Here is a 125,507-nt window from a genome sequence, read left to right as displayed (position 1 = left end):
CCATGTTCTTGTGGGAAGGTGACTCCCCCCCACCCCAGGGCAACAGCACCTTCCCAGGGTAAATCCCAGGGGACCCTGCCTGCCCAAGACAGCTGTTCTGGGGGGAGTCACCCCAGCTGTGCCCAGCTGCCAACTCCCCATGGGAACCATCACCCCAAAACCAGGCACAGGACAAACCTGCCCTTGCAGCCCTCTCTGCTGCCACCGCCCTGGCCCTGGGGGGAGGCAAGGAGTGAGGGTCCTGGCGGGGTCCCAGTGGGGTTTTGGGGCTGGCCAGTGCTGGGAACATCCCTGCCCTCTTTGTGCTCCGCCTGGTAAGCGGCGCAGTGCAAATATCAGCCGGGATCTTTGAAATGAAAATAAAACTGATAAAAGTCGGGCAAATCCGCCGCCCTGGCCCCCGCTGCTGGCCCAAGCAGTGGCTCTTTCTGCTGTCAAGCCGGCTCCCGCAGTTATAAATACATTATGTATGCCGGTGTCCGTCGGCCAGAGCCTTTTGTTGATGCTGAATATGTCCTGGCCAACAAAAGTGGACTGGATTAGCCACAGTGGATTAAAAGATTTTCTTCTTAGAGTTTACCTAATAATATAACAATTGACATAGAAGGTCTCTTTGAACCCTACACGACTCTCTTATTTTACCATCTGTGAGTTTGCTTTCCGTGCCGCTCATGGGGCGCCTGTCTGCCGGTGGTGCTGGTGGTGGGAACGCTGCCCGGAGCCAAATTTGTTGCTGAGCAGAAGAAAGCAGCCCGTATTTGAAGAGAGGCAGCGGGAAGGGAAAGTGGCACAACTTCTGTCCTCCTGCCTTTGTCCTCGGCCCTTCTCCTGGTGGCCCACTGGGCTCGTGATGCCGCGGTGTGGGAAGAGACCCAAGGAGTAGGCTCGAGCGATGGGGAAGCCGCCTGCTCATCTGCAATTCGAGGAGTCTGGAGAGGTCCCCGCCGGAATAAGCTCCTTTATTAATCACAAATTTTGGGAGAGTTGCCGAACTGTGAGCCGGTGGTGTTTGCTCATCTCGGTTTCAGCTGTTGGGCTCTGGCCACTGTCCCCGGTCTCCATTGCAAGATGGGTCAGGCAGCGGCAGCAGCGACACCGGGAAACATGGAGGGCAGCGGCAGCAGGGGAGGAAGGCTCCCCCCCACCATCCTGCGGCGCCGCCACTGCTCGCCCCCTCCTCCGGCACACCCCGCCGTCCTGGCCCTCCGGCTTTGATCTCATACGGGGGGGGCCCCATTCACAAGTCTTTCATAGCAGCCTTTGGAAATACCCGTCCTCAGAAGTCGCGAGTAATGAGATGGGGAGACGACGAGCAATTTAGGCGCCGCTCTTTCTTGCTTGCGTTTTTTTTTATCTCCATCTCCCCCCTTTTTTCTTCCCCCCCTCTTTTTTTTTTTTTTGCAAAGACACTTCTGTAGTGGTGCCGACTTTGTGTGGGATCGCCACGCCACCCCAGACCTGCCGGGGGGGGGCAGGAATATGGGGCTCACGCCTCTCAGCCGGGGGCCTTTGATGAAGCTGCTTTGCGAAATTTGATTTGAAAGGCCTATGATGGCAGTTTGGGGAGAATGGTGGAGCCTTTCTCCACCCGCCTCTCTTTGTCTCTTGCCCGAAGGGGGGTTTCATTGTGGGTGCCGGGGCAAGGGGGTCGGGGCGGCGGCGTGGGTGGGGTGGGGCAGCAGAGGGGACCGCGGCGCAGGAGAACAATAAGCGGGGAGATGGGGAGAGTTGGGATTTCTCACCTGCCCGGGCGTTCGCAGTCCGCCATGACGGGAGCAGCCGCCCTGCTCGCTGCTGTCCGGAGCACTTTTTTCCCCCAGACTCTTGAACCTATTTCCCTTTCTTGGCAAGTGTGTGGCTGGAAGATGGGAATCTTTACTTTATATTGCAGCTTGGGCTTCCCAGCCTGATTGGCTGCGGCCAGGACCAAATGCTGGTCCTTCCATCCCATCGTCACTATGGCAACCGGCCCCGTTAGGCACCACCGATTTACTTATAATTGCTGGGTAAATAGTCAAGACAGGCCGCTTTCATCCCGCACCGAGAGATTGCTCTTCCTCGTTGCCTTCTTTTCCCTTCTATTTTTTTTCTTTTTGGAGGAGGAAGCCCTAAAGAGCAGTAACACTTAAGGAAAACTCTTTGAAGGCTGTTGCAGAAAGTGGCTGCCTCCCCCTGGCCAGCCTTTCCCCATCACTCCCACTGCACAATGCCCTGATGCCGGGGCTTTCCTGCATCATCGTGCAGCCCTCATCATCATCTTCCTCCAAGGAGCGGCGCTGGGTGGGGATGCGCGACACCCCGTGGGTGTAAGGGTCTGGCTGTGGCGGGCTCTTGCTGCCAGGCTGGCAGCCATGGCTTCTGCCTTTCATGGGAATTTCACACCAGTTCATCCAGAGAGCAAGGGTGGGGCCGAAGAGTCCTCCGTTGCCTCCGCCCTCCTTCCCCAAAGCTGCCATTAGCGATTCATGTTCACAGCATGTGGGGTTTCTGCCTGGGCACCAGTACTGCCTGGCCCAGCTGGCCCTTTCGCCAGTTCTGCGGGACCTGATGGTGGTGCTGGCTGGGATGGGGCGACTCATACCTCTGGCCCTGGCCATGGTCATCCTTGGAGGCCAGGATGCTGGGGCACCCGCTCTGCCCCGCCTGCCTTCATGCTGAGCCACTCCTTGCCAGGTCTGCAAGGCACGGAGCCTCTCATTACTCCTGGAGGGTGTGTAATGATGATGGACAGAGTGATACGCACAGGTCTTGTTGCCAGACCTGTGAGCATGGACCAGAGGTGGCTGCACAGCCCACAGGATAGAGGAATAGGGTTTGTGCTCCTGGCCAGGTGGGTCCCGCAGGTGAGAGGCAGGCGGGAGCGTGGCCCCGCCCTCACGGTCCAGGGACAGACGCTGCATCCAGAGAACAGCAAACAGGTGCCCAGCCCAGCCTTGCCGGCTGGAACACCCACATGGGACCTGCTTCTGTCCCCACTGGTCATCGCTGGCATCAAACAGCAGTTCCAGGAAAATGGGGATAAAAGGGTCCTAGGGAGAACCTAAGGGCTGGAGAGACCCTATGAAAACACAGAGTTTATAGGCAGCAGGGCAAGAGAGGAGCAGGGTGGGCTTGAGGGAAAGGAAGGCAAGGTCATCTTCCCATTCCCTCCTCACAGCCATCCAGAGGGAGGAGTCCATCAGGGCAGCTGCAGGAGGAGCACTGGGAGACACTTCCCAAGCCCCTTGCTTTGGTGCTGGCAGTGAGAGAACCAGGTGATTCCCACCGGGCTCGCTGGGGAGTGCAGAGGAGACAGGGGTGACCACAGATGACCATGTGAAACCAGATGAGGAGGGAGCAGCAAGGAGCCATGGGACCAGGGGCTATCTCCAAGGCTTCTGAAGGAACTGGGGGATGAACCAGCTGATCCTCAAACACCCTTACCTCCCTGCTCCTGGAAAGGGCAGTTTGGAGCCTGGCAGTTGTGATAATGATTTTCTTTTCAATGTGTTCCAGGGTGAGCCAGGAAAGGGCAGGCCACTAACTGACAGCTGTACCAGTGAGTTAGCAGAGATGCTCCTGAAAACAGACTTTGTGGGCACCTGAGTAAATACACCCTGCCTGGGAAACTAAGATGACTTGCAGAGGGAAGGCCTGACTCCTAAGAGCAGCCAGCTTCGAAGGTGTCAGCAGCAACGTCTGGAGGCGATGCATGCGATACAGCCCTCTTAGGTGTGCAAAGGGCTGGTGACAGTGTTGTCACCGAAGACTTCCAAGGAAGTGCAGCAGCCTAGGGAAAGGGGCTGGCTGGTGCCCGGAGCAGCCACTGCCAATGCAGCTGGTCCCAGTGCCAGGCCAGCGGGGCAAACAGCCTGCCTGGCGTCCAGGGGCGAGCAAAGGGAGGCACTGAGGGCAGGGCTCTCACCACCCACACTGGGGTCAACAGCTGGCTCAGGGCAGCTGGGGAGGCTCAGCTTAAACAAACGTGCCGGCCAGCTGCAGGCAGGACATGGCTGGCCTCGATTCAGCCAAGCACTTCAGCACCCAGCTCGCTGTAGGGCAGCGAAACAGCGAGCCAAGCAAGCGGGTCTGTACCATGCAGCCGCCCCAGGGATAGCATTACAGCCCTGGCTTTAAAGCCATTTGCTGCATGGCAGCCGGCTGTGCTTTGGGACCAGGAGCTGGCCTGCTCTGGGCTCTGCAAGGTATTGGGGGGGATCAGAAGCCCTGCAAGGCATGGAGGGGGCGGGGTTGGGACCCCGGAGCCAGGAGCCTTGGCACAGCCTGGGTGCTGCCGTCCAGCTGCGGGTCCCACCACACTCTGGTCCTGCCTGGGGTTGCTCTCCCACTTACACTTTCTCTATTTTAAAGGCAGCTTCTCTGTGAAGTGCTTTGGGGCTTGACTGAAAGGGGATCGCTCCCTTCCTGCTGAAGACAAGCTGGTACCTCTTCAGGCACCTGCAGGCCAGGGGCCCACCCGTCCCCAATCCCAGCAGTGGGAACCTTCCGCCTGCACTTGTGGCTAGGGACCTGGGCACAGGCACCAAGGCCATGGAGCCATGCTGGCAGCGCTGCGCTGCCCTCCCGAGCATCCTCCAGCAGTTCCCATGGTAACTCCCCAGCTCACAGGCTCCAGAGCCCGCACGGCTTTAGCCACACGCACCCACTGGCCCCACTCTGCGCCTACTGCCCCAGCTCCTATGCCAGGGTCTCATCACCCTCTGCCCTCTCCTCCCACCATTGCCATACCCTCCTGCCACCCGGGACCTTCTGGCCCCTCTGCAAGGGACCCACAGTCTTGCACCCCCCTGCAGAGAGCTGCTCCACAAGCCCCCCCAACACTCTGGTACCTTCCCCAGAACCCTGCAAAGGCCTTAATTCTCCTTCTTTCTGCAGCGTATCATGCAGAAAACAAGGAAAAATTGGTAACAGCACAGCATTTATGGAGGAGAGGGGCGCTGAGCAGGACAAGTGAGTCTCTATATGGGTGATTTCCCACCTCCGCACTTCAGTAGGTTCCGGCTCTGCACATCCCAGGATCACCTGGCTGGGCGGAAGCCTGCTAGCCTGGCACCTGCATCCGAGGAGATTTCCCCCAATTTTTGGTGCCAGTGCCCAGCTCAGGTCCCATGCTTTAAAACCAGTGGTAGAGAACTGCTGCAAAAAGAAAAGGCCACAGCTAATGATTTCTGGAGAAAAAGCCTTGCAGCAAGACTTGAAGCTCGATGTCAAACATACTGAGGTTACAACGTGAGAAAGAGGAGAAAATACCAGGTACAGTGAAGCCTTGCTCTAGGAGCCAGTGTGACAAGGCTCAGTTCCCAGAGTTGGAGCAAGGCAGCTCAAGGTTAGGAGCAAAGACTTTCCACCACTTGAAACCTCCCAAATCCATGCATGGCTTTCAGGAGGAAGTATTTAACCACTCAGGTCCTTGACCAACCTCAGAAGTCTACGGACAACATCCTAAGAAATAAAATGAGTGGGTACACAGATAGCATTGGGCTATTGGGGCAGAGTCACCCCACATCCTGCTGGGCAGGTGAGACTCAGATGGGAAGGTCTACCTGGGTCTCACAACACATTCAGGAAGGATCTGTATCAAGGAAATTTAAATGCCTTGGAACTAGTGGACAAGTCCCCATGTGAATAGATACCTGGTTAAAACACAAAGTGGGCATTCTGCAGCGGTGCAAAGGGAAGGGCAGGCCCCAGGGGCTCTCCATGCAGCCTGGTGCTCCTCCAGCAGCTGGGAAAAGGGAGGTTATTGGGTTTGCTGATGATACCTGGTTGATCAGGGCAAGAAGATGAGGGCTGGCTATGAGGAGCTGCAAAAGCATCTTACAGGACTGTCTGGAGATTAAACAGCAGGCAGAGTGCAGCCTTTATAAAGGCACACAGGGAAAAATCCAGCCTGGCTGTACAACAGGGAGCTGTCCTCACAAAAACGAATAGACTGCTGCTTACATGGATGAATAATCCAGCGATAGCTAGGAAACACCAGCACGGTGCTGGACAGCTCTGACATGTGGGGTGAGGATGCAGCTCCATGAAACACCTGCCCCATCCCTTGTACCGGCCCCAGGCTGCTTTGGGACCCTGAGGTAGTCCCAGGGATGAGCTCTGCCGGTCCCAGCCCTGTCCATGCCAGGAGTGCTGCTGGAGAAGCCCACTTTGCAGCTGCTCCCTTTTCCCTAGCATCTCCCATCCCACATGCTCCCTCCATCACCCTTCACCCCAGCTTGGGACACACATCCCTGGGGGCATCGATCCTTCTCCAAGCAGCCACATCCCCAGGTACCTGGAGGCCCTGGCAAGCAAAGCCCTGCTCCTGTCTCAGAAATGCCATTTTCTGTATTTGCCAGAGTGCTCTAACTGGCCTGAAACAGCACCATTTTCAGTGTTACCATGGCGATGGCTGCCTGGTAAATGCATGCAATGGAGATGCACATGAAATGGCAGAGTCCAGCCAGGCAGAGGTGCCTGTGACCAGTCCCCAGCTGGCACTGCAGCCCCTTGCACCCTCCAGCCCTTCCTCCTGCAGCCAAGGAGCCCAATCTGAGCCCGTGACATGCAGCAGGAGCTGTGGATGGGGGTAACTCCACATACCCACCCATGCTCTGTGTGCCCAGAACCCCTGGTCCAGTGTCCCCAGTCCAGCTCAGTCCATGGCTGTAGGAGAGATTGCAGCAGGAACATGTCAGGAGTAGATGCTTTGGGCAATTAATGTATTTTCATATGTAGATTTTACGAGGTTTTTTTCTTATGACTCCTTAACGCAAAAGCTAAGCTCCCCCACAGCTCTGCCTGTGTCCTTCTCCAGCCAGGACCCTGCATCTGGCCCCAGGCTGGTCTCACCTGGCTGCCCTCCGAGCCACGTGTCCTGCCTGCAGCAGAGCCCCAGTGCTGTGGAGCAGGGCACCATCAGGCCACTGGGTTTGCTGCGACACAACCGGCCACACCATCTCTGCCTCATCTCCTGCAGGGCTGGGGCAGCTGGTCAGGACAAGCAGCGCATTGGGAACCAGCAGGACCAGGAAACCCAGCAGTCACTCATGGATAGCCGCCAGGGCCTTCTCCTGGACATGGCCAGCCAGTGCCCACGGCCAGCAGCCCCAGGGCATCCCCAGGGATGCTCATGCAGAGCCGGGTTGTTGTCTGCTGCTCCACTTTGATGTGCTCCTGGTGATCCAGTATGTGGCCAATGGCTCCATCCCACCATCCCTGCCCACAGTGACTTCCCCTGCAGGTGATGGCTTGGTGCATGAGATACTTCCTTGGGTGGATGGGAGAAGAGAGCACAGCACAAGGCTGCAGAAAGACCTTCAGGCAGGATGGTGACTGTTCATACCCTGGAGGAGGGCAGGAAGCAGAGCTATTAAACTCCCTATCCTCCTGCCCAAACAGGGTCCTTCCCCTCCAGCCAGCACTTGGTAGCTGGTGATCTTCAGTTCATTACTGATACCCCCTCCTCAAGCTGATGCCTGTTTTGCAGGGAGCTTCACAAGGTGGAGTAGCTACTAGAAACTGCATCACATAAAAAGTGAGGTTGGGACGACCTCTGGAGGTCTCCAGTCCAACCTCCTGCTCTGAGCAGGGCTGGCTGCAAAGCTAGAGCAGGTCACTCAGGACCTCGCCCTGTCATTTTGAAAACCTCCAAGGATGGAGGTGCCACCACCTCTCTGGACCCTGTCCCAGGGCTGCACCACCCTCCTGGGGAAGAAGTTTTTCCTTACGTCCAACCAGTGTTTCCCACAACACTACCCATGGCCTCCTGCCCTTCCCTGTGTCCTTCCAAGACGAGCCTGGTTCCATCTTGATCCCAAAAATGCAGAATGACTTGTCACGAATGTTACTCGCTGGCCATGAGGACGTTTGCTACTTTTCCCCATCACCTCTAAACACAAAGCAAATCCCAAGCAGAGAGCAAAGCTGCAGGGGTGAGCACAGTGTGTATCCCCAGCTGCAACAGCCCTCAGCATCCGAGTCCAGCTTTTTGGTAGAAATTGAGTCCTGTTGATTTGAAAGCAAACGTAACAGCTATACTTGAAAGGCGTTTGTTGGAATTGCCCAAGTGAGTTTCTAAATCTCTTCTTGATAAATGCCATAGGATGGGGGATGACTTTCAGGCTAAGTTTTGACCTTGCTGACACCAGGTTCATGATGATTCACAGTTCTAAAAATCACGTCCCTTTGCAGTGGCTACTCCAAACTTAAACCCTCAAAGCCACAAGGGAAAATGCAGGCTTGCCTTTGAGACTGGCATGAAAGGCAGGGACACACTGCTATTGCTAATGCTCCCAAAATATTACTCACTGTTTGAGTACAGAGGGGTCTGTTGGGAATTTACAAGTAAAATGCTGTTTAATTCGTGATTTTAGATATTAGTTTGTTGAGAAACATGGCCTTAATCTCAAGCTGGTTTTTGGATCGGTGACCACAGCTTGCTGGGAGCGATGAGCAAGATGGAAAAAATTGAAATGTTGCTTCAAGGTATCAGCTAACATGGACTTGGGAATTCAGAACTGTGAAATCAGTATATGTGTCCTGCTATTACTGAACAGCAGAATTAGTCCAGCCATCTCAACTGAGGCTTTCCCAGTTTGGGTTCTTTTCCCAGTTAACCTTTTTCTCTGCTTTATTGTTTGCAGTGTTGGGTTTGGGGATGATTCCTCCAGCCCTGTGGTACCAAGCTCCCTCCACAACCAGCACATAGGCTCAACTTTCTTTTTTCAAGGTGGCACTTTCATATTTGTGGTGGCATGCTGGGACTATTAAACTGTGTACTTTTGTTACCTGAGGAATAAGCTAAACGAGAATCTTTCAGTCCTGGATTGACCTTCTAACTTCCCAGCGCTGGTGGCTGACACCTGCACGTGTGCGTCTCCCTGCTCGCCATTTACATTCCATGGCTTTGTCCACCAACACCTGGAAAACTGCCAAGACTGGAGATCCCCCCTCTCTGCTGACCAGTCCCTGACTGCAGCACCCTCTGGGGGAAGTTTTTCCTCATCTCTGACCTGGACCTGCCAGTTTGTAGCCATGTCCACTCCTTGTTTCATCTGCCACAGCCATCTCCCCTTGTTTCATCTGCCCCAGCCATCTCCCCTTGTTTCATCTGCCCCTTCCATCTGAACCACGAACGAAGCTGCCTGGGCCAGGGGTCACCCCTCACCAGGCTGCACTGCTTCGGGTGGGTGATGGACCACTTTGCACCTCCCCTTGGGCTGCCTGGCCCTGGTGGCACCAGGAAGGGCTGTCACCATGAGACATGCTTGCGGCAGGCAGCCTTCGAGGTGGCTGTGACTCTGCAGGGTGGCTCTCAGGAGGTCACAGCTTCGCAGTCCGGGGGGAGCCCTAGCACAATGCATGGCATACCCCAGGCCCTTCCTTTGTTTGTGCTTACAGATGTGCTGCTGAGTGGTGCTCATCTGCAACGGCCAAGGAAACCTGAGGCTTGAGTGAAAGCCTCAGGCAGAGTGCTACGGTTGGATTTGTACAACTAGCCCCATTTTCCTTCCCCGTCAGAAGTCCTCCCAGCATTGGCTGCAGTCCCTGTGCAGGAAAATAAAACAACCAAGTGATTCTGTGGTCAAGATGCCAGCTAGCAACCATCTTGCCCATGAACTGCATTGACAGATTGCCACAAACCTTGGCCTGCCAGTTCTCCTTGGGATTTTTCCTTTCATTACTGTCTTGCCGAGCTCATTTTTCCCTGTTCCTCCTTCTGAGCAGTCTCCACTGCTACCCCAGCCTTATCTTAAGCTGCCAAATTCAAGGTGACCCTGCACAGAGCTCTCTGGCAGTTCATCAGTGGCTGTCATATCCTCGCAAGCTGCTGGGTCTCTACTCCCAGCCTGCATGTTGGCAATTTGCTATGCATGCTGCAGTGGTTGAACACAGACAGCACCTGGTGACCTTTGCTGAGGCAGCGCTTGGGTCTGAGCTGTGCTTGGCAGTCAGGCCCTTGCCCTGTCCCGGGGTGGATTTGCAGCCTCAAGCTGACAGGACCCAATTTGCACCCATGGGTTTGTGGCATCTGTGGCTTCCTGGGAACGTGTTGTCATGGCAAACAACCAGCTCCTCCGATTTCCCTTGCTAGGGCAGCAAAGGAACCTGGTATCTGCCAGACTGAGCCCACTTCGACAGATAAAAAAATACTACCACCATACAAGTAGAATCGAGCTCTCTCCCTTTGTGGTCAGAGCTGCAAACGAACAGGCATAAAACCATGACAGGTCTAACACTGGGGCCTGAGCTACTTCTCCACCTCCTCATGGTAACCTGGCTGGGGGTATTGTTGCCCAAACTACCCCAAAAGCCAGACAGGGGCTCCCTCCCCACCTGGAGACATTTGCTACTCTGTCTAGCAGAAGAGTGAGCCAGCCCTGCATGCTTGCTGCTATGCAACCATGGGCTTTGCTTTCTCTGAAGGTGCAGCATCTCTGGTCCACGGAATTTCCAGCTTTCCTTCAAGTCAGGAGAGCACTTCCATGAGAGTAAGCTCCCAGCCACACCCAACACGGGTATAGGGAAAGGAGCAAGGGGAGGGTTTCACAGTGAAGGCAGGATGAGAGAATGGAGGGCTCCAACTCAGAAGTCAGGATTAACCACATCCCCAATAGCTTCCCCATGGAGACACTCCTGCAGCTCCCACTGCACTCTTGCAGGGCCCCCATTAGCACACCCCCGGCCCCCAGCAGGACAGGAGCTCTCCCCCAGGTCCGGCTGAAAGCTCCTGCTACCCCTTGGCACCCACCAAACCTTCCCAAGGCAGCAGATCCTGGAGAACGGGTGTGCACAATGAGCAGCGAAGAACAGATCAGCTTCAAGGACAGGCAATACCAGCAGTGCAGCTGGGGAGGATGTACAGCCAAAGCTCTCCCCCAAGAGATACGGCACCACACAACTGCAAGATAATTTTACATAACTGAAACCTACTAGCCCCCAGTACAGAGAAAGAGCTGGTAACTGCCCACTCAGCCATCCCAAACAGCCCCCTCACTGCTGAGGAGCTATGAGGCACTCAGGGATCTGCACAGGGCTGAGAGCGGGATCCGGGCAGGCACCAGCCGCGCTCTGCTATAGCTGCACTGGGCCCGAGAGGCCAGACCCGCACCGGGTAAAGCTCCAGTAAAGCTATGGAGGTGGGCTGGGCCAGAGCCACAGTCTGGAGCTTTGCTCAGAGCTACATTAAAATGCATGAGCTGTGCTAGCCCTAATGATGAGCAGAGCTGTCAAACAAGGAGCTTGTCCCAGCTAATTATCTCTAATGAGGGCAGAGTGTCAGGGTCCCCAAGGAGCTGGGCAGCAGCTTCCCACTCAGCTCAGTTGCAGAAGAGGGAGAAGATAAGCAAATGCCATTGTGCTGGCCTAGCTACAAAATCATTAATTAGGCAAATGCGACCTTCTGTGCCAGTTTGCTCTTGAGAACCTGGACTTGCCAGAGCTGAGACATACAGGCAGGCTGGAAACATCCCAGCTTTTGCCACCCAACCTGTCCCCTGCAGTGCTAAGCCTCCTGCCCCCATGCAGGGACAGCACCGCGCCAGTCTGGCAGCCCCTAACCAACCAGCCCGGGGCTGTGCAGCTGTGCCACACTCACCTGGGGGCTCAAATACCCCTTGAGAGGGCTCCAACCCATTCCCTGGCCCAAAAAGCAGCAGAGAAGTCTGGTCTTCCTGAAACACCACCATTTAGGTCATATTCACCTCAACCACCTCCCTCATCCCCAGCCACCTAGCACAGCCCTGCAGAGGCTCTGTGCTTACCCAGCAACCACCTCCGCAGCACCTTTCTCCCAAACCTTTAAGGCAGATGTTAAGGCACTGGGAACTTCTGCTCCCTTGTGGTCCTACTCCATTCCAGTGCAGATGGGACCAGACACGCACTGCTTTACAAGCCCAGTTTCTCTCTTATCATGGGTCCTGTGGCTCAGAAACCAAGACCGTGCACTTGCCCTTACGTGCTAGAGAGGGGGAGTATGTCTCATCCCAAGGCAAGGTTAAGGCAACGTCTCTTCCTGGGGCAACAATCCAGAGATACGGTTCACATGAGGTCCATCCTGCAAGCTCTGTGCTGGTCCCTTACCTCAGAGCTGAAGGGAAAGGGAAGAGAGGCTGCTTTTTCTCCATCCAGAAACCCACTGCAGGACCATGAAGCTTACAGATGACACCAGTAGTACACTGCTGTTCACTGGCATGTAATTCTGGTAACTGCTTTTCAGTCCCTTGTTACCAGACAGGGGCAAAGGCTTGAACACCCGCTTCAACTACATTTTTACAAAATAAAAGATTTAAAAATCACCAACTTCAAACAGAAAAAGTGCTGGAACTCAAGGGGTTAGAGCTGTACAGCTAGTGACAGCAGCCAGGGAGCTCAGCCCCACCTGCTGGCAGGCACTGCCTGAGGCAGGGGTTTGGGGTCATGCTTTCGGGGCACAACTGTCTCTGATGCAGAAGGCTGGGACTGATCTAAGTTACACCACCGCATCTCACAGTCCCTGCTATAATACACTAATGAGCAATGAGTACCAGAGAAAAGTTTACTGATATTCCCAAAATGCATATTTCATTTTATATCGTGACCAAGCTCTCAACAGCAGCCAACCACTTGTACAGGCAGAAGAACCACATTAAGTCAGTTTCGCAAGAATGCTTTCAGAGGCCACAGGACAGAAATTCTTTCCTCAGCCCACAGGAATGGTTCCTCACTGAATTTAGGCTGTCACTAGACTTTGATAACTGCAACATGCTCCTGGGCACGTTCTTCATGTGGCCCCTTCCACACAACATGGTTCAGACAGAAGACTCACTGAACCCCACAGCTTGATCTGCAGTAGGGGTTTTGCTCCAAAGGTTTCTTTCCTTCTACTGCTTCTGCAGTGCTTGTTCTTTCAGCTGGTTGACAAGCTCTTCAGCATACACCTTAAAGAGTGGGACAGGGTCCTGAAACAAAGCAGAGGATACACCACTTAAAAGGAGTGAACCTGAGTAGCAGCAAGGGGTGAAGTCTAATGGAGAGCCCAGGGAGCCAGTGCTGTGGGAGTGTTGAGTTAAAACCAGAAGAAGATGGGTCAGGCTTTTTTCAGTGGCTGAACAAGACAACCTGCTATGCTACTCCAGACACAGCTGCTGCTCAGCTCTGCAACCTTGCCTCAAAGATGACAGACACCTGTGTGGCACATTCACCAGCTTTCCCAGTTCTGTCTGCATTCAAGAATCATAAGTAGCTCCCAGGGATCCACTTTCTTCTAAAAATGCTTGCCTCCCTCCTGATGTTGCCCTAAATCAGAGCTGTACTGAAGCACGTTGGTGAATGTAATCCTTGAAGAAGCTGGACCCCACAGGGTTCAGGAACCAGCACCACCTCATGCAGTCAGTGCTCCTGACCTTTCCATCCCTGCTGCAGCTGCAACAGGAGCCAACAGGTCTGGGGGAAATGTCACCAACAGACCCCACCCCCCCAGGAAGCCCTTTGCCCCCAGCAGCTCTCTGGTACACCCTCCTCTGCATATTGCTTCTAACAAGTGAGCTGCAGCAACAGAGGGTCACAAACTGAGCGAGCCCTGAGCTTGTATCCATGTGTCCCAAAGAAGTATAGAAGTCAACCAAAGGCAAAGATCTTCACGCAACAGGGCAGGAGTTATAAGCCATCCCCCAAACATCTCTCCCCTCACTGGGGGATCTGGTTTTACAATGTGTTTTAACTCAGCCCCATGTTTTGGGCACCCAAATTTAACTGGGCTCATGTGGTGGCTCAGGAGTTTTGGTGCACCACTTCTACGGCTCAGGAGTGCTCAGGCTGCTTGGATCAGCTGGACATGCAGTCTGATGCAGCTAAGACACCTCAGTGCTAAGTGCTAAGCATTGCCTCAGGAACTCACCTTCTTTTCTAGGAGCCTCTGTTTTTCTATTGCTTCTTCTAAACTCAAGCCAACCCATTCAGCTTCCTCTTCTGGGATCACAAATTCCTGCGATAAAAGAAGGAACAGGTGGTACAGTCTTTCCAGGTGACAAAGACACAAATCGTCTCTATGCCCAACTCACACAAACACATGATGCAGGAGGAATGTTACTACGGACAAATCTTAAAACACTGTTCCCTCATTTCTGGCAACCAAAGTCCACTTCCCTCCTCTCCTTTTCCCTTTGCAAGGGTCCTGCTTCCTCTGATCAGTTGTGTCCGTCTGCTGCTGTGCCTCTCCTTTGTGTAGTTCTGGGGCTGTATCTCAGCACTACTCCATGGACCATGGATACTGGTGGTGTTTCTATGCTGGCAACCATCACCAGCTGCACAAAACTAAACTGCATGCAGGCAGTCTGGGCTCCTCGCTGCAGTGTCACTACAAATTCTTGCTGCTGTCAGCAGTGCCAGCTCCTACCAGTGCTTATTGCAGACCCTCATCACAGACCTTGATCACAGAAAAAATATAGGCTTTTGCCTTCCTAAACGATCAGTACAGAAATCAGCAGCCCACAGAGAAACAAGAAAAACCTGACAAATGGTGTTTAGATTTTCCCTGCCCATAGCCTTAACCCTAAACACAGGACCATTAACACTGGTTTGTGCTGTGACACGGTGATTCAGGCATTATCAAGCTGGACAACCAGCAAACATCACTGCAGATGCTATGGCAGGAACTGCAGGTCAGGCACCCACCTGGTACTTATTATAAATCGCCTCTCTTCTGGCTGGATCATTGGGATGCAGTTTAGGATCCCTCCGTGCAAGTCGCAGCAGCATTGTTCGCTTCAAATCCATCCCGAGCTTTGAGCACATGTCGGCTTTTGGAGTCTGGAGAAATAAAGTCTGCTGTTAAATTACACCAAAAGACCAGCCGCTGGAGAACACGCAAGTCTATCAGCATGTAGACAACACTGGCAGTTTATCTGCATGCTGTAGAGGCTCTCAGGACACACGTTATGAAAAGGGAAAGATCTCTTGGATTTGTTCTGAAGCTAATTTGATCCTGGTTCTGATCTTTAATATGAAGGGCTCCAATCAAGGGGGTATTAAAGCCTAGAAGCTTTAGACCTGCAGTAATACATTAACAGCAGCAGCTGCCTGCAAGCTCCTGAGCAAGGGCAGCGTGGGCGCAGCCCAGCCTCGCTGAAGCTGCTGCACAGCAAGTCCCGCCAGCCCTGCCGAGCGCAGGGCCTTACCTTGAGGATGTAGAAGTCAAAACCGTAGGCCTCGTCAATGAGGTCCAATGTCCGCATGGTGACGGTGATGGTCAGTGTGGCGTCGAGGATCTCGCTGTAGAACTGCCGGTCAAAGAGCTGCGGCTTCCATGTCTTGGGCAGCCTGGTGGAGAGCTGGGCAGAGACCGGTGGTCAGGGCCCGGGGACGCTACCTTCCCCGGGGGATGCTGCTTCCCGCCGAAACGGGCTGAGACTGCACCAGGCGCCGGCTGGGCCGCCCAAGACACGGCCCCATGCTGGCGGCTGCCAGCATGCCCTGGTCGTCCGGGGCTCCCCCACGGGGCACCGCCGGCCCGGGGTAAGGAAAGACCAGAGCGCTCACCTTGTCGTTACGCGCATATCGGAAGCCGCGGATCCAGCCCTCACCGCCCCAGAGTCCCTCGTGGGCGGCGGGCGGCAGGTACACCGGCACCGGCACGTCCTGCACGCGCTCCCGCTCCCCGGTGCGCGGGTTCCGCCGGTAGCGTACGCCCAGCGGCCGCCAGTGCACGGGCGTGGGCGGCGTGTCGTCCTGCAGCGCCGCCAGGTAGTGCGCCGGCAGCCGCGCACAGATGCCCTCCCGCAGCCGCAGGGCGGGCCAGAGCCGCGGCGCGTACCGGTGCAGCGGCATCGCCCTCCCGCCGCCACCACCGCCCACTTCCGCTCCCAGCAGCCACCGCGTCCGGAAGCGGGGCCGGCCCCGCCTCTCATTGGCTGTCACGGACGTTGCAGGGGCAACGACGGAGGCCGGCAGGGGCCGCGCCGCGCCCGCGTTTCGTCCGCAGCCTGCGGCCGCCTGGCAATCGCGGCTCCTGCCCTGACCCCACCGGTTGATACTCCAGCCGCCACGTACTTGCCCTCAAATACCATTAACCTTTATTAAATTATAAAACTGTAAGCTTTAAAATTTACCGTATAAAATAATCACAGGTATTAACAGCAAAGGGGGGAAAAAAAAAAAAACAAAACCCAACCTTTTTTTCCCAAACATAGGAATTCGCTCAGATTTTACCCAAAATAATTAACACCCGCCCTCCCCCAGGCACCTAACACAACCTTGTGCCAGGGCCAAGAGTTGCGGGGGAGGAGGGGAGGAAGCAAAAGCAGAATTTCAACGATCAAACACAAAATAAACAATCGCCTTAGCAGGATTTCTCTCCCCAAAGCTTCTCCTGCTTTGCAGCGTGGAAGCCTCCGAAGGAAAAGGCCAGATGAGGAATTATTGCTTTCTCTAGTAACCAGCAGCACCCAGGCCAGACCGGCAGCCTGGCACGAATGGCACGGCTGTGAAGGAGCAGCGGCTGCCTGCCACAGCGCCAGGGCTGCAACGCCGCTGTGCAAACCGAGGGAGATGGAAAAGTGCCTAAAAGTGAGAAAAGTTCGAGGAAGCCCCGAGGGCCCCACATCCCTTGCCGTGCTGCCCGTGTCGTGGATGGCAGCAGCAAAAGGAAACACAGGGGACATGGGTGACAGGGGGACGACATTGCTGGGTGCAGGCAAGTACCCGTCACTCGTCCTGCATCTGCTTAAGAAGTCAGAGTTTGCAGAGGAAGGGGAGGAAGAGGGATAAAGTGCAGAGCTGAGCAGAAGGCTGGGCGCTTTTCAAAGCAAAGAAATAACCCTGTTTCCTATAAACTAGGAGGCAAATCCTTCATTAATAGCTCTTTCCTCCCCAAAGCCACCTGAGGGGCTCGTGGACAGGCTCCCAGCAGCACACACCAGACTGACCACAGCTGGAATAAACCAGCAAGGAACAATGTATTTGAGCCCTTATCTATAGAATAAGGATGGGCAAAGACAACTTGCCTGGTTGCCAAGTTTCTGCCCTTGCTTTCCAATGCCTGCATGCCCTATAGTAAGGCTAAGGTGAGACAGACGCTGCAAAGGAGTCCGTAGCCATCCAGGAAGCCCATGGCGATGCTCCTGGCAGGGGTGGGACACTACCGGTGGCCTCCGATCAGCCATGACTCTGCAGCACATCCAGCCTCTATGGCACAGCAGGCTGGAGGAGCAGGGGGTGTGCAGCTCAGACGCCATCCTGGACCACCTACACTGCCCAGGCAGAGCCACGCACGTGCTGAACCCACAAAAGGGAGGAAGACGGTGAACAACACCTGAACGCTGAGAGAGGAAAGGGACAGTGCAGCAGCCTGGCTCCTTCCAGATGAGCTAAGAGGGCGAAAGTTAAACTTAGACTAAACCGTGCACTGCTGTGGGTTTCACAGTTCTGGGTGAGATGCTGCGGATGCCTCTTGCATGTCCCCACATGTTTTTTTGCATTCCTGCCAAGTCTGATCCTGAATCCAGGGCCCAAGTCCCAGCCTTGTTCTTGACCCCCAGAATCAGGACTAGGTAAGAGCAGCACCACCTGTTTCACAGGGAGAGACACCCCCATGGAGACAGCAGCCAAGGGCACAGCACATGCCGAGATCAGCTCCCTCCCTCCCCATCAGCACCAAGGGCATGCGGCAGCATTTGTCCCCCAGATCAGAAAGCCATTCTTTTCTTGGGTTCAAATGCTGATTGTAGGATGACAGGGGAAATACCTGTCCCACAGCCCTCTGCTAGGACAGGGTGTGCAGGGAAGAGCCCAGCAGCCAAAGCCCTGGCTCAGCATGGGCTAAGTCCAAGCCTCATGGATGCAGCAGGAGAGGAGGAAGGGTTGGCAATTTCCCCCAGGGCCATGGGGAGGTGGGGGACAGGCTATTCCTTGATCTAGAACCATGAAGAGCCTGCCCCATCCCAGCAGAAAAGCCGAGGTGGCCTCAAACTTGCCTTCACAAGACAAGCCCACCATCTTCATCTTTAAACCTGGTCCATACTGCGCTCTCCCAGACAGTGAATGAGCACGTATGAGGATTGCTGATGTGTGAGAGAGGGGCAGCGCAGGCGAAGAGCAACCTCACCAGCCCTCCACCTCTGCCACCAGGAACCGAGCAGTTTCAGGTCACAGCATAGAGCTCCTCACGGTCATTCTGGCAGATCTGATAGCGACAAGTGAGCTTCTGTGACCAGGCCCAGGGCTTCTTATGCTTGTCTCGAGGAGGAAGCAGGAAAGCGACACTGCAAGCCACCAGCACATGCCAGATGCTGTGGGTGTAGTAATAGTTCTCATTGGTTTCCATGAATGCATATACTGAGATGGCGATGAAAGCCAAGGTGATCCCTGGGAGGAGGTAGAAAACCCAACGCTTCCATGAAGAAGGGTAGCAGTGTCTGTGCTTCACTCCGTGGTAAACCTGGAGGTGCGAGAGCACAGAAGGGTTAAGCAGCTGACCAGAAGCTTAGACGGGGAAAACAAGCAGCACTGCCTGATCCAGGAGCATCTGCCAATCTCACAGCAAGAAGGTGTGCCTGCAGCCCCTGAGAAATTCAGCCTCCCCTCTTCTTGGGCCCATCTCTTGTGTGCAAGAGTCCCTATCCAGCCGTGGCACCAAAGCCCAGCACAGATGCCATAGCTCCTGCCCAGGGCACGGGCAACAGCCGGCTGTTCTGGGACAACACTTCAGCCACAGGCGTGTGCTCAACTGGAACTGCAGCAGCTGGACTGTGCCGAGACCCATAAACAGGTGATTTCTCAGCTAGTGGAGGGATAGAAGGCTAATCCCTTGCCCTGCCCTCCCTCCACCTGGGCATTGCAAGGAGATCAAGCTCTCCTTGTGGATGGGCTGGAGCCTGGGGTCTGCTCTGCCACTGTCATTCTCTGGAGGGGAACTAAGGGCAACAGGTCCTGCCTGGCTGCCCATACTTACCCATGCTGCAATCATGATGACGAGGGCAAAGAGGCAGGGACCCATCATGTTCCACACCCCTCTGCGGTCCAGCTGCAGGGACATGGCAATTAACAGGGTCCCCAAGACGAAAAGGACCTGGGAACGAGACGCCACCACTATCATCATCAGCTCACCTGCTGCCAGAGCACAGCCAGCCATGCCAGAGGCAGGGAGAACCTCACCTCCTGGCCACCCAGCCCTGCATGCATGCAGGACTCAGGAGCAGTACCTTCAGGAGGAGAAACCAGAGGACCCACAAACCTTTCCCACAAATCTCAGTCCCTTCAGGCCCAGTCCCTACAAACACGCAGGTTCACCATCCAAACCCCTGGGACAAAACAACCCACCGGTTTAAAAATCAGGGTGGCATTGGGTGACAAACTTGCTTTGTCACTAGGCTGGCCTGTGTTGTTAAAATACAGCTGTGAGAGGGCTCAGCATGGCCACCCGCAGCTTGGCTGGCTCAGGTCTGGCCCTGACCCCCTAACACGGGGTTACCTGACACTCACGTATTTCAGAATCTTCTTCACCCGGGACATGCACAGGATCGTCACCCAGATGGACACCACAGAGCCCAAAAAGTCACAGTACTGTAGTGTGTCGTAGTCCATGATGCACATCACTGCAATGCCTGGCTGGTCACACGCATGGTAGAACTAGAGCCGGGGACAAAAGCAAAGGCTAGCATGAATCTAGCAGCAGCACATGGCTTTCTGGGAAGGAGAGGCAGGAGATGGCTCAGCCTGTAGTAGCCATGATCCCCTCTGGCAGTGCCTCCAGGAACCTCCACCAAACCACCATGGCATTACGGAAAGCAAGTGAGCAGCCATTAACCTGCGCCCTCCCAGCAGCAGACAAGAACTCCTAAGACAGCACTCTTCAAGTGCACAATGCTCCAACCCAATCCAGCTCCCTGGGGTCCCAACCCAAAACATGAGCACCCACAGTGTGAGCAGAAGAGCCCAGGGAAAATAACACTCCTGCCAAGCTCTGAAGGGGCAGGACATGTCCATGGAGGTGCTTGTCCAATGATCTTAGAAGCTCCTTGTGAAGCTCCAGGATGGACTGCTCCACCAAGGACTTCAGTCCAATGCAGCATCCCTGATGCTCAGGGGGAGCTGGCAGGGGACCCGACAACAGGCAATCCCTACCGTGGAGAAGAACATGGTGTAGGTGTAGACGGAGGCCTCCACCAGATAGTAGCGATAAACAGCAACCGCTATTGCTGGCAGGAACATGAGGTTGCTCAGGGTGAGCAGGAGGGTGGCCAGGTTCTGCACACTGACAGACTGGGCCTTGGTATCATCCGTGCAGCTCCACCCGCCCCAACCTGCGGAGCAGAGAGGCTTGTGTGGATCTCGCATGCCCTGCCCTGTCCTCGCGCAGCACCCAGCAGGAGCCTGGGACTCCTCAGAAGCAGCAATTGCACCCCAGGACTACCTCCTGGCCTGCTCTCCCTTGCTCCATCAGCCACTTGCACTCCTGTTCTCAGGATGGTCTCGTTACTTATCACATGTTCTGCTGTGGGATGTCTTGGGGAACCTCAGCAGAGCCCTGTGTCTGCTCTGAGGACATCCCCCAGGTTGTTCCCACAGAGCAGGGGCCATTCTACATACAGCATGGGTGTGTCCAGGCTGGTACTTTTCATCTCTACAGTAACTCAACACATATGCTACTTGTAGGTGATACATTAAGCGTTTGAGGCTCAGATGTTTTGGATGATGGTGTAAGCTGGGTGCAAGATTCCTACAGATCCCAGGAATCAGGGTGGAGAATGATCCACAACATCGAGGAAGCCATCAGACTCCTGTCCTACCTCCTGTCACAGCAGGGCAGACTGCAAAGCCAGCTCAGATTGCTCTGGGCCTTGCCCAGCTGTGCTTTGAAGATCTCAAAGGATGGAGAACTGCATACTGTGCAAAGCTGAACAACTCTGACGGGAAAATTTGTCATCTTCAATTTAGCTGGAAGTTTCCTTGCTGCAGCTTGTGTCTGTGTCCTCTTTTGCCCTTTCCCTGTGCTCCCCCAGAAGAGCCTGTAGGGTCCCTGTAACCCCCATGGGGAGTGAAAGGTGTGATTTGATCTCCCCCCCAACTCCTCTTCTCCAGGGTGATCAAACCTGCTGCCTCAGCCCAGGGTGACATCCAGGTCTGCGCAGAGCAAGTGGGAGTGGAAACTTCCTAGAGGACAGTACATGCTCTAGGCTTGACCTAGGGGTCAATTCTCAGCCTGCTGATGGGATAACAGGACTGAACTGAGATAGCCTTCTACAAACACAAACCCGCGTTTTTTTTTTTAAATTCTAATTATTTTAATTCAAGATTAGGATGCCCATGCACTTCTTTTGGGGAAAGGTCAGTCACAGGGCAGCCTGAGCATGTACAGGCACTCCACGGTCACCAAGCAGAGTTAAAAATCGCATCCATCCCATTGCAGTGCCACTAGAAACCAAGCCAGCAGCTCTGCCCCTTCTGCCGGCTCCCTGCCAGGCAGAGCCCAGGGAGGCTGCTCTCTCCAGTTTATTTCTGGGTCACGAATATGCAGATGGAGCATTTTGCTCCAAGTGATTCAGCAGAAAGCTGTCCTCACCTGATTCCCCAGTTCCCTTGGGGTGCTCTGTGCTTCCCAGAACCTGGCACCCCTCAGGGAAATTAGGATGCTGCTCTCCATCTCACTCCTCACCCATCATCAGCACTGCAGCAGACAGCAGGAACGTCCTGGCTCAGGCCCAAAGCAGCAGTGAACCACATTTTGCCTTGTCCTTCTGCTGAGAACAGGTACACGTACCCACCCAAGCACAGCAGAGCTATCATCTTCCCTACACCACTGACTACTGCCCAGTCTTCTCATCCCATTAAGATAATTAGCAGCTGACACAGATGTTCCTCCCCCAGGGGCACCTCTGAGTCTAAGGCCTGGCCTGCGTGCTGGCTCTTGGCAGGAGACAGGGCACCATGGCAAAGCACAGGCAGGGACCACAGCATGGCCTCATCACATCCCTTACCAGGATCCTACACAACAAACCTCCCTGAAAGGCACAGGCTCTGACCCAGGCATTTTCAGGCAGCCCCTCTGGCACCTTGATCTCTCTGGGGGTGCTCAGAAGCACCTCTCCAAGCCCTGTGCTTCCCACAGCCCAGCACCCCTCGGGGAAGTCAGGATGGTCCCAAAGAGGACACCATGGGTGCCAAGGGCTCTTTGGGCAGGCACTGCGACAGGCTGTCGCCTGTCCTGCCCTGGGCAGACCCCAGGCCCCCTACCCAAACAGCACCACTGAAAAATGTGTCCTCCCCTTGGGGAGGATGGCAAAGCTTCCTAGGAAAATGCACCCACCAGCCTTGCAGCTGCAGCCAGCATAGAGGTAGCCGTGTCTTCTCAGGAGGCTGCACTGTCCGTACGGCCCACAGTCATTGAAGCAGGGGGTGAGGTATGCGAATATGGTCACTTTAACTTCTGCGGCATTACATTCACTGCAAGGAGAGCAGGTTGTATTGGTACCCCGGTCCTTCAGGGCAGCCTTGTGCCCAGGGAGCACCCTGCTCTAGAGGGTCAGGCCATACTCGTGCATGCAAACTCCCTGCTATTTCAGGATCTGCTCCATCCCTCCCAAGAGCTAGGAGTAGAGTTGGCTCCCTCTCCACTTGGACTGCCAAACTGATGTCGGCTCTCCCCAGACCCCCATAGCAGACCCCAGTGCTGATGCTTAGCCTCTTACACAAGGAACCAGCAGCAAGGCAAACCACAGGAGTATGGGCACAGCTGCCTGCACCTCAGAGACCCCTTGAAGGAGTAACAGCAGCTTTTTCATTTACCAGTTTATGACCTCAAAATCCACCTGGGGAAGGGGAAGCTCATCCAGGCAGGCTCTGCATGAGATGTGCCAGCTTGGTACCAGACAAGCTGCTTGGGTGCTCACAAGAGAGCAAGTTGGTACTGCCACCCACCTCCTTCCCCCTCTGCAGCCACAGTTCAACTGCTACCAGGTGAGACGAGCCCATGGCAGCAGGATGCGGAGGCAGAGTACCCTGAACTGGCCCCAAGGTGGGACAACACACCAGACTCACCCCTGGCCCTTCGGGCAGTTGAGCAGCAGGGAGAGGAACCAGTCATCCGTCTGCGGGTACAGGACAATCAGCATCGCTTCCGCAGAGGATGTGCTCACGCTCAGAGGGTAGCCCTGGAAAAAAGCTTAAAAAAAAGAGCGCGCTGTGACGTGCCAAGACTAGGGGAGAAGGGCCCACAGCAATCCCAGGCTGAGACTGATTGCACAGGAATCAGATGCTCCTGTGGCTCCTTGCTCCCATCCTCAGGAGGCACCAGTGGGATGGAGAGGACCCTTGCTCCCGATACCCTTGTTTTTAATTTCATCTCAGCTCTCAGTACCTGCCTAGACAGCACAGGGCACCTGAAACAGTCTGTTTGCTTGGCTAGTACTTCAGTGCAGAGCTTAGCTTCTCTGCACACCAGCAATGCCTTGACCACCCCCAAACCTCCTGCCAACAAGGCTGGAAGAGCTCCAGCTGGTAACCAGACCTTCCTGGAGGCTAACTGCTGGTGCCAGACTAGCACCTGCACCCCAGCACCCTGGGCATGTGCCAGCACAATGACCTCAGGAGGGTTCATGACAAAATCAGCTTCCCTGGGACACCCCACAAAGTCCTCAGTCAGTTAATAGCTCACAAGGTCTAAAAGCAAAACCCTGAGATGGCGTAGCTGAGCTGGCGGCGGGTGCCAGTGGCTCTCATACCTGTGCTGCAGTTCTGTGTGGCATTGAGGGACAGCACCGGTGAAGCAGCACTCACACACGCTACCACGGTGGCATTGGCCAGGCTCACGGACGTCTGTGCAAACAGAGCAGTGTCCCATGTCAGAGCACGCTGATGCCACCCCCCTGCACAATTCATCTCCCACGCTGCCCATGGTATACCGGAGCAGCAGGTGACAATAAATCCTGCAGATCAAGGTCACCCATCAATTCAGCAGCTCTTTCTGGGCAAACCCGTGTTCATCTCACCCTGCACTGCCACTGTGTTACATGCTGGCTGAAAGGCAGGAAAGCCTCCCAGGGGACTGCACGGAGGGAACTGCCCCAAATCTGGGACACTTACACATTGCTTCAGCACAAGCACAGGGTGGCAGAAGTCGAGGCAGCAGGACATCAGGGCTGAGCCCTGCTCCAGCCCTCATGAATTTTCACAGAATTTCAGGGGGCTGATTTTGGAGTGTTGTGGAAGGAGCCCGGGAATCAGCGACTTGGGCAGGAAGATCCCTGGGTTTCCCTGCTCAGTCTCCTCTCCTGGTGGCAAGGCGCCAGGGTCCTGTGGAGAAGATGGCATTGCAGCTGCTTTCCATTTTGTCTCCTCCGCGTCACTGCCACCACATACCAGCAAGCTGTGGCGTTTGAATTGGAGCTGGCAGGTGGGACATGCTGGAAGCGGCTAAAACAGGCTCAGAGTGTTTTGTGACAACAAAAAGAAAGAGAAATAGTCCCACCGATACCTACAGCCCCTGGAGTTTGCTGACAAACCAGCCCAGGAACACGGACAAAGCCCCGCCAAGGGGAGACAATCCCATCAATCAGCCCCCGCACCTTGTTAAGCAGAAGACTGACCACGAGGGAACCCCCACTGTCCATGCCAGTGTTCAGGTTGAGGAGGAGAAGGGTCGGGGAGAGGGAGTTCACAGGCACGCTGGGACTATTCAAGAGCCTGTAGCGCACAGACACCACATCCAGGTCCTCACGAACAACAGGCTGGTTCTGCAGACAGAAACTCCTCTGGTCAGATGCATTGCGTGAAGCCTCTCCGGTAGAGAGAGTGGAGCTCCCTGCTGCTCCAGCACTACCTGGTCTGTGACCAGTTTGGCTCTGGTTTAGGCTGCTGAAGTTAAGGAATGAACTGGTACTTCCTGGTCTGCAAGCTGTAAAGCAAAAGAGGAGAGGCATCAGCACAGCCACGACTAGCACCTCATCGAGGCAGGGCCCCAGCGGCTCCAGACCTTCAAGTGATAGCACAAACTGGGGGTATTTCAGCTGATTCATGTACTACAATATTGGCTACAGCCCCTGAAAGGCACCATCTTTGCAGGGGGAACTCTAGCATCAGCATCCACAAGTTGGACACCGATGGAAGCGAGACAGTGGTCCAGGGGGTGGAAGCATGCTGGAGCTGCAGGGAAGGGGAGGGGGAACAGAAGAAGGGATACCACAGCATCATAACACATCAACGTAGCCAGGGAGTATTCACTAGCCAGTAGCAGAACACAGCACTTAGCTGTCCCACAACCACAGGCTGCATAAGTCTCTATGACTTCCTCAGACACGAGCAGACAAGGCTGAGCAGAAGAAAGAAGCTAACTCAATGTAGCTACAGGCATAAGCCATCACGTCATGGCAGATGAAGCTGAATGTGACACTTGGAGTCTCACTGCTGGAGCCTGTCCATCACTCCCAGAGACTCCAGTGCTCCCCTCTAACACCTTGACTGCCAGTACCAGGCCCTCCAGCACATGGGATGAGGCTCTGCTTTGAGGAGCGGATGGCAGAACCCCCAGTAGAAGAAAACTTTAAAAATGTACCTAGCTGGTGAACTTCCAAGAGTCAAACAGGGATTATGGTCACATAATTAAGAGGATGCAAAGGTGTCTATGACAGCCACAAGGACCTTGTGACCTCCTGAGTCACAAGGTGTCACCTGAAATGGTGACATCCCCTCACTACAACCAAAGACATTACCCCAAGTAAACCTCTGTGAGATGGTTTCCTGTCTGTAGCCTGCTTATGGCTAATCGATAGTCAACATATCATTACAGGCTGGTGCATCTACCCAAAATTATTCTCCCCACCAGATTTTAAGCCAGCCACTGCTTCCCAAACAGCCTTTGGAAAATATCATTCCTTCAGAGATGCTGAACTTTTCAGGCATTTCTAAAACAGGCAGCTCCAGGGAGTATCCCTCTTGGGTGAACACTGGAGCCTTCACTTTTGACCCTGAAGTAACAACTAGGTCTCAGCCCCCAGGGTTATGCCCAGGCAACCAGCATGCTGGGGAATGCAGGCCACTATAGCCAGCCACCCAAAGACCCAAGAGAGACACAGCAGGCACAGAGTTCTCTCTGTTCATTTCCATAGGGCTAGAGAAAGCAGAAGCCCACCTGTGAAAGAAGCCAGCATCTCCACCGACACACTGGCATTGGCAGCACCAAGACTCTCCACTGTGATCTGCAGCCACTTCTCCCAGGGGGGTGAGTCCAGGGCCAGGCTGCAGTTTACGTTCCCCATGCAGGTGACAATCCTCTGGAAGGACTGGGGCAGCGTGATGGAGCCCAGCACTACCCGCATGGCACACGCTTTCTGCTCGCTTGTTACGCAGCTTTGCAGCTCAAACCGCATCCCTGCGGCGTGCTTGGGAACGAAGACCCTGCAGGAGGGGACCAGCAGTTTGCAGAGCTTGTACTCTCAACACAAGCCAGTCATGACCCACTACAGTCCCTGGGGCTTTGTAGCAAGAACTAGATTGCCCTGGTTGGTGGTGTGAAAATCCTTCCCAAGGGAAACATCTCAAAGAACTAAAATTCCAGCTCCAGCCCCATGTGCGAACAACAGTGGCTTCCCCTAAGCAGCACCCATGGGAAATCCCACCCTGCCGGGGCCCCAAGTCTTTCCATCCGCTGCTTTCACTCACTTGACATGCAGTGGCTTAGCAGGCGAGATTACAGTTTGTGGCATGGCAACACCAGGCTCCAGAACAGGCATATCAGTGAGTCTGAGCACAAACATATCTGCCTGGAACATATAGGGGCATGGAGTGGAGAAACCCTGCAGGAGGAGAGAGCAGACACGTCAGCTGTGGCGAGACACACTGGGCAGAGTACGATGGCCAAGACCCTCACCAGGACTCTCACCTTCACTTCAATCCTGCCAGCAGCCTCAGGGAGATGGGCAGCAATGAACCAGTCTCCAGCAGCAGGGGTGGTGACGTTCACAAAAGTGGTGTTTTGCACAGCACTGTTCAGAGTGATGCTTATGTTATAGGAAGGACGGACGGTCGCATTTGCAGGAAAACGAGTGCCCAGTGGATTAATTACAGGAGGAGCTCCATAGCGGAAGTGCCTGTGAAAAATCAGATTGTGAATAAATTGAGGGATATAAAGACTCTGGCAAGATAAACTGGGATACAAACTCGTCAGTGGACACCCAGCTTGGAGAGGGAGCAGGCTAGAAAATCCCCACATTTTCAAGTTGACCACAGAGCCATGATTTTCATCTGGTGAGGACTGGCTGCTATTAGCTTATCTGGGATTTATTTAGAGATTGGTTTAACTTGGCTGCTTATTAAGATAAGGATTTACATGGTTCTATCAAGCCTGAAAGCAAATTTCCACAACACTTAACGAAGGTTAAGCCCCGGCAGCAAGACTACTCCTCTTACATAACCATCAGCAAATTCCCCATATAGGCTAAATTGTCAGCGAAGCGCTTTCATTTTCTAGCTAAGATCTGCATCTTCCCTATTTCCTCTGTTAGGAGGGCAGGCAGACAGACTACAAAGATGCTTACTAAGGAAGGTCCACATGACTGACTTCAGTGCACCAGCACTTCTGCTTTCCAGATAAGCAGCCCAACATTCAAAGTAGCAGAAAAGCAGGAAGCTAAGTAATATGCAAGATATTTATTTGGGCAGCCAATCTGGCATTTAATTTGCTTCCTTTTGGACTGCACTGCAACAGAACAACGGACATAACAGGTCCAGCAAGCAAACCTGACAGGTGATGTGTTATTACCCTGTTTGAGCTTAGCTGGGCTGGTCTTCATTTCTTAGAGTATCATTTAGCTGCTGCCTCATCCCTCACATCCCCAAAGTATTGCAAACCTTTCTGGGAAGCACAAAGTAGGAAGATCATCTGTTCCAGGATGCTCTGGAGCAACCAAGAGCACTGGCCTGTGCCCAGGACAGACCAGGGAAGTGCAAGCCAAGCAGCAAACTTCAGTCACTACTGAGACCCCCGTGGAACAGGTGCCAGAGACCCACATGTCTCTAAGGGCACAACCTTAGACACTTGGGACCCTCCCAAGATACAGCTCAAAGTCTTGCCCCACCTGCAAGTTTCTGACCTTAAATCCCCCAACAACTCAAGTACTGCTTTAAGCTACATTTCTTTCACTGGCATTGAGTTTGCAATCTTCTCATGCTCTTGTGCCTGCAGGACTCTGCATTCCTCTCCTATCTCTGCTCCACACGCAGCCCGCATCCCTCACAATAAGTGTCCCCAGTCTCTTCAGTTCCTCTGTACTGGGGAATTTGTCCGTCTCCACGTGGTTTGGGTCCTCTCAAGCCTCTTGTAGTCCTGCCACGTCCTTTGTTACCATGCAGAGGATCCTGCCAGACACAGCAAGGTCCAGGAACACCTTTGCTCATGACAGGCAGCACCAGATCCACTGGTAACGTGAACACGAAATGCTCCTACAGGTTTAAACACAGATTGAGTGCTAGTACATTAAGAAACTACAGCTGCTGCAACTGGGGACTAGATGCCCAGCCTCCTACAACCAACCAACCACAGCCATGAGCAACAAGGACAAGAGAAGGACAGGAAGCCCACGTGGGCAAGCACTGGCACAGGGACATACATACACTGTGATCTCCATGTCGGTGCACTCAGGTCCTTTCCCCCGAGACGCTTGCAAAAGCCAGCGAAGCAGCACAGTATCTTCTGGCACACGGAAGTGGAAGAGCTTGGCATTCCCATACCAGCTGTAGAAGGACAGCTTCTGTGCGCTCTGAGAGAAGTACTCGGACACATACAGGGACTCTGAAAGGGAGAGAGTACAGCAGTTGCTGGGGTGGCTGCTGGGGGCAGGCCGCAGGGCTACACCTGCCCACAAAAGCACACAGGAGTTTTAAGGTTGCTGGAGAGGAGCCCTTTGTGTCCCTGATTTCTCATTCCAGTCCCACTAGGTACATGGTGATCCACGTTGCTCCTCCAGCCAGAACCGCCCACACCCCTGCTATGAAACCGTCACCTGGAGCCAGAAAGCATTAAAAGATGCCTTAACTATGCTCTGCAAGATACACTCTGAAGATGACAGATCACCAGAGACACTGAGGAGGAGAAGGAAAAGGTCAGGAGGAAAAGTTGATGGCACAAGAAAAGCCGATGGAGTAGGCAGCAGCAAACCCTGGGGCAAACAGTGCAGAGCAGATGGGTGCAGGTAGCGCAGGGGTGCTCTGGGCCCCAGAAGCAGTTTATGATGCCAACAAGCAAGAGCTGTGCCCTTGGCCGTCTCTGCTGAGCACACGGGCTGACGTCACCGGTCTTACCCAGCTCCGGACACACGTACTGCACAACACACTGCCTTCTTGTGACACGCAACGTGATGAAAATTCACGTGCTGCAAACATAACTCTGCTTTCAGACATACCTTCCAAAGGCTAAAGATTTTCCTACCTGGAAGAAAGGCTGCTGGGATAGCAAGAACAGCCCTAGGGTAGGCTGAAAGGTCATGCAAGAGGACAACAGCTATTCAGTCAAAGTGCCTTCAGGACTAACTAGATCCTCCATCCATCCATCCCTCTACGCAGCTATACCTACAGATCACCTCCAGCCTGCTGATAATTTCACCTGCAAAAGTATACATTAGTGTTAGTGTCAGCAAGAAACCAGCCAGACTGCAACTCAGGATGGAAAAGAAACATCACACTGGGGTTCAGAAGGGGATAAAACTGCATGGAGACAGCGGAGCCAAGGCCATGCTGCCCACCCGAAAACAAGGTTCGTAACACTCAGCAAGGGGGTAGAAGAAGATGTCTTCACATCTCTGCTGAGTCCTCCCAGATGCTCCTTTCCTGCTCTGGAATTCCCTGGAGCGGGGAGAAACCATGGAACCTTTCAGATGCAGATTCCTCATTTCTATCAGAGAACAAAGCAGCAAGCATGGTTTAACTTGCCTTCCTCCAATGCTGCACAGGGTTGTGTTGGAAACACAGAGGACTCAAATGAATTTAAGAAAGATGCCAAAGAAAGAGGAAAACAGTCCTCAGGCAGGACCAGAGCCTTGGGATGTACTTCATGCCAAGAGGAACCTAATCCTAGCGGGAAATACGATTCACACCCCACAGCAGGATGCATGCCGGCCTGCACCCACAGCACTGCAAAGAGACAGGAACAGTAATCAGGTTTAATTCCCTGGCAACTCACCAAGCCAAAGCCTCTGGGCACCCTGCAAATCCAACAGTGAAAGAAGGAAACAGGAAAACAAGAAATACCAGCCATGCAAGCCAACCGGAGGATTTGCTTGTGGAGGAAGAGCGTGGCCACCTTGCCTTGCCGTAGGGGCTGCCCCAGCCACGCGCCCACAGAGTCCAGGCAAGGGAGCAGCGCTTGCAGCGCCTTAGTGCACTGGGCCAGGCGAGGTCACGGGGAAGGGTGAGCCCTGGGCCCGACAATGGGAAGTCCACAGCACATGGGCAGAGCTGTCCAGCTGCAGTCCCCACACCAGGGTTACGCTGCTCTCTAGGCCAGCAAGGAGCAGAGACCACAAAAACAGCTTTTCAAGCAAACGCTCCCTGGCTGCAACGCCAGCACAGTGCGTGGGCTATTATGGACAAGAGCTGGCTGCGATCCCCTACAGTCCCAGCCATATTTCATGCACAGGAGCTACAGAAGGGAGCTGTCTTTAATCAGCGGCGTCTATACCCCCAGCTGCCCTCTGCATGCACACGGCATGTTCGTTTTTGGAAGTCCATAGAGATGTTTGGGCACAGGACGAGGGTAGACAGGGACACAAAGCGTGATTAGAGCTGGGAGAGCCCTGGCCCTGCTCAATGCAACAGGTCCCATCAGACAATCTGCATGGGGATAAGCCCTCCTGCCTTGATGCAAACTGACCCAACCCCACCAGCTGCCAGGCTCTGCACGGCCAACAGCCACGGTCACCAGCCATCCAGCATGTCCTCACAAAGCTGAAGCATGATTTGTGTGGGTTTTGGGGAGGAGAGGGCAGGTAGGCTGCAAAATTAAAAACTCAAGCAATCAGTGGTGCTGTTTATTAAGGACTGGTCAATTATACGGAACAAGCTCAAGCGCAGTAATAGGCTGAGGTCAGGTAGGCAGACGTGCCCTGCCCATGCGCTGCCTGTGACCAGGTTAGCAGCAGCTGTGGCTGTACCAACAAAACACTGGCATGGACAAAGTCCACTCACAAACAGCTTCTGGTGGCTCGCAGGCTTTGCTGCACTGGGCACCCGAGAGCTGCACCCAGGGAGCAGGTAAACTGACTCCCAGAGCACACTCTGTCTGGGCTGACAAGGAAATACCACGGGCAGATAAACTGAACATCAGCAGAGGCAAGCCAGAAAGACAGGTCACCGCAGGCAAGGCGTGTGCTCCGGCAGCCCATCTGCATCCAGAGAGCATACTCTAGTATTTGCTGTGCTCTGTACGTGTCTGTCCCCATCTATTCAGTATGCTCTACACCAGCACAGCAACACCTGGAAAGTCCCAATCGACTGTCCCGTGATGTAAAACAAGCCTTTAAACTGAGCAAGGGAGTTGCCAAATGGATGTTGTTTCCATCCTCTCCCATATAAATTTCAAACATATTATGAAAAAACCAGAAGTGTTTTTAAGACAAGAAATAAAATGCAGTAGAATCACAGATGCAGAAAGGAGACATGTTATTTGAATTTCAGAATAAAGAGCCACCTGCGATAGCCTGTGTTTGTTCGTCCAAAGACAATCTCATGGCAGTTTTAGAAAATGATACCTTGAGTGCTGGTTTCAGGGCTTCCCATCAAAAGGGTGAAGCCCTCATTTCAAAGCTCAAGCAGATGTAAAGCTATACAGATGGCAAGAAGTCTGACTCTGGACAAGACATGGCTATAGGGCAAGGTGTTTGGCCATTTATAATGTAACAGAAACCCTATTCCTTTAACCCAGGTCAAAAATCCATCTTTAAATGTTCCAGAAAGAGGACCCCTCGCTCCTTTGGGGAGGTGCTGATCTTCACTGGCTCCCAGACCTAACCCTACAGAGGCATTCCCCCAGCCGGCGGGACGGCGCTGAGACAAACCAACCACCGCACCGCAAGCGCTGGGTAGCTCTCCAGGGCTGGGAACCCAGCTAACAGGATGCCAGCGGAGGGTGGGCCTGGGGCAAAAGGCTGTCTTACCCGCTGGCTCCCCAGAGCAGCCTCCACGCTCTGCAGACTATGAGGAAGTGATAACCACCATCAACAGTGGATAGCCGCCGCCAGCATAAGCTTCTCTCCACGACCGGGTGAAGCAGGCGAAGAACCTCACCTCCCTAAACCTTTCCGCCACCGCGCCCACTGGCTGACCCTCTGGAGGGGGAGGCGCAGTCCCCAGGGACCCCAGACTCCCAGCACCACCACGAAGAGCAGCCCACTGCGCTGGCAACCCCCGCCCCCAGCTGCCTTGATGCGCTGGAAGTAAAGTAACCTGAAAACAAAGCAAAACCAAGCAAAATAACCACGGCTGCCACAAATACAGCAGTCACCCCTCTGGGTCCGGGCCTGACCTCTTGCTGCTCCGCAGCGCCCGACACAAGCGCTGCTCCACCGGAGACGGTTCATAGAGTCCCCGAGCACCCAAATCACTCGGGAAAGCACAAAGCCCCCTCAAAGCCAGCCCTGGCAGGAGCTGCGGGACTCAGACCACCTCCCAGGGCTGCGCGGCAGACAAGTCCCCGCTCATTTTAGCGTAAGCCGGTTGCTTTCCCACCGGCGCCTGTGCCCCCAGGCCCCTCGCCGCCCCACGGCCAGGCAGTGATGCCCCGCAGCCCGGCTCCTCTGCCAGACGCGTCCCTCCGTCCCAGCCCCGGCCCCCGCGGAGCACCCCCAAACTGCCCCCCACCCCCCCCACAACCCCGTCCGGGACTCACCGGGGCCGGTGCGGTTGCCGCGGCCGGCGGGGAGCGCCAGGAGCTGCAGCAGGAGCAGGAGCAGCAGCCGCAGCGGCGGGCCGGCTCCCCGCGCCATGGCTGCCCGGCGCTACCCCGCCATCGCCGCCCACCGCCCGCCCCGCAGCGCCATCGCCGCCGCCTCCGCCCGCTTCCGCCGGCCCGCCCCGCCCCGGCCCCCCCCCGGCGGAACCGCCGCCCCCGGGGGCGCCGCTGGGACGGGTCCGGGGGAGCCCCGGGGGAGCCCGGGGCGGGCTTGGGATCACCCAGTCTCGGGGCAGCCCTGGGACCCCCGGGATGAGCCGGGGAGCTGGAGCTGCCCGCAGACCGGGGGAGCCTTGGGGGGCTCGGGACAAGCCTGGGACATGTGGGGTGCCCAGATCCTGAGGGAGCCTCAGCACCGACCTGGGGACCCCCCCTATCCTGGGGACACCCGTGATCCTGGGGAAGTCCTGCAGCCCTATCAGCACCCCAAGATCCTGGATACCCCCCAGGGAGCCCTATGACCCAGAGACATCAGAAGGTCCTGGGGTCCTCTGGCACCCCAATAGCCCAGGAGGTCCCTGAGAGCCCCAGGAGAGTGACCCTGGGGGGGCTCAAACCCCCAGGAGCACCCTGGACCATTGAGAGAGTGCCCTGGGGAAAAGGGGGGTGGTGGTGGTGGTGCTGGAACCAGGCTGCTGCCATGGGAGACAGTAGCCTCGTGGGTTTGCTTCCCAGTGACACAAAAAGTGAAATGGGAATTTAAGATCAATTTAACCTGAAATCACAAACATTAACATGCCTCAGTTGTAAACAGGCAGTAGCTGCCCACTGTACCCTAGCTCAGAACTGAAATGGTTGGGGAGGCTCAGCCCTTCGATATGAAGCGGGGTTTTACACTTGTCCCTAGACAGTCTGATTGCCTTCTCAGCTCTCACGTATCTGCCATGCTCATAGGACTTGGCGGGAGATGTGGCTTCCATAGGTCAACTCATTCTCATCAGAGAATTTCCTGATTGTCTCCGAAAGCATCAAGGATCTTCGCTCTTACGTGCCTTTTCTTTGGGATACCTTCTGATGTATTTGTGTTCTCCAAGAGAACAACGCAGTCTGGACACAGTCGCAAGAGTTCTTGCTCAGGCAAAAATCCCACCAGTTGCTTATGGATCACCTTGACTGAGGACTTCAGACCTGCTTTCAGTCAACCACAATCTCCCTGAAGACGGACTTACTACTTCGGGAGCTCAAAATCTTTGTTTCTTGCTCTCAGAGGCCTGATATACTTGTGGTGAGTTTATTAGATATGGGAAGCAATTCTCCTAGAGAAGAGTCAGTCATTTTCTAGGGGCTCTGACATCACTGAAAGCCCAGTCAGAGCAGCTTATGCAATCAATAGCTAGCAATGCCCTCATCTAATTTATGAGGACTTCCTTGAAGTCAGCCCAGAAAATTGAGCATATAAAGCATGGGATTGGAAGGGACTATTCTTCTAATTCCCAGCCTAGATTTGTTCAGTGCCTGTTCATTTCCATTTGTCCCTGTGTTATAGTATCCTGGGATGTTCAGAGCTCTCCTTCTGGCACATGTCCTGCCTAATGACAGCATTGGCTTCCTCCACATCTTTTTGCTGGGCATGAGGGTATCACCCCCTTTCTACTATATTGATCCTTGAGGCCATGCAGGTATCCTGTAATATCCTGATCCTCCTCTATTGTGACAGTACCCACTTCTTTTTTTTTTAGTATTTTGGCCATTAATAAAAATTCCAAGGCCCGATCCAGGACTGGATTCCATCAGTAATTTCCCTCCAGCCCAGTAATTCCCTTTCAACACTCCCATTAACATCTCCCTATTTTCTTGGGTGCTGTCTTACAGTTCCTCCACTAATTGATATTTTTTCCAGTCGAAATCACATGGTCCCAGTGCCACATGATGCTGCTGTAACATGGCTCGTGACTTACAACAAAGCTCATGACTGAGCTTTGAGATCTTGACACACAACTTGACGGATTTATCTGTTCTTACTTCACTCGTGCATATTGCAAACATCAATCAAAGTCTTCTTCAATGGCTAGTCCTCCTCTCCATTTTTCAGAATCCGCTTATTATTGCTAATATCCTTTTGATATTAGGAAATCACACCCCTCTTAGGTATTACACTTTTTCCCTTTTGTTTTTCCTGCTTCTTTGCGATATACAGTAATTTTACAATGTCTTCCCTAAGGCATGGCAAGCCTCTTCCACATTAGCTTTGAGATTTCCCAGTTGATTTTGCTGTTGCTCAAAAATTGTTTTTCTGAAAGAACAAACAAACCCTTCTATTCTCATTCTACATTAATTTAGCCTTCAGCTCCATGCTAAAGGTGTCAGCTCATCATCAATCAATCTTATGAATTACTTTCCTGCAACGCTGTCTCTACTTATAGTTATTTGCCTCTTAAAGGACAAAAAAATGAGATTCAAAGTGAAAGATCTGAAAGACCTGAGCATAAATCAAACTCACATAACATAATGCAGAATCAGATCCACAACAGGTTACAATACCTGTTTTCTCACAGCTCAGGTCCCTTAGACTTGCTCCTGTTCCCCAAGAAAAGCATTCCAGTGTTCACTGTAACTGTTTGGGGTGGTGGATGCTGTAGGACATGTCACCTCCAGACTGACAGTTGCTCCAAACACACAAGGACACTAAAATGTTGTCATTGGCTTAGCGACTCTGTGGGTTGCTCCTTTCCCCTTTGGCTAAGCAGCCTTGCAATCTCAGAAGAAGGGGTGAGTTTGAACCAGGGAGGGTCTCCCTTTTGCTGCAGAGCTGGAGTTGGAGCGGAAGCTGGAGCTGAAGCTGAAGCTTCCTCCACTTCCACAGGCAGTGCCGCAGGTGGACATGTGCAACCACTCCATGGATCACCATGACCTGCAGCCAGGCAGAAGATTCAACTGCAGTGATATCTGCCTCCTCTTGTGGTGGCAACAAAAATCACAAGGTTTAGAAAAATGCCGGTGAGCTTCTGCCTATGCTGAAATCTGAGGGAGCATGGCTATGCTGGGGCCAGGGCTTCTGTCTGGCTTAGTGATACACTTAACTCTGAATATAGTACAGGTGCCTGTGTAATGGTCAGGGCTCACCACATCTGCTTCTTGCTCTTTGGTCCATGAGTCCTCAAGCACAGCCCCTCCTCAGGAAGTCAGACACAAGTGGAAGACCCCATTCTGGAGAGTATATGGAAGACCCCGTTCTGGAGAGTATATTTCCTACAGTGTGTCAAACAGGCCTGGGGAGAAATCTGGACTATATACTGAAAATATCCTTGTTTGAAACTATGATCTGGAAAAATAAATAATGGTGACCTGTCCAAATTGAATCTATGAAGCTTTAACAATGCTGACCCATGATTTTTGATAAATATACTTCTACTATTAATAAAGGCACTCAGCTGCTCAACCACTGAAGGAGGTATAAAAGCTTTCTGGCTGAGCAGCTACAATGCACATTTTGCCGTATTGCTTTCCATAAATCCCTAGCTGGGATCCTCTTGGCCATGTTTAAAGGTCTCTGGAGAGCACAGGGCTGGCACAGTCTGCTCCCATATCTCTGTCTGGTCCTGGTATGAGGAGTAAAAAAGCAGCGCTGGCTGGAGAAGCCTATTTTTAACTATCTCCGTCTAGCTGGATCCTCATTGAGTTGTCTCTACCCAGCAGCTCACTGCCTACTTAGAATCATAGAATCATAGAATCGTTTAGGTTGGAAAAAACCTTTAAGATCATCCAGTCCAACCATTAACCTACACTACCAAGTCTACTCTAAGCCAGTCAAGGGTAGACTAGACTAAACCATGTCCCGAAGTGCCACATCTACCCGTTTTTTGAACACTTCCAGGGATGGGGACTCCACCACCTCTCTGGGCAGCCTGTTCCAATTCTTGACCACCCTTTCTGTAAAGAAATTTTTCCTAATTTCCAACCTAAACCTCCCCTGGTGCAGCTTAAGCCCATTTCCTCTCGTCCTATCACTAACTACTTGGGAGAAGAGACCAACACCCACCTCACTACAACCTCCTTTCAGGTAGTTGTAGAGAGTGATAAGGTTCCCCTCAGCCTCCTCTTCTGCAGACTAAACAACCCCAGTTCCCTCAGCTGCTCCTCATAAGGCCTGTGCTCCAGACCCTTCACCAGCTTTGTTGCCCTTCTCTGGACATGCTCCAGCACCTCAATGTCTTTCTTGTAGTGAGGGGCCCAAAACTGGACACAGTATTCCAGGTGCAGCCTCACCAGTGCTGAGTACAGGGGAACAATCACCTCCCTGCTCCTGCTGGCCACACTGTTCCTGATACAAGTGAGGATGCTGTTGGCCTTCTTGGCCACCTGGGCACACTGCTGGCTCATGTTCAGCCAGCTGTCGACCAACACCCCCAGGTCCTTTTCAGCCAAGCAGCTTTCCAGCCACTCTTCCCCAAGCCTGTAGCGTTGCATGGGGTTGTTGTGCCCTAAGTGCAGGACCCGGCACTTGGCCTTGTTGAACCTCATACAGTTTGCCTCAGCCCATTGGTCCAGCCTGTCCAGGTCCCTCTGCAGGGCCATCCTACCCTTGAGCAGATCGACACTCCCACCCAGTTTGGTGTCGTCTGCAAACTTACTGAGGGTGCACTCAATCCCCTCATCCAGATCGTCGATAAAGATATTAAACAAGGCTGGCCCCAAAACAGAGCCCTGGGGAACATCGCTCGTGACCAGCTGCCAACTGGACTTAACTCCATTTACAGCTACTCTCTGGGCTCGGCCACCCAACCAGTTTTTTACCCAGCGAAGACTACGCCCGTCCAAGCCATGAGCTGCCAGCTTCCCAAGGAGAATATTGTGGGAGACGGTGTCAAAAGCTTTGCTAAAGTCCAGGTAGATGACATCCACAGTCTTTCCATCATCTACCAGGCGGGTCACCAGGTCATAAAAGGAGATCAGGTTGGTCAAGCAGGACCTGCCTTTCATGAACCCATGCTGGCTGGGCCTGATCCCCTGGTTGACCTGCACTTGCCTGTTGAGTTCACTCAAGATGAACCTCTCCATAATCTTTCCCGGCACCGAGGTCAGGCTGACAGGCCTGTAGTTCCCCGGGTCCTCCTTCCGGCCCTTCTTGTAGATGGGCGTCACGTTGGCAAGCCTCCAGTCATCAGGGACCTCCCCTGTTAACCAGGACTGCTGATAGATGATGGAAAGTGGCTTGGCAAGCTCCTCTGCCAGCTCCCTCAGTACTCTTGGGTGGATCCCATCTGGCCCCATAGACTTGTGAGCATCCAGGTGGCATAGCAGGTCATTAACTGCTTCCTCCTGGACTATGAGGGCTCCATTCTGGTCCCCATCCCTATCCTCTAGCTCAGGGGCCTGAGTACCCTGGGGATGACCGGTCTGGCTGTTAAACACAGAGGCAAAGAAGGCGTTAAGTACCTCAGCCTTTTCCTTGTCCTTGGTGACAATGTTCCCCCCCACATCCAGCAAAGGATGGAGATCCTCCTTGGCTCTCCTTTTATTGCTAATGTACTTGTAAAAGCATTTTTTATTATCTTTTACAGCATTGGCCAGATTGAGCTCTAGCTGGGCTTTTGCCTTTCTAATTTCCTCCCTGCAGGACCTGACAAGATCCCTGTACTCCTCCTGAGTTGCCCACCCCTTCTTCCAAAGGCGGTAGACTCTCCTTTTTTCCCTGAGTCCCCGCAAAAGCTCCCTATTCATCCAGGCCGGTCGTTTTCCCCGCCGGTTGGTCTTACGGCATGCAGGGACAGCCCGCTCTTCTGACTTGAAGTCACTGTGACAGGGGATCTGTAAAGGAAGAGTATAATGAAGAACTGTGTCCCAGGAATATGGACCAAAAATCTGCTGTTAGAGTTGCATGCTTTAGCTTTTGACCGAAACATCCGATGACTGCAGCAGACTGGTGAGAGGCTATTTGGTGTAGTCCGTGGAGCTTTACTGTATGCAGCTTTCAGTGTTATTCACAAATGAAAAATAGGAGGTCCATCATTTCAGTGTAGATAAATAAGGTGACACAGATAGGGAAATACAATCTAAACCAGAGGAGGTTTAACTTGAACTGGCTATTACAGCTCAAGAAAAAGACACTGGAGTCCTCATTGATGGTTCACCAGAATTGTAGCCTTGACGTGCAGCAAAAAGCCAGCAAAATATGGTGATGTCGTCAGGAAGGGCTTGGGCTCTCAAAACAAGAAAGAGGGCATCTTTTGCCTGCTGTGTAACAGCTTGGTGCACCCACATCTGTGCAGTTCTGCCCTCTGAATCTAAGGACATAGTTGGACTTAGAGTCCTGAGTAGAGTAACTGAGATGATCAAGGGGATGGGGCAGCTGCAGTATGAGGAAGTCCTGGGAAGGCTGGGGTTTTTCCCTGGAGAAGGGGTAGCGGAAAGGGCCAACTCTACAAAATCATAAAGTGAATGACCTGGTGCTCATCAGATTCTGTATGACTAGAATTAGAGGCCATCGATGAGTCTGGTAGAATGGTTTAAAATGGATAAAAAGGACTTTATACAGGGCAGCAGGGAGAATGAACTTCTGGAACTTGCTGCCACAGGAAGTTGTGGAAACAAATAGGATCAGCAGGTTTATAAAAGGTATAGCAAATTCATGAGCAGCAGGTCAACAGACAGATGCTGAATGCAACAGGCAGGAATGTACCCTCTGAAACTGCTATAACTGCTAGTGTGGATGCTGGAGGACCACAATCAAAAATGGCTAGGCTTGTGTGCTCTCCCCAGATGGCATCTCCGGTTGCTGAAAACAACACTGGGAGAAAGGAACCAATGATGTGACCAGCAGAGCATTTCCTATGTTCTCAGTTTCACCATCCCTAAGCAAATTCAGATCTTCTCAGGTGGTTGGTGTGTGGTAGGAAGACAGGGCAACCAGCAGGAAGAAAATTTTTGCATTTCTATTCATTTTCCATCTCTGTAATGAAAATCTGATCAATCCCCAGTGGACAATGTCAAGCGGGTCTGACTGAAAAATATTGGAATCTCATTGAAAAGGCTTCCTAGTGATACAGCTGCAGTGAAAATCTGGCTTGTTCTAGTTTTCAAAAAAGACATGGTGAGCCACAAAAAGAAGGTGGAAAAACATGCAAAAGTAGGTGTGGAAAGCTTCTGCCATTTAGCTGATGAATGGCTCCAAAACAGCAGTGACGGCACTGAGAAGGCATCAGTGTTAATACAGATCTGCTCCTTCTCCTGCCAGATATAAAACCCAAGACCTGGATTCTGTTGTGAACATCTCCAAGGACAGGGGATTGTGATGCTTAATGCCTTTTTGGTCATGGGAGCTCACAGAATGAGACCTGGGTTCCTCAGTGGTCAGCTTTGAGGGAGATCAGCAAAAGGGTTTTCTAAGATGTTGCTTGCAATGTTAAACTTTTTGTGATGTGTCCTGGTTTCGGCTGGGATAGAGTTAATTTTCTTCCTAGCAGAAGGCATAGTGCTGTGTTTTGGATTTAGTAGGAGAAGAATGTTGATAACACACTGATGTTTTAGTTGTTGCTGAGTACTGCTTATGCTAGTCAAGGACTTTTCAGCTTCCCATGCTCTGCCAGGTGCACAAGAAACTGGGAGGGGGCACAGTCAGGATAGTTGATCCAAACTGCCCAAAGGGCTATTCCATACCATATGACGTCATGCTCAGTATATAAATTGGGGGGGTTGGCCAGGGAGCAGCGATCGCTGCTCAGGAACTGTCTGGGTATCGGTCGACGGGTGGTGAGCAATTGCACTGTGCATCACTTGCTTTGTATATTATTATTATTATTATTATTATTATTATTATTATTATTATTATTATTATTATTTTGTTATTATTATCATTACTATTTTACTTTATTTCCATTATTAAACTGTTCTTATCTCAACCCAGGAGTGTTTCTCACTCTTACTCCTCCGATTCTCTTCCCCATCCCATCAGGGTAGGGGGAGTGAGTGAGCAGCTGCGTGGTGCTTAGTTGCTGGCTGGGGCTAAACCACGACATGATGGCAAAGGAGAGCAGGCAGTGTTATAAGTTCTGCGAATACTTGTTTTTATGAGCCCCATCCTGTCTGGAGGGACTTGTATCGCTGTGCTTGATGAGGCTGCTCCGCTGGGAGCCGTCTTTGCTTCTAGGAAAGGAAGGAAAGAAAATATTTGAAATCCTTCATAAAAATCAGCATTTTAGTGAAGGCTGACTCTATTTTCTGTCTTCTATGACCACTTTTCCTTTTCCCATTAGCAAAACAGCCAGCAGAGAAGGTGGGAGGATCCTAAAAGTGTGGATTAAAGTATATTTCAATCATTCTGGTATTTTTAGACTGTTTGCCTGAAAAAATGCCCCTTTACCTCAGCAACTGATGGAAGCCATCTCCACTCAGCCAGTATCTTTGAGAAGCGGTGGAGAGTGATGGGTTTGCAGAAACAAGACAATAGGGTTTCTTATCATTAGCAGGGTAAAAGGAGGGAACTAAGGAACCATAAACTAGTCACCTTCAAATCACAAAAAAAACAGTGGGACATTTAATTGAAGCAAGAGATGAGTAATAACCATGGCCATTGCCAAGAATGAATAATTTCAGATGAGTCTGTTTTCCTTCTGTGTCAGATTCCAGCCCTTGGTTCAACATTATTATTCACTGTTCCTTCATCAATAACTTATGTGTTGTAATGGAGAATGTGCTTATTAAATTCTCAGGTGTGCCTGGGCTGGAAGGGCTGAGAGCACCCCAAAGCACCAGGTTAAAATTCAGAATGATCTAGACAAGTCAGAGAGATCGGTTCAGTATGGAAAATCTGAATTTAGGAAAGAGTAACTGTCCAGCCACAAGGAAAACAAACTACTTACACAGCACTTTTTCAGCAAAAGACCTATAGGCTGCACCAATCATGAGTTATGCTATTGGCATATTGAATGCCAATGTGGGACGTATAAACAGAAGAACAGTTTGTAAAACAAACGATGTTTTCCCTCATCTCTCCAGCAAAAGGATCTCTCAGCTGGTGTCCTAAGATCAGCTTCCAGTAATAAACCCATTCTGTATCTTCCCACTGCTTCTCTGCTAAACTTTGAATGGGAAATTCCTGGTAAATTCCCCTAGGATCCTTGACCTCATCCAGAAGTAGGCACTTCTGTGTCCCTTTCCAGGACGTACTCTCTAGGGCCATGACTTTTTATCAGATGCTAATAAGAGTAGTACCCAAGCTACCTGGACAACGCTGGTTGCAGCCCCTCAAGAGACTGGTAAGTGTTGTGATCAGGTAAGTCATAACCATCAAGCTTGTTTCCTGATGTCATTTTAGTTCCTCTTTCAGTAAAAATGAGCTCTGAGATGCCACTTGCCTTGGTGGCTATCATATAACAAAATACTGTAGTGTTCTGCGGGTATTTGAACCATAGATACTTTGTCCATCAAGAATAAATGTTGATGAGTGACAAGAAAGGCTTCCAGATAGTGGAGACATCAGAACAGGACTTTGTGTCACCTGAAGATGTTCATCGTCCTTCTTCCCCTGAAGGTGCCTACTGTGACTCTGCCTCCTGCGTGCTGCCATGGCCTGGGTCAAGGGGCTTTGCCCCCCAAGTCCACCTCCTCCACATCACCTGGTGCTATTTTGGGCTGCCGCTGCTGTGGCAATGCAGAGATTGCCTCCACCTCATCAGCACCCAGGCTGCAGCAATACCAGCTGCAAAACCAACCTAGGCAGGCAGTGGGAGAAATATTTGACCTGCCCTGCTCTAGACCACTGCTGCTGTGCTGCTTGCAGGTCTTGAGGCAGCTGGGCAGGAACGCAGGCTCAGGGAAAGCCAACCTGTAGAAAGCCACTGCCAGTGTGTCTGGCCCATGGGGCAGGCTGCGTCCCGGGGCACATGAAGCCATGGCCACCAAGGGATGCCCAGTGAAGGGAGCCCGGGGCTCACATGGCCCTGCGCTATGAGCCAGGAGGCATGGGGTCCCCGGCTGCTGGGGCACCCAGCACTGGAAGGGGGCTGCTGGGGAGGGCTCCTGCACCCCTCCGAGCTGGCACCAGTGTCCCCAGTGTGCTTGGGACCTGGGGCTGGCTGGAAGCCCATCCTGGCAGCCTGCTTCTCCCTGCCTGGAGGCTTCAGCTCAGCCCTGCAGGCAGGACCAAAGCTTGGCCCTCTGCACCCTCTGCCTGGCCCTGATAAAGCACCGCAGCTTGAGGTCCCCATCTTGTGGCAGCAGGGACAAAACTCATCCCAGCTCTTTGGAGCTCAGCGGTTTTTTGGCCAGGGAGAGCCCTGGGAAAGCGCTGCAGAGCCAGGACACTGCCCACTGCCACACAACGTGTCCTGCCTAAGGACATAATACGGTGTGGAAGTGGTTGGAAGTGAAAGCCTGCAGAGGCAGTGGAGACAACTGCCAACCCTTTCCCCTCCACGCACATACCGTCCCCTGCGTTGCTCTTTACACCTTGCCTCTTATGCACATGCCATGTATGTTAAGGACCCTGCAAGTCCTCTGGACCCTCTGTGGCTGGGTTTGGAGCATCCCAAGTCTGTGCTGGATTTGATGCTGGCTCTTCCCAGGGCTTTACACACTAGCCCACACCACCTTGCATACCTGTGTGCCCTGACCCCCCACCGTGCCCCTGCTTCCCCTGAGCTCCTCAGGGAGCAGAGGCTCTCTGTGGAGCAGGCTTGTGCCCACAGATATGTCTGGGTGATGTTGGCTGGAAGGGTGCAACCTGCTCCAACACCCTGCTCTGCGCAAAGGTAGATCAGGTTGATCAGTGATGTTCTGACCAGCTTTGTGTTCCCCTCCTCACCGTGCCCAGGTGTGGTGGACATATGCAGTCATGATGCCTGTGGTGCTTTGCAGGAGAAACCCTGGGAGCATCCCTCTCTCTCCAGAGTCATTTGGGGTCTCTCCTGCCTCTGATATGTTCACTGATGGTGACTGGAGGCTGTGGGGCTGGTACAAGTGTCCATCCTTGCAAGTCCCAGGGAGCAAAGGGGCCCATGGCAACCTCAGCTTGGCTCCATGCTCTGGCTCTGCTGCACCAGCTGCACTGGGCGCTTTCTCAAACCTTCACCCCAGCACCTCCCAGCCCCAGCAGGGATGGGGCAGCCTTACTCAGCACCTGGCAGGTTGTAGCCCCCTGGGACTATCTGTTGCCCCATCTCCCACCACACCCACAGCTGGAGGAGAGCCTGCACACTCCTTTTTATCAGCTGCCTGCAGCCTCCCCCACCACGGCTGCCCCATTGCGATAAAGGCCAGGGGCTGCGCAGACACCAGCACTGTGGCACCTGACACTGCTTCACTGCCTGTGCTCATTTTCCTCCCCTGATACCCCCTACCCCGCTGCAGTTCAGGGCCCAAAGAGCAGGATCTGGGGCTGAGCTCCATCTGCTCCATTTGCAATCCCCCTAGCCTGCCAGCCCCCCAGGAACCCTCCAAAATGACACCCCAACAATGCAACATTAGGTGGAAATGGCAGTCCTATGATGCTGCACAGCCCTGCGTGCTAGGGATGCACAGAAAGGTGCCCTTGCACTTAGAGGTCCTCAGGGTGTCCTCACTGTGCCACCACTCAGAGGGTTGCATGCACCAGGAGCCCCCGTTCCCCACTGTCTCCCACAAGCCCTTCCAGGACAAGATGATCTCCAACAATTTGGCCTGAACAGGGGCAAGAGGGGCACGGGACAAGAGGGGATCCCAGCATGGTGCTCTGGTGAGAAGGCCGGGACTGCAGAGAGCTCCCAAGGGCCAGACTCTGGCTGCTCTCCCTGAGTCTTTCCCCTCCACCAGTGCCTGGAAATGCTCTCCTTGCTCCCAGATGCCCACAGCTGGCAGAGCTGTGTCTGCCTGCCAGGCACCACCACCCAAATGCTGCCTCTCTCAGAGACAGCAAAACCAGAGCCCATTTCCTCTGCATGCCCACCTGGCAAGGGGGAACCCCCAGTTCAGATCCCCAGAGCAGATCCCTCCCACTCCCTTCATGCGGGCAGCAACCAGAGCAGGACGCCAGGGCTGGAGCACAAATGCAACAGATTTTATTTCAGATCATTTGGCTGCTCGCTGTTGGAGGGCTGGCAGTAGGTTGGGTCCAGCTCTAGCCATGGTGCCGCCTTAACGGTACTTGGCAGTCAGCACATTGCCCACGGCACACAGGAACTTGTCCAGGGAAGCGTGGACCTCCGGGGTCAGGAGAGAGGGGTGGTGGGCGGCCACCACCACCAGGAAGCAGTGGCCCAGCAGCTGAAAGGCAAAAGGAGATGGTAAGCAACAGGGTGAGGTGAAGGGGTAGCCATGGGGGTGCAGGAGGGCAGCTGGGCTGATCACCCCTTCCCAGACACTCACTTTGAAGTTGACGGGGTCCACGCGGAGCTTTTGGGCATGGAGGTCACTGAGCTTGGAGAGGGCACCGGCAATGTCATCGATGTGGTTGCAAGCCTCGACCAGTGCAGCCGCCACCTTCTTGCCATGCGCCTTGATCTGAGCAGAGCCTTGGTGCAGGTCGAAGTGGGGGAAGTAGGTCTTGGTCTGGGGGTAGGCGAGAAACAACCTGGGGGACAGAGGGGGTCAGGGACAGATACAGACAGGGACGGATGAGACAGGGACAGGGTCACATAGGACAGGGTCAGTTGTGGATGGGGGCAGATGGGAGAGAGTCGGGGACAGACGGGAGAGGGGATGATGATGGGGATGGACACGTACCTGTCCAGGGCCTCACCGCCTAAGTCTTCGATAGCACCGCCAATTTTGCCGAAGAGACCCTTCACATTGGTCTTGTCGTTGGCGGACAGCACCATGGTGACACCTCCGCGTTGGCAGCCCCCAGCACGGGTGTCCCTGCCGGCTGCCGCCGCCCTTATATGCAGTGCCGGGGCACCGCCCGCCCCCCCGGCCCGCCCCGCTCCCGGCCCCGGCCCCGGCCCCGCCGGCGCTGGACCCCGGCCAGGCGCGGCCGCCGCCCGCCTCCCCCCCCGCCAGCGCCGCGCCCCGCTCCGCCCCGCGGCACCGGCACCGGCTGGGGGGGTCTCTGCCCCCCCGGCACCAGCTGGGTTTTGGGTCAGGATTAGGGTTAGGGCTCACATCAATGCAGGCTGGGTGGTCCCTCCCCTCTGGCACAGGTTGCCTGCAGGGTTAGGCTTAGGGTTAGGGTCTGCGTTGGCACGGGTTGAGTTTAGGGTCTGCACTAGCACAGGTGGAGAAGCCCGTGTGTGTCCCCTCCTGGCACAGGCTGGGTTCAGGGCTCGGAGTGGGGTACCGGCTGAGGTCCCCCTGGCGCAGGAAGCTCTGGCACAGCCTCGATGTGTTCTGGCAGGATGGTGGGGACAGCAGCATGGGGGTTGTAACTTCAATAGCGTGGTGGGAGTCTGTGCCCCACAGACTGAGCCTGCCCAGCACCCCTGACACCCACACGTACTGCGGGCACCTGCATGTACAGCCTGACCCATCCAACACAGCCTCCATGCACACATATGAACTGCCCCGGTACACGCACTGCCCCTACATGCATTGCCATCTAACACGGCCCCTGCACATACACCACCCTTGCACACACACACGCTGCCTGTATACACACACTGCCATCCAACACAGCTCCTGTGCACACACTGTCCCTGCACACACATGCTGCCCCTATACACACCCTGCCATCCAACGCAGCCCCTATACACACAGCCACTCATGCATGCTGCCCCACTGCACCTACTGCTCTCATTCCCTCAATGCACCCCAAACTGGTGTACCCCAAAGTGTGTGCCCTTTTCACCTCCTGCTCCCCGAACTGCAGTCGCATCCCTTTGCATGCAGACCCCAGAGCTCCCCTGCCCGAGCCCTCTCTCCTGCGCACGTGCTGTGCTGGCCCCAGTGCTGCACACTGCGTGACCCTGACTCCCGGGAAGGGGGTACACTTGGCAGTGCCACGGCGATCCGCGCTGGGCACTGATGCAAGCACTGGTCTGCAGCAGCAGGACCTCACAGCCAGGGAAGGAAGACACACAGGCCACAGTGGCCCATGGCAAGCCCCGTGTGCCCCAACTGACGAAGGTGAGGAAGGCAAGAAGGGCAATGAAGATGAGGATGGTGAGGATGATGAGGGGGGTGAAGAAGGTGAGGGGGCCTGCAGTGCTTCCAGTAGGTTTGAGAGCTGGCGCAGGCAGGCAGGGGACAGTTCACACCCGTGTTTCCTCCATGACAGACGGTTCTTATCATTTGTGTTTGGGGGAGATTAGCTCAAGCTGGCACCATTTCAGAGCAAGGAAGGAGGGGAGGATGGGGGGGGGGGCTGATGTTCTGGGAAGCAGAGCCCAGGGAAACAGCGGCAGGGCAATGTGTCTGCTGCCTGTGTGTGCGTCAGGGGGGCAAACTGCAAAGGCAGAAGAGCCCTTCAAACTGGTGGCACAAGAATAAATTAGTGTAAATGCGCATGAAGACACTGGGAAGTAGACTGGTATGTGTCTGAGCATGGAGGAAAAGCGCTGTGGGTTCATGAGTGCACTTGTAGGTGCAGGGGTCAGCGTGGCCCAGGGACTCGCAGCCCTGTGTTTCTGGACAGGCAGGATCCCTGTACACCCAGCACCTGGCTGCTGCCTGCACTCAGCCACCATAGGCACCACTCTCCTCATGCACCGTCCCCCATCCCTCAACAATGCTCATCTCCTCCCTCTGGTGTCACAGCACAGAGCAAACCCTGGGTTAGTTTAGCATCTTATAACCCATCACCTGTGATCTAAACACAATGATTTTTTTTTTTTTTTTAATTCAGGCTCCAAACCCCTGAAACTGGTGGCCCTGTGCTGGACTGCTGCCCTGTCCACCCCGCTTCCACCTTGCCCAGGCTCCAGGGGAAGAGCAGACACCCAGGGCAGGCATGGAGGCACTTCCCTGGCAATTGACAGGGATTTGTGGCTCAGGGGCTTGAGCTCAAGAACAGTGTTTGTGCTTAATGGTCTGTGGTGGATTTTTTTCACTCCATGAACTTGTCTGACTGCCTGTGGAGCTCATGCAGGCACTTAGCTCCCACAGCATCTCCAATAAAGTTCTAAACAACTGTTGTGATAGGTGGAGCCAGGAGGGATTAATCCTACACCCCTGGAGAATCCTTCAAGGGGATGCAAGAACCACATTTGGCTTGGTGCATCCTTCCACCCCCACTCCCCAGAGGGATGCACGCACGGCGAGGCGACAGGCTGAGCCCCATTCCCCGGGTCCTGCTACCAGCATTGGCCACATCCCAAGCTAGGGTGGTGTGGAAGCAGGCAGGGCCCTGGGGGGCACCCAGGGAGTCCATGGCCAGTGCTGCCCCCCTGTGCCACAGCTGGCCTCACTGGCAGCTCCCTCACTCCCTCCAACCGGAGCACCGCAACACCCCAGCCCACCCTGGCCCCTGGCCCCGGCACAGATGGACACGGTGCTGCGGCAAAGGTGTCTTTATTGATGGCACCCAGGTGTGGGCAATGGCTCATCTGTACTTCTCGGCCAGCACGGCGGCCACGGCTGACAGGAACTTGTCGAACGCAGCGTGCACTTCAGGGGTGTAGTCGTTGCCCAGGTGCACGGCCAGCACCACCTGGAAGCACTGTGACAGCAGCTGCAAAGCAAAAGAGGGCTCAGCACCACCACTATGGCCCCTGGCCCCCCAGCCTGTTTCCCAGCCCTCACCCCTCAGCCCCTGGCCCCCCATCCCTCGCCTGCCTTGAAGTTGACGGGGTCGACGCGCAGGTTGTAGGCATGCAGGCTGCTGAGCTCAGACAGGGCCTGGCTGAGGTTGTCCAGGCTCTTGACGGCATTGCCCAAGGCGGTCACCACCTTCTTGCCATGTCCGCGGATCTGGTCGGAGCCGTGGTGCAGGTCGAAGTGGGGGAAGTAGGTCTTGGTCTGGGGGTAGGTGATGAACATCCTGCCGGAGCGGGGCGGTCAGTGCTGCTGATCCCTGGCAGGATCCCCCCAACTTGCCCCCCCGGAGGGCTCCCACCCGCTCGCCTCCCTCACCCGTGGGGTGCCCGAGCCCAGCCCGCACCTCTCCAGGGCCTCGGTTCCGAAGTCCTCTTGGTGGCGGAGCACCTTCTCCCAGACCAGCTGGATCAGCTTCTTGTCATCAGTGGTCAGCATGGTGGCGGCTGGCCGCAGGCAGGTCTCGGTGGCTGCGGCGCCCACGGGGATCCCTTGTTATAGTGGCCGGCACCTCCACCCTGGCCTTATCTTATCGGTGCCGAGGGGCCAGGGGGCCGCGGCCATGCAGTGCCGGGCCCAGGGAGCGGCTGTAGTGCTGCCTCGGGGGGCCCCAGATGCCTCGGGGGGCCCAGCCCTCAGGAGGCCCCAAGGGGGCCCGGCTGCCCTGCCCTGCCCTGCCCCACTGTGCCAGCCCCACGCTAGGCCAGGGGCTGAGGACAGCGCCTGGCCGGGCTGCCCCGTGGTCAACAGCAGCCATGGGCACATCCCGTGGGTGCCACAGCCTTGGTCTTGCTGGCTGGTGTGTCCTCAAGCCTCCTGTCAGGATCCACCATTCCCCCCAGCCAGGACAGGGTCCTGCCTGGCTCCATGGGTGTCAGGGTGGGTCCCACACTTGTCCCTGGCCTCTCATGTCCTCCAGCCTTTGGCGCATCCAGCCCCTCTCTTCCCAAAGAGCCCCTGGGCCTCTGAGCAGGAGCCATAGACAAGCCCTCCCGGGTCATGCTGGGGATCTACCATGTGGAGCACCATCTCTCCAGCAGCCTGAAGAAACCTGGGTGGGAAATAACCTCCTTTTTGGGTGAGTGGTCTTCCCAAAGTCCATCCTGTGATACTTGTCAGGCCTGGGCTTCTTCCCTGCTTCCCACCCTGGCATGTGCTCCTGCCTTTCCCAGTAAATGCTGCGACATCCCACAGGGCATGTGGTGGTTGGTGACTATGACATCCTTTGCTCAGCCTCTGTACAAGGTCATTGGTACAAATTTGGGGTTAGGGGCACACCAGATGCTGACCTACCGTCTAAGTTGTGGATTTAAATGTCCAGGTTGTCCGAGACCCACAAATGTAAAATGTTTTAAAAACTGCTGTGGTACACCGGGTGACACATTTAGAGCAATTTGGTGGTTTCAGAACTTCCGCACTGTCTCTCTCCCCCTTGTCCAAACACAGTCCCGAAATTTTGTAAATGAGATGAGGACCACAGCTTGCAGTGCCAGTTCATGTTGTTGATCAGAGTGTGTTTAAGCCTTTGCACCCACCTTTTCATGTCAGATGTCCTCTGAGACAGGCATGGGCAGTGAATGTAACCTGATAAATAATTTTTTTCACAGCAGCTCACATGGTGCTGTGTTTTAGATTTTTGACCAAGCCAGCCCTGATAACACACTGATGTTCTGGCTTTTACTGAGCAGCGTTTGCATAGCATCCGGGCCATCTCTGCTTCTTACACTGTCCCCCCAGTGAATAGATTTTGGGGTGCACAATATGCTGGGACAGACAGAACCGGGCAGATGACCCCAACTAACCAAAGAGGTATTTCATACCATATAAGACCATGCTCAGCAATAAAAGGCTGTCGTGGTTTAGCCCCAGCCAGCAACTAAGCACCACGCAGCCGCTCGCTCACTCCCCCTGCCCCGATGGGATGGGGGAGAGAATTGGAGGAGTAAGAGTGAGAAACACTCCTGGGTTGAGATAAGAGCAGTTTAATAATTGAAATAAAGTAAAATAGTAATGCTAATAGTAACAGTATAATAATGATAATAATAATAATGATACACGAAGCAAGTGATGCACAATGCAATTGCTCACCACCCGCCGACCGATACCCAGACAGTTCCCGAACAGCGATCGCTGCTCCCTGGCCACCCCCCCCAGTTTATATACTGAGCATGATGTCATATGGTATGGAATAGCCCTTTGGGCAGTTTGGATCACGTATTCTGGCTGTGCCCCCTCCCAGTTTCTTGTGCGCCTGGCAGAGCATGGGAAGCTGAAAAGTCCTTGACTAGCATAAGCAGTACTCAGCAACAACTAAAAACATCAGCATGTTATCAACATTCTTCTCCTACTAAATCCAAAACACAGCACTATGCCTGCTGCTAGGAAGAAAATTAACTCTATCCCAGCCGAAACCAGGACAAAGGCAAAAGAGAGGATTTTAGGGAGTTTTAGGTGGGTTGCCCATCTTTTTTGCTCAGGAACTGGCTGGGCATCAGTCTACCCATGGGAGGTGGTGAGTGATTGCCTTTGCATCACCTGTTTTGTTTTATTTTCTTCCCTCTTCTTCCACTTATCCTTCACTTATTAAATAATTATTTTTGTTTGTTTGATCTTGACCCCCAAGTTTTCTTGCTTTTATTCTTCCTTTCCTCTTCCCCTCATCCCATTGAGGGGGAGAAGTGAGTGAGTGACTGTGTAGTGCTTAGCTGCCCACTGGGGTTAACCCACAACAGGTATGTACGGAGCATTACTGTGCTCCCCTCAGGGTGACCATCAGTGCTGTACTCTTCCTTGTTGCTGCTTTCCAGAGAAACCCCTGGGAATTTGTGGTCCCTCAGATGCCATCAACACTGATCTCCAATGGCCACTAGTATTCCCAAATTTCAAATGCATGTAAAGTTCCCCGTATAAAAATAAGAGATGTCAAGCTGAGGGGATGGTCCCTTTACCAAACCGGTCTAGCAGGTGTGATAGCCCAAGGTGTTCATGAAGGACATCAGATACCTCATCCATACCCCATGGAGAGGAGCATGAGAAGACAATGCCCAGCATCGCTCTGGGCACATCACAACATATGGCAATGCAGGTTTTGTTCACAACAGTCTGTGATGGGTTTTGGATAGGCCAAACAAAAAGCCTGGGTCCATTCAATATTCTAGCAGGGTAAAAGACTGTTTCCTGGTCAGCCTGGAAACAGTCTTTGGTGGATATACCTTTGGTGAGCAGTAACAGTCACAGGGCTCTACCTGTTCTGGGCTTCTTCTCAGTGTTATGTTATTCTCACTGAATTTACACATCTTAGCGCATGAATTGGTACATGAATTTACACAGCTTAGTATTTTCCCTTCTGTATTGTGTAGACATTTCAAAACCCCCCTGCCCAAACACTAAGGTGTAGGTGGAACACATGGAGATGAAAGCACAGAGACCATAGCTCATATTTGAATTATTTATTGGTGGGTTTTGCAGATGACCAAGCCCCTGCATAGGTGATTTGAGAGGACTGCATAGGAAGGGGTGAATACCCCTGAGACTGGCAGCTGGGGTGCGCCATGGATGTGCGTCCCTCACCCTCCATGGAGGCCATTTATCTGTACTTCTCAGTCAGAACAGAGGAAACACTGGACAGGAACTTGTCCCATGCAGCATGAACTTCTGGGCTGAAGTCACTGGGATAGCGGGCAGCCACGGAGCACAGGATACAGTGGGAAAGCAGCTGTAAGGGAAAACGGGATGCAATCCATCGTAATCAGTAACAGATGTCAGTCTAGGGGTCTGCAATGGACCTTGGTCCCAGCATGCTCTGGGAGGACAACTATGTGTCCCAACCAGGTAGCGCTGCTGCCTGATGCTATGTGTGAAGAAGCAGAGTAGCCTTTGGTATAGGGCAAAAGGCACTGCTTGATACTACTCCCTCTTTCCAAATGTCCCTTCATTCCTCCCCAAAGGGAAATGCAACAAAGTGGAAATGTTTAGAATTTACTTTGTTAAAGACAGGTGATATAACTTGACTTGTGAGGGAGGTTCATAAATTACAACAAAGGCAGCAGAGAGTCGAGTCTGTCTAACAAACCATAGGAGCCCCCTGAGTAGTTCTTTGCTTGAGCTAGACCAGATCTTTCATTAAAAAGATCATCAGGTGGGGAGCAAGCAGTGACATGAGTTGACAAGGCTGTGCAGTGCAGTCAGGGATCAAGCTGCCATTAGCCAAAATGATCTGTGGTCACTAATTCTGTGATGGCAGTTTTCATCCCTGAAAGTCTCTGTGCTCACTCACCTTGAAGTTCACTGGGTCCACCCTGAGGATGTAAGCATGCAGCTCACTGAGTTTGGCCAAAGCGCCTCTAATGTCATCAATATGCTTCACAGCTTCCCCAATGGCATTCATGACCTTGGAGCCATGACCACGAAGCTGAGCTGAGCCTTGGCTGAGATCAAAGTGAGGGAAGTAGGTTTTCGTCTGGGGGTAGCTGGAGAAAAGCCTGGGGGAGAATATGAGAATGAGATTCATCAGTGGAAGTGACATGCATGAGATGGTAAAACCTCAGAGCAAGTGCAGTGTAAACCTGCCAGCTACAGAAGTACACTCCTTCAGCAATTGTAACAGAGCTCTGGGATCTTGAAGCTTGCATAAAGAAGGTCTTTCTGCTCTTAAACCTCTTCTGCAGTATGTGCAGATTAGACAGTGAGCTAATCTGTATGTACTAGAGAAGAATGAAATGTTAAAAATAATTTTAAACTTAATGTGTTTTTGGGGTTTTTTGGGTATTTTAAAATCAGTAATAGCCCCAAACTGTCATGACATTTCCTATATAACATTGTAAGCCAGTTTGCAGGATCTTCAAACTAATATGAGCTGAACAAACCAGAATTGATATGAGTGGTACTCGGGCTTCTGGAAGGAGTATCACAATACTTTATCTTGAACTATAAATAACATTTAAATAACTTTGAATAACATAATAATTTCGAACGTTTTCCAGACTATTATCCCTTTTGTGCAAGCTGGCTTAATTTGTATTAACTTTGGATTACTGTGCTATACTTCAGGCAGGGGGTCCAGTTGTCTTGTTTCCTAACAGTTTGTTACTTATCAACTGGAACAATGAAACATGAGTACCCAGTGAATTTAGTGGACAGTTATTCTCTTCATGCCTAGAAATTGCAAGAGAAATTGCATCACTTGTACAATAAACCACTTCAATTTCATTTCCTAACTGTGATAACCCTATTTCAGGACACTGAGTATGAATAATTTTGAATTACTCGCCAGGGCTCCTGGCTATGAATTCTTCTGAATTGCTATAATGGGAAATAAACCATGAGAATTGCTTAGAAAAATACGTTTTGCTGTAAGATTTTGAAGCCTTCTATGAGCATTTAGTAGCACAGATATAATTCCATAAAATTACATACCAAACAACATAGAGGTCATCCACCAACTCTCACCAGTCTCAGCGCGCTCTCACCCATGCAAGTTTTACATGAGATGCATCCTAACGGCAAAGCCAGAAGTGGTTCTGGGGGACTTACCTCTCCAGTGATTCTGCCCCAATGGCATCAGCTTGGGTAGCCACCTTTGCCCAGATGGTGACCACGGCAGCCTTCTCGGCTTGAGTCAGTGTCATTGTGCAGGAGAGTGCAGGCCCAGGCTCCTTGCAATGAATACTCAGAGCAGGTTTGGACTCATCTCCCTGGCAGCCCTGGTTATAAAGAGGAAGGGGAGAGTGGACCTTGGCGCCTATCCATGCTCATTGGTCACTCCAGAGGCCCACCCATGGAGGTGGGAGGCTCTTATCTCCCTGTGAAACAATGCCTATTTTGGCAAGGGTCAGTGCACTGGCCTCCTTGCTTGCTGGCGTTATCAGCTTCTCACTTCTTAACGTAACGGCCGTGTGGCCTGAAGAAATTGTCTGGGGACATATTGATACATGAACAGAGAGATAATGCTGGAAAATTCCAGCAACAGAGCATTAGGACACATCTTTAAGCTGAGGAGCATATGGACTTCAAGCATACTAAGGAGCTTGGAGAAAATTTCTGCATTTTCTCCCTTGCTTCACAGGTGTGAACGCAAGACTTCGGGCCTTTCTGCAGCATATCATACACTTCCAGTATATGTGGCTGCCACGTGGCCCAATATTTAATATAAAATTATTCCTAAGTAGTGCTAGGGACAGGCTGGGAGATGCACAGTGTAGTTCAGAGGGGGAGTGACACCCTGATTTTGTGTGAATCAGTGGTGATTTTGCCATTTGCTTCAGCACTGCTAGGACTTCACTTTGCCAGCCTCTTGCAAAGAATTAGGGATGCGCTCCACAATTGATATTGCTTATAACAGCACCAGTAGTAATTATTCCTATGGATACAGGGAGAGGGGGCTTATGAAATTGAGTATGAAAATATGAGCTAGAAAAAAGTACGTGTGTATGTGAGAAAGCCCAGTCAGACTTTTTTTTTTTCATCACTAAAAGCCTCATACTGTATGTCTTTGATTTCTAGTTCCATGATTCTTACTGTTAATTATCCCTTGTACCGTAAAATAGCCCTCAGCACCACAGCCAGGGCTGGCGTGCGTGGTGCTACATGCTGGACATGCACAGGAAAGCCTGGTCCCACAATAGATGGCTTGTGGCTTCAGGGCACAGGCACGCTTGATGGGTGAAGGACCAAAGAAGCAAAGGGAAGGCCAGCACAGGTCTGTAATCACAGATAAGTGGGCAAAGTGTCAAAGAAATACCCTACTGGAGATGGTTGCTGCTAAACCTCAGGGAATGAATATCCTGCTAGCACATGAAGCAGAGGTAAATCTCTCCACCTCCCTGATAAACTACAGCAGCCATACACATCACTACTGAGTGCTGGCAGCTGTGCATGGAAAGGTGGCTGGTACAGTCAGAGAGGTCGACAGTGTTCTCTGCCCAAATAGCCTCGCACACTTGTGCTGAGAAGGTTGATATGTATAAGCCAGATTCCTTGCCAAGATGTGTCTGTGTTTCACAGCAATGCTACTGACAGCTACAGAGGATGCTCCCCAGACATGCTCATCCTGCTAAAAGGAAAACCCTTCTAGGGATCTAATGATATTTGGGTCATGCGTGCATTGGAGTATGTCCAACCTACGGTTACCTGTACCAAAGTAGCAATGCTGGTGCAATCACACTACCCAGCCCCCCTAAATGTCACACAAGAGCATGCACCAAACTTGGAGCTTCTCTTGACAGCCGTGGTGCGGCTGTGCTATGCTGCCGGGCAGGGGGATCTGACTGCCGGCAGGTGCCAGGTTTAGGGTGGGAGCTAGGCTCCCACATGTGCTGTGCTTGCAGCGGAGGTTTCTTCTGTGCCTTCACATGGGGATAGGTCTCTCCTCTCTGGGTATACTCTACAGCCTGGAGGAGTTGATACATTCACTACAAATAGATCCCACTCTCCTGGGGCTGTGGCTCTGCCACCATGTCCTGGGGTCAGGTGGGAATGAACCAGTGGTGCTAGAGGAGCAGTAGAGATGGGGTCGGACAGCTGCTGTGTCCTTTGGTGACCCCAGTGTTCTGGTGGCTGCAGTGGCACTTGCAGAAGGGCTCTGACCCACCCCTTGTGCTTTGCACTGGGCTCTGAATTTAAGCCTCTCTGCATGTGAGCTCTGACATGAAGCAGGAGAAACCTTGGGCTTTCCCAAAGGGCAGGCACAAAGCACTTGATGCTTCTTGGTCTGCAAGCCTGATTGGGTTCGGTGATCTTGTATTATCTTCCACTCTGTGGAGGCCAACACCTTATCTGTGATTTAAGATTGTGTTTGGTACCACAGCTCCCTCCTCAGCCCTCCTGCCCACTGTCTGGGTGGCTGGGTAATTTGCTTCTCAGTACCTCACTTTAAGAGGGGACTCACTTGAGACCCAGTGAAGACAATCGCTTTATAATATGGAATATTATCAGAGTGCTCTTTGTATATCCTCCCTTTTATAAATGCCATACATGTCCACTGAAAACCTGGACCTAACTTTGTCTGGCTACACAGTTGCAGTGCAGAGCAGTCTCCCATTAAAAGTGCCACTGATGGTGTGGGCAGCAATCCTTCAGTCAGGGCACAGGAAAAGGTGATATTCAGTTTATACAGCTTAGATGGATAGAGGTATCAAGGGAGGTTGTATTCATCATCCCTTGCTACATGCATTTCAAAAAACTTGCAGTTTTCCCATAGAAAAATCACTTTGAAAATAAAGATGATGTTGTTAAATACACATTTATATAATGTTTTTGTCTCCTCCCCAGCGTGCTGCCTCTTATATTGCTGGCTGCATGGCTGTGCTCCAAGCTCTCCTCGGTGAGAGCGCTTTTAATCAGAGGTCACTCAATCAACACATGAGGGAAGTGACTGTGACCCAGATATACCCAGGGATAAGGCGGAGACCATCAGGACTCCTTCCTATTTTGCTGTCCACTGTTTAATCTGAACATGGGTACTCCATGACTGTAGGATTAAGGTCTGTGTAGACATGAGGATCAGAGTGATGCCCACACAGGAGGGTTTGTCATCGCTGAAATCTCTATGGAATTTGAGTTCATTTTCTGAGAGTTACTCTTGCACTATCACAAAAGCCAGAGCAGCCAAAAGATGATAGTGCTTTCCTAGAAGGAGCTCTCTGCTTGCCCAGGATCAGGGCTGTGCTGGGACAGGGCTGTGCTGCAGGAACTTCTCAGGAACATGCCTGGTGGGAGAAGCGTGATCCTTGGCCACATGCCACAACGTGACATGGAGAGTGACCGTCCCTGTCCTCACATGGACCTCTCAGCCAAGTTCCTCCATCCCAGTGTCCCAGCTGCCCACTGGGTAGTAAGACATGGAGGTCCTGGCCTGAGCAATGCAAGGAGTTGGACAACATGATCGCTGGTGTTCCTCTGGTCACAGACCAATACTGAAGCTATGTCCTTCATGAAACACCACCAGACTGGCCTTCCTCTCTTGCTACTGTGTCTCATAGTTATGATTCACAGACCCATAGCAGAATGTCCGCCCTTGGGCAGATGGTTTATCTTTGTCGTGAACCTGGGAAATGTCACCAACGGTGACACCAAAGGTGATTTTTAGTATTAACATAGGTCTTTTAATCCTGTTCCAAAAGCAGGCTGCTAGAGTTTCTCATTTTAAAAGGCTAGAAGCGAACAACAGGCATGTTTGCTTGTTATAAAAGCAGCCCTGACTGTAAATCCAGTGACCGATTGAATGGCATGTCTGTGAGATCAGAGATCTCTTTCCCCATGGGCCTGTATTGTCCACAGGGACTGCCTCCCCCTTGTCCACAGGGACTGCCTCCGCCTCAAAGGGAATTCCCATGGATAAGGTGGCACATATGTCTGCTCTAACTCTGAAAATGTTGGGTGTATTAAGTTTTGGAAATCTTAGAAGTGGAATCTGAGTCCTGGCTTTATTCTTGAATTTCCTACCAGCTTGCAACACTTTGCTTTAAGTAAACTATAGCCTCCAAGAGCTGGAAACGGCAAATATGTCTGTAATAAGAAAGTACAATTATGCTTTGAAGCAGACACACTGGGAAATTTTAACGTAGCTGCCCAGTGCTGATGCACAAGGAATGCTCTGCCATGATAATATGACTGCTCTTTAATCACCCTCAGACAACTCTATCCCCTCAGTGACACATTCTCTTGCTTCAATTGTTATCGCTGGCCTTGCAGAGGATGGCCCTGCAGATTACACCCATGCTGTGTGTGCTCATCTCCCTCTTCGGCCACCCACCTCTGCCCGATGTCCCTGAGGGGAACTGCAGAGCAACATCCAGAGTGGGGATATCTCAGACTATTCAAATACCCAAATACTGCAATCAAATGCAGAAGAATTTACATGCAAAACCCAGGGCATCCTTTAACATAATTGCTGATAATTTTCTGATCTCAGTTAAACACAAAATAAGATGAATGCACCAAGACAGCTGCCAGCTGTTAGAATCATAGAATCATAGAATCGTTTAGGTTGGAAAAGACCTTTAAGATCATCCAGTCCAACCGTTAACCTACACTACCAAGTCCACACTAAACCAATCAAGGGTAGACTAGACTAAACCATGTCCCAAAGTGCCACATCTACCTGTTTCTTGAACACCTCCAGGGATGGTGACTCCACCACCTCTCTGGGCAGCCTGTTCCAATTCTTGACCACCCTTTCTGTAAAGAAATTTTTCCTAATTTCCAACCTAAACCTCCCCTGGTGCAGCTTAAGCCCATTTCCTCTCGTCCTATCGCTGTTACTCTTACTAATCTAGAGGCAGAAGTAACTTTACAGGAACCACAAGGCAAGTTGTATCAGTGCTATAAAGCACCCTGAGATGTCACAATGAACCTGAGAAACAAGATCAAGCGCGCCTTCCCAGGGGCATGGGGAGCCCAAAGGTCCGATTTCCACTGCCTGCCTCCCACTGGCATCCTGTAATGGCTGACCAGCAGGGGAGTGACAAGCCCTTGCTGCCGTTTGCCAGAATCACTAAAAACAATGCAAAGAGGCCAAGGGAAAGAAATGGGAACAGGCGGCCAGGCCTCACGCAGCCCCTGCACGAGGGCTCCAGGGCCAGCACCATGGCTGGGGAGCCCGGGCGGCCACCACACACAGGCTGGGTGTGTGGCTGAACTGGGGGTGCTGGGCCGTGCTGGGGGCACTGGGCCGAGCTGGCGGCACTGGGCTGAGCTGGCTGTGGGAGGGTGAAGCACTGGAATACACTGGGGGTGCCAAGAATGTGGAGTGGCGTTTTTGGCCATGGGAAGTGCTGGTCTAAACTAGGGACACTGGGCTGATTGAGGGGAGTGCTGGGTGGCAGGATCATAGAATCAACCATAGAATGCTTTGGGTTGGAAGGGACCCTTAGAGGTCTCCTAGCCCAACCCCCCTGCAGTGAGCAGGGACAGCTTTAACCAAATCAGGCTGCTCAGAGCCCCGTCCAACCTGACCTTGAATGTTTCTGGGGATGGGGCCTCCACGACCTCTCTGGGCAACCCGTTCCAGTGCTTCACCACCCTCACTGTAAAAAATGTCTTCCTTATGGCTAGTCTAAATCTATTCTTTAGTTTAAATCCATTATTCCTTGTCCTGTGACAACAGGCCTTGCTAAAAAGATTGCCCCCATCCTTCCTATAGGCCCCCTTTAAGTACTGAGAGGCCGCAATAATAAAGGAGGTGAGGTGCTGGACTGAACTCCAAGTCCTCTGCTGAAGTGGGAGTGCTGGGTAGGGGTGTGAGGTGCTGGTCTGAACTGGGGGCACTGGGCCGTGCCAGAGGACAGGGCCGTGAGGTGCTGGTCTGAACTGGGGGCACTGGGCCGTGCCGGAGGACGGGGCCGTGAGGTGCTGGTCTGAACTGGGGGCACTGGGCCGTGCCGGAGGACGGGGCCGTGAGGTGCTGGTCTGAACTGGGGGCACTGGGCCGTGCCGGAGGACGGGGCCGTGAGGTGCTGGTCTGAACTGGGGGCACTGGGCCGTGCCGGAGGACGGGGCCGTGAGGTGCTGGTCTGAACTGGGGACAGACCCCGACCGCCGATCCCGCACCTGCAGCGGCAGCTCCGCCCCGCCGGCAGCCGGGAGCCGCGGGCCAGGCCGGGGTAGCGGGCGGAAGCGGAAGCCGGCAGCGGCGAGCGGCCTTCCTGCAGGCCGGGCCGGGCCGGGCCGGGCCGGCATGGGGGAGAGCACCAGCCCCATCAGTGTTATCCTGGTGAGCTCGGGCAGCCGCGGCAACAAGCTGCTCTTCCGCTTCCCCTTCCAGCGCGGCGCCGAGCACCCCGCCGCACAGGCCAGTAAGTGCGCGACGCCGCGGGGCCCGGCCCTGCCCTGCCCGGCCCTGCCCTGCCCGGGGACTGCGGCTGCCCCCGCCCGCGGGAGCCTCCGCCGGGTGCCTGCTGCCGCCCGTGGGGACCTGGCGCCGCCCCCCGCCCTGGCCCCTGTGGGGGCCTGGTATCCCACACACTGCCCCCCCCAGCCCTCACACCCCCTGTGGCGGTCTGGCACGCTCCCCCGCCCCCATGCCTCGTACCCTCCGTGGGGGCCTGGCACCACCCACACACCTCATACCCCCCGGATGCCCTGGCACCCCTCGCACACACCTCACACCCCACGTTAACTGAACCGCGTTAGCACCAGATGTTATTGTCGACCCGGTGCCGCCTTGCTGTTCCTGGATCAGCCGAAGTGGTGTGGGTTTTTAAGAGCAGTAGGGGAGGGAGGGGGCAGGGTGAGGAGTGAAGGCACTGATCTGGGAGAGGGGATTCAGAAGACACTAAGTGAGCTTTAACTGATAATGGGTAGAAACTAAGACACTTCAGTCCCTTGCGTTGAATAATGGGGTGGAGGAGGTTTCGTTTCTTCTGGAAAATAGGAACGTGGGACTGTTCAGGTGTCCGCTGGCAGCTGTGGCGACAGTGTTGGTTGTACCTCTTCCTCCGACATTCCCGATCTGGGAAGGCGTCTGGGGCCGGTCTCGGATGGGCCTGCAGCCAGGGAGTCTGGAGGCAGGATGGCTGTGCCTGCGGCGCTGCAGTCAGGGTCTGTGTCCCACCTGGCCTCGCTGGCGGGCGACTGTCTTGGTGCGTGGCCTGAAGGGGCTGCGGAGTGATGAGGCTGTTGTGACGACTTGGGTCGCTCGCTAACTGCCATATACCACGAGAGGTCTGACAGCTCTGTTTAGGTTGTCTTTTACCAAGAGAGAATCGTCTTCAAACCCCTTCTTGTTTTTATATGTAAAATCTGAAAATGTGGGTTTTTTGGCTGGCTGCTCCTCCCGCCCCGGCTTTTTGTTTGTAAAGGATTTTGATACCTGTGACTGCAGGTGGGGTTTCTGGAGCATCATCATTGTCCTGAAACCTGACCGATAATGAGGGAAATGCACTGGTCAGAATTTTATTTTCTACTCTCTCTCAAACTGCAAACTGTTACCTGGCACTTGAGAGAAAAGTTGTTTCTGTGAATGTTTTGCTTTCTCCTCTTTAACCCCTGAAGATGTAAACTTCTTTCTCCTATTTTTTGATGTGTTTTTGAGTGAGAATAGAAAAAAGAAGATCTGGTATTTCTACCTAAAAAGGAAGGGCCTTTCTGCTTTTAACATTACTTTTTTTAGATCTCTGTTACAGATAATTTTAAAAAGGGCACCAACAAGTATTCTTTTAATGCACTTATTTTAACGAACACTTTAAGGAGATTGTTCCTTGAAAAAGCTGTCTTTATTCTTCGTTTCAGATAAACCAAGGAGTCGATACGCTGTGAATAGCTCTGGTGACGCCACAGAAGATCAAGATGGGGACTCCAGGTAGGGCAAAATGTTTCTACTTGCCTAAGAGTTTGAAACAGAGGAGAGGTGGCCTGCTGCTCTCTTGCCTGCTAGCTCAGTAGGCAAATTCTCTTGGACTATAGAAGGTGACCTGCCAAAAAATGCTTTAATGCCAAGTTATGAGCAAATTCGTGCTCAGTAATGAGAAATTTCTCATGAGGGAATGCTACTGAATGTATTGTTCTGTGGGCAAGGTATAGGTTAGGTATTTTGTGCTCGTTAGAAAGGCAGTATTACTCTTTCAAAGCTAGGAGTGTTAATACTTAGGCAAAATTCCACTTTTCTTTACCTGCCTACCTCTAACTGGATATATTATTCAGTTGCCTCAAATTCTTCCCTAGCTCGTGTAATTGTCGTATGGAATTGCTGTGCACTAATGAGTAACTAATTTTGTTTCTCCAGATATAGCTGCCCTTGTGTCTGTGGAATGAAATAATAGCTCAAAAGGAAACTTAAAGATAGTTTTTCAATTACAGGAGATCAGTGGGTAACAAATGCACTGAAAACAGGCAGTGTTGTTCAGCATGCATGTATGTATGAATGGACCATCTGATCAGTTTTTGTAGAAAATTTGAAATCTGCTGCATGGTTCTAAATTTATCGCTATCAGATATGAGACAAATCTGGGAAAGACAAAGTGGTTTTTTTGTCTGTTGGCCCATAGTTCAGTTGCAGATCTTTTCTGTGATATGTGTTTAAATTTCCAGTATTAATAAAATGGGGTAGTTGCTGCTCTTCTCTCATATAAGGGTAAAAAAGAAGTACTCATTGCTTGCCCTCAAAAAAGAAATTTAGATCCCCCAACCTTGCAAAATGTAAGCTTGTTCTTAACTTTATGACTAAGAATGGTTTGGTTGAAATTAAAATCACCCATGACCGTAAACTTCATCAATTCATATGTTTTTCCAGGACTGGGTTCTTACAAAAACACATTTTGCTTGAGGTCATTTGTATCTCTTGCTTCTTCTAGTCTCTTTGAAACTTTCAAATGCATTCTGTCCTGTCTTCAGTGAGCGCAGTATGGTACAGGGCACAACTCCAGTGAGAGCAAGCTGTGGTTTTGTAAGTTTGGTAATTGGTGAATGGCGTTTCAGACTGCTGTGGACAGCAGCTAGTATGCACATTAGGAAGGCTCAGTGCACACGTTTGCTGGTTATCTCAGGGATTTTGTTGGTTGCTGTTCAAAGCACTGGCTCTAGTATTTCCCTAGATAGATTAAGATGGTGTTGGAATTGGTACCAGCTTCTGTCTGATAGTGATTCTTGTTGCCTCTGCCATTTTGGCAGGTTGGACAAAGCACTTAACGCGGAGCTGCGTTCGCTGGATGTTGCCTGTGGTGCTGAATTAGTGTGATGCAACATGTGGCTACTACAGTGATGCAGGAAAAGCTTTTATCATTTCAAATTGTGGTCAGATGAGAAAACTGCTAGTATTTTCCTGAAACTCGTTTAAGTAGATTGAATGTGCTGGCATGTAACCTACATTGAACAAAGGTTTAGATTATCTCATTGTAGTGGTGTCCAAAACTCTGGGCTTCAAAGTTAGTGCTCACCTCCTGGTCAGGTATTTGTTGTTAAGCTTTTAGTGTTTAAATGAATTTATGCTCTCTCAACTGAGCTCACTAAGTGCAAAGTATCACAGTTCTGAAGTGTTGAGTGAAAGAATATTAAGACAGAAATCCCTCTCTGCAGTGACGGTCTTCAGAAAAAAGTTGTCATCACTTGTACAGTTTTGTATATAGCAATACATACAGATTCACGCTGCAGTGTCTGCACCTGAGTCTTACTAAGGCCAGTGTTTATAAGCCTTGTGTCTACTTAGGTGAAATTAAGGTGTCAGCCAACACAGGTCTGTTAGCAGGAAGTCCCTTAATATTATCTCCTGTGGATCTGTCTATATCTGCCATGCAGAGGAAAGGGAAGTAGATGAAGAGGAGCATTTGTGTTGCTCTGAAAGTGTTGGTTCTGCTAGAGGCCAGGTATGGAGGTCCAGCACACTGCTTGTGCTGCTTACGTGGCTGGGCATCTGTGTTCAGAAATTCAAAGTCTGTTTCAAAATTGTGTTTGTTTCAAGTCTGTTTATTGATTACCCTGGTATTGGGAAAAACTTTTTCAGTGTTGTAAGTCCACTGCATCCTATACAACTGATGTAGCAGCTAAATGTGTCCTTCTCTTCAGACATAGCAGCTGGTGGAAGAAATCACTGATGCTCTTTATATACTGAGTACTGTTAATTTATATTAGACAAGAGGAGGCTTGTTGGCAGAGTTAATGTCTTTCACTGAACTTACTGATACAGGTGGAAAAAATACGCAAGTTTTAGGTACACAGGCCCTTCTTCCATCACAAAACAAAAAGGGATCTTCAAAATGGTGTGCCACAGGTTTCTCACAGTTTTGATTTGTATCAGACCGTTTCAGGAGTAGCTGAAGTTCGTGCCTTGGAGTAGAAGAGATTCTAAGGGGAGAGTGGAGGCAAAAAGGTGCAGATGTCTTGGAGAGAGCGAGATGCGTATGATTTGTTATGCAGGAGAGGAAGGAATTTAGCTATCATATGCTGTAAAACCAGGACTGTCATTGAGCCCATGGGGTTTTTGTCCTCACCGATGTTATGAAGATTTACTCCTGGGCTCCTGTTTGGAATGTGTTTTGTATGTTCCCATTGAAGATTAGGCTGGAGAGGCCAGAAATGGATCGACTGGTTTTGTGAGAGCCATTCCCCCAGTGGCAGCTCTGTTCCTGTAAATTCGTTCTTCCACAGTGCAGTGGTTCTCTTCCTGAAACACTCAGTTCATTAGTCCATGGAGAGATTTCATCAGCATGAAGTCCAGTCAGTTTTCTGGTGGTGGTGATTTTCTGATTGGAGTTGTCCTCGATGAAAGTAATTTATTAAGTGGTTTTGTATTATTTCTGGAAGGCTTCTTCAAGGAAGAGTTGGCAAAAAGATTACTTTAAATCACTGCATATCAGTAGCATCTGTGGATGTTTTTGGTAGCACAAATTGAGTCTTTGGAGCAGGCAGACTGCTTGGTTGAGTTGATGGTGTATGTCAAGTTTGATAATGTTGAAGGGTTGGGTCTTTCCCATGTTTTCATGTTCAGTAGCAAAGGTTTATTTCAGATTTATCTGTTGCTGCAATAGTTCTTATGAGGGTTGGAGTCATCCTTTTTTATAGTGGATGGTCATCTTTGTAATTTACTAGCAATCTAGCACTGATTGTATCCTAGATAAGGTTCAGTATTGCTTTTTCCTAAGCTATTAGAACCCAGATCAGTTACTTCTAAGCTGATCTCTCCTGGATCATTTGAGTTGTATGTATTTCTTTATGGCCTCAGAAAGGACAGAATTAGGTCAGTTTAGGTGCCTTAACTCTCCATTTCCATATAGCATATTTGTATGCATAATGGAATTACTTTTATCCTTCCGCATCAAATTTCCTGGTCATTGTTACACTTTTTGTTTTTTATAGACAATTGCAGCCTATTCATGACAATCCGACCTCTAGGTTACTGGTGTGTATTTGCTTATATTAATTTCAACTCAGTGGAGCTGTGTGTTTGGGTCTTCAGAATACAGATTTTTCTTCCTTTGAAAAGCAAGTCAAGCAGCAAAAGTGGTTGAGGTGTGTTGATGGTGGCCATGCAACAAAAAGGTATTCAGAAGAATCTGTCACTGTCAAAACAAATTGCCTCTCTTTGCTGGCTTCTTCTCAGCCTTTCATCATTTGCTGTCTTCAAAAACATCTTTCAGTTTTTGAGTGCTTTACCAGTAATACATAACCCTCACAGCTTACGGAGGTGCCTGCCAGTCTCCCCCCACCCCCCCTTCCCCCCCAACCCCCCCCCCCCCCCATGAGGCAATTATTCTTTTGAAGCCATAAGATAATGCTTTGTTAAATTGGTTTGAAATGGGTTTTGTAGTTTGTCTGAAGGTGGTATAGTCAGCAAGCAAAAACTCTAATGAAGATGCACGTATAGTAACATATGTTACACCAGACTTTGCTTTTTTTAGTAGCATAACTAACTGAAGGAGGTTTAGCAAGTTTGACAGCATTGATGTCATTAATTGGCCAAATGCTTCTGTTATAAAAAAGTCAAGTTACTGACAAACAAGGACTTGAATGTCCCTTTCTAACAAACAGTAGTTCTCCTGATAACATTTCTGTATCCTCTGTCCCTCTTTCACTGGACTCCAGTGTTCTTCCTTGTATTTGTTCTGAAAGGCTTCCTTTCTGTAAGCCTGTGCTTTTCCATTCATCCATCCATCCCTTTAAACACCCTTCCTGTAATGTAACCCCCTTTGTATAGTTTGTCATTTGGGATTGCTCTAGGTTCCCTTTTCAACATGACCAGTAGAAATCTGCTGTCTTTTGGATTAATAATTCTTGGAGGTTTTCATTTTGTCTCCCCTTTCTAATGTAGACAGTATAAAGCTTTTATCAGATTCATTTTTCAGTACATTTAGGAATTTTATTTCAGGAAACAAGTCCTTTTTTTCCTTGTTACTTGGAAAAAAAAAAAAAAGCAGTTGACTTAAAATGAAAACAGGTGTTTGTTTCTCTGGTGTAAAAATGAGTACAGCTGTTAACAGAGCCTTGCTCTGTATACCTGTTGTAAAGAAGATTTTCAGGTTCTTTGCCTTGAAAACTTTTTCAGCCTACTTCTCCTAAGTTTCTGCTTATTCCCTGGGGCAGACAGAGATGGAGAATGACTTCATGCTTGTGCTTTGATTCTGGACAGACTTGTATGTATTGTTTAGATCCCTGTGGGGAGCAGCAGTGGCTCCGTGTGGAAGGCCCTTTACAGAATTCTGGCTGTGCATGCAACAATAAATATTTGGCATCCTCTTTTTCTAAGTCTTGTGGGTATGGAAGCACCAGAACCAGCTGTGAAGAGCTGTGGGTCATTTGGGGCTGCGTGGGATGTTCCTTTGGTGAAAATGCTAGTAATAGTCTAGAAAAGAAACTGAAGTTTAGAATCTGCCCTAAATCAGACTGCAGTCTCTTCCATTTTCTCTTAAGGTAAGCATGAATTAAAAAGTACAGTAAATACAGCTCCATAAATGCAACATATTGTGGGAACACATTACAGCAGCCAGTGTTAGGTAGAGGACTAAAATGCCTTAGCCTGTTCTCTCTGTGTTGTCAATCTAAGCCTGCAATATATCCCCGGAATTCACCTACCATTAACTTTTGACTCTTCTCAATATTATATTTCCTTTACAGGAGTTTAGCTCTTAATAGTTCATCCTAGTTTTTAATATTATCTCTCTTTTTTGTGTGTGTGTACTTGCCTCGTTTATTTTCTTTTTGTTGTATTTTGTTTTGTGTTTATGGCCATGTTCCCATTTCAGAGACCAATGTCCTCTAACTGATGAGCAATTGGTTTCAGGGTAAGACCAAACGTTCTAAACAATCACCTTTGTCTAGAATGGCTTTCTTTTCTCACCATCCTTTTAATTGTGCTTTGTTTCTGGTTTCTGTTTTATATCAAATGATGAGATAATTATATGCTAAATCACAATGTCTGTAGGAAATGTATTGCTAAAGGTTTAGGCTAGGATAATTACAAAGGTCCTACTAACATTTTTGTGCTTCCTGTAGGGTATCCAGAATGGGTGTGGTACTGTCCCTTCAGTGAATTGAGAAAAATTGTGATCCTCCAAGAATGCAACAAGTATAGCCTTGGCATTGTAGTTATTCCAACAAGGAGTCCTAAACCAAATTGCTTTCTGATGAGCAATGACTTAAAAGTACAGATCAGTGAGTAAACTATTTAATCCCACAGTAATTATGGAGAGCCCTTCAGAGACCTGGTTTTGAGCAGCTGCTCTGGTTGCTTGTTCTTGGCGCCCCACTAAGCTAAACTAGATGACTGCATTATACCCCCTTTTTGAATGTGTGGAAGGAAAAGCGCTTATCTCTGCTCAGGGCCCCAAAAGTATTAAACTGCATCTCTAGTCCCTGCTTAACATAAAGATGCTCACCTAGATACTCAGCTCCCGTTCTAAACTACTTCAAAGAAGAATTCTTTATAAAAACCTTGCTTTGAATTCCTGTGGCAGATAATAACGTTATTATCTGTTCTTGGGGAAAAAAGGAATTTGTGTTTGAGATGCTTTCCCCCTCCTTTTCTGTCTGCTAAAGCAATTGTTGTTTTAGCTGGGTTTCCAGAGGAGATGCTGGTGACAGCAGTCGATCTGCACTAGTGTGGTTTGTATTGTACTGCTGGATTGTCTGCTGTTGCTGCTATGTTAAGCTCGTGCTAGGAGTGGTAGGATATTTTGGGCAAATCAAAGCTTTTGTTTCTTGTATTCAGTTTCTACCTGCCGAATTCCTTAGTACAGGAGAGGTTTGCTTCCTTCTGGAAATCACAATGCTCAGACTAATCTCATAAAAGAAGAAGGGACTGTTACTGCCCAACTGTGAAACCTAATCTGCTTCTAACAAACTCTTGGGCTCCGAGAAGTCAGTATTTTTAGGTCATCTTAATACACCCCAGAGATTAGAAAAGCAGTATTAAAATATCTGACGTAAAAGTGTATTTTTCTAAGATGAGATGATGAATTGAAGTGATGGGAATAATGTATCTGCTGTCCCTTGATCTCCCTATCATACTGAGACCTAAGAAATGTATGAATTATGTAAAGTGTTGGGGGGAAAAAACCCAAACCAACAAAAGCAATAAATCTAGGCTGTCAGACAAGGAGAATGGGTCTGGAGTCTAGGTCACTCTTGGGAGAGCCTGCGGTGATACCAGGTGTCTGTACCCATCAGGTAGCACCCATGTAACCCATCACAGGGTTATCTTTCTTGAGCGTGTCATCTGGCTGCAGTTGCAGTACTCTCCCAGAAAGAGAAGTCTCTGCTAGTGAGAAGATACTAAGGACTTTACAAAATCAACCTTTTAATCTCCTCCTCCTTCTCCCCACAGAGCCACATACAAGGTGGGGCAGACAGGGCTGTCAGTGTCATGAAGTCTCCTGGGGAACTGCTAAACTGTTACATTCAGCACCACATTTGTCTGTTAAAAGATCTGCTGGTGTAATTCCTTGTAAAAGTCAAATCTTAAGTGGTGAAAGTCATCATAACGATCAGTTTTTCCAGCTCCCAAAATATCCCTTGCCAAGGCTGGGGGAGGGAAGAGTAACTTATTTCTTACCAGCAAGCAGGTATTTCTAATTTGCCTCCTTCTCCCTCCGCTCCCCAAAACATATGCTTGTTTTGGATCCATTGCTATTACAGGCTTCCTGGCTCCACGATGAGCCTATTAATGAACACAGCTGAATGGGGCAAATAGAGGGAGAAAAGCTCACTGCTGTCATGGTGACTTTTTTTTCTATTTTGAATGTGATCTCCAAGGACTGTCAGTCCAGGTCCTGTTTGAGGATGCTTTGCCCTTTCTTTGCAAGCTCCATGTGTTGCGCAGCCCAGTGCAGTGTGGTGGCTGAGAAGTGTGGGCTCAGCGGCCCCAGGAGTCTCTGGCTAGTCTCCCCATCTCTCTGCTTGCCCTTAGCTGTGTTTGGAGCACAGCGGCCAGGGATTTGGAAGTTTGTACAGAGCTGCTCCTTCCATAAGCCAAACATAAGCAGCATGCTGTGGTCAGGATGACCTGTTTGTACAAACACCAGGGGCTTTGACAGCTCATAAAGCGCCTGTGTTGTCCTTCCATCTTCAGTCTATGTAGGTCTAATAAAAGAAATGCCCCTTGAGTCATATGCAGATGGATACACACAAAAGACCTGGCTGTGTGCATTTGTCTTAATTTCTGTAGCACTCCATAACTCACTGAGAGTGAACCAGGAATATGGTACATTAATTCCTTCTCTGGGCACTGAGGGCTCACTTGTGGCCAAGAGATAAGGTGAGCGCAGCACACACCCATGCCTGCCCGTTTCTCTGAGTGATACTGGGTTATCTGGGATACCTGCCTGGTGGAGGGGGATGGTCTGACAGGGACACACATCCCTGAATGTAAATAAAGAAAATGAAATAAATGCTTCCATTCTTAAAAAACTGGTCTCATCAGAAACTGGTTTGAAATTCATTTGGTTAAATGGGAGCCTCTGAGAAATCAGATGAGGACCGAACTTGCTAATATCAAACTTTGCACTGCTCCTATTCTAGAACAAGTAGTTCCCTCCAGCAGCTAACTGAGGTCCTCTTCCCTGTGGATTTGAGCTCCACTGTCTCAGGGGACACCCTGAGGAAAATGAGTGTTTGTAGTGACCAGACCAATGTTGCAAGGCCATCAGAAAGAGCAGTTGCAGAATTCCTCCCTTGTCACACTGGATTCTTACCTGGTTTTGCAGCAGTAGCTGTATTTTACAGGGCAGACTCCCTGTAGATACTTGCCCTCCTGTCTCGCAGCTGTCTTCTTCCCGCCACCAATCCAGAGCAATCCAGTAACACCATGGTCGGTGCTGGGAAGGGCCTGCCTTGTCACGAATTTGCCTCAGTTTGCTTTTTCAAATGAGAAAGCCCAGGTGAGGCCAGGCAGCTCTCAGAAGGGTGCCAGTGGTCTGTTGGCCACAGGTTGATATCTATTAAATGAGTAACTTTGAGTCTCGCTGATGAGATTTGGGAAAGGAGGGACAAGCGTTGGATGTATGTTTCTTCTAATTGAATCAGCTCTTTCTTTCTTTCCCTTCCCCACTGCTGTACTGGGTGGCTTAAAGATCTCTGTTGTGCTTGAGTGACAGGCTGTGTTGATATGTAGTTGCTTAGTAAGTTCATTAACCTGCAGCTAAATCAAGGCAATGGCTAACTCGAGCTGTTTTTATATTTAAGCGAACTGCATCTAATCTTTCCAATGTATTTTGCTGAGCATGTAATTAAATAAGCATGACCCTGCAGTCTTTGTCGTGAATGCTTCCTGTTTTATAATTGTGATGATCTGAGAGATGTAATTAAGGGGTTCTTAATTTTCCATAATTGGTGGTACTCCAGGTACAGCAATTTAGACATAATTTACAATACTTCAAAAACTCACATGTTAAATACGTCTGTATTTGGAGGACTGTTCTGGGGGTATGCTTTTTGAAAATTGTAATAATTTCTGTCTCTGCTCTTCAAGGTTTTCTGATGTCATCCTGGCAACAATTTTGGCTACCAAGTCGGATATGTGTGGCAAAAAGTTTGAACTGAAGATTGATAACGTTCGCTTTGTTGGCCATCCCACGTTGCTTCAGCATGCCCTTGGGCAGGTATGGTGCGAGGTCTGCTCCGGGGACCTGCCTTCTTTTCAAACTGCCTGGCTTAGGAAACTTAGAATTCAGAATGTGCATGTTTGCTTTTGATCCTGTTTTTATGTCCTGATGCTCAAAGCTGTCTTTTACTTACTTCCAGATACAGTGAGTAAGTAGCAAGCTGAGGGAGCTGTGTCAATGCTTCACAGAAATCCCTTCCTGGTTATTGTAGGAAAGCAGTGTGGGTAAAGAGAAGTAGTACTAAGTAGTCCAGCTCAAAAAGCTGTTTCTCACCATGTTAGTTATTGCAAGTTAGCTTTTTAGCACCTCCAATTAGTATGGCAGTTAACCCCCCCCCCCCCCCCCCCCAAAAAAAAACCTTCACAAATGCTAGAAACTATGTCAGCCTTGTTTCTAACTCTTTACTTTTACTGGTGCTGAGATGATTCACAAGGCTCGGTTGGAATTGGTAGGGTGTTGAAAGAGGTCTAAAATTTTGTTATGGACAAAGTCAGGCTGCTGTTTGCATTGAGACCTTGCTCTGTGGCCTGTGTTTTAGCTGCTTGGAATGAAAGCAGTTGCCACCCAGGCTATGGAAGAGGTCCTGCTTAAATCTAGGAAAGAATTTACATGCTTCTGTGTGCAAAATATTCCCTGTCCTATTCCTTCTTCCTGATAGACTGTACAAATGAACCAGGCTTTGGTAATTTCTGAATCCAACACTGATGTCTGTCACTGAACTGCTTTGGTTTTGTTTTTCGTCAAATTTACTAAGTCGTTCATTTTTTCAGGAAAAAAAGTCTGCTTGCCAATTCTATCATCCTTTCTATCTATAATTAGAAGTGCAAACAGATTGTTGGCAACTGCTGCTTGATATTTAGAGGACCAGACTGCTTTAATCCAAGTGAGGAGCTGGCCTCAAGCATCAAAAGATGCTAGTGTTCCACTTTTGAAACTCAGTTGTAAGTTTACAAGAAATGTGGTGGAGGATCACCAAGACTTAGTCCTCAAATGTTTAAGCTGTTTTGGAAGACAGAATTCCAGTGTCCCCAAGCTGTGCAAGTACATCAGCAGTCCCAGACAAGGCAAGCAATGAACCAGGCCCAGGGTCCGTACAGGGATGCTAAGCTAGGAGCAAAAGGAGATAGGACCAGAGACAGGGCTGGAGGATAAGGCTGCAAGGAACTTAACCAAGGGTCCACCCAGGAGGTAAGCTACCTACGATGATGTAGGTCGAGGTCCATCCAGGAGGCAGGGCTGGAGACAGGCACACCTACAGAAACCTACACCTACTCCTGGGCTGAGCTTAAATGGGGCTCCAGGGCCGAGATTAAATGGGGCTCCGGGGTCATGGGCTAGGGTGTGTGTGGGGGGACCCAGCTGGGGCTGGTCAGGGCCATTAAGACCTGTTGGTGCCCTCAGCGCCCTGACAGCCATGGCCTGTTCTCTCACAGTATCAGATTCCTTTATTTTGCTAATCTTGTCCAAAAGGCACAACTTCCTAAATGTGGTGTAAATGAGGCTGAAAATTTGTGTTTGCGTTTTTTCACTTCATATTATTATAAATTCTCTCCACTTTCCAGTCAGTTTTATCCTAATTGCATGAAATGTCTCTTCATTTTCAATTTGTCTAAATAAAATTGTATCTGGGTAAATAGTTAAGTGCTGTAAACACTTTTTTGTTACTTCTTGTAGGATCTTCATTTTGGGTGTGTCTTATCAGTCAGTAGGCACCCCAGAACTTTCTAGTGTCCAGAACCTTCTAGACGTGGCAGCCATCTCTGCTAGTTCATTTGAGTCTAAATCTGGGACCCTTTTGCAGTTAGGAGGAAGCTGATGGAGCTCCTTTCCCATGGAGTAAAAGCAGTGACCAGAGTAACCTTACAGTCTCTGGTTTGGGTTTCTTCAGAGTTCATACTGCCTAAGTTAATCCACAGGACAGCTCAGCAAATTCTTACTCAGATGAGGTTCAGGAGTTACAAGAGCACAGATATTTAATCCTGTGTGCCAGACCGCCTTTTATGTAGCAATATTCTGAATTCTTCAAATTCCTTCAGCATTTTCTTTTCCAGCTTAGTCTTTTCTTCTTTTTTCTGGACAAGAGGTGATATGAAATCTAGCCTGCATCCCAATTGATGTTAATGGTGGTAGTTTCTTTGATTTTAAGGAGGGAACAGGATCAGTCCCTACATTTGGAAATGCTTTTGAGTCTTTATTGAAGTTCACAAGACATCCTGGAACCTGTAACTCCAGGACAATAAACAAACACAGTAAATTGGCTTTACCACCCTTTTATCACTGTCTTTTTGATAGAACTTCACTTACACTTTAGAAAAAACAAAAATATGTATCGCTTCTTTTAGTTTCTCTAATTTTTAAGACTACTGAGTGTAAACTCAGATTTCACAGTTCACTGCTGACCAGTTTGTTGCTGATGCTTGGGACCTGTCAGGAAGGGTGGATGCAGCTCTGCTCTTGCCAGCTTCTCTGCATTTGCCTCATCTCAGACACTGCATTAGCTATGTATGCACATATGTTGGGTAGGGACCGAATATGAGGTTAGCTGGGTGTTTGGCCTGTTTGGTTATAGCTGTTTTCACTTGGGATTGGATGGGTGTTCAGCAGGGAGCTTCGGGGGTGGCAGGAATGTCCTCTGGATTTTGTGCTCCATCTTGTGGCGACGCTTGCTCGATTCAGAGTTGTTAGTCTCGGATGTGCAAATTCAACTTGCTCATCTTGGCTTCCACTATTCCTCCCCACCAGAAAGTCTGTACCTGCGTTAGGGGTGAAGCTCTCTGCTGCAGAAAGAATGGGGGGGGCTGGACAATGTGTTTGAAATCCTGCAGGAGGGGAAAATCAAACCTTTTATTTTAGTACTGTAGTTCTAGAGCATATTTTTTTCTGATAAAAGCAACAGTTTGTAACATGACGCAATCCAAATGGGGATTTTAGGAAAGGAAAGAGTAGGTGTGGCCTGGGATGAGAAATCTAGGGACTTCTCATTAGTTAACAATATATAGATGACAATTGTGCTAAGGAATTTAAACCTAGAAAATTTAAATTTAACCCTAATGATGCTAAAATGCAATAGTAAAGACACCTAGTAAGACTGCTATCTTAACTGATACTCGTTTACATGGTCATGACCAAAATGCTTTGGTTTAAGTCTTCACAGCTTCTCAGAAAAGGCAGTGTTGTAGAGTAACTATGACACTTTAATTAAACAAAAAAAAGTTTTATTTTTTACAAGTCAAATCTGATGGTATAATTTGATTTGTCTGCTCTCTTTTCTCTGCAAACTTTTATTTGACTAAGTTAAGCTTTTCTTTTTTTTTTTTTTCTTTTTTCCCTTTGTTACTGGATCCAACTAACACTAGCCTATGGAATTTTTTAAAAAATTATTTTTCAGGTATCAAAAACTGATCCCTCACCAAAAAGAGAGATGCCCACTATGATTCTCTTCAATGTGGTGTTTGCACTAAGGGTAAGGACTGTCTTCATTCCATCTGACAGTGGGACGTGCTTTGGATGTATAAGAGAATGCAGTAGGCTCACGTTCCGGTAATCTCTTGTAAAACATTCAGTGCCTGATTTCATTGGGATATTATAATTTGAAACAACAAACCTAACCAATGTAGAATATGACACTGACAAGTGGGAGAGTTTTTCAGCCCAGTGGAAAACAAGTACAGTTGTTCTCTTCAGGACATTTTCTAGAGTTTTTGGGTTTAAATACCCAGAGTGTAAAGGCATGCAAGAAACCACTTTGCAAAATAGATATGAACTCAGTTGCAAGTTCCGAATGTGTCTTGTTTTCTGTTATTAGTGAGCTGGTAATCTGCTGTGATTTTTTTCTAGACCCTGCAATTGAGGCTTGTCCAGCTAAGCTGTGCAAGAAGGCAGCCTGGGTCTGACTGTCCTGTGTGTCAGATGACGCTCTCTGTACATGACTGCTCTACTGCTGCCCAGGATAGGACCAAATCCGTACAGCTGCACTAGCACATTGCCGAGCCCTTGTGACTCCATGCAGCTTGGACCTTGGTGGTTGGTTCTGCTCCAGAAGCAGAGGCAGCAGGGAGCATGAACAGTGGCTCATGCCTGGCCAGCCTTAAGAGTCAGGTCCCCGCCATGGCCTTGGTCAATGAAAGCTTGCTCAGTGCAGAGTCATTCAGAAACCTACTCTGGCTCAGAACAGCACTGTTTTGAGCCCTTACTCATGCTCTGTGATACAGACACGTGTGCCTTTGCTCAGTGCCTCTAGGGTTTTTTTATATTTAAATGGACAGTGTTTGAAAGCTGCCTCCTCTTAGCAATGAGGTCACTGTAAAGGGAGAGTGCCAGGGAGCAGCCGCTGTAGCATTACAAATGAGAAGAAGGTACAAGTGAAGAGTAAGTAGGTTTTGATACTCAGCAAGAACCTGGAGTAAATACGTAGCTTTTGCTTGGAATTTTTTTCAGGCCTACTCTGTTGACTAGATGTTGGTATCTGTGTTAAGGGATCCTGGCTTGGCTAATTAGGTGGTATAAAACCCTAGAAATTTAATTATGTTTGAGCATTATTTGATTTCTGAGCTCTGGCTTTTTCTTCCCAGCCCACAGGTTGTATCTGTGGAGCCATCATACTATTTTTGTGGCATGTACACATATGAAGAAACATTTTAAAAATAAAAGAGGGAGTTGGAATAGCTGTCTTTTATGGAAATGGTTGATTTTTGCTCAACTGGATATAATGTCACGATTTAAAAGCCTCCAGCTCCTTGCTTGTGAAATGACTTCCTCCCCCCTCCCTCTTTTAGCACTAGTACTTTTCTTGCCACTGGCTTTCCAGTGGTGACTAGCATGGACATGGACACAGTCCGGATGGCTTGTCCTCAGTTGAAGAGAAAAGTTTCACACAAGACAGTTATCCCAGCAATCAGTCTGAATCAAGCAAGAAATCATTCACCAAGTTCTGCTGGGGATCCAGTGCTCTTGTGCTTTGGGACGTTCTTAGGTCAGGAAGTGCTGAATTCGCAATACAGGAGTTGATTTTAGATTTCACACATTAAGAGACATTAGCTTCAAGAATTTTGTTGTTTTGTTTTGGTGTATTGGTAAAGCACCATGCTTTGGTTTAGGTAAGTGTGTGTAGATGCACATGCGAACTCAAACATTCATGCACACTGAGTCATGTAGAAGCTGAAGTGTTAAAACCAATGCTCCTTCATTCACAATATTGCAAGAGCTTGGTGAAGTGCAGTGAAGACTATATCTAGCCCACTTTTTTTAGAATCTAATTTCTCGTGGTTCTCCCTGGAAGACTTGTGTTTTTTGCATTTTGGCTCTGTAATGATACTGATGCAATTGTGTGTGTAATGCAGCACTAAATCATATTTGCCAAATGAGACACTCTTAGTTGATAGAGAGCTGTCAATTTTCTGAAAAGTGCTGTGCAAGAAGCAAGTGGAAATTTTTTCCTAGCATGGTGTAGTGCACTGCAGAGGGTGGGTGGAGGCATTCTGAGATAAAAATGAGAGTCTATCTGCAGTGGGCAGACAGAGCAGGCGAAGTCCCAAATGCTATAATCAGCACTGATCCTGCTGTGTTTAAGCTTCAGGGTTACCAACGTGTCGTGACTCAGCCAGAACAGTGGAATCCAAAAGTTGATGACTCATGGTTTGCTAGTTTATATGCCAAGTTATCACTTGCTAGAACTGTAAATTCCTTAAATGTCTTAACAGACATGAAGCAGCTGCTTACTCAGACTGGAGCCACTGAGTCGCCCCCTTGTCAGCTGTACTTACATGATAGATTTTTCCAGCACTTTCATTCTGGGACTTGCACGAATGCAGTGTTAGTAATAAGCCATATTTGTGAAATGTTTGGGACCGTAAATCCAAATTCATTCTGGTTTGGGATTGAGTTGTTGATCATGTGCTGGTAATTCTTACCTAGTTACTGTCTTGTCCGTATGTAAGACAAACATCAGTATAGCAACGTGGAGTGAATGGGCTCTGTTAAAGGCACTGCAGTCCTTATACTCCCACTGAATTTAACCTGAGCATCGTGATATTCTGCCTTTTCAAATAGCTTGACACTCACATCGTGATATTCTGCCTTTTCAAATAGCTTGACACTTTCTTTTCTCACTGTGTGAAATTGTGTTCTTTGGTCTCTCTGCTAGCAGAAGGCCCATTCACTGGAAAAAATAAACCAGGTAGGAGTATCATACTCCAGGTGCTGTGTTCTTTTGATGCACACAGACAAGCTTAGAAATCTCTGAGTCTTCTCTTTACCTTTGGACATCTCTGAGCTTCTGCTTTGTTGCTGCTAGAGAAAATTCCTTTCTTTTGCCAGTTGCCGAAGAGGCTGACTTTTCATATCTACTGAAGATAATTATTTTGACCATGTATCCATCACTGTAGTTCCATATATGTGATTGTGACTGAATGACTGACCTGTTTCTTTTCTGTGTTGCCTGTAGGCCAATGCAGATCCATCCGTGATAAACTGCTTACACAACCTCTCCCGAAGAATCGCCATAGTCTTGCAGCACGAGGAGCGCCGCTGCCAATACCTGACAAGGGAGGCCAAGCTGATCTTAGCTATTCAGGATGAAGTGTCTGCCATGTCAGAAAGTGAGTGCTGAGCTTGGCTTTGTGCAGGAATATGTTTGTCCAGGAGCACTTTTTCAGAAAAGTGCTGATTGTGCCTTCTTACTTCTTTTGTGGCTGGGATCAGTATGAACAAGTTTTGGTGCTCTCTAGCATTCTGACAGCTTTTGACTGCATTTTGCCTCATCCAAGATCACTGTCCTTATGCAGAGATGTCAGCTTTAGAAGTAAAGTAGTTTCTTTACTTTCCTTGCTAGCTCAGTTCAGCGCGATCACTGGAGAACGTGCCATGAACCATCACATTTGGATCTGCCTGTCAGGCTGAGATGGAAGAACTCATATGTAGCCTGCTTCACCCAACCTAGAGCAAGTTTCCCATGCTTTAATGCTGTGTGCTGAGTCACCAGACTTCTTGTGTGGAAAGTTTATTCTTACATGTTGTTACCATGGCTAGCAAATAGTTACAGAGCATTTTTATAGACTGTACTTCAGAGCAATTTACTATAATAATACGCACTATTTAAGGTGAACTCTATCTGACAGTGATGCATCATCTTGCTGCAAGCATTAAAAATTAAGACTAACATGTGTAAAACCAAAAAAACTAAAGTAATCACTTGTCAAATTCACAGTTACATGTGCTTAACTGAGTTGAGGTTTAGGAGAAGTTGGTAATAATTCACTATTATGATTTTAACATGTAACTTGAGTTATTGTAAAAGCTTTGAAAAATAATTGTAGGTTAAAAAGATATGTATTCTGTCCCTAAGATACTAGTTGATACCTAGTGGGGGAAGAGGAAACTCCCTTTGCTTTGAAATCAGTTGTTTGCTTTCTTGTTTTGAAATTTTCCATAGCCACAGAAGGGCCACAGTCACCTTTTCATCACATCTTACCCAAGTGCAAACTAGCCAGAGATCTCAAAGAGACGTATGACAGGTAAGTGGGATTTTCTTCCTAGCTCATAGTATGCTACTTCTCACTGAAACCTCTTGGCCTTGTTCCTTAGGACATTATCCACCTCTTCATGCTGTTGACTCATTGGGATTTGGGTTTTAGATCAGGTTGAGCAATGTGAAAGCTAGCTGTCAGGTGAAATGTTTGTAGAATTGCTATCTAACCTTTGAATATGTTACGTTTCTTAAAAGTTGGTGAAGTCTGTCACAGCTTTAAGAATTATTATTTTCTTCCTTAGCACAGAGGCACATAATGACAAGTGAATTGTAGAGTTGAAAAGTCTCATAATATGAATATCATATTGCTGTAGAAGTGCTCTAAACCTGCAGCTTAGAGAAAAATGATGCATCTAGCACTGATGGCAAGTCAGGTACTGCCCTGGCTTCATTTGGTTACACTGTGCGTGTCTGGACGGTGAATTTGGATTAGGTGGTGAGACTTTCAGCTAAATGGAAAGTGTAACATGCTGTTTCTTGACTGGATTAAAAGTTCTGGCAAGGATTTCAAAGGAGTGTGGAGTTAGTGTTGAATTTCAGCAGGAGCCGGCACCAACCTCCTCCAGCGTACTTCTGCACTGACAGCTTCTCAGTGCTGACTCCTCATGCAGAGCAGACACCTCCATTCAGGATATGCGCTCGGTGAAAGACCTTGACAGAAGACCACAGAAGGTTTTGGTGGGGAGGATGATGTGCCCCTTGATTAGGGTGTTTGCCAGGGCTTGGGAGAATTAGTCTTTGAGTTCCTTGATTGACTGTAGAGTACATTGTATGATATTAGACAAACCCTTTAGCCTCCCTAAGATTGTGGTTCCCTTTGTACAAAGGGAATAATTGCAAAGCCCTGTAAGGTAAGGCACTGAGATCTTAAATAATTTAATGGTTGCAAAGTGCATTAGAAAACTTGTAATAAGCTGTTCTTTGTTATGTTCAAGAGCTGTGAATTTCAGCCTGTTTGGAGAGAATGTTGTATATTGTTCAATACAACTCTCACAAAACCTGTACTAAATTTTAAAATAAGGCACTTTTTATGTAGCCTGTAATTCTACTGTTAAACTTCACCTACTACTTACTTTTCTCTGTTCCTCTATGTTTATGTATTGGTGACTGGGTAAACCCTGATCTTGTTTCCAAACATTTTAGTGACACAGTGACATCTTGTGGCACTTAGCTGTGACTGGAGGAACATATAGCCCAAGCTCATGGAGTGTGCTAATACCACCCTTCCATGAAATAAGGAGGAGTAGACTGACCACGGAGAAACACACATTGGTGCTGCCCCCCAGATGTAAAATAAGGCAGCGTCTCCCTCATTTAGACATTGTGAGTCAGGGAGAAGTGGTGCAAGTTATTTTTTGACACTAGTGCATGACATTGTCATAAGGAAATGTAAGAAATAAGCCGTTGGTAAAAATGTAAGATGTCTGTGCATTTGATTGGAAAGCTCTATTTGAAGAGTAGAGAACAGTGTTGTTGGCTGGGTGGGTAATAAGGTGGGGTTCTGCAGTATTTTTCCATTAATGCTTCATATGAGAGAATAGAAAAAATACTTATTGCACCTGCAGCAGTACCTTGCCAGGCAGGCATAGAATTAAAATAATTTCTTGGTCAAGTAGAAAAAATGGTCTAGATATAGGATTTTTATTCTGCAACTCCAAGATGGAGAACTCCTGAGTGGCAACAGCTCTGGAGTGAAGTCTGTGTGGTCTTTTATGAAATCAGGGTTAGTCACAAGTGACATGGGGTTGCAGAAAAAGCAAATAGATAAGAATGCATAAAATAAAAGTCTTGTCTGTAAGATGGGAACAAGTCCTGCTCAGGATTGTAAATCCCCTGCTGTAATGAACATTGTATCCAGTTTTGGGCACCACATTTCCAGAAGGATTTGGGCCACCTAGAGAGTGTGGAGGAGTGAGAGTGACCTAAGAGGAAAGATTGAAAGATTTGGTCTGTTTCTTTTAGAGGAGAAAAGACTGCTGGGAATGGTAAGTCTTCAAATGCATGCAGTGACAATGTGCGGTTTTAAATTTACAGAAATTTCTGGCATAGCCTTTGGCATAGGGGAACAGCATAGTAAAGTGGAGAGAGCACTTTGAATTGCAGATGGGAACCCAGCTCTCCCTTTGAGATTCGCTCAAGCCAGCATTTCCTAGAGCCTGCTGATTTCTGCAATTCCAGTCGAAGGCCTCTTGAATGATCACAGTTGCTCCAGAGGTGCTGTCTAGCCCTTGGTTTCCTATAGATGGTGCTGAGGTATTTCAGGCAAGACCCAACGTGTCCCTTAGCAAGTCGGTTTGTACAAAATCACAAGTGTATGAATCTTTTTATGGTTCAGAATGTCCCTTGTGTTTTGACGGAAATGCCTGTACTTCATAAGGCAGGAATCGATAGCCAGGTCATCTTGACTGTAACACTATTGCTGCTATAGTAATGGAGTATTATTAAACCGACATTTTTGAGGTAATCAACACCTAGTTCCTGGGACCTTTTTTGACTCTAATGGAGAAAACTAGAATGTTTCTTTTTAATTAGTTCAGGAAAAGATTTGAGAGTCTTCATTCATCTTGTCTCCAAACTCCAGCATTTGTGTGGAACAAAAAGCAATGGGTTTAGGACCAAGAAAGTCCAGTTGCCAGTACCTCCAGTGCTGACAAATTTACCAGTGTTACAATGGGTGTCTCTTTTAAGCCAGTGTTCAATTTTGGGAATTAAGACAGCTTTCACCAAGTTTTATCTGCAACTGCAGATAATATGTTAGCTTGATACTAGCTAACTGCCTGTCTGTTTTTAGCAAACTTCTCTTAGCTTTATATTGGAATAAAAGCGAAAGTATGGGGAGGTTTTTTGGGAGTATTCGGTTGTTTCTTCTTTTTAATACACGAAGAGTCTTTATACATTTTTAGCCTAGTGGGATTTGAACAGACTGGTAGATCTAGCCTATCTCAGCAGCTCAAGGAGAAGTGGAATAATTATATGAGATTTAATGAATTATTAGATGTGAGGATGGTCAGTGTGTCCTTCACAAGGAAATGTGAAACCATTTCAAAGCTCTAAGTAGTCACAAGCTCTAGCAAAAATAAACAAACTCCAAAGCTACAAGCTCACATCCACCAAACTAGAAAACACATTATTAATTTCTGATATGAATAGGATAGACATAAAATGAGGTCTATGTATATAAACATTCATAACTCTTATAAAATATGAGGCGGGATTGCCTTTCTTCTGCCAACAGTTATGGAGGGAAAAAAAAGGCTGCAATTTTGTGGGATACTGGCCAACTTTCAGGTTCCCATTTTGCAGCAGTGGCTCACAATTGCTGTTCAGGGCAGAGCAGAATAGAGCAAAAGAGCAGTGATATTCCCCCAAATGCTCCCCAGCTTCCTGCAGCTCTGGAGGTGGTTTCAGTATATTCAACAGCTTTCAGCTGATCTCACTTCCCGGAATTAGTCCATGATACTGTGAGCCAGAGTAAATATTTAACAACCACAGCATCCTCTGATAAGGAGGTCCATGGCTTAACTAGTTTCTGTGTTTCTTTCTATTTCTTTTGAACTTTGCTCCTTCTAGTATCATGAGATGTCTCATAGGTCTTATGATGGGGAGACGTTAAACAGCTTTTTCCTATTTACTTCTCCCTGTCTCAGTTTTAGACTATGATATCCCCTCTCAGTATCTAATCCCTCACTGTGTATCCCTCAGTATCGCTCATCATGTATTATCTAACCAGAGATTACAAAAAAAAAAAAAAAAAAAAAAAAAAGTGTTGAAACTAAGTTTTCCTGGGATAAAATGGAATGTCTTTGAGGGTTTAATAGCCAGTTAAAGTATGGGCAATTAAGCTATTTTTGCCCAGTTACTCTTGAAGTCTCTGGGGAAAAAGGACAAGTTGCAGCAAGGTCTCTGGATACCAGTTAACTGTCTGATAAGACAGCAGATGAAATTCAGCATAGGTAGATGTAAAGTAATGCATGTAAGGCCAGACAGCCCTTATATAGTACATAACTGCTCTGCAAAGAGCTTTTGGAATTACAGCAGATAGCTCAGTGAAAGCGTCAACTCTGTGAAAAAGTTCAGCATGCAGTAACACTGCAAAAAAGTCCCCATAAAATGTGAAGAGTAGTTAGGAAAGGAGCAAAGAACAAAAGAGAGCCTTCTGTAAATCCCTGGTATACTACTGCATTTTTGAATGTTTTGTGCAATTCTAGGTTTCCTATCAGGGGCTACTTCAGCTGTGTCCCTGAGGTTCATGGCATGCAATGCAGCTGATGTGGTGTTCTCACCTTCCCACAGTCCTGTGTCTTCCTGGACTCTTTGCTCCATGATTTTAGTTGGTTGAGAAGAATGAAGTAGAACTGAAGCTAGGTGACTCCCTGATGCGACTTTGAAAACTTGTTTTTTTGGTATTCTCTTCTGTTGCTGGTTTTTGCCGTTCTGCTTCTGCCCCTAAAAGAAGGTGGCTTCTGGGTCTGCTGGTCCCCAGCCAAAGAGCTTGGGGCCAGCTCATGGAGATTTGTGAGGCTCACAGTAAAAAGCTTGCTAAATAGATGACTTCATGGGGAATCTGTAAAAACGAAGGCAAATGTGGATCTGAACTTCACTTTCTGTGACTTGACTGTATTTCATGTTGCATGAATCTTTGCGTATATCTGCTGAAATTACTTAACTCTGGCTGGCTAAGGGCAGTCGCATACATTGCTGCTGGAGGGTGTAGCTTATTCCTTGTCAAATTATTAGAGACTTAAATTATATTTTCCATCCAGGTGAAGGAGAGATCATGTACGTAAAGCTATAATGGAGGCTTGAAGTTGTACAGTTGAATGCACATGTAGAAGAATGCAATTAAGATCCAGATCAAAACTGAAAATCTGGTTTTCTTGTTGTCTTTAGTGCTAGGCTTTTGTTGTATAGTGCACTGTAGACAAAATTATGCTGTGGAGAGTGTAATTATGTAATTAAAGCTTCTGCCTTGGTGCGCTTGCACCAAAGAATGAAAGGAACCAACTGTATTTTTTTCTGTTTCCTGAATGTTAAACTATGCAGGGAAAATATCCCTGCAAGTGTTTCATGTTTTCATGTATCTCTGCTTCTTTTTGGTAACCTGTTTTAACAACCCCAGTAGCTTTCAGGTAGTCTCTTAACTCACTTTTCCCATTCATTTATTGTCAGTCATTCATTCATTCCTTCATTCTTTTGTGAGTATTTGGCCTGATGGATAGTGTGGATAACTACTGCTTCGGGATGCCCTTTACCTTGATGTATTTTGAGAGAATCCAGTTTTATCTGTCATTTGGTGTATGTCTGGTGGGATAAGCAATGTTATGGGAGTTGCAGCATTTAATGCAAGAAAAACGGAAGTGTTTGCTGTGCTTTGCATGTTCCTTCAGGGTTTGGGCCCTCTGAGGTGGTAGCGCCAGAGAGACAGTGGATTCCTCCTTTCAGTTCCTTTTAAAAAGAAAACATACGTAGTATCTGCTCCATTTGCAACTTGAAAAATTAGTATTTTTTGAAGGTCAGTGCAAGATTTGAGAACAAACCCGTGGCCTCTGCTTTTGAAAAGCATTGTCTGCAGTGAGATTTTCCCTAATGAGTCTGATCATGCATGAGGCAGGATGGGATCGTGTTTGCTCTCTCACCACTCTGTTGTGGTTTGGTGAATAGTTACACCGGCAGCCAAAGCTACCCAATGTTGTTTTAAAGCTGAATTTTCAGATCTCTCTAAACCCTGTATACAACCAGATGAACTTGAAAAAGAGCATATTAGTTTGTGGCCTACAATTGAATGCTAGGTATAAATGTTTAAATCACCACATAAAGAGTTTCCAAGACATGTATTTGCTCCCAGCCTGTTCCTGGCATGTTTTTAAAACTGTTTTGCGTAGAGGGAAAATTCATGGGTGTTACTCGACACAAAAGTCTCAACACACTTGAATTTAAAATTCAGACTGGAATTTTCAGAGTGCAAACTTTGAAATTTTATTTTAGGCTAAAAAAAATCTTTTGGAACAAAGTTTAAAATCAACGGATGTACTAAGAAATTCAGCTCTCCCGTGTAGGCAAGATTAGCTGTTGCTTAAAATTGTTTTGCAGATTTATATGTGTTCCTAACTCAGTGTACATGAAAAGATGCGGTGGGCCTTGCCTCTTTGCTGGGTCCCACTGCCTCTAGCAAAACTGTTCCCAGGCCATGGGCAGCATTGTGAAGGCTTGCAAGGTGGTGCTAGCTTAGCCTCTTATGGGAGGGCTACCCTTATGGTAGCTTTACCCATTTTTAAGTAAATATAGTTACCTACCTAGGTGTATTTCATCTGTTGTCTAGATTTACAGACTTTTGTAAAACTACCTGAATAACATTCATTGCTCTAATCTCCAAGCTTTCTGGTTTTTTTTTCCAGTAAAAGAGGTTTGTAGTTGCTTTCAGGCTTAAAATGAAGGTCAGACTTTATTGTCATTCCTCAGATGTCCATCATTTCCACTCCAGTCCTGTTGTCTGAAGTCAGCTTAAAGGCTTAGCTTAGTCCCTGTGGTTTCCTAGAATGAAGAAACCATTTAACAAGCATGTTTGTGATTTCATGTGACAAGCAGGAGCAGGTTAGTAGGAAACAAACAACCTAAGCAGAACTGAAGGAGTCCATTATTGTGGAAATGTGCTGCTCGTAACACACCTTGCCCAGTACAGACATCTTCATTTCTTTTTCCTTGGAGAGGAAGGTGGAACTTGGAGGTGAAAACATTGTGCGCAACTCATCTTTGCCCTTTGAAGCTCTGGTCTAGGGAATTTTCCAGTGCCTTTCAGTAGATCTTCAGGAAACTCTTTTAACTTGAGATACTGCTGCAATGTTAAGAGCAGAGGGAACAGAAGATCAGTGGGGAGAAGTCTCTCAAATCCCCCCAAAGCCTTATAGGGGATCATGCTCTGTAAGTACAAGTTAAGGAAGCCCTTGCAGCTAGGAATCAGCTGGTCCTCAGCCAGTCTGGGGATAGACAGGGTACATTCATTTTTTTCTTGTCCTGATGTGATTTCTGTGCAGGGGTGAATCTAGACCACTGTTTTCATTTGTTATACATGGTAAATGCCGTACGTATTTATTTTCTTCCTGTTTTAGTCTCTGCACAACAGGGGTGGTCCGTTTACATATCAACAACTGGCTGGAAGTGAGTTTCTGCCTGCCTCATAAAATCCATTATGTTGCCACAAATTTTATACCCCCTGAAGCAATTGAGAGAAGCCTGAAATCTATCAGGTAAGAGCAAGCTCTGTCCTTCAGAGCGTGGCTGGTCCTTCCTCCATTTCCAAGTGTGGTGCTGCAAATGTCTGTACTGGAACAGCTGGGGGGGGTGATGTGACACTGAGCTGTAGTGGTGGTGGGGGCATGGGCTGAGACAGGACTCTCTGAAGCTGATGCCGAGGTACCATGATGCTGCTGGATACGTGGTGATGTGAAGCCACAGCCTTTACCTTAACATTAGGTGGTTGTACTGAGGTGATGCTGTAAGAGGGGTCTGCACTGTTTCCAGTCAGAGCAATTTTGTGTTCACTTTAATCTGTTGACCCAGAAGTAATTTTGCTTTCAGAAGAAAGAGAGCCCAGGCCCCATGATATCTTATTTCCTGCTCTCCATGTTTACAGCTTTTTACCTGCAAAACTAACTAATTCTTGCTTTCTTCCTTTTTTCTACTCCATTCTGTATTTCAGTAATGCAGATGAATAGTTTTCAGATTAGTTCTCCAGGCTTAATTGTATGCCAGCATAGTGCAGTAATTTTTTTCTAGTCACTGGGGCATCCATTTACCATATAACTCTCTATCCCCTTTTTATGGGGAGCATCTTACCTTGTGACATAAAAATAAGCTTATTCTGAACCCACTTACAGCAAAAGGATGATACTAGAAGTTCTTTTTTACCAGTAGATTGACCCCAGGTATCATGGTCTTGGAATAACTAAGCCTTCAGGAAAAGTTGCAGTTTACTGTGCAAATGTATTCCTTTTTTTCTGCAGGCCTTACCATGCCTTATTACTTTTAAATGATGAGAAGTCATTGCTTAATGAGCTCCCATTGGACTGCTCTCCTGCCCTGGTGAGAGTAATTAAAACTACCTCTGCTGTGAAGAATTTGCAGCAACTGGCTCAAGATGCTGACTTGGCATTGCTGCAGGTATGGGGAACTGTCAGCGGCGGCTGAAATTCTTTAATTCACGAGGCGTTTTCTTTCTGTGTGCCAGTGGGTTTCTGTGGTACACGAGCACATCAGTTCTGTCAGCGTGAGCAGACTGCACAGAGAAAGCACAAGCCTTAGACATGGCGAAAGGTTGGAGAGATGAAGAGCAGCGGTGCAGTGACGGTGCTTGACAGTCCTGCAGCCGCATCTGAATCACAGATTGCTGTAGGGTAGCAGGGGCATCTGGAGTTCTCTAGTCCACACTACTGCTCAGAGCAAGTCCATTAAAGCAGGCTGCTCGGGAGCTTGCTCGTTTGAATTCTGAATACCTCCAGGGATGGAGATCCCACAGCCTCTCTGGGCCCTGGTCTAGCATTTGACCAGCATCAGAGTGAAAAACCTTCTTCATATCTAATGGGAATTTCCCATCTTCCACCTTGCGTGTGTTGCTTCTTGTTCCGTCCCTGTGCCCCTCTGAGAAGAGTGGCTCTGTGTTCTCTGTGCCTTCCTGTTAGGTAGTTAAAACCAGAACAAACAGTACTCTTGACTTACGCCACAGTGGTCTGTGGTTCTGCCACGTTGATGTCTGTGCAAATGGAGGAATCCAAAATGCAAGTGAAAGCTTACAGCTGCTATGGCCAAATACTGCTGCTTTCTCTGGATCTGCCAAGATCTTTTCTACTAAAGAGCTCTGAAAGCCTATGCAAACCTACCTATCGATTTCCTTTAGTACATTAGTGCATGGATTTTGCAAAGTCCCAGAAAGAAGCCCTAGTTTAGGCTTGGGCAAAAATTTTGAGCCAGTCTCTCTAAGCCAGGAGCTCTTTCTGAATGTCTTTCCAGTATTGACAACCAGATTTCAAATCTGAATTGCTCAAGGTGATGGGATGAGTCCTTGAAAAGGGAAGTTTGTGCCTGTGGAAGGAATGACACTGGCAATCACGTGAGACACCAGGCCACTGAGAGACCACTGCGGATGACTGCGGTCATTGTGGCCCTTTGCTTGCCGGCCCTGATGATTGTATTAGATGATACAGGGAGAGGGGAGAGTCACTCCATGCTTCTATGCGTCGATTCAGCCCGGGGGACACAATCTATGCTCTGTGTGACAGGGGAGAGGAATGCAGCTTGTCCTCTCAGATGCTCCTGGTCATAGGTCGGCGCCTTCTCTTATTTGAAGGGAAAGGTCCTGTTTTGTAATAAAATTTCCAGCTCTGCTTACAGTGGTCTGTGGTGTTACTTGGTGTTACATAGCTATGGGATGAACTCTGGAAATTCCCTAGTGCTTCTGTAGTTTTGTTCTCCACAAAAAAGCAAAGTTAAATGCATCTAACGATACAGGCTGGATTTTATGTCTCGTAGACACTATTTATGTGGCTCTTCCACAGCCATTAACTACCACTGACTTGTTTAACACATTAAAATACTTTGTGTAACTCATTACTGAAATATCTCAGTGCATTAAAAAGGTGGTGTTGGTTTCCTTTATGTTTGTGTCATAGTAAGGGCTGATTCTTTTGTTTTAATTTTTCATGTATAACACTTAATGCATTTTGTGCATAAACAAAAATAGGTTTTGGGGGCTTGAAAATTAGCTAAACTTCTATTGATACAGTCTAAAGAAATTCTTCTCTTGGTTTCGGCTGGGATGGAGTTAATTTTCTTCCTAGTAGCAGGCATAGTGCTGTGTTTTGGATTTAGTAGGAGAAGAATGTTGATAACACGCTGACGTTTTTAGTTGTTGCTGAGTACTGCTTATGCTAGTCAAGGACTTTTCAGCTTCCCATGCTCTGCCAGGTACACAAGAAACTGGGAGGGGGCACAGCCAGAATACTTGATCCAAACTGCCCAAAGGGCTATTCCATACCATATGATGTCATGCTCAGTATATAAACTGGGGGGGGGTTGGCCGGGGAGCAGCGATCGCTGCTCGGGAACTGTCTGGGTATCGGTCGGCGGGTGGTGAGCAATTGCATTGTGCATCACTTGCTTTGTATATTGTTATTGTTATTATCATTATTATATTGTTATTATTAGCATTACTATTTTACTTTATTTCAATTATTAAACTGTTCTTATCTCAACCCAGGAGTGTTTCTCACTCTTACTCCTCCGATTCTCTCCCCCATCCCATCGGGGTAGGGGGAGTGAGCGAGCGGCTGCGTGGTGCTTAGTTGCTGGCTGGGGCTAAACCACGACAATTCTGTTAAGGCAGGAAATACTAACTTGCTTAGAAATGTGAAGCAAACTTCTGGAAATTCATAATCTTGTCAAATGCTTTTTGGTGTGCCACATGTTATATTAAATCCTGAATTTATTCTGAAGGCAGGGTGAAAGGATGGAACATTTTCCTTTCGTTTCAGCTCAAACGAGACTTTTCTGTCATTGTATGGAACTCTTATTGAAAGTTTGAGTTTTGCTTTTTTGCTCTACTGATTTTTCCCTGTTTTCTCAATGCAGGTTTTCCAGCTTGCTGCACATCTCGTTTACTGGGGAAAAGCAATTATTATTTATCCGCTGTGTGAAAACAATGTCTACATGCTTTCTCCAAATGCCAGTGTCTGTCTGTAAGTAGAAGGAAAACAAGTGACTGTAGCAAGAACGTGGTGAGAAGTACAGATGTGCTTTCCTTCCCTGTCTTACTGGATACAGGGTAGAATCTTTCTTCACATATGGATTTGTTGAGACTGTACAGAACACAAACCATTACATGTGCCTGAACTTGCAAAGCCGTATAGGAGTTTGTGTGCAGTAGGGAGGAGCATCATAGCAGATCAGTATGCTTCTGCAGTGATGTGGCCCTTGGAAGCAATATTTACCCCGTGAAGCTACTTTTAGTATTTTTAGTATGCTTGCTCACTGAATGTCCGTATCAGAAAGGCTGTACAAACCTGAAACAATATGGAAACATTTACAAAACAAATACTTTATTAAGTTAAATAAATGAGTGTTTCATAGGACTATCTGTGTACCTTGCACACAGCATCACCTGAAAGTAATCAAAAGTGGCAAATCAGGGTAGTGTTGCTATCACTGTTGTATTGTTTCATGTGATGGCATTTTATACTGATATGCCTTCTTGCAGACAGAAGGCAATGCGGCCATTTTGAGAGCAGGCAGTGGCAATGCAAGGAAGCTGTGGGGGCAGTGGGGTGGGTATTTTTGCTCTGCTGAAGATTGGCAACCCTTTCTGTGTTGGAATTTGAGACGTTTTTAGAATCTGTATTGGAACTCGGTTATAGGAAAATAGTTTTAAATCAAAACTTCCGTGATGGAAGTATAAAAACAGGGCTGGAAGGGACCTTGAGGTCATTCAGGAGCTGTGCCTGTGTCATATATGGCAGTGCTGTTCTTGAAGACCTTTGTAAATGGAAATCCTTAGACAGACAGTTTTCCTAATATTTAACTTGACTCTCCCTTACTTCTGATCAGTCATATGACTTGTCCTGTCAGCATAGGCAGGGAGAACAGTCACATCTACAGCTGCATTTTGCATATTCAAAGATTGTGTGTATATCCCGCTGATACCTGTCATCTTCTCTTGACTGTCCAATCCCTGTTCCTTTGATCAGAGACTGCACAGGTCTAGACTTTTTATCATTTTTATTTTTCTCCTCTGGATTCCCTCCACACCTTGAATAATGTACTGGAGCTGAATGTAATGCCAAGATGAAAGTGCGTACGCTTCTTGCTTACTTTTGCAGGATGCAACATGCCATAAACTATCCTTACTGTTTTTCTAGATGACAGAGAATATTTCATTTGGGAATTGGCACTTCTGTAATGCTTAAATGGATAAATGTTACATTGACCAGCAATACAAAACAAATTTTTGCCTTTACCTCTTTTCTGTAGTTATTCTCCATTAGCAGATGCATTTTCTTGTCAGTTCCGGGGCCACAACCTGCCGTCGATGCTTTCCAAGTTCTCCCTCCCAGTGTCACTGTCGGAGTTCAAGAATCCGCTCGCGCCGCCCGTTCAGGAGGTGAGATGGGGAGCGTACAAGAGCTCCTTGTTCTCCTCCTAATGAGAACAAGGAATGGTATTGCTTTTGGAGTACCTAGTCAGGAACCTGCTATTGCAGGTTTGGAAGTTGCCAGTTACTGTGTTTCCAACCATATGATTTGTTGTTTCATATTCACATGCCAGAAAGCTGTGGCAATGTTCAAGATGAAGCTCTGTGGATGCTCTGTGCTAGCAAAGCACAATCCTGAAAGAAAAATCAGAATGTTTCTTTTCCTTGAGTGATATAGTAGGGAAAACTGAAACACCATTTGGTCTGCTGAAAACTGGCATAAATTAATAGGGCTGAGTGCAAGCCTGTGGATTCCTCACAATCACATTTAATTTTATTATATTCCATCTGCTTTAAGTTCACAATCTGGTTATAAAAGCAAACTGTCTATTCACTTAGCTTTTGATATGAAACTGGAATTGTTTAAAGGCTGTTACAGGAAGTAGACTCAGCATGTAGTCAACAGGAGTCCCTGTGTTACAGCATTAGCATTTTAATGTTCAGATTTGCGATAATAATGTATGGATTTAGGATTTGCGTGCTGTTGTTTTGCTTACACATAAATCATGGCTTGCAGCATTTCTGGGAACTGGTGAAATGCAAGAAAGAGCTCAATAATGTGAGGTTTTCTCACTGACATGTATATTCCCAGATGAAGAAGCTTGGGCCTCTGAACACAGCTCATTGTGGCAAAGGGAGCATAGGCAGATTTCTTCAGCTGATTTCTTGTAGTGTTGTTTGCTAGGATTCATACTTTGATGACTTGCTGGCTATATGAATTTAGCTACTGTTCAAATATCTGGAAGATTAACATCAATTGCACACACAGGCACAATTGTGAGAGAAGAATTTGTTCTAATTACAGGTTGGCAGAGCTTATGATCAGAGATAAAGATAACTAATGATGTAGCATCTAATCCCAATAGTATGTACTGGTCAGCTGCCACATTGGGAGGCAGGGGAAGAGCCATGACTACTGTTTTGTTAGTACTTCATTGTAGTTACAGACAAATCTGTGTCCTGAAAATTGAAGCTGAATTAATAGCATTAATTTTATTCTAACAGTAGCTTCAGGAGGCATTCTTATTCTCAGTACTCCTTTTAAAATTAATTACTTGCCTTAGTACTTCAATACTTCTGGTTGTTCTGACATCCTACTGTTCTTTAAAATACACAAATGAAGTCTGCCACTTAGTGCTGCAGTTATGCCTTGACACAATAGTGAGCAATCAATGTTTGCCAGAACTGTTGGAGTGCTAAAATGGCTCTTTTGGAGTGTGCATCTCCTCTCTGATGTTCACCTGTCCGTGGTGGGGCCCTAAAGGTCAACAGCACGGCTTGTTTTCATGATCCTTTCAGCCTGTATGGAAGGATGAAGGATGATGCTGTGAAAAGCTACGGAAGTGCCTTCTACAGTCTGAAAAGGGGAGGTGAGAACTGCGGTTGCAGAAGACTTGGGGCCATGTTGGCAAGACGTGTGTAAAGATGAAGCAGACCACAGTGGTAGGCTGTTGTGAGTCATGGCAAGCTTCTTGATAAGGCTAAGTGTGACAGTTCTCGCGGGAGTTTAGACTAAAGAGAGTTTTTAGATGTTTTCATATCAGTACATTAATGTAGGAAAAGTATTTTCTTCTACTTTGATTTACGCATATAAAACTCTTTGTATTACTGTTTCGTTAGGAACTAGCCTTTTAAGAGAGATGAATCCAATCCGTATCCTGAGGTGGTCAGGCTCCAATTGTAATTAACAGAGATCTAGTCAACAGACAAATTAATCTGATGAAATGTAGGTGGGTTTTTGTTCCGCTGTGCAGTGATAAAAGATGCTGTACTCTGAACTGTAAATACTGTCAAATTGTATTTGCTTTGCCTTTGAAAAAAATTAACAAAGTTTGGACTTTTCACTGTAATTTTGTTCCTTGTGTACATAGGAGGAGGGGATGTGAGGGGTTTTTTTAACTTTGAAGATTTTCAATAGCAGTCTATCTTGTGCTTTTCATCATGGTGACTGTACTATCTCTGTCTTTCTGAAGGTCATCTGTGCTGGAAGGTCAGTACTGTGGGGAAGGGCTGGTTTTTTTCTGCAGAAAGTTACTGTCTCATGGCATCCATCCCATTTGATTCTTGTCTTAAGCATGGGATTGGCTCCCTCCTTTTGGCACATGCTTCTGGATGGGCAGAGAATATGGAAGGCATTAATAAAGTCCTTGATACAAAATAGGAAAGCTGTTAAAGAGCCCTTCCTCCTGTTTTTATATGAAGTCGTACTGCTTTGAAAGAAGACAAAGTTATTTTTGTTTGCTACTGTTATATGGGTGGAGTTGCTCCATTCCTTTGGGTAGATGAAAAAAATGTGACACTGGCATTTTTATACTTGAGGTGCTGTGGTAGTTTTTGGCTGTTAGGAGGTACAAACAACCTGCAATACCCTGAGCAAGGACAAGGACAAGACTGCCTTGAAAGATGGGGTGGATGTGTACATTCTGCTTTTGGTGTCTGTCTGTCAAGTAGGTAGATGTCCAGTGAGTGGTGTCTGCCAGGACTGCCACTGCCCTCAGCATACCCTGTGCTAGAGGCAGGAATTTTTCTTGAGCCCACCTTCTTGATCTCATTTCTTGCCTGTGATGACGAGCAGTATATTGCAGTTGAACTCTCTGGTTGCTGTCAGTGGTCTTGGGCTTATAATTTGCAAAGTCTTTGGTATTCGTGTAGTGATCTCTATGCTAGCTTCCCTTTTTCTGTGTTTAACCTGCCTTGCTTGGATAGCAGTGTTGCAGCAGTGTGAAGATGTGCTTATGCCTACAGCTTAGCTGATCTAACGATATCTTGGTGCTGCTGAGAGAAGGAGGCCCTGTTTTTCATTTCCACTCTCAGGTGTGTGCACACATGCCTTCCTCCTTTCCCTCTTCCTTTTATGCTAGAGTGCTGGCTCCTGTCCAGCTTGACTATTCACTTAACTTGTTTCAGCCGCACTAGTTTTCTGCCAGGTTAGCAGGTGGAATTTGCTCAGGGGGAGATCCAGCAAGCTCCAGGGCTGGCGCAGAATGAGGGAGGCACTTCTGCAGCTGGGGATGTGAGTGAGGAAAGAAGAAGCCACTTTCCCCTTTTAATGGGGGTGAGTTGTCTGTTAGTTCTACTATGCAGTGTAGTGTCACCTGGACTTGCAGCAATCCAATGCAGCCTGGGACTGTCCTGAGCAGCAACCAGTTTAGGTCATGCTGCTGGTGCTGGATCTCACCAGGGTGCGGCCATGGGGTGAGGAGATCTTGTGAGCTGATACAATAGGGAAACTCATCTTCCCTTTTAGTGTTTTTACTGGGGAAAAAAGCAGTTTGCATCTCCTCTACCCTGACCCCAAAGAAGCTGTCCTTCCTTCTGCTGCCTGTGACTGTTGGTTCCTGTCCCTGTGCTGTCCTCTTACATGTGTGGCATGCCTTGATGTGACTGCAGAGCACACCAGAGTAGAGCTCTGGTGGTGTTCAGTGTGGTGCACACCCCTTCATAACCTCCTGTGAAAGCACAGAAACACTTGGTGATCTAAAACTTTTAGCTGAACACACGTTCTTTGACAGACTATGTGTACTAGACACATGCTGGAGAACTGCAGTTGCTGCATGGGAATGCTTTAATGTGCTTTTCAATGCAAGGCTTTCTTCATACAGTATCAAAGTTTCTTCACCCAGCTACTCTGTGCTGTTGCTTTGCAAACAAAGAGAAAGGGATAATGCTTGTGGCTTCCCCTCCTATGTGCATTATGGCCTCAGTTAGTTCGCCTGTTTCAGAAGAAGGTCTAACATCTCTCTATCCTGCCTTGAGGAACAAACATGGACTAGCAGGAGGGATCTTTCCACCCATAAGGTAGAAGGAATGTACCTAGGTGAATTAGACATCCCATTTCCTCCCTGCATCCCCTTCACCACAGTAGCTCTTTATCATAATGAACTTTGTTGTTATTATTATTGTAGTTATCTCATTCTCCCTTGACAGGGCTAGGATAACTGCGGAAAAAACCAGATGGGAAAGTATGACAGCTGCTGCTGAACAAAATATGTTGAATTTTTTGCTTTTGTTTTAATAAGTCTGGCCATCCTGTTGGGAGTAAGGCACCGGTAGATGAGGCCTCTGCCTTATGCATCCGGAAAACATGTCATGCTTTGTGTAACAGCTTGGTGGAAAATGAGCACGTATGTCAGGAGATGGGAGTGGGAGGAGAGCTGCATGCAAATACTGAATAGGCAGTTGTGTCTTCTGAGAGACATGCTGCAAATGGGACTGTTCTGCTGGGCATCTGGAAGGCATTAAGAATCATGGGAGCTTTTGTTGGCAGAGGTATGGAAGTAGTATTAAAGTGCATTTATATTCAGTTGGACTAGGTATAAAATCAGGGTATTTCAGTGTCGCAAGTTAAATATGGCTTTCTAGGCCTAAATGGAGGGAATGGTTAAGCTCTCAGCAAAGTGAGAATTCAAAGCTATTACATAATGATTAAAATGGCAATATTAGACAATAAATGTTTTGCATTAATAGGGGTCTTCAGAGTCTGTTTTCTGCAAAATAGGGAGAAGTTTCAATAACTGATCTGTTTTTCATAAAACAGCATGGTTTGAATGATAAAGAAAGGTAATATATTTCAGCAGACATCCATTTACCCCAGCATCTTTGAAGGTGCTATCCTACTGAGCCAAGGCAGCACTTAGTTCTCAAGTCAGTCCTTGAAGAGTGCATGTGTCAAATAACTAGTTAATCCAGGCTGGAGAAAAGGGGGCTTGTATACTTCGGTGGGCAAAACAAACTGTGTTTTAAGTAAAAGCGTATCCTCATGTAGTGAGAAACAAACTAGGATTGAGTGCTTCTGGGTCACTGTTTTCCCTTCCCTCCCCTGAACCTGTTGCTGGTCCCAGTTATCTTGGCATTTTTCATAACTTTTTAGGCCTAGGAATGAAACAGCCTTAAAGAATCCTTGCAGGAAATGCATTTTATTTAACACGTCACTCAAGAGTTTTACAAGTGCTCCCTTTGATCCCCAGAGGGAAGAGAATAATGAATGCTGGATCTTGTCGCTCCAAGTCTTGGGGCTAGGCTTTCCTCTGACTGTCCCGAACAGCCCAGATGGGCTGGCATATAGTACCCATGTTTTTAGAAGCTAATAGGTCTTCTCTGCTTCTGTCAATAAGCACAAAGCAATGTATTGTTACCAATGCCTTCCGTGCTGCCTTGCATGACAACATGCTCTAACTTCACCCAGGGCCTGCTGTGCCGTGAGATGGGGAGAAAAAGGGGATGGCCACAGGCTAATCCCCGCCAGTGGGAATGATCCAGATGCTGCAGCAGACAGGACCCCCTCAGAGCAGACTGGAAAGAGGCAGCATGGGGAGATGGGAAGGATGAAAGGAATATGGATGAAATTTAGGGTTGATTGTTAGTTAAATCAAGCAACAAAAAATGTTTCCTTCATGGTCTGGTGTTTCAGCCAAAAAAGGCTGGATATGGCTTCCTACAGTGCCAGATGATGACTGAGTGAGTGGAGGCAGTCCTGGGACTGAAGCATACCCTTGCCTGGGAAGCTACTCTTAGCCCTTTTTGGCTTCAGCGAGGAGCCCAGCTAATCAAGGACACTGAGACCAAGCCCGGAGATAACCTGTATCTCTGAGCGAGGAAGAGCATTACCAACAGCCAGAGCAGCACAGATGGTGCAGGGAAGCCACCTCTCCTGCAGACCTGTCTGTAAGTTCCATCAAGAGGAGCAGATAGAGAATGGATGTAAATTCAGTGTTCATGTCCAGGGACAAGCTGCAGAACATATTGGCAAAGCTTCTGCTAGACCTTATCTGTGAGAACACTTGCTGCTTTTGTAAGAAATAGGTTTAAACCTGGAAAAGGTATTTATGTGTGGGCAGGACAAAGTGGTAGTGTGAGGCACGTGTGCAGTGACAGCATGAAGTGCACCACTTTGGGCATGGTGCAGGACACTGCATCACTCGGGCTTTTTTCTAGGACTAGATTTTAAGAGGTACCAAATTCCCAGTGAAGTCTAGCATAACCGTCAATGATCATCATTCTCTCTTATCTAGCAATGATTTTTCAGGCTCACTTCAATAAGGAAGAACAGTTTTCTCTAGTTTTCAAGTTAGTCGTGGCCAATTTCCAGCTCTCCCACTTACGGCACAAAGGCATTTGGCAATTGTTGTACAACATGACAGTTGTAAAGCTATAACACCACTTTTGCCTGGCTTCTTGTTCCACTGAGCCATAGCTGCTGTCTCAAGGGTGGCTTTCTAGATATTTGCACAAGAGCGTAGAGGTGAAGGTGCCTATGCAGAATTAGAGAGCGTTGGATAAGACTTTCCATGCACACAGAGCTGTAACAAAAGCAACTGGCTATTTCTGTAATTCATGAAACCACTGAAGTGACCAGTGGAGGCTGGTCTAGGTCAGGCCCTAGCCAGCAGATTCTGCAGGTCTGGTATAGCCTGTCTTACTGTCTCCTTGAATTGCCTTGGATTTTTCCCAGGTTATTTTGTGCTGTGAAATGTAGAGACCTCTTTCATTTGATGTGAAACTAGCTAATCAGACATCGCTGTGTGCCAACAGGTTGGAAATTTCAGTAAAATATATGAGACATCTTTCCATCCAGACCTGCATCTGGAAGGAAGGTTTTTAGCAACATAATCACTGGAGTAAGCCTCCTCTCTCCTCCAGGCTGATTTCAGATGTTAGCAAAACACTATGCGTTCGGTATCTTTTGCCAACCTTCCTCTTCTGTAGATTTTCTATTAAACATGTAAAATGAATTATGGCTTTTCCGAAAAAAGATATGTTTGAAGGTGATGCTAGATAATATGTTTTTAAGATTAAAATCCATTCAGCCCCCAAAAGTGGTAATCCCTGAAAAGACAAGGTGTGGGTCTGTCTGCAAACATCTTCTGTTTCTTTTGTGATTTGATAGCAGAGGAGGAACTGAGAACTACAAGATCTATGGAAAAAGGAAAATTATGTGGGCTGATGAACTTCAGTTTGGGGCTTTTACTGAGATTTGGCCTGTTATCCTGATGATTAATACAGCAGAGTTAGCTTCCTTCTCAGAGTCTGAGCTCATTCTGCATGTGTTTCTCTCACCAAAACAGTGTTGGTTGCTATGAAATCCCCAAGCAGCTTTTGTCAGTGAATCAGTGTTTTCAGAGCTGTTAGCTATGGGAAGGGTTGCCTGCAGTGATATGAAAAGGCTTTTTGTGCAGAAATTCAGACACGATGATGTGTTTTGAATGCTCCTCCAAACTCCAGAAAATAGGCCATGCCAAGAGCCTACAAACGCTTGTCCCTCACTCTGCTCACTGCTTTCAAAATTGCTTTGGGGACATTGTGCAGGTCTTCATCTGCTGTTACACAAAGGTGTTGTGCGTGTTTGTTTAATGTGAGCATCCTCTCTCTTTTGAAACTCTTGGCTTGTCTGCACCCTAGAAACCTAGGTGCCTTTATAAGCTTGGCCTGTCCTATTATTGCAGAGGGATGGCAAGCAAATGGGGGATATTAACCCTTTGCATTGAGAGAGGACTTCTTGATAGCAGCAGGCTGCTGTCTCTTGCCAAGGTTTCTGCTGCTGTTAGCACTATTTCTGCATTGCTGAGTCCTGGCAGGGCTCTGATCTACAGCCTCCCGTGGTTTTGCAGCAATTTCCCATCTGATGGCAAACAGCTCCTACTTCTGGGCACCTGTCATGGTTTCTTCAGCTCTGCCCCACCACCCTGCCCCCTGCCCTCTCCGTGGTCTTCAAGGGGAACCTGCGCTTCAGTCTGACTACTCTGGGATTAACCCATTGGTGATTAGTGATTTTAGTGGGCCTTGTGTAGAAACCAGCAAACCGATGTCGGGGCTATCAGTGTTGGGCCATGGGCATCAGGGCTTGCAGCTGGTTGACTCATTTCCCATGTCTGGTCTCTAAGAAAGAAGGCTATCCCATTTTTTTAGCACCTCCTAAACTTGTTTTATTAAAAGAGGACCAAACACATCCCCGTGGGGTTGTATGGCTACATTTGTATGGCTAAAGCATGTGGTCAGGGCATCCAGCTGCTCTGCTGGAACAGCAGGTGCTGGGCCTATGGCAGCGGCGTAGGGCTGGTTCGTTTGAGGACACTGGCTGTGCTGGTCAGTGTTGTGTGAAGACGTGTTGATAGTTAAAGGTTTGATTACAGCCTAAGCATCCACAAAGGCTTTGGGTGTAATGAACATGTATGCCTGGTCACTGTTTTATGATTGGAGAAGAGGTAAAACTGTTGTGTGGGGTGGAAAGCATTTGTCCTTGTGACTTCCTAGTCATAAAGCCTAACCTTTGTGCATTGTTTTCCTCCTGTATTTTTTTTCATGGGTGTTTAATACCTCATTTCTCACTCTGCAGACTCAGCTCATTCAAATGGTGATATGGATGCTCCAACACCGGCTTCTTATTCAGCTTCACACTTATGTCTGTCTGATGGTGCCACCAAATGAGGAGGATTTCCGAGCCCAAGATGAAGACATGCCCTTTACTGCCAGAGTTGGAGGCCGAAGTTTAAGCACCCCCAATGCTCTCAGCTTTGGTTCTCCGAGTATGAGCACACTTTTCTCTGCTGTTCAGACTACAGCACACTTCTAGTGCTTCCCTTAGCACTGCCTAGGGTAATCGGGCCTTGGTAACAAGATAACTCATCTTTGCTGGAGTGCTTGCTAATTATGCCCAGCCCATCTTAAATTTAGAGCTGGGCATTGGTGAAAGTCTTAAGGGCTATTAGACCTTAAAATCTTATTTTTAAAAACAAGTAGTGCTTTGTAATTTGCCAAGTTCTTATTTGGTCATGTAAAATATTTTTATTTTGTCAGAGGTACTTCTGTTTTCTTGAAGTAACTTCGTACTTCCTTGCTATACTCAAAAGTAACTGCTATGTTCCTCTGGCCGTACCGCTGTTACTGCACGAACTTTGTTTTTTGGGAGAGGAAGAAAACTGTGAGAATTTGTTTCAAACAGCATTGGTTTCTGTGGGCTGTAGAGCCACCTAAGGAGATGCAGAGTTAGCTGTTGTTCTCACAAATGGTTGATTTCTGTTTATGTCTCCTGATTTCTTTAATCTCCTCAGTGCTGTTCTTCAGGGTGATTCCAGGAAAGCATTTTTTCAAGAGTATAAATCAGATACAATGCTGAAATCCCCAAACTTTCCTGCCTGTGCTGTTACGAGCGGCATTCTCAGAATGCCACTGAGGTTGGATATTGGGAGAGATTCTCTGCACAACTTTCAGCTTTACAGAAGTCATGAATTAGGGCAGAAATCTTGGAACGTGAGTCAGATAAGTCTGCGATCTGCTTATTCTGGCTCACTCACAAGAGGATATTGCTTCTTGGCCTTCCTTTCTGCTTGCTCCCACCTTCTGTGCTGTTAGGCTTTTCATGTTACCACTTTACGGTATTCCAGCAGAGCTGGCTGGGAATTTTCTTTTCCAATGTTTTTTATGGACTGTTTATGGTTTCCAGAAGTACAGTCTTCCACATAAATTGATGATTTTGTTGAAACATTTGACTTTCCCATTGAGAAAATCGCTGTGTTGTCGTATGACTAATTGTAGAGACATGTAGCATTTCGAGAGATGCTTTCTTTGCTCTACAAATCTGAAGGGATTATTTGGAAAGACTGCATAGAAACAGCCTGAATTAATAATCTTTGCATCATTATGCTGAGGAATATAAAAATTCTGTGTCTATTTCTCTCTTCTGCTGATAGCTAGTAGTGATGACATGACTCTGACAAGCCCTAGCATGGATAATTCAAGTGCTGAGTTGATACCTGGTGGGGACTCACCCCTAAATAAAAGGATGACAGAGAATCTCCTAGCAAGCTTGTTGGAACATGAACGGGAAGCTATCCTTAATGTCCCTGCTGCCCAAAATCCAGAAGATCTTCGCATGTTTGCAAGGTAGGAAATGAGGAGTGCAGAATGCAATCTTTTTTTCCTATCCTTGCTGTTTATCGAAGGATTGGTGTGGTGTCTGAGCATATCCCGTTAGCTTGTGATCCTGGAGGATAAATTCTTTTGGGTTTGTTCCCCTTATACCTATTTCATCTGTGCACATCAGTTTTTGACAAAAACTAATGTATGTGTCACAAGAACACTTGCTAACAAAGAGTCCTGGATATGTGAAGGAGCATCAGGGCATATGGTTGGTCAACAGGGACTTCACTGTTTGCCTGCCAGTTTTCCTGTGTCCATACATGGTAGACATAGAACTGCATAGCCTGAAAAAACTTTCTGAGCATGCAAACCAAAGCACCAGTCATGCTGATGCTGTCATTTTGTGTCTGATATTTCCAAGCCAGCTATCCTATATTTGCATGGAGTTTAAAAACCTTAAAATATGAGACAGAAGAAGAGCATCAGATGCAAAGCCAGCCTGAATACTTTTACAGACCGGTCTACAAAGGTTTCAAGGTCTGTTTTGCAGAGATGAGCTGCTCATTACATTAGGTTAGTTAGGTTAAAGTCATTAGGATGTGTGATTAGTAGCACCCAGTTTTGTTGTTACAAATTTCAACACAACAAAAATATTCAAGATGTGGTTCTGCACATGGTAAAAAGCAGAATGACTTCCTAACCAGCTATCTGGGAAAAAGGTGTGGGGGATAATACTTTTTCTTCCTGAGCATTTCAAAACACAGTAGCATCACTGGAATACAACTTTCACCAGTTTTCATACTTGTGGAGCAGAAAACCACCTGAGGCAAGTACTGCAGCTTTTCCTATACTTCCTAGATTCAGTTGGTAATCCCCTGAAAACCTGGTTCTCACCCTAAGATGGATATAGTCAAGTAGCCTTGAGAAATTGTAATAGCAAGAAAATACTTTTGTCTGCAGCAAAGTTTGCAGCTATGCTGTGCTCAAGTATTTTTGTAGAGCTCTCCCAAGCTTGCAGGTAGTTACTGCTCTCTGAATGACTCGTCTCCTTCTCCATCATCTGTAAACTGTTCAGAGGATACTCTCTAATTGAGAGGCAACACTTTGGCCATTAGAGCACTTTGAAATGTTTTTTTCCTCATTACCAGGTAAGTTGTTATAAAACCAGTAAGAAAGGAAAGTAAAAACAAAATCATAATTGGTGATATCTTAAGACAGAATTTGTGGGGAACGCTTTGGACCAGTTTAGTGACAATGCAGATTCTTAGTTATCCTAAGGAGAGGAAAGGATTTCATGATTGCTCCCCTGTCACTTCCCTCATCTGGGTAAAACAGCCTTTTGAAAGCTTTGGAATTGCAGATGCAAAAAATTACTTTTTCTTCATAAAATCAGCTGTCGTAACCAGGTAGCCATCTTAATGATGTTTATTTTGCAGTTTACTCGTGCACCAGGTTCTTTTGCAGGTCCCCAGGATGGCTTTGCTAAGTCTGAATTTTCATTCTAGTATAGATTGACTTGATAACTGCATAGCTTACTCTTAAGTCAACAGTGAGGAAGAGAAGATAGGATAAACAAATGGGTCCTATGGGTAGGATGCTGGAGTGTACAAATAGAAATGTTTATGCAAGGTGCTCTTGGTTACCAGTGGCTTTATGAGACACCATAACTTGGAGGTTGTGGGTTTATTTTCTCTCTTTTCGTGTCATAAAGCATCAGAGATGAGTGTCTGGGTAAAACTATTTCTCTTAACGAAAGTGTAAACAATTGTGGAGAAGCCGCTGCAGTGAACAAGCTGATCTCCCTCGTTACCCTAATACAGGTTACTGCGTCAGCTCTTCTTTTTGCTTCATTTTGAGGAATAGCAGTCTAATGAGGGCTGTGCTATGTCAAATAGCTCTGCTGTATCAGCTGCCTCCCAGAACAAACTCCTGCTATAAATGCATAGTTAGTGTGCTAAATATACTGCAACTGCCCTTCCAAGTATAGTTGTGTGTGCACACAAAGGGTTGGGCTATCTTCAGTAGAGCAATAAAGTTCAGCCTGATACATTTTCTTGTGTCTATGCCTCTGAACTCCTGTTATTCATTAAACAGATGGCAGAAAGAGCTTGTGCCTGACCATTGCTATGCACAGCTGATATTTGCAAGGCAGAAACCTTAAGGGGAAATAAGGAATACTGAAGCTTGGCTCCAGCATTGGCTGCATTAACCCTCATAAGATTGAATAGGAATTGAAATCCAAGTTCTTTCCTTAGGTGCTGCTGGAGGAGGGTTATCATGTCCTTCCAGAAGTAAACTTGAGAAGGAGACAAGTTCTTTTTGAGCTAGATCTTCGGTAATGTACACAAAATGTTCCTCATTGCACATTAAGCAGTACTTTTAAAGACAGTTTGAGGCTTCACTGATGGCTTCTCTCCCAAGCCATGGGTGTGGAATCACTTTCAGGATTTTTTTTCTTGCTCTTAGAATGGGAGATGGAGGTCCTTTACTCCACTGAGGAATGCTCATTGGTGGCACTAAGCTGTGGACAGTTCTGCTCCATCTTCAAGCAGTGCTGGTGGAAGGGATACCTCCTTGGCCAGAAATAAGCTAATTTTATTTGAATGACTAGTCTGAGACAATCCTTTTTTTTTCAGTGTTTAAGAACACTGCTGTTAGAGGAGTAGCTCGAAGAGGGGAGAACTGTGATGAGCAACGGAAAGCAATAATCTTCCATCGTCGGATTTGGATCTGGAAGTGCCCATCTGTCAACAGACTATCTGTGCAGCTTCAGAGGGACTCAAATGCAGTGTTACTGCCCCAAGTGCATCTTATGTCCCGTTTGGGTCCTTCACCACTCAAAAAGGCAAAGGTAGTGCCCATCTTCACTGGAGCTGTGAGCCCCAAGTTACAGCTTTGTAGATTCTAGTTGGAGTTTTGGGAAAACTTCTTCCCCAGGAGAGTGGTGCAGCGCAGGACAGATTACCCAGGCATGTGGGGGGATCTCCGTTCTTGGAAGGTTTCAGAGCTTGGCTAGAAAAAAACTACAGTGTTGGCAATACTCCTGCTGGAGAAAGATGCTGGCCTAGACTTTGGAGGTGTCTTCCAGCCGGCATTTTTGTGATATTCTTTAATATCCTCTCTAGCTTTTATTGGAATGGAAAGTATTTCTTCTTGACCAGTTACAAATCCAGACTCTTTTTGAATATAGGATGGATTTATTTATTGGAAAACTCCTGCTTAGTCTGTATTGCTGTTGAAAGCCACGTTGAATTAATTGCACAGAAGACAGCTGTGCCAGGAGATGAGAGCATGGGCAATCACAGGGAGCGGCTTTATAGAAGGGAGGGAATAGGTAGCTTTTAAAATCTTCAAAATCACTTTTTGAACAGTGATACAAGATACAGAAATTACTGTTAATACCTCAGGGAACAGTCTGGTTTTCACACATGCACATACAAACCCACCCTGTCCCTGCTAACGGCCACTTCCCAGTGCACTGGTTGCCGAAGCCAATTAGCCTGATTTAAATACCCAGTGGGAGATACTGCAAAAGGCAAATGCACAGCCCAGATAGAGAGTGGAAAGGTAAATACAACGGGAGCTTGTCTGTCTGTTGTTTGTTTGTACTGCAGGTACAGAGACATAGCAATTATATTCTACATAATGGTGCCAGCTTGAGAGCTGGCAGATGAACATCAAAGCAGAAGGGAGTTTGCAGTGTGCTGGGGGCTGCGCAGCCCCGGGCTGCCTGCAGGCATGAGGCAGTGAGGTTCCCAGCTCTGAGCTTACATACAGCTGTTTGGGGAACGAGAGGAGGGTGAGGAGGGACATGGCAAGCTGGAGAGCAGAGAAACACAAATGGCAGTGTGCTGGAGGTAAAACCTACTCTGTGCAGTTTAGAAGGAGGGTGTGATGGAGGGAGACTTGTTGCACAGTGACTCCTTTCCAGTCAGCTGTGAAGGGTAACGGGTGACAGGAGTGCCTAGCCTGAGCAGCAGAAGACAGCCAGACAGACGTCACTCCTTCAGGGAAAGCATGAAAGGCCTCATCCTACTGTCATGTGAACATGGGCAGGAATGCTCTAAGGGGTATTTGGTGTCTTTAGAGAGCTGTCCCTGCATGAGGACTGTATGAATGAATTGGAAAACAGATCTTGTCATCACCACTCATTTTTATTGTCATTTGGCATGAAGCAGCAGGCCAGCATATTCCTAAACTGTAGACGGGTATGGAAACATGAGCAAAAGCTGCTGAAGCGCAGAGCAGAGCGTGATGTATAACACATGCAGACACACATCTGTCTGTGTAGCTGGGGAAGTGATGCTGGCATATGCATTTGGCCCTTGATGGGTAGGAGCATGAGTGGCATGTGCAGTATGGTTCCTACGTTTGGGAGGTTGTTAAGACAAGAGACCGAGCAGCAAACTAGCTTTGTCAGGAGGGCTGGCTTGGTGTTACAGCTCTGAAGGGTCTCTGGGGAGCAGGTCCTCAGCAGTCGGGGACTTGCTGCAGTGAGGAGGCTGCAGCAGTTTGTCTTAGACCTGGCTGTGATTGGCTGTGCATGCTGAGGTTATCTGATGTCTCTAGCATGTTGGGGCCCAGCAAAGGGGTATCTGTGCCATCTCTGTTTAAAGAGAGCTGGGAATTTAAGGAGTCGGTGTGGTTTTAGTTTAGACTTCAGGGTTTTGGGGCTCTTTGGGGACTTTATAACTCCCAGAGCTTCTCTGTGGTGCCTGTCACCAAAATTTCCACCTCGCTGTTGTGACTGCTCCACCTACCCCAGGCTGACCAAACCTCAAGAGTGCATGACCTGTAGATACCAAGGCCCTTGTGCTGCTGTGAGGGGAAAATACACTCTTAATTCTAAAAGCAAGTTGTAGGTACCCAGGCCTCTGATACAGAGCTGTGATGAAGGGCAGCGTAGACCCAGGTAAGAGAGGGCAGAAGTATATCTGCCACTTCCTGACTTTCTAAGGCTTGTTGGCACTTGTGGTTGCTTTCTGGAGTTAAAACTATGTTGAAAATTGACAGTCTCAGGAAACGCCCCAGGCTAGGAAACCTTTTGATACAAGGAGGACCTCTGCAAAGTCCCGAGGAGGGGGAGTCCCCTGTTCTTCCCAGGGATTTCTGTGCTAGGCATGCCTAAGGTAAAGAACCCATTTAATTCACTTTGCTTTTCATGTAAATGGGGGACACAATGCAAACACCTTCTGATTTGCGTCCCATGGGAGAGGAAACCTTGAGGGTGGCAGTATCAGTTCTATCTGCGTGCACTTGCATTTGGCCCACGTGCCTCCCTTGCTCTTCTTCCCTGCAGGCTGCTGCACTATTTCCGAGGCCGACACCATTTGGAGGAGATCATGTACAACGAGAACATGCGTCGCTCCCAGCTGCTGATGCTGTTTGACAAATTCCGCAGTGTGCTGGTGGTGACCAGCCATGAGGACCCCGTGATTTCAGTTTTTCAGTCTCTCTTAAAGTGACTCTACTGGCAAAGGAAGGGAACCTGCTACACTCTCCATACTGATAGTCCAAAAGATGCCTAAAAACTAAAGGAGGTGATTTCAATTCCTTCTGCCATGTGACAGGTTCTTCCCCTTTGTGCCTCGATTTCCCATCTGCTCCCTGTAGTGACAGCTGAGGACAGTCTGTGTGAGGGCTCTGGTGCCTGCTGCAGGACAGCATGCGCTTGCTCACTCTGGATTCCTGCCGCGCCATGTTCACAGCACAGGAACTGCCGGTTCACAGTCCTTCCCTGACCCTGCTCCCTCCCCAGGTCTTGTGAGAGTGGGCCAAGAAGATGTCCACTGCAGTGTTACTGGCAGTACTTCACCTTTGGGTGGATGCTAGTGCATCAGAAGTGCTTTCTCTGCTCTCCAACAACATGACTGCTGGGTCATTCAGCCGTGAGCACCATTTGTGAGCAGAGTGCACATGGCCTCTGCTCAAGGGCAGAGTGGAGCTGGCCTCGGTTTTAGGGACATATCCCTGGGCGCTGAGGAATTGATCATCATTATCTGGCAGCAGTGAGGACATAGGTAGGAAGGCAAAGTATCACAAGTAAACAGTTTTGTGACTGAGAATGACTCGCTCACTGTGTTACAGCTTATTTTTCCTCTCCCCTGTATCCTTAGTAATTACTAAGTGTCTATTGGAGCACAGCTGTCACTAAGCAGCCTATGTGTTTGTGGGTTTTCAGGGTTTCCAGTTTTTGACTGGGGGTGGGGAGCTTGGTTGTTGGCAGGTCTGAAATGAGCTGGCTGGGCTGGCAGTGCATGGACATACGAGTTCCACACAGCCAGCAGCTGGTGCTAGGGGCACTCAGACTGGGCCCCCAGGGCTCATTTTGTTCCTCCAGTCCCCTCTGTGCAAGCATGGCTGTGGTTGCAGGGAACCAGACTGGGAACCTGGCTTGGGTTAAAGCTACCAGCTGAAAAACAAGATACAGGTCCTTACATGGCTGTGTTTCCTGATCTGGTTCAGGACTGCTCCTCCAGCCATGCCAGGGCTGGCCCTGTTCCTGGGGGGGGGGCAGCAGGAGCTTATAACAGCTCACCTCTGGCCTGCGTGAGGCCACTGTTCACCACAGCTGCTCAGTGCTCTGTGCTGCGTACCCAGGGAAGGGGGTGGGGGGGGAGACCTTTACCTCCATGGTGGCAGCTTCCAGGGGCGTGTGGTGTTAAAAAACTGCCAGACTCCTCCTTAAGACCCTCCCTTATACCACACACACGCGCTGGAGTTCTTCCCAGAGTTGCAGGCTCTCGCTGAGCAGCTTCACTTGCCCACACAAACTGGGTGAAACTGTGAGCTTTATATAACTTATCTACCACCAGGCACAATCGTGCCGACAGAGCCCAGTACCCACAGTGCACCAGGTACCCGATGACAGCTACTTACTCACAGTTCCTTCAGTGAGTCTTCCTCTGCAGCTGCAAGCAGGGATTTTACAGAAGAGCAAAAGCAATATCTAACCTAAAAATCAGATCAACATTGCTGTAGGGCCCCACTCCCAACCAGCCCCCCACAACTGCATCTCAAGGTGAGTTACTGAGATAGGCGTAACAAGGGCTGTTCAGAAGGGGCCAAACAAGACTTTAGTTCATGTGATGGGGACAAGGGTTTTGAAAAACTTGAGCTTTTTTCTTGCATATGAATCCTAAGTGAGGGTGGGGAGGTGTGTCCCTGTCACCCTTCAAACTGCCAGTATGGCTGCAATTCTGCAGGTTCTGCCCTAAATCCTAGAGGTTTTTCCTCCCTGTACCCCATGGCAGGCTGCAACATCTCAGAATCAGTGCATTCTCTGTGTTGGAGTTCACAGACTGGTAAGTTTTGAACTGGTCTCAAAAGCAGCTGGGAAAACAAACAAAAAACATTCTTGTTCTCCAAGCTGGATGTTATAGACTGGTATAGGTTGGAAGGGGTCCCTGGAGGTCTTTTGTCCAAACCTCCGCTCAAAGAAAATGTGTTAGATCGGGTCACTCAGGAGCTTGTCCAGTGGAGATTTGAGTGTCCCACAGCTTCTCTGGGCCCCTGGTTCTAGTGTTTGGCCACCCTCATGGTAAAAATTTTTTCCATACAGATAATGAGAATTTCCTGTTTTCCAGCTTGTACCCATTGCCTCCCATCCTGTCTGACAAAAGCCTGACTCTCTCTTCTCTACACCCTCCACAAGGTAGTTGTGGACAACAGTAAGATCCCTCCTTTACCTCCTCTTCTCCCAGCTCTCATCCTTTCAGTCAGCCCTGCTACCATCCAGTCGTTTGACTATTCCCCTGCAGCAACCAAGTGATGGCCTCTGCTGGGGCCAAGCAGCACAGGAGGTCACAACTGTGAAACCTGCACCACTTATCCACCTCAGTTGAGCCTGGATCCATTGGCAAGGGACAAAGTGTCCTTCAACGTCCAAAACCAACCTCAGTTCTGGCTGGGAGACCCATGCCAGTCTGCTCCAGAAATAAAATTCCACCTTGCCCCATTCATTATGATAAAGTACATTTATTGTTAAAAACCTCCAAGCCACTATGTCTGCCCTTGCTGCCATGACATAGCTTAAGGCTACCATACAGAGCACAGCTCAGGTCCTGGTCAGTGGCATGCTTGCAAGACTCATCAGCTGCAAGAGAAGTGTCCCACTGCTCCCATCTCTCTCTCCATTTTCTTGTCTACAACGCTCACAAATTTGTTTCCTCGTAAATAAAACCTGAGAGGTTTCTGTGCCCACTCTCCCCTGTTGCCAATACCAATCCTTGTTGTGGCTACCACGTCCTGCTCCCCTGGTAGGACATGTCCAGGTACCATCCAGATGGCTGCATCTTGAGTCAGGTCCCTTTGATCAAAAGCCTTATCAATCCCAAATGCTTGGCAGAGCTTGGAGGGCCCGTTACACAGCTGCCAGTCCTTCAGCAGCTTTGTGGCTCCTTTCCTCGAAGCACTGCGCAGCTCTCTCATTGCGTCTAAACCCTGAAGAGGTTCCAAAGAGCGAAGTAATACCGCAGCCCCTTCCCCTGTGCAGAACAAGAACCACGTGTTAGTACAGGGTTGTTCATCAAGAATGTCTAACCATTCAGCCCCACCGCCAGCAGGAGCCCTTCAGCTCTGAGCCTGTGGCTCAGCTTAGCCTGATGGAACAGGGAATTGCCTGCAGCACCCAACCGCAGGGCCTGTGCTTTGCTTCAAGTGCCAGGCTCTGCAGTCAGCCGCTAACCTGTGGTCAGTGCATGCCTTCCCTCTTCTGAATATCCAGTGTCCCATAGCTCTGTGTCCTTTATTCATCAGTGCTGACTTGCTCTTCTCCAACCCCACTTCTTGATGTTACTAAGTCTAGCTGCTGCTCCAAGGCTTGCCAGAGGGCAAGAGGTTTTTGTTATGTCAGCACGATGTTCAGGAATAAATACACATATGGTTCAGTTTTGGCATAGCTATCCAAAGCTGCTCCCAAACCCAGCGGATTTATAATAAACTCAGATTACAAGAACTCCAGCTAACAAAGGAGAGGGGGAATGAGTCCGGATGCTGCCAGCAGAAAGAGGCAGCTTGCAGAGTTAGGCTGGACAAAGAGAAACCTGGGAAGGAGCTGCAGGCACTGGGAGCAGCTGCTGTCTGTGCTGTTGCTGAGGGAGCCCTGGCTGCAGGTGTTACCAATTCAAACACCTACTTGGAGGTGCAAGAGCAGGTGGGATGACCATGGCTCTGGGTAACTGCATAGCTACAATGGAGAGCGATCCAAACCCTTGTGCCAGGGAAGCTCTCACAAGACAGGGACCTGGGGCAGGATGGGGCTGCACTGTATCTGGCTGCAGGATACATGGCCCTGGGAGCATCACTTCACCAGAGAAGACCTTTCTATGACAAGAAGTGAAGAAAACTGACAGATTCTCTTCTCAAATGTGATTTGCCACCCTGTCCAGAGCCTTAGGAAACTCCAGTTCCCCCAGCTGTTGTGATCAGCTGCCCTCCCCGATTTTGGTGACCGAAGCAAAGATGCAGCTCTGAGCACAGACATTCCTCTGTGACGAGGATCTCCAGCCTAAGTGGGACATAAACAGTTCCCTGGTATTTTCCACTAGACAGCAAGGAAGGTCTTCTCATGACCTTGAGTGGGCGAGGAGAGAGCCTGGTAAAGCAGTCTGTGTGCTGCCCCACACAGCACCCCTTGTGCTGGGGCCGCCCACAGCATTCCTCCCCACCAGCATCTGCGTGCTCAGTGATGCTGCTCTGCAAGAATCCCCTCTCCCTCTCCAGCCTCAAACATCTGGAGCCATGCTCCCTCCTGGCAAAGGCTTTTTTTTGTAGGCACGGACAGATCCCTAAGGACCTGTGATTTCCAAAAATAGAATACCTCTTGTATTTTGAACAAATCCCACACTAAATTACCCTCCTGGTCTCCCAACTGAGCCTATCAACTGAGGACCTGATTTCTGGCTTTTGTGAGGTGTGCCTCTTACCCTGAACCTACTCAGAGCCCCTGTTGCCCTCAGTACAGCTCAGTGAAGTCAAGAGACTTATTTCCAACAGCTGTCAGCAATCTGTTCCCAGGCACTCCCTTCTCTACAGAAGGGGATTGATGCTAATCTGGCAGCCAAAAGCTGCTTCCCTGTACTGCAGTGATTTAGAGCTCAAAGGTCATTTTAGATTTTTAAGAACATGCTCCACATCCTAATACTGCTTTTCATCCATGCACAAAGAAACATCCGTCATGTCAGGATGCTGCCTCACTCGCCAAGAACAACTGTGGGATTCCGAGCAATCGCTAATTACGCTACTTGCCTTCATCCATCACAAATGCAAGTGGAAACTGTGGTCAGACTGGAATTGAACCAAGTCCTTGGGAGTTCATGTGAAGAGACAAGCACTCAGAGAAACTGCAGGTGCTCCCAGAGCATCCACAGAGCTGTGGCAGGGGGTACCTGGAATTTCTGGCTCTGGCTGCTCTTTGTGCATTTCCACCAGAAAGTTTTCACACTCCTAGCTGTGTGCAACACAGACCCCGCTCTCTGTTCTGAGCCAGCAGCCCCTGAATGTGAGAGCAACACCACAAGAGCTTTGGGAAGAAGTAGAGACAGCAGGCAGGATAAGAGTGCAGGGATGCCATGATGAGCTACTGCCTCCTCTGCCCTGACCTGTCCCCACACCCCTGGGTTGATGTTTGGGTCCTCCTGAGCATACTTGCACTTCAGAAGTTTTATTGTAACTACAAAAGAGTAGCTGAATCCTTCTGGCTCATCTCCTGCCTGCCAGAGTGCTTCAGCCTGCCTTCTTCCCCTCTGCAGCCTGCAGCAGTTTGCTCTCAGGGGTTATCTGGCTTCAAAATCTGTCTGACATGGATACGGCTGCTGACACACCACCAGCAGCAGTGCCAGTCCAGAGATGCTGAATATCTGCCTCCCACGCCTGAGAGTCACTCCATATAACAAGTAGCATTCAAAGATAAAAGCTGGGATCTAACAACAACGCAGGGGCAAGTTCTCTCCCTGAGCAGCTAGAAATCATAAAACGATAGGGAAGTCCCACACCCCCACTGTGCAGCTTGCTGCTCCTTCCCTGGAATGGCTCCAGCTCTCGTTCTTGGAAACAGCTCTTGGCCACTGGAGAGAAGAAAATTTTCTCTCTCCACCCATCTGACTCACTGGTCCCAAAACACTTCCTTGAAAGTCCTAGTCTAGGATTGAAATTTGGAGGGAAGTCCACACAGTACGACCCTGGGCCTGGGTAGAGCATCACTGGGATCATGATTTTAAAAGCTGTTCTTTTTGATCTGGCAGCAAAATGCATGGCTTGGCAAATTCCAGAGACAAATCACAGCAAAGTCAAAGAGAAGCTTGATTGGCGTTTACCCTCTTCCTGAAGTGAGGGAAGCCCAACATCCCTCTTAACCCTAGGGAAAGCTCTTTGTACTAAGATTATTTTGCTGCTCAGGATATACTGTAGGATTCATGCACACTGAAAGACAGTGGTTACATTTTTTTTTCTATTAACTCCTCTTCTTCCATCATCTATTTCTCCTCCAAAAAAACAGTGTAGTGATGCCTGCCATGGCTTCAGGCAGTAGCAGTATTCGACTCGGTGATGGGAAGACCTCTCACAGTAACATCCCACACAATGCAGCTTTATCTCGGTGATGTGCACAAAGATTTCCCCTTCCTCAGTGACAAAAAAATATTTGAGTCCACCCTTCAACTCATTATGGTTTTATGAATACAAATATACAGTCAAGTGAACTTAACTGAACACACTAACAGCCACAACTTCTTGCCCCAGCAAAGTGGCAAAACAGCAGGCTACAGCTGAAGTGCTTCTGATGTGTGTTGGCAGCATCAAGCTGGGCTGGGACCATACTGCTGAGAACACTACAGTGGTGGTGGCTCCCAGGGTAAAGTCTATGCTTTTGTAGCTGCTCTACCAAGCACCTCTCCCAGCACAGTTCTGCTGGTGACACAGCTTTTCCTGTCCCTGAGTGATAGCGCTGAGCCTGAAGTTCAGCATAAGCCAAATACAGAAAATAGAAGAGAGGATTTATTCCATCTGGTATTAAAACAGATAATGCTACAAGGTTATGTGTCAAAACAAGAGCTCTAAAGAACCAGTCTCATGTGCCAAATACCCGCTTCTTGACAAGCTAAGCAGAAGGGAGCAAGTAGGAGCAGCGTATAAAGCTTTGCACATCTTGTATAGGCGTCAGATCCTGAGCTGATTAAGGACCAAGAAGGCCCCAGCATGATTCAAGTCAGTGTTAAACTACTTTTTAAAACAAAGTCTGCTGCAAGAGTCCAATTCATGCTGCTTGCCTAGTCCCAACAGCATGTGTGTCTGGGACAGCCCTGTACAGTATCTGTGCCAAGAAGGTAGCAAAACACAGGCAACACAGGGACAGCACAGCACTCTGATCTCTCCCCAGTAAAAGGATGGCTGCTTTCATTAAGCTGGTGGCCCCAAATCAGCTCTACAGTCACTCAGTTCAAAAGTCTGAGAAGCAGCAGGACAGCAGTCACTGCCAGTACTCAAGGATATACTGGTTCTCTGAACCGCTTGCCTTCCTCCCACAAGGATCCTGTAATTTAAGCAGCACAAGGACTTGCCTACACTACAGAACTAGATAGTTCTAAGCCAGCTAAGAATTCATTTGTGATTATCAGTTTGTGCTAACTTTAATAAACTACCTAAAACCACACTAGATCTCAGTTAAATCAATGTGCTTGTTCCAACAGTCTCCAGAAATAAATGCTTTGTTAAAAGTCATTGTATGATGGCATGAGTATTTTGATGCAAACCACACAATGGCCAAACAGAAACATCTTTCAAGAGTCATTTGGAAAATCTGTAGAACTGATTTGTCCCGAAATCAACCTCAGGTTTTCCCCTAATTCTCATGTCATTCAGTACGAACTTGGTTAACATGCATCCAGGTCAAAATTGAAATGGCTTAAGTCGGGGTCAATTTGTGTGTGTTTGAAAACACCAGGGAACCCCCAAAGACCTTTCCCCTTCTCCACTGCTCCAATTTGCTGCAGCAATGCCATACAGTATTCCCAGGTGTAAACCTCAACTACTCATATAAAGCAAGTTGCTCTGCTGTCCTGAAATTTGTGTGTGTGTCTAGACTTGTTCTGTTCCCCCGCTCCATCTACAGAAAGATATAACAAAACTGGAAGAGATTCAGGGACAGGCAACCAGGATGACCAAAGTAATGGACTAGCTTTGGAGCAAGAGCCTAAGGAAAGTAGACTAGAAACCTTCAGCTTGGAAGACAGCTGAGGAGGGGATATGAAAGATCCCGAGAGATCAGAGGAGGCAGAAGATGCTATATGGGAATAGATGCAATCACCCCATGTTCTCCACTGTTTAACTCCTGGTGCTCTGCAGCTTTGCACTGCCAAAATCCAAAAGAGTGATGCAGCTCTGGGACATCACGGGAGATGTGCCCTTTGAAAAGGAAAAGCATTTAGCTTTCTCTCAGTAATTTGTGTTCAGTCTTTCCAAGCGACACCTTCAGAAATACGTTCATATTCCTTTTATAGTCTCCTGGTCAGTCACTCATGTTTTCACAGCATTTGCAGGGAGACCCTGAAGTACTTGGATATTTGCATCAAATTCCTTGAATAAAGATGATGAAACTGATTACATGAGAAGTTCATGCTATAAGCAGAGCATGGTTTGTACTACTAAGAGGGACCAAGCTATGCCACAACAGACTTCCCCCCCCGCCCCCCAGTGTTTCCTTGTGTTTTATGCACAGCCACAGCCAGATTCAAAACTAAGCGTCCAATATCTGTCCCATATCCAGAAAATGAAATGCTTTTGCCTTCTACCCAGGCACACAAGTGCCACCACGAAAGAAGACTTCCTCAATCCTCAGATTCCCTCAGACTAAATGACAGGACAAGCGGCTTCTCCATCTATGTTAAGATGGGAAAGCATCTCGGGTATGATTCATCCTCAAATTCTTTCTTTCAACACATCTGCATGTGGGCAAATATACTGAAGGAGCAAATCCTACTTGCGTAGATGCATCTGTGATACACAACATGCACAGCCATGCTATTTACTTCAGTGTGTTCCCGACAAAGCTGGTAGTGACAGCTGTGCTTGGTGTCAGCATAGCTGCATGTATGACACGCTAATGGAGAATAAGTTTGTAACAAAAAATCCAACTAAATCCATCACAACAGTGAGCTCTAACTGATTTGCTACAAAGCTAAACAGAGGCATTTAAGGGAAAATTTCCCAAAGTATAAATTTCAAAGAAATCTTTCTGGAATTCAAAGGCTAAGCATATTTTTTTTAATAAAAAATACTATTCCTAATATTTCAAACACTAAGAATCCCATCCTGAAAAAAGAACCATTCTGCTTTCATAATCTAAACAGATTTAGCAGAGACAACATAATGAAATTCACTTGTGTTCATCCACCAGACTCCAGACCTCCATTTAGACAGACAGGCTCTTCCCTCACAGTATAACCTGGCATTGTTTTTCTGCTTGGCTCCTGTCCAAAGGCCAAAACCTGAGGATTAATGGTCACTGTTACAACATTTGCTTTCCATTTAGGAATACAGAAGCAGTGGGGTTTCTTTTTCACTATTTCAAAGATATAGCTTAAAAAAAAAAGAAATTATTTTTGAGATTTTTTCTAACGAAATGAGTATTTCTCTAAGAAATACCTGCTGCCATTTCAAGGTGTCTAATTAACCAATAGCTTTATTGCAAGGCAAACACTGTCATTCTTACAGGAAAGAAAAAAACCACGTTTTAGAAGTAACACTTCCATGTTAAGAGGAGCTGTGGAAGGAGAGCCTCAGTAAATTCCAGAATAATTTGATTAGGGTTGATTATATTATCTTGAGAATAATAAAAGAAGATTGGAGATTCTGTAACAGTCCGGGTATTTTGATTTGGGTTTGGTTTTTTTTTTGGTTTTAAGATACAGCAAAGCAGCTAAAATGCTTCTGCAGTGACTCCTTGCTTAAGCTTAGGAGATGTCAGACCTTTTTGTTTTCCCCAACATTTACAGCTTCTGAAGATAAAGGTAGGAGGCAGAAGAGTTTCTTGTCATGACAACAGACACCAAGATTTAGGCTGTCATTAGACTGCAAATTTACTTCTACATCACGACTTTCGAGGAACAAAGTTCACTGAATCACATGAATAAGGCAGCAGCCCAGGTCATCAAAACTGGAAGCTCCATCCTATCAAGATTATCCTCCAGTCCTTAGTCTTGATTTCTGTGCCTGAACAGCTCATACAGCTCACAGCTGGGACCAAAACCCCCCGGGGCTGGTCACTATGCAAGCTGGAGATGGGCCCTGCTTGTAATGTTGAAAGTTAGTATGCTGTCTGTCCACAGTTACATACTGTTCACAATGGCAAAACCCAGGTCCCAAGGAAAGATTGTAAAAGCAAGTAATTGACTTTGCAGAGCTCATATGGAGCTCACAAGTGACTGCAACACAGCAAGCGTAGCTTGAAATATCAGCTCCATGCCATAGGCTTTACAACTCTTTCAGCCTCAACTTACCTTGGCTGGAAACATTCACACAGAAATGAATCCCGTAGATCTGATACACGTACAGAGTTCCTGGCTTCATGAACATTGCCGCGTTTCGTTGAGTTTGCTTCCCACCTTTTGAGTGGGAAGCTTCGTCTTCCCCACCCAGATAAGCTTCTGTTTCAACAATCCTCCCCCAGAGTTCTCTGCCATCAGGAAGTTTGCGAACTAAAATCTGAAAGAGAGGTCAGAGTGCATCAGTTCGCAACCGTCTGTACAAAATAACCAGAGCGCAAGAGCTGTGGAAAGAAAAGAATTTGGAAAAAAGGACCTGATGGTACTACATACTCGTCTCTCCATCTAGCAGTCCAGTCTGTAAGCCAACATGAACTTTTTCAGCTTCTACTGTCCAGGCCACAGCCCAGTACAAGAAGTTCCTACCTGTCATTCACCCCACAAAATGCCTGGAATATCTATATGTGGCAGTATCATAAAGAACCAGTTTATGATCCGATATGCAATAAAGCCCACAGAGTTGCTTTTGTGGTTATTTTCTATATTCTCCACCCCAATCCACCAGGTTAAAGGCAAAAAGCACCACCAATACCAACCCTGAAGCATCATGGATGTATATGCTTTGGATCAGAAGAAATATGACAGTGGCACAATTAAATAACTACATAGTCTCTCTCCATAGAGATGTTTCAAACAAGTCCTAGTCCCTAACTAGATAGATAATCATGACCAGCATGAGTATCAATGCTATTTCTTTATTTTCTGCACCACAGAGAGGGGCAATGCAGAAGAACTTGGAATTGGCTTCAGGCAGACAACAACAGATCTTTGTTATTACAGTGTGTTCCCTACTGCTGGTACCTCCTTAAATAAAACAAAGCAGATGCAGGGGAAAAAAAAACCCACCAAAAAAAACCCCCACATGACAGTGAAGCGATTATCCTTAAAAATAAAATAATCACTACATTTTGTACAAAGTTTTTTGTAGTTTGATCTGATTTCTAAACTTCTTGTTTTACTTAATGTGTGTTTAAGAAATACTGCAGTATAGTCTCATTTTTAGGCAACAGCTATCAGTTTAATTATACCATATTCAGTGCTTCCATATTTGAAAACCAGCCATTCAAAAATGACCTTCAAGAAACAAAGCTTAATTCCTAGCAGATGTTTGTGCTGGATTGCTAATGCAGTTATTGACCTGATCCAGTACGGATGCTCCAGAAGTCAGTTTCAAGTGTTGCAACTCTGGTATATCAAGGTTTCCCTATAGCACTTCTCAAACTGTTGAAAACAAACAGTTTATTATTTTTAAGAAAAACACAGTGACTTCAGAAAAGCACTGGTGTTTAGCAACTGCGTGTAAACACCCCAAAGCACACATATCTGGCCACATTTCTCTTTTAATATGATGAAATGCAATGGTTAGGTTATGATTTTAAAAGCACGCAGGCATTTCCCTGACTCTTCAGACACACCACATATTCACAGTTAAACAGTTTAAAAATTGTGATCATTCACAATACCTCACAGTAAACTATTTTATAGAGGTTTTTATTTCTCACTGAGGATGTATCTTGGTGTTATGACAGTTCATTTTGAGTGGCCATTCATTGCGTGTATGTTCTGGGGTATTTTTTTGTTTCTAAGAACTCGAGTATCACGTTTAAGGTAAGTAATATTAACATACCAGGCACCTCCAAAATTTGGTAGAATGAAGACAATGAATGAAACCCTAAATTACCATTATAATTATCATTCTAAGAAAATGAAAGAATAGACTGGGTCATGGGAGACTAGGGGTTATACTTTAAAGAAAATCTAAAGTTAACATAGAAATCACCTGGCTTGTAATTCTAGGCCTAAATAGGGAAAGTATAGAATTAGGACTAAAATATCATCTGTCTGGGGTAACTGAATGCATAAAGATGTTGGAGTCATTAAGACAAAAAAATGCATCAGTACTGGGAGACTTCAGGTATCCTCATGTAGACCAAGTAAATATCACAGTAGGACAGGACACAGGCTACATTTCTTTTTCTTTTTTTTTTTTTTTTTTTTTTTTTTTAAGACACCATCAAATGCTTTGCAGAGTGAGTAATCAGGGATCTCACAAGAAAAGACTAAACTCTCAAACTGATGCTGAGCAAAACGCAAAGTCTCTTCCAAAGACTTATCCCTGAAAAACAACTTTGTATCATGACCATGAAGTGTAAAGTTCAGTGTCCTTCCACAAGCATTAAGGTCCAAAATTAATCTAGCAGAGTTCTGCTTACCAGCAAAAAGGGGAAACTACATAAAGTGAGGAAGCTTGTTAGGAAGAACTTAAAAGAGGCAGCCGAAGGTTAAAGCTGGAAAGGCAAGCCTCTAGCAGGATGTCTATAAAGATAGCAAACATACATGACGTATCAGAGAGAGGTTAAGAGACCAAAAAAACCCAGCAGGCTTAAAAAGGCATCAATTACAAGCAAGACAATATCCTTAGAAAATTAAAAAAAGCTAGACACAGCAAGACAGGCCAAAACCAACAGTTTGTGGAACAAATTCCTAAAGTTATCTAAAGCAATGCTAAAGTTATCTAAAGCAATGAGAACCCAGAGAGTTTGTTCACCCTACAGACAATAAAGGTATAAAAAAAAAAGACTCAGAGAAGATAAGACAATAGCAGTGAAACTAAAAACACATTTTGCAATTGCGTTTAGGAGGTCCCAGACTGGTACTTTTTATAGGGAAAACACTGGAGGAACTCCCTTCCATGGGAACAGCCGGAGAGTTTTTTGAAGGACTCACTAAGCAGAAGAGACATGTTTAATCTCCCCCACTCTGATTTCCAAAGGCTTTCAACAAGGTCCAAAGCTTCCTCAAAGTTTCTGCAATGGGATAAGGTCCTTTCATGAACAAGTAATAGCTTGAAAACTCAGAAACAAAAAGGTAGGAATAGCAGTTTTCAGGGTGAAGAGAGTTTAACTGTGGGGTGGAGTCCTAAATGTCTCCACACTAGGGCCTGTGCTGCCTTGCATATTTGTGTTAATAACCTCAGAAAGGGGAGCATTAGAGAGCTCACCATGTCTGCTGACAATACCGAGTTATTCAGAACAACAAAAACAGAAGCAGGTAGTATAAGATACAGTGTTCAAAGCATACAGGGCAGCATAAAATGAAGTACCAAGCAGCCTGCTGAACTTGCAGATAATGAAGTATTTGAGTACACTATGACAGTGGATACTGGTCAAGAAAGGCCAAGGGCCTACCATGCTATTAGCATCACAAGATACTAAAATGGAGGCAGAGAAGGAGATGTTGCTGGCTGCAGAGCACTGCTTTCCACTGGGCCAAGCAAGAGCTTAAAAAAAAAAAAAAAAAACAACCAGGAATACCTGAAAGGAAAATAACAGGCCTGAAACAGCCTTCAAACCACAACAGCAAAGTACATTTCAGTAAACCAGAAAAAAAGGGAGAAAAACTCCACAAAAAACTAATTCTGAAATATGACAGTAAACTAAACCTGAAAAAGTACTACTCTGACTTAATCCAAAATAGATTTGGCTACTAGTCTTTAAATTCCACTGAACTTAACAAGAGAAGGAATGAGAGCTGTATTCCTAAAATAGCAAAGCCCTGGAGTCAAATGGCAAAAAAAGAATTTAATCCTTTTACACTAAGTTATTAGCTGGCACATGCTCCAGTATAATAATCTCTGTTCATGCCTTACCTGTCCCAGAAAGGACTTGGCCAGACTAACACAGGGTTGGTTGAAAAAATCTGCTTCTAGCTGGGAAGAATTTTTTTTCTCTATCGCAAAATATTTGCTGCTTTTTGGAGAACAATCCTCATCAGGTGTAGCGTTCAGGTTCTCCAAGGCATCAAAAGGAGGGAAGCCGGAGCTGCTTTGGAGAGCACTTAATTGAGCCAACAGCTTTCTTTTTCTTGGCATAGTTCTAGAAAATGGATATAAACATAATTAGGAATATAAAGCTTATTTAAAAGTAACTCGTTTCCACAAACTCTTATTTTTGCACACCTCTCCACAACAATGAATCTGAAAGCTATAACTAATTGGACAATCTAGGCAAACTACAGAAGCAGGTGACAGATTTAGCTGTGTCTACATCAGGCTAGGCAAATGTTGGGCTCTACTGATAAGCAAACAGAAAACTGCAGTTTGAGAATTCATCTTTTAAGGACTGCAGATAAAAAGTAACTCTGCTTCCCTTAGCAGTAAAAATAAGTTTGCTAACTGTTAGGTTAGGAAATTCAGAAACTGAAAACAAAGATGAACCAGTACTATATACTTTTTACCTAGAACTAACGTAATCTATTGAGCAGACAGAAAAAACATAGGAAACAACCACCTCAAAAACTGTGCTGACTCAAAGTCCACAGAAGTCACGTATCAATCATTTTAAACAGTAATGTAACTGGATCAGAATTTAAAACTCTGCAGGACACAGAACATTTGAGTTGGGAGATGCCCTATTTACAGTCACAGTGACAAACTTGTTTATCATGCTGTAGAAACGTTTGTGTTAGAACCTCCACAAAATAAGCTTTAAATTCAACCTACCATAAAGATGAAGAGCAGTCTGTTCCAGTCAACAGTATGTATTCAAGGTAACTGCGTAACCGGAGATTGTACTTCTAGGTTTGTCACCAATTTACTATGTGAGATTCAAAAAGTTAAGATGCTTCTTGTTCTGTGCCACAGTCCTTATAGCTGTTGAACAGGAACAAACTTATTTATTCACTGTATAAAGCACTTTGAAATAGGCTAAGAGATTTTGGAGCTGGAGATCACGATACCAACAGTGCATCATTAGCTCAAACTCAAGAACAATTTGCAGTTTTCTACAGGTCTAGCAAAAGACCATCTCCCAGCTGGGGCATTGCTGGAGATGCTCTTTAGCCTTTTTTATACAAAAGACTACGAAAACAGTCGGAAATGCACTTTTCCTGCACTGAATACACAAAAAGCTAAAACCAAACTTTTTTAATTCCCGCATTGGCACTAAATTTGGAAAGTGTCAGCCTCAAAAAAGGACTCTTACAACAGAATGCAAAGACATGAGGTTTTAGAAGATGCCTCATCAGTTCTGAAATTCAACTACATGTAGATATAAGGGAAAAAACCCCAAAGGTTCAACATCATACATAATCTGAAATGGAGAACGAATCCTATATACAGCTGAACCTGCAAGGGAAGTATATACATAATTAAGTAGCTGTTGCCACTCATTTTTCACTAGATCATCAGCTTTTAAAAACGACTACAGAAATCTTCACCATCAAAACCAATCTTTATCTTGCTCTGACGTTTCTCATAAAGAAAGATCCACCAGCAATAGTTTCCTTGAACTACACAAACAAATTCAGCATTGCTACACCCTGGATCACCAGTGCCAATTCCCCAGCAGTGTTACATTTCACTTCAGAGGAATCCAGACACAAACATATAAAAATAGGCAGGGGAAAAAAAAAAAAAAAAAAATCATATCGGCATGACTGGCAGAGAGGTGGGAAGTATTTTTCCTAAACATCTAATTGGTTATTGCAATAATTTAGTGATGTCAGAGACTTGCCATAGAATGGCCAGCTCCATGACAGGTATTCTGCGCTGAACTGCAGCTTTCACCTGGTGGGAATTCTTAAAAATTTTGTCAGAAGTCACTAGCCTGCCTCAGACAAACTGCCTGCTGACCTTCACAAATGAGAGTCCTGTCTAGGAGAAAGGGTGTGGATAGGAAAAGGGGTTGCAGGAAGGAAGGGACGGAGGGAGGAACACTTCGATATATCAAACTGACCCTCTAAAAGACTCAGTCAAGGGAATACTTCACACTGAAGACAGTACCCTCAGACTTCTCTGACAGTATTAACTGGAACTTCCAGTTCATCAGCCATACATAGAGAGATGCTGAAAACATGGCCAATTTGAGCGTAGCATTAACTCGTTTGGTAATTTGTGCTCTGATGGAATGTGACATCAGAAACAGGATCTGAGTTGCCTGGCACCTATTGCCTTTCCAATTAAGTAATTCCTAAAAGCTGCAAGTGCTCTCATGTAAATGTTATTACAAGTGCCCTAAGGCTGCTGGTATTTCATTGCTATGGGCTGATCCTACACAGATCTCAGCACTTTCACTAGAAACAGCAGTAGGATACTGCCTTATAGTCATGAGAAACGGCTTGCACACAAAAATGTGATTGCTTTAAAAGCAAAAATGCAGAATGAGGGGACTGCAATACCATCTCAGAAACCCAGAAAAAGCCCAATCTACCTTTTGTCTCTCTGCTTCTTCACACCCAATATCATACCCATATCAAGTACCCAAGCCCTATGTGTTTGGGAAGTAAGAGACGCCATCTCTTCACACGTAAGTGTACAGGCAAATTCTGCAACTCTTCATTTCTATCTAGATTTTCCTGCTTGTACAGTAAACAAATTCTACTTCTGTGCCTCAAATAAGAATCAGCTGTGGGTTTAATCACTTTTTACTAATCCTGTTGTCACCAAACTAGCTACAAGTTGTTAAGCACATGTGTGTACACATGCACTAAAAAAGTATGGAAGTCAGAAAAGGAAGATGAAGACCTGAGTAAGTCTGCACAAGCACCTGAAGTGTTCAGGGCTGCTGGGCTAGTCCCAGGCAAAGTGTTTGGAGACCCTGCAAGCCAGCATCAGAAAGACACTGAAAATCTGTGTAAAATACAGCTCAGTGGCAGATACACCCTGTAGTCAAGGCACAACTGAGTCTACACAGGCTTCTTCAATCCTTCTAATAAGACTGCATTTGCAGGTATTTCCTCATGTATCTAATGAGCTTTCACTAAAAGGAGGTTAAAAAAAAAATCCCACCAGTAATTTGCATGTACTTTTGGCTCACAGGCCTAGATATCTGCACCTGCAAAGTCTTCCTCATGTACACACATCTTTCTGATAGCATGATGAAGAAGCGTACATAGGAACACATTGCCACTTCTGGAGAGACAATTCCTCATACAAATTCCCAGCTGTACAGATTTTATGTAGGAATATATGAACTGTCAATACTGGGTCAGACCAAAGGATACATCTCCCTGTACCCTGCTCTTCAGCACAGGTCAAAACCAGGAACCTAGGGAAGAACAGAATAAGCACACAGCACTTCACACATCCTCCGTGCCTCTAGGCTGGAACCTTCTGAACCAGGCACAGTTTCTGTGTACTTAGTAACTGTGAGCTTATGCAGTCTACCCTGAGCCTGTGTAAAACTATCAAACTGAGACTTTACTGATGAAGAAAGCTTCATAGAATTAGTCATTACAGCTCCAAAACCTCACTCATTTTGTGTGTGAAATGAGGACTGCTCCCCACCCACATGAATCAGTTTACATTTGCAATTTATCACCATCAGCCCTCCTCCCTACCACCTCAAATAATGTAAAGCCAGCTGGAAACATTGTTTTTCCAGGTCATTTACAAAACATCCCTGCAGCACTCCAATGGTGACCTCCAGCCACCACAAGGGCTGCCCATTTACTCACATCCTCTTTCCTATCTTTGCACTAACTGTTTATATATGACAGGGAACTCCCTTATTATGTCAGGGGCTGCTCAGGTAAGGGCTCCTGTTTAAAAGCTTCCTGAAATCTGAGTACAGACTGCAGCCAGCTTATTTAGACCTTTGGAGAATTCCAACATTTTTTTAAGGCACTGGCTCTTCCCCACTATATAATATTTATGCAGGTGTCCGATAGTTCTACCTTGCTATATTTTGTACTAATTCAGTTGGTAGCGGTCAAACTTCCTCATCTGCAGCGCACAGATTTCCCCTAGAACCCTCTTTAAAAAGCAGTGACACGTTTGCTGCCTCCAGTCCACAGGTATTAGCTTTCAGTGAGAAGGGAGAGACCATCATTAGCAGCACTGTCTCTGGGGACTTCATCAACTTGTGCCTGCCTATTATCTGTGTGCTCCACAACCTTTTACACAGATGCTTCATTTTAAGCCAGATCCTTCAATGATTTCTCAGCAAGAACGATTTCCATCCACCTTTCCTGTCTAGTCTAACCTATCAGTAACCAGAAGTAAGTTAATAATGTATAGCTTCCTGGACAACAGTGTGAGAAGCAGGCAAAAAAAAATCTTCTTGAAAGAAGAGTGCAGGCAGGAGGTAATATACTGTAACTATAAATATTAAGTCAATCTCTCCACAGACTTTGACACTATATGCAATCCTACTAACACCTCACAAGTATTGCAAAATGAATGGTTTTATTCACCTTACTGAATGCTGGGGATGCCATTTCCTGCAGGATGTCCTTGCAATTCCAGTCTTCAGTCCTACTGGACATCTTGAGCTTTTCAGAATGGAAACTTACGCACCCTTCTGTAAAGAACAAGGAAGATAAAAACAAGGGAAAGTGATGAAAAGTCATGAAAACCCCAAAAAGCCTTCACAGCAAAATTATGCTCCGTTTTGGTTGACTCTCTTAAACCATTTTGTTTTGTTCTGTTCCCCCCCGCCAGCCAACATTCTAGCTGCTATTTTTAACTGAGTGCCAAACTTGCATATTAAATGAAAGCAAACACGTTAAGTATAATACTGACAATGGATGTTAGTTAGCTCAGCCTTCTGAGGTTTCAGTTAACCAAGCCAGCATTTAGTTAAGCAAGGCAGCATTTAGAGAGGCCACAAACACTGATCAGGAAATGGACACAAGGATTCAAAATCATCTGCAGTTCAGGTTTTTTTTCTTTATACCTATGTTATTTGTAGCAAATGTATGTTGGGTATATTGGGCTAATCATCCAAGAGCTAGAAGTCCTGTTTTTTTTTTTTTCCCACCTATATGATGGCAGCGAGAACACTCCTGATTTGTAAAGCACATTGAAAGAGCTATATAAGGGGATACAGAACTAGGCACACTTAAGTCTTAGCTACGCATCTCATGAAACAACCCTAGAAAATATGTTCCTTTCTCAGTCTTAATATTGCATAAGAAACAATTTAGTTCAGGCATGGGGTTTGACTCAATGACCAAAGATGTTTCACCAAAGCCCTCATTAATGCACTGACAAAAAGGAAAACTTATGACTCAAATGTTCAAACATCTGAACAATATCCACAAAGAGAGTTCCATTTAAGAGTTCCTGTTGAAGTACCAGTAACTTAAAGACTAGGAAGAAAAGCATAAGCAGCAAAGACGCAAAGATTTACCTGCAAAAGGATCCTGGAGTTGCTCCCTGCATAAGCATAGAAGCAGATGGTTCTCACACCTCCTCCTGAGAAGTCAGTCCCAGGCTCAGGCTCAGAGAAAGGACCTGCCTCCAGTTTTACAAAAGAGTACCACATGAAGTCCAATGACAAGCCTTTGACTTAGAGAGATTATTTCCTCCAGACTTCAGGCCAAGCTACTCAAAGAA

At 47.8% G+C, this 125,507-nt stretch overlaps 7 protein-coding genes across 20 annotated transcripts; 1 reads left to right on the top strand and 6 right to left on the bottom strand.

The window, feature by feature from the left end:
• Nucleotides 1-12,147: 12,147 nt before the first annotated feature.
• On the bottom strand, nucleotides 12,148-15,789 carry MRPL28 (mitochondrial ribosomal protein L28). Its single transcript, XM_075718688.1, has 5 exons — nucleotides 15,502-15,789; nucleotides 15,141-15,293; nucleotides 14,638-14,772; nucleotides 13,862-13,948; nucleotides 12,148-12,923 (listed from the first exon to the last, which is right to left on the bottom strand). Exons 1-5 carry the CDS (start codon nucleotides 15,787-15,789, stop codon nucleotides 12,846-12,848), a joined length of 741 nt encoding a protein of 246 aa, XP_075574803.1. The 3' UTR covers nucleotides 12,148-12,845.
• Nucleotides 15,790-17,662: 1,873 nt separating this feature from the next.
• PGAP6 (post-GPI attachment to proteins 6) lies at nucleotides 17,663-32,927 on the bottom strand. Its single transcript, XM_075718335.1, has 13 exons — nucleotides 32,831-32,927; nucleotides 28,564-28,741; nucleotides 26,834-27,041; nucleotides 26,614-26,747; nucleotides 26,084-26,349; nucleotides 24,522-24,850; nucleotides 23,679-23,772; nucleotides 22,996-23,119; nucleotides 22,265-22,401; nucleotides 20,083-20,261; nucleotides 19,441-19,587; nucleotides 18,911-19,027; nucleotides 17,663-18,397 (listed from the first exon to the last, which is right to left on the bottom strand). Exons 1-13 carry the CDS (start codon nucleotides 32,925-32,927, stop codon nucleotides 18,101-18,103), a joined length of 2,307 nt encoding a protein of 768 aa, XP_075574450.1. The 3' UTR covers nucleotides 17,663-18,100.
• Nucleotides 32,928-44,843: 11,916 nt separating this feature from the next.
• LOC104025775 (hemoglobin subunit alpha-A) lies at nucleotides 44,844-45,620 on the bottom strand (the record flags this gene model as incomplete). The annotated part of the gene is given in 3 exon segments (NM_001302369.1): nucleotides 44,844-45,070; nucleotides 45,173-45,377; nucleotides 45,530-45,620. Coding segments are annotated over 3 exon segments (425 nt in total), but the record flags the coding sequence as incomplete, so codon positions are not given.
• A 2,661-nt stretch (nucleotides 45,621-48,281) lies between these two features.
• On the bottom strand, nucleotides 48,282-48,934 carry LOC104038040 (hemoglobin subunit alpha-2). The gene is made up of 3 exons (XM_075719237.1): nucleotides 48,840-48,934; nucleotides 48,515-48,719; nucleotides 48,282-48,410 (listed from the first exon to the last, which is right to left on the bottom strand). The coding sequence occupies exons 1-3, from the start codon at nucleotides 48,929-48,931 to the stop codon at nucleotides 48,282-48,284; spliced, it is 426 nt and encodes a 141-aa protein (XP_075575352.1). The 5' UTR covers nucleotides 48,932-48,934.
• A 3,028-nt stretch (nucleotides 48,935-51,962) lies between these two features.
• Nucleotides 51,963-60,675, bottom strand: LOC104026476 (hemoglobin subunit pi). Its single transcript, XM_075718349.1, has 4 exons — nucleotides 60,592-60,675; nucleotides 54,026-54,195; nucleotides 52,770-52,974; nucleotides 51,963-52,208 (listed from the first exon to the last, which is right to left on the bottom strand). The coding sequence occupies exons 2-4, from the start codon at nucleotides 54,118-54,120 to the stop codon at nucleotides 52,080-52,082; spliced, it is 429 nt and encodes a 142-aa protein (XP_075574464.1). The 5' UTR covers nucleotides 54,121-54,195; nucleotides 60,592-60,675; the 3' UTR covers nucleotides 51,963-52,079.
• On the top strand, nucleotides 60,164-106,534 carry NPRL3 (NPR3 like, GATOR1 complex subunit). 14 transcript variants are annotated; one of them, XM_075718337.1, is made up of 14 exons: nucleotides 60,164-60,285; nucleotides 61,721-61,790; nucleotides 67,162-67,200; nucleotides 70,884-71,013; nucleotides 74,405-74,479; nucleotides 77,459-77,612; nucleotides 78,446-78,527; nucleotides 85,648-85,785; nucleotides 86,542-86,698; nucleotides 89,162-89,268; nucleotides 90,557-90,686; nucleotides 99,109-99,298; nucleotides 100,463-100,655; nucleotides 105,931-106,534. In XM_075718337.1, the coding sequence occupies exons 1-14, from the start codon at nucleotides 60,168-60,170 to the stop codon at nucleotides 106,094-106,096; spliced, it is 1,749 nt and encodes a 582-aa protein (XP_075574452.1). In that variant the 5' UTR covers nucleotides 60,164-60,167; the 3' UTR covers nucleotides 106,097-106,534. The 14 variants fall into 14 exon arrangements, 12 of the variants coding, with proteins under 12 accessions (XP_075574452.1, XP_075574453.1, XP_075574455.1 ...); XR_012831482.1 differs by lacking the exons at nucleotides 60,164-60,285; nucleotides 61,721-61,790; nucleotides 67,162-67,200 and adding exons at nucleotides 65,679-66,829; nucleotides 102,887-102,971; nucleotides 103,098-103,482 and having other exon boundaries at nucleotides 105,931-105,968; XM_075718338.1 differs by lacking the exon at nucleotides 67,162-67,200.
• Nucleotides 106,535-107,260: 726 nt separating this feature from the next.
• MPG (N-methylpurine DNA glycosylase) lies at nucleotides 107,261-124,420 on the bottom strand. The gene is made up of 5 exons (XM_009482879.2): nucleotides 124,364-124,420; nucleotides 120,672-120,821; nucleotides 119,820-120,045; nucleotides 116,126-116,330; nucleotides 107,261-109,117 (listed from the first exon to the last, which is right to left on the bottom strand). Exons 3-5 carry the CDS (start codon nucleotides 120,039-120,041, stop codon nucleotides 108,723-108,725), a joined length of 822 nt encoding a protein of 273 aa, XP_009481154.1. The 5' UTR covers nucleotides 120,042-120,045; nucleotides 120,672-120,821; nucleotides 124,364-124,420; the 3' UTR covers nucleotides 107,261-108,722.
• Nucleotides 124,421-125,507: the final 1,087 nt, after the last annotated feature.

Source organism: Pelecanus crispus, chromosome 11 (assembly GCF_030463565.1).
Source record: "Pelecanus crispus isolate bPelCri1 chromosome 11, bPelCri1.pri, whole genome shotgun sequence".
Classification (NCBI taxonomy): domain Eukaryota; kingdom Metazoa; phylum Chordata; class Aves; order Pelecaniformes; family Pelecanidae; genus Pelecanus; species Pelecanus crispus.
Note: the sequence above shows the minus strand (reverse complement) of the source record. Positions and strands in the feature narration are given on the sequence as shown.

Coding starts and splice junctions, on each gene's coding strand:
- MRPL28 (XM_075718688.1), bottom strand. CDS start 15,789: ATGCCGCTGCACCGGTACGCGCCGCGGCTCTGGCCCGCCCTGCGGCTG. Junction 13,949..14,637: donor CGATTTATAATAAGTACCAG/GTGGGTGCCTGA, acceptor CTTTTATCGCAG/GAATTTGTGATCCCAGAAGA. Junction 12,924..13,861: donor AGAGGCTCCTAGAAAAGAAG/GTGAGTTCCTGA, acceptor GCTTTGTTTCAG/GACCCTGTCCCACTCTTTAA.
- PGAP6 (XM_075718335.1), bottom strand. CDS start 32,927: ATGGCGCGGGGAGCCGGCCCGCCGCTGCGGCTGCTGCTCCTGCTCCTG. Junction 26,350..26,613: donor GCTAAGCCACTGCATGTCAA/GTGAGTGAAAGC, acceptor CCCCTCCTGCAG/GGTCTTCGTTCCCAAGCACG. Junction 23,773..24,521: donor TCAGTCTTCTGCTTAACAAG/GTGCGGGGGCTG, acceptor CTGTTTGCACAG/ACGTCCGTGAGCCTGGCCAA.
- LOC104038040 (XM_075719237.1), bottom strand. CDS start 48,931: ATGCTGACCACTGATGACAAGAAGCTGATCCAGCTGGTCTGGGAGAAG. Junction 48,720..48,839: donor GGAACCGAGGCCCTGGAGAG/GTGCGGGCTGGG, acceptor CCGCTCCGGCAG/GATGTTCATCACCTACCCCC. Junction 48,411..48,514: donor TCGACCCCGTCAACTTCAAG/GCAGGCGAGGGA, acceptor TTTGCTTTGCAG/CTGCTGTCACAGTGCTTCCA.
- LOC104026476 (XM_075718349.1), bottom strand. CDS start 54,120: ATGACACTGACTCAAGCCGAGAAGGCTGCCGTGGTCACCATCTGGGCA. Junction 52,975..54,025: donor GGGGCAGAATCACTGGAGAG/GTAAGTCCCCCA, acceptor ATTCTCCCCCAG/GCTTTTCTCCAGCTACCCCC. Junction 52,209..52,769: donor TGGACCCAGTGAACTTCAAG/GTGAGTGAGCAC, acceptor TTTCCCTTACAG/CTGCTTTCCCACTGTATCCT.
- NPRL3 (XM_075718336.1), top strand. CDS start 66,516: ATGACTTCATGCTTGTGCTTTGATTCTGGACAGACTTGTATGTATTGT. Junction 71,014..74,404: donor TTCAGCATGCCCTTGGGCAG/GTATGGTGCGAG, acceptor ATTATTTTTCAG/GTATCAAAAACTGATCCCTC. Junction 90,687..99,108: donor TCGCGCCGCCCGTTCAGGAG/GTGAGATGGGGA, acceptor CTCACTCTGCAG/ACTCAGCTCATTCAAATGGT.
- MPG (XM_009482879.2), bottom strand. CDS start 120,041: ATGCCAAGAAAAAGAAAGCTGTTGGCTCAATTAAGTGCTCTCCAAAGC. Junction 116,331..119,819: donor CCAAGTCCTTTCTGGGACAG/GTAAGGCATGAA, acceptor CCTCTCTTTCAG/ATTTTAGTTCGCAAACTTCC. Junction 109,118..116,125: donor TGTGAATGTTTCCAGCCAAG/GTAAGTTGAGGC, acceptor TGTTCTGCACAG/GGGAAGGGGCTGCGGTATTA.